Here is a 143,745-nt window from a genome sequence, read left to right as displayed (position 1 = left end):
GGCTCAGCAACAGCTTGGAGTAGCCGTTGAGAAGCTCACCTCAGCCAACTACGCGGTGTGGAGCCTGAGAATGCAACACTACCTCAAGCGTGAAGGGCAATGGCTGTTCGTGAGTAACCCCCCTGCTGACTTATCTCCTGCCGAGACTGTGTTATCGGATAAGGCACTGGCCAACATAGTGCTATCTATAGGAGATGACCAGCTGGTTTATGTGCGAGGGAAGGACACTCCCAAGGCTGCCTGGGACGCGTTGAGTGCGGTGCATGTTAGCACCACTGCTGGTTCCCTCATGGCCTTGACAAGGAGGATGTTCCGCACCGTTATGCCGGCTGGAGGGTGTGTGAAAGATCACATCAAACGGCTAACGGACTGTTTCGTTGAGCTGGAGGCAAGAGGCAAGACTGTAGCTCCAGACGACAGAGTGTACATTTTGCTGTCGTCGTTGCCACCTGAGTACACTCCCCTGATAACTTCTCTGGAGACGGTGGACGTAGCGACCCTGACCATGGAATACGTCTGTGCCCACCTGCTTGACTTCCAAGAGAGAATTGCGGCCGTGAGCTGTCCGGGGGTGTCGGCCGGGCAGCGTGCTGTTATCGGTGTGTCCGGGAAGACAGCCAAGAATGAGCCAGCTTTTGCTGCTGGCAGGCGTCCGAAGGTGGAGGAAGTGGAGCCGACTGCGTTTGCAGTCCGTCGCTGCTATGGATGCGGGTCGTCGCAGCACCTGCTCCGAGCTTGCCCTGAGAGGGAGAAGAGGCGGGGGCGTGTGCGGCGAGAGCGGAGGACCGCCAGCCCGTGTGAGGAAGCAACCCGGCTGGTCACGTCTGCAGTAGAGAGCACAGGGTCTGCTTGGATTTTAGACTCCGGGGCAACGAGCCATCTCTGCTGCGAGAAGGAGTTGTTGAAAAACATTGACAGTCCTGAGCATAAGTATGTGAGATTGGCTGATGGGACCACTGCCAATTCTGTTTGCTCAGGCAATGTGGAATTTCCTGCACTGAAATGTATGTTGCAAAATGTGTTGTATGTACCCTCACTGCAGTCTAACCTGTTGAGTGTTAGCACACTGTTTGACCAGGGATACCAGGTGAGATTTGAGAAAACCTGCTGCAAAATCCTGGGAGGTGGGGGAAAGTTGCTTGTGACAGGAAAGAGGGAAGGTAAACTGTATGTGGTCCAGAGTGATTGTGCCCAGGTGGCTCAGGTGTCGAATGAGCCTGTGCACAATAATTGTATACATTTGCTCCATAGGAGACTTGGGCACTGCGGATTTAGGGCGTTAAAGAAAACCCTGGAGCTTGTGCCTAGTTTGAAAGTAAATCCTTGCAAATGTTACTTGGATTGCCAGGTCTGCAAGAAGACCAAAAGCAAGGCGTGTGCTGTTGCTAAAGAAAGCTCAAGGGAAAGCACACGAGCCCTGGAACTAGTCCATTTAGACGTTATTGGCCCATTGCCAAAGAGTCTGTCGGGGAGGAGATACTGCTTGGTGGCCACCGACGACCACACGAGGTACGCGTGGGTTTTCACCATGGTGCATAAGTCTGAGGTGTATAAGACATTCACCAAGTGGGTCAAAGCAGTGGAGAGACAATTAGGGGTTAATCTCCTAGCTGTACAAACCGACAGAGGGGGGGAATTCTTATCTAACCAGATGAAACGTTGGCTGGAGAACAAGGGCATCGCCCACCGTCTGACGAACCCGGCAACGCCCCGAGAAAATGGGCATGGGGCTGTATTGCAGAATGTGATGTATTGCATGTTAGAGGATGCACAACTGCCAATGACCTATTGGGCAGAAACCATACATGCAGCTGTTTTTTTGCAAAACAGGGTTTGGTGTAATACTGTGAAAAATGTGCCTTACAGGTTACTGTTGAACAAGACCCCAGATTTGAGTTCTTTAAAAGTCTTTGGGTCACGGGCTCGGGTTGGCATCCACTCCACGAGTAGCGGGGAGGGGGATGTCCGGGCAGAGAGCCTAATTTTTCTGGGCTACAAGCCAAGGGCCAGGTGTTATCGTTTCTGCAATAGCAAAAGCAAGATAACACTTAGTAAGAGTGCCCAGTTCAATGAAGAAAGCAGCTGGCCAAGGTTGCACTCCTTGCAGAAACAATTTGTCCTGCTGCCAAGTAGCGATAACGATGTTGGAGCGCAGCCCAGAACTCCAGCCCAGGAGGTGGCACCCAGTGGGGCTGGAGAAGGTAAGCCGAATGCTGGCACAGAGCCTGACGAGCAGAGTCAGGAGGCAGAGCCTCAAATGCAGGAACTGGAGGTAAAGTGTGAGAGTCAGGAGGTTCAACACCCAATTACAGGGGCAGAGCAACCAGCCCAGGAGGTGGGAACAGAGCAACCCGAAGAAGACAAAGCTGGCCCAAGCACAGGGCCACGGGTGTCTGCCAGGTCCACCAAAGGCCAACGTCCCGCTAGGTACAAGTGTCCCTATGTCACTCTGACTGTCAATCCAGACCCACCCGGATTTGAGGAAATGTTAAAAGAAAAGGCTAAGAAATGGAAAGCCTGGGTGGCAGAGTGCGAGGCAAGGGAGAAGGAGGCTGAAGCCAAGCGTCTGAAAGAGCTGGCTGAACAGGAACACGATGATGTGTTTTACAATCATGATGAGTTCCTGAACGAATTCCGGAAAGGGTTCCGAGCTACGTAAATATGAACTGTAATGTTGCTGGTGGACATGTATGTAAACTGTGTAAAGTGTTTTGGTGCACTGGGTTTAAATAGATTAGGAGGTGTGTTGGAGCAAGAATCTACATAAACCCAGTCTGACAGCTACAGTATGACAGCTGGTGATCTAGCTGCCAGGCTAGGTCACAGTGACCTGATCAGCAGACCGGCTTGAGCCGGCAGAAGCCAAGTGATGCAATCTGCTGAGTCAGCATGGCCAGGATTGGCTGCTTGGACTATATATGATCTGTGTGTGCATCACACAGGTCTCTCCCTGTGAGATGGTGGTTAGGCGAAGCACTTTGTCCGTGGAGGTGATATTGTATAGACTGCACAAGAGAGCACTTGTTGTGTATATATGTTAATACACCTTTTGGCACTAGTTGCACGTGTAAGCCTGATTTTCTTTCCTGAAGCCCTGTGTCGGGCAAGTCATCTCCCTCACTCTGCTACTCCCGCTCCGACACTCTCATCAAGATTACAAGCCACACAGAGGTACAAAGTTGCCTATAGCAATGAACAGTCATACAGTGGGTCAGTACTAGCGATAAAGTATTATCCTTCTACTCCTATTTAAAATCAAGAAGAAAATGGAGGAATGGCAAACATTTTGAAAGTCTAGATTCTTGCCAATGATTTTGTACTACTAAGGGAGAATCTACAGACAATGAAAGAGAAAATAGCCATGTGTATCAAGTTCTGAATAATTTAGAAAGAATCAAGGTTCTTGAAACCCAGTTGCAGAAATTAAAGAAAAAAAATTTCACCTTCCTGGACTGAATCAAAGCAGCCAAGGAAGAGCTCAGACTGGTGGAAGGACAAATACAAAGTCAGAGCAAAGTGTGAAAAACAATGTTAAATGGCAGTATCATATCAACAGCTTTGGCAAGTGGGACTCTATAATGACATGAAATTATATTTGGGATGAAAAAAATGGACATCATTAATTTTCATTCCAAATATGATATCATTACTGTATAGAGTCCCAAGTGCAAAATTTATTTACCAAGATATTCGAAAACTAGGCCCATTCAAAAATGCAAAGCAAGATTCTAAGAGTAGGATACAAACACTCTTTCCTATGACTTTTTTATACTCTTGTAGGCTGTAACTGACAGAACCTTCCTCCAGTTCAAGGAGACTTGCTTTGGCACAAGAGGTCTATTCTGCAGGTGGAAGGCCCCTCCATATGCTAGTGAAAGGCCCCACATGTCAGAAGAAGGCTCCACAGTTAGTGGATCCAGATATTTACATTCTGTTTGGCTGTGTGGCTCCTTTCTTTCCAAACCCATGTTGATAACTGCACACTACCGATGTCTCTGTGAGATCCAATTGGTTGCAGATGTGTTCATTTCACCAATGATCAAAACAAAAGAATTTGTTTTGGGAAAATGGAGGCAAGCTGTCTACAAATTGGGGCAAAATGTCAACATACATTTGGTGAACATGTAAAAAAAACCCCATTCATCATATAGAGTTATTATCCTTTATTACATTTGCTAAATGTGTAGCGATTTTCACAAGACTGAATGTATATACTGAATGTATCTACATAGAGCTTCAAGATGACTTGATTCAGCCATTCACCTTACTGTAGTTATTAAAATGGGAGCCAGAAGCCAGTTCATCAGACGCATGAATCTAGCTGAAAACAGCAGTTTTTTAAATTATAAAATGTCCTTGGAAATTGCATTACATTGCTACAAAAAGCTGAATGCTTTGTATAACTTTTATTTCCTTTCTAAAAGGCAGCATGAAAATGTATGCAAATATTTGAAAGTGATCACATCCTTACATGCATTAAAAATGTGTAATTTAATGTTTTACTCATCTTGAGAACTGTCCAAAAGGCATCAGCATGGTCACATCCCTTTTATAGCAGAACAGGTTTTGTTTCTGAGGGTTCCTTTGGGTGTATCCAGCGGAAAGACCCAAGAGTGGAATGAACAGTGCAGGAGGGTTATATGGCCATTAATCTGTGCAGAGACCTGATACAAGCATATTAAAACTGGTTTTTTTCCGCATGTTCACATCACCATCAAGAGAAAGAGGCTGAAAAGTACTTCAGGTGGGACATGTCAGTTCATCCATTCATTCAGTTAGAGGCAACCAATTCAAAAGCAGGGAAGATGACTTAGGGCTCAGCAGAAAAAATGCTGGGAAATGCATTTTCAAAATGGTAGTGGAAGCCACATGGGACTTGATTCAGATGGAGGCTACAGGGGAAGAAGATATAGATATCTCCCCTTGCCCTGTTATTAACCCTCAAAGAAAAAAAGACCAGCAAAAGTCAAGAATCCAGTCTTCCTGCCGCAGCCCCTCCCGTGAAGGCTAATAATAGTACAGAGTGCCCAGTCTCCATTGGCAGAATCATACAGGGAGAAGAGTTAAACCCCTCATCCCCCCATAGCCACAATCCCTATGATCCACCCCCTGCTACAAAGTGCAGCATCCAATAACATTGGCAAGATCTCCGATAGATAGATAGATAGATAGATAGATAGATAGATAGATAGATAGATAGATAGATAGATAGATAGATAGATAGATAGATAGATAGATAGATAGATAGATAGATAGATAGATAGATAGATAATTTTATTTGTATCCCGCCCTCCCCGCCGAGGCAGGCTCAGGGCGGCTAACAACATCATACAAATTTCAATTATACAAAAAAGCAAAAAACACAAAATTACATTTCTTCTCATCTAGTGTGACCCATAACTGATCTGCCCTAGGTGAAGTGATATGTGTGAATGTGCCAAAGAGTTATGAAAATGTACTTGAAACAACTTGACTGGAGACCATGTCAGGACACAGAAAGTGAAATTCAGTGAAGACTCAGCTGTGCTGGCTCCAAGATGCTGCAAAACTATTGTCAGTTGACACCTCGTTGAAGTTGCCCCAGCTCAAGTTGGAAGAGCCAATATATAAAGAAGCATTTAGACAAAGTAGAGGGAACAAATGCATGTTCAGATTCCTGCCAGGCTGGAAAAGCTCCCTGCCTGCCCTGTGGATTAAGGATGATGGAGGGAAAGCATTAATTCCTTCAGTGTAATTAACAACTGGACCAGTTCTGGAGGATCTTGGGTTGGTAATGAACCATAGCACCACTTTAATTTCTTCCTTGCCCCACCGTCTTGTTATTAAAACCAAGAATAGTTTCCATCAAATATCCCTTAAAGGGGAAAAGGATAGAGAGAGAGGAAGGGCACCGGATTTGTCTCAATGGAACATGATAAATTAGACTTTGCAGGATAAAGAGAGAAGGGGCGAAGAGGAGGGCATGGACTGTGAATTTTTATATACAATCTATGTAGCGTGTGTGTGTGTATATATACCCACATATATTCTCTTTTGGAATGACCTCCTTCTGCCCCATCCATCAGCCTGGGGTTGGCTTATTCTAACTGGAAGATTCTTTTCTTCTGTCTAACAGGCCCATCAGACACAATCTGCATGCCAATTACTGGAACAGACCCCCTGATACTGAAAAATGGAAATTAGCTGTCAAGGCAAGGCATCAGCTGAGCAGTTCCGATTGCTGGCTCTCAGTCTGTGGCTCATATCCATATGCACTCTGTTCTGCATGCTGCTCCAACAAGGGAGCCCCCACTGGAAAAAGTAATCTAATTTTTTTTTTCTTCTCAAACACCTACCACACTTTATTGTTATTCGTATTAGTTGCCAACATTGGGGCACAATGTGAAATTCACCAGAGGGCAAGAGCTGTTTGGAGGGGAGAGAAAGGAATTCTGATAATTGCATTTTTGGTGCTAGGCAGATCAAGCAATCCAATAAAAGGGCACTCAAAGAAAATGCTAATGTAGGACAAGTGGAACAAGCAAACAAAATGGCTTCTGCCCTCTAATCTTGCTTGGCTTTCCCATTGACATTTACATGCCTGGTCCACCTATCCCGACACACATGTTGTGCAGCACATGTGCAAGTAAACATGTATCCGTTTTGATCTCTTGGCTGCTCTGATTTGCAAAGTAGACATAGCAGATGTAAAACAAAGCAGATGCAAGGGTATATTTGCAGATGTTCCTATCCTAGATTGCGTTGAATGTAATATTAGACTATACTATCCTGTGTAACTTTTCCTGAACATTAATTAGTTTGCTATGATGGTGATAATGAGAGTCAGTGTAAGGTGCTAGTTAAGTGTATGATCTGGCCATAAGTATCATGATTTGATTCCATTCACAGATACAACAGATGGTTCCATTCTCACTGGTTTACTATGTTATGTACAAAGATTTTGGCAATGGTTCCCAGAAGAGCAGAATCTTTGTGCAATCTTGATGGATGATTGCAAGTAAATGTAAGCAAGTGGCCAGTGGCCAGATCTTCTGCTTGGAAATGTACCACAGGACTTTTCAGCAAATCTTGAAACCAGTTCAAATTCACTACTCACAAGGCAGCACATCAGCACCTCTGCCAGCAAATTTTTCTTCTTTAAGTTATACAATTAGGATCATAGGATCTGTGCAGTCATGTATATCCTTCTTTTTGGTGCTGACAGTTGATTTTCTTTTTGCCCAATGATGAAAGTTTTCGATCTCCTGCAGACCAAAAACCAACAGTAGGGTTCCCCACTCTAGTACCTATGAATTTACAAACAATAAGAATCAGAGATGCCTTAAGATCCATTGCACATATTCTCTCTGGCCCGTGGAGCTGGTCATGAAGCACTAGGTCTACTCCAGGTCTCTCCCACACCCATCTCCAGGATGTGATTCTCTGACTTGCACCAATCCAGTCCAATCCAGCCAAGTGTTGTGGAGTGTTATGACCGGGGGGGGGGGGGTTCCCTTGTCAAGGATAGATTATGTGTTTGGTAGAGGGTCATAGGGGAATGACAGGCTCTGCAATACCTGTCTGAGAGATCAGACATGTTTTGAACCCTTGTTACAATAAAAATGAAAAGAAAGGCTGTACATGCTAAACGGCTTTTCAAGACTCAACTGTTCAGAGTACAAGAGCTCCCTAAGGGTTAGAAGTTTGCAGCTGATGTCCACATACACCATAGTTGGCTCCTAGTAAATGAATGTTTTGAACTGTAGCTCCATAAAGGTTTGGTTTACCAAAGGACTTTCAGTACCATTGTAAAACTATAAACCCCAGCAATCTGTGGGTGAGAAATTAAAAGTGGGAGGTCACAGTGTCCCCCAGCCATGGGATAGCCCTGATTCCTCCCACCTTCATGACTGAAAAGTTGGGATGAATACTAGAAAATGCATGTGCATTTGGCTGCCTATCTCCCTAACTTCAGGTGGCTGATTTCTCTTAAAAATAAAAATGGCTCAATGTACCTTTGATGCAGCAGAGGGGATTGTGCAAGATCCAGGTAGCGCAAAGGACTCCTGGCTCAGAGCCTATAGCCTTGAAGGACCGTCTTAGTGGAATCCAGACCAGAATATTTTAGTACCATTTTAAGAATACTTTCCTGTGAGTAAGCCCCATTGAGTAGACCTGAGTAGGATTCTGAGTAGAACTACTCAAGATTGTTCTCTTTATGTACCCCCCCCCCCCGATTACCTTGCTTGTTTATTTTATAAGTTGCTTTGGGTCCCCATTGAGAATAAAAGTAAGAAACACTGAACTGGGGATCAATCATTACTTTATTCATTTTAAACAATAAACTTTTTAAAGTGAATAATTGCACTGAGGATTGGGAGAAAGGAGTAATTTACGATGTCACGGGTTGCCAGCCATTCAGCACTGCACCAACCACTTCTGATGAAAACTTCTAAAACCAGCCAGATAGGACATGAGTAGAGAATTTGAGCTGGTGCTTTCAGTTGGCTTGTTACATCTATCTGGGCTTGTTACAGCTGTCTTTTCGCTGTGTTAGGGAAGGCCCCTCCTCCCACATCATCCATTCCCCCTCTTCATCCTCTTCCCCATTTTATTCACCTAATGAATAATCCCAACCCCCTTTTCCAACCCCCTTTGCCTCACCTCTTAAAACCACCCAGACCTGTATTTCCATTGATTCCTCCCCACACAGAGCCACAGCAGAGCTCCTCTCCCTCTCCCTCTCTCTCTCACCAGGGGCAGGGAGTCTTTCCTGCTTGGCTAGTACCTAATTAATACTGTATTCACAGGGGCTGTATTATTGTGGCTGCTGACAAGCATCACATACCCTGCATCATTACTACATAATAACCTCATATATCATACTGGAAGAGACTGTGAGGCCCTTGCTATGAAAGTACACACTTTATATACCCAATATCATTATCCAAAGTCCCCCCATTCCCTTGCTTGATATGCAAAAAAATTCTGGGTTCCCTAGAGTACCCAGCAAAGAAAATGCCCAATAAAATGGACATTTGTTATTTCCTAAGACTTGAGGCATAACATAATAGAATGGGGGCGGGGGGGGGGGGTGAGCTTACCCAAAGAGTTCTTTATATTAGCCTAGGTGAGTTGAAAGAAGAGAAATGCTGACCTCTGGTGGCTAAGAGAAGAAAATTGTACCTGTTTGGACAGAGAAGTCCAAAAAGGGACTATGAAGAGCATATTGCAAAAAACATAAAGACCAACAATAAAAAAAATTCTTCAAATATATTAGAAGCAGGAAACCAGCCAGGGAGGCAGTGGGGCCTTTGGATGACCAAGGGGTCAAAGGATTACTGAAGGAGGATAGGGAAATGGCTTAGAAGCTGAATGCATTTTTTGCCTTTGTCTTCACTGTGGAAGACGAGAAGTGTTCGCCCGCTCCAGAACCACTAATTTTGGAAGGGGTGTTGAAAGACCTGAGTCAGATTGAGGTGACAAGAGAGGAGGTCCTACAACTGATTGACGAATTAAAAACTAATAAGTCACCAGGTCCAAATTGCATACATTCAAGAATTCTGAAAGATCTCAAAGTTGAACTTGTGGATCTCCTGACAAAAATATGTAATCTTTCATTGAAATATGCCCCCATTCCTGAGGACTGGAAGGTAGCAAATGTCACCCCCATCTTTTAAAAGGGTTCCAGAGGAGATTCGGGAAATTACAGGCCAGTCAGTCTGACTTCAATACCGGGAAAGTTGGTAGAAACCATTATCAAGGACAGAATGAGTAGGCACATTGATGAACACAAGTTATTGAGGAAGACTCTGCATGTGTTCTGTAAGGGAAGATCTTGCCTCACTAACAGTTCTTTGAGGGGGTGAACAAGCATGTGGACAAAGGGGACCCAATAGATGTTGTTTACCTTGACTTCCAGAAAGCTTTTGATAAAGTTCCTCATCAAAGGCTCCTTAGTAAGCTCGAGAGTCATGGAGTAAAAGGACATGTCCTCTTGTGGATCAAAAACTGGCTGAGTAATAGGAAGCAGAGAGTGAGTATAAATGGGCAGTCTTTGCAGTGGAAGACGTAAGCAGTGGGGTGCCGCAGGGCTCAGTACTGGGTCCCATGCTCTTTAACTTGTTTATTAATGATCTGGAGTTGGGAGTAAGCAGTGAAGTGGCCAAGTTTGCAGATGACACTAAAGTGTTCAGGGTGGTGAGAACCAGAGAGGATTGTGAGGCACTCCAAAGGGATCTGTTGAGGCTGGGTGAGTGGGTGTCAACATGGCAGATGAGATTCAATGTGGCCAGGTGCAAAGTAATGCACATTGGGGCCAAGAATCCCAGCTACAAATACAAGTTGATGGGGTGTGAACTGGCAGAGACTGACCAAGAGAGATCTTGGGGTCATGGTAGATAACTCACTGAAAATGTCAAGACAGTGTGCAATTGCAATAAAAAAGGCCAATGCCATGCTGGGAATTATTAGGAAGGGAACTGAAAACAAATCAGCCAGTATCATAATGCCCCTGTATAGATAGATGGTGTGGTCTCATTTGGAGTACTGTGTGCAATTCTGGTCACTGCATCTCAAAAAGGATATTATAGCACTGGAAAAAGTACAGAAAAGGGCAACTAGAATGATTAAAGGTTTGGAACACTTTCGCTATAAAGAAAGGTTAAAATGCTTGGGGCTCTTTAGCTTGGAGAAACGTCGACTGCAGGGTCACATGATAGAGGTTTACAAGATTATGCATGGGATGGAGAAAGTAGAGAAAGAAGTCCTTTTCTCCCTTTCTCACAATACAAGAACTCATGGACATTCAATGAAATTGCTGAGCAGTCAGGTTAAATGGATAAAAGGAAGTACTTCTTCACCTAAAGGGTGATTAATATGTGGAATTCACTGCCACAGGAGATGGCAGCTACAAGCATAGCCAGCTTCAAGAGGGGATTGGATAAAAATATGGAGCAGAGGTCCATCAGTGGCTATTAGCCACAGTGTGTGTGTGTATTTTGGCCACTGTGTGATACAGAGTGTTGGAATGGATGGGCCATTGGCTTGATCTAACATGGCTTCTCTTATGTGCTTATGTTAACTCTCTGGAATCAGAAAGAGGGAGCAGGAAGAAGCTAGTTGTTTCATTATTCTATAGGAAATCCACAGAAGTTAAGCATGGCTAAAATGTTATTGATTTCTGTGGGACATAGCAATGGTTTACTTTCTGAAGATGGCACCTGTTTAACTGCAGGCAGGACAAAGTGTGCAACTTTACTATAGTCCTTTAAAAAGAATACTGGACCTCTTTGTTCCACATCTGGAGTGGCTCTGCACTCAACATTTATATTGATTTTGTGTCATTTTAGTTGTCATGGCTTCTGCATGGTGTAGACATTCCTGGACACAAACAATCTTGAATATGCCCTGGAGAAAAACACTGCAATCTTTAAGTCTTTTTGCTTTGAAAACCGCTTTACTAGAGTCTCTGTGGAAAACCTCAAGAGGCAATGACTTGAGGAATTCAGCCATAATCTCAGCAGTTGAATATACAGGTTTGTTCCTCTTATTTCCCTGGAGCCTGGTCATCCTACAACAATGCACACTGTCCGCTGATTTAAAGCAAAGGTGCAAAAGAATTTCCAGATGGCCCTAATTCAAATTAATAAAAAGGAATATAGTTTTTTAGTTCCAATTATGGTACAGCAATCTATGCTACATTATAAATGGAATGGAAATGTTTGTAATCTCCTCAATCAGCCATACATTTTAAAAAAGGGCACAAGTCAGGTATCCCGTCAGAGCTTGGAAAAAGCTCGCTCCTTCTATGACAGAAGAGGACAGAATGGTGTCTATGTGACAAGAAAGCAGAGTTTAGATTGTGGCAGAGAAAGAAAAAGAAGCAGACACACTGCTGTGAATTGGCTGAAGTAACCAAAAACTTCAGGGCGTGTGTGTGTCTCTCTCTCTGGGATCTGAAACAGGGCAGTAGATCTACTGCAGGGGTGTCAAACATGCAGCCAGGGGACCAAATCAAGCCCCCAGAGGGTTCTTATCAGGCCCCCAAGCAAATGGCTGTCATCTGCTACCTTTTCCCTCTCTCTTGCTTCCTGCATCACAGCTTGCTTTGACAGGCTTGCTCAATCACACAGGAGTTACAGAGCAAAACCTCTATTTTCTCCATTGGCTGAGACTCGTTTCTTAGGGAGGAAGGGGGGAAGGATAGCTTGCTTTGACAGGCTTTCTCAATTGCACAGCAGAGCTACTGAGCCAAGCCTCTCTTCCTTCTATTGGCTGAGGCTCCTCCCCCTCCTGGTTCCCTGGGGAAGGAAGGAAGGAAAGAGCCAGAGCTTCCTTTGTCCAGTTTCCTGGATCTTACAGAAGAGATACAAAGAAAACACCTTTAAGACCAACAAGTGCTAATGTTTTAAGCAGGTTTTAATTGCGTCTGTGTCCTTTATAAAGTTTATATCTCTGCTATCTGGGATTACATTTTATGGCACACATGGCCTGGCCCAGCAAGGTCTCATTTATGTCAGATATGGTCCTCATAACAAATGAGTTTGATGCCTCTGATCTGCTGCTTTTTATTTCCTTCTGTGCTCTATTGGTACATTTGAATATAAAGTGAATACTATAAGAGTACCATAAGTTTCCAGTACGCTTCTCCAAAGAGAACCATCTCAGGTATATACTACTCACTCCTGTGAATTATCAATGTTCAAATATCACATCTGTACAGCTAACACCACCTCAAAGTGTAGAGGGGGGGATAGCTCTTGTGTGAAAACATTCCTTTCTCTCACACACACATACACAATTCCTTGCATATGGAAAGCTAACTGAAGCCCAGAGTATATTTGATGTATACAGATCTGGATCTGGTCAGGGTTTGGCTACACAGCCTATGAAAGTTGAGTCTCCTCCCCTCCTGACAAGATTCCCTCTGTGGCCCCTCTCTCCTCAATAAAACCCACCCTAAATGTCATGAAAACAAATCCCATGAATTGCCTGTCTGTGGGCACCCAAGATGACCAGAGCTCCCAAAATTTTATCCCCTCTCTTAGCAGCCATGCCCAGGGCAGTATCCTACATATGCCTCAGAATTCTACATACATCACCTTGAGTTGCATAACAAAAGGCACCAAGACTTTAGGCAGGGGAGTTTGTGTCTCAGGTGACCCCTATATCTAACCAAACCACTACCTTGTTCTTCCCAGAGTGCCTTCTGGATCTTCAGACCAATATAAAACCTGGAATCTGGAATACTAACCAGGCTCAGGGAATGGGACCTCACAAATACTCTATAGATCTAGGAATACGGCTAGAAGCTTTTCATGTGCAGAAAGACTTTGAGTATACAGATGGTTTCACCCCTATAATGTCTTTAATTTGACTAATTCTGTTTTCTGCTCTGAAATTGAATGGTTTTCATTGTTTTACTGTGATTTTATTGATTTTTAATTGTTCATTCTTGTTGTACTGTGCTCTGAGCCCGTTTGCAGGGTGGGGTGGAATAAAAAGCAACTAACTAACTACAGTATTTTTTGCACCATAAGACTCACTTTTCCCCCCCAAAAAAGTGGAGGGAAAAGTGTGTGCGTCTAAAGGAGCGAATACTGCAAAAAATTCACACAAATGCCTCTAAATTCACACAAATGGCTCTAAAACCTAGGTGCGTCTTATGCTCAGGTGCGTCTTATGGAGAGAAAAATACGGTAAATAAGATATGTGTAATTTGCACTTTGAGGTAATTCTGGCCTGTGAGAAAGCTGGATGACAGCTACCTGTATGTCTGAATTTGCTCTAACTATGAGCTTTGAAAGACCAACCCGTTCATTGCATGTAGTCCAAACTAGAAAAATGCTTTGAGCTGCACAGATTCCTGTGAATCAATATGGCTGACAGCAACCCTCAAGTGACCACTGTAGACTGTGCAGTGCATACAGTTGGGTTCCCGTGACAGAGGCTGCAAAGGTATCCCAGGGAAAAGGACCTCCCCTTTCCTTGGACATTTCCTATCTTCAAAAAGCCTGGTAAACTGCCTTTTGGGCAAGCCCCAAGAAGACTTCAGAGTTTACAGAAAGTGATTCTGCATGCCTTTATTGCTACAGTATCCTAGCAACAGGGGTATCATTCATGAGAGATTGGAGAAAAGAGTGTATTGCATTCAGATGCGCAATTATTGCAAATAATGACCAGCAGCATCAAGCCCTCACATACTTTATTTATGCATCAAGCCAGGTTTCACATCGGTTTCACACGCAATGCTGCTTATTACTCAATAACACGCCGGAAGGACTGAACCATTGGGGATGTTGCCCCCCACTCGACAGGCTTACTGTATTCTCCTCTCTCCAGAAGGTATTGCCGACCGCGGAAGTTGGGATGTTCGTAGAAAACCCAGGCTCCCTCCAGGACTTTGCAGGAATGGATTTCCCGGAAATGAAACTGATCCATGATAGAAGGGCAGTCATCCATATATTCATGCATCTGGCCACTAAACTCACCCTTCTCAAACAGCTGAATTTGGTATTTGCCTCCGCTGGGCTGGAACAAGGAAAGAGAGCACAGGGGTTACAAGGAGCTGAGCAGAGGAATGCATTTGCAATACACAGTTCATACTCTTCAGTCTGCCAAGTGTTGAAACATGAACGTGAAACATGAAAGCAAAGAATGCACCAAGTTTGTGGATGCATTTTCAAGACCAGTTAGCACCCATAAATACACCTAAAGCCGTGTGTGTGTGTGTGCGCGCTGTCAAGAATATTCTTCTAGCTCCACTGGCCTTTGTCTATTATTGACCGTGCAAGTGTGATGGTTGTACATGGCACATACCTTCACCAGCATCTCAGGCTCATAGGCACCTTGTCATACCCACCAGCTCATGTATTACAGCCCACCATAGCTTGTTAAATCTTCTGGTTCTTCTTCTCCAAGCATCATCCTGGTGATGTTCTCCAGCACCACCCTGCTGGTCACACAACCTCAGGAGGTTAATCAAGGACTGGCAGGCTGCTATACATGGCTGTTGAGTAGCAATGTTAGCCAGGACTGTGGACCAAGTTGCTTTGAGCACTGAGATCTAGCTCCCAAAATCTCTTAAAAATCCCTGGACCAAGGGAGGCCAAACTGAAAACAACTCGAGAGCAGGCCTTCTCAATAACGGCTCCCCATTGGTGGAATCAATTACCAGCGGAGGTTCGAGCCCTGCGGGACCATAATCAGTTCCGCAGGGCCTGTAAAACTGTCCTTTTTCAAATGGCCTACAAGATGGAAACCTGAAGTGACACCTAGCCATCTGATATATACTGTCTTGTATATAGCACCTTAACTGTTGTGGTTTTAATTAAATTATTTAAGTGTATTTTATTGTATTTTATTGTATAATGTATTTATTGTAATCATGGCATTTTCCATGTCTGTAAGCCGCCCTGAGCCTGCCTCGGCGGGGAGGGCGGGATATAAATAAAAAATTATTATTACTATTATTATTTGTTGAAGTGGGTCCCTATTCCCAGCACCACTTTGAATACAGCAGCATGCGTTGGTGAATAAGAGCTCTGGTTATTGAATGGCTTCTGGCCATGCTTTACAATATCTCTTACAAAGGAGGGGAAGGAAGACAACTCTGCAACAGGAGCCTGAATGTGAAGCCCACCATGGTATCTGCACAGTAGGAGCCACAAACATGACAGATTCCCCTGGTAAAATCAAAGAAAAGAGTTCAACAGTCTGCTCATTTCCAAGAGACCACTGGCTACAGAGTGGCAAAGCCTCACAAAGGGGCTGTCGCTGGCTGCTGTAGCATTTCGCAAATGCATTTCACATAGAATGAACTGACCTGAAGCCCATGACAGTTTATACTGCAATGAATGGGTTAATGTTTAAGGTGTCACAAGGCTCTTGATTTGTTTGTGCTGCCATAAACGGACATGGCAACTCCTCCCCCATCCATGGTTATTCCTATCAGATCCAAGCCTTCTAAAGTAGAAACATAGAATCATAGAGTTCGAAGGGACCTCCAGGGTCCCCTACACAATGGAGAAAATGCACAAACACCTCCCCCTAAATTCACAGGATCTTCATTACTGTCAGATAGCCATCTAGCCTCTGTTTTACAACATCCAAGGAAGTAGAGCCCACCACTAGGGGTGTGAATTCGGTTCGGCTGAACCAAATAGACCGTCTAATACCCCGATTCGAAAGTATACGGTGCCATATACTTCCAAATCCAATTGGAAGGCATTATACGGGAGCCATATACTTCCGAATCAATATTTCCCGCCTCTCCCATAGCCTCCCTGGGATCAGAGAGGGAGGGGGAGGGGGAGAGGAGCCCCAGCAGCCAATCCAAAGCGTGCATTTGCAAAATGCATTGCAAATGCATGCTTTGTAGGGCTGTTGTGTAGCTGATGGCTGGGCTAATCCCTCAGCCATCAGCAACATTGTTGTTCTTTTGTTTACTTGGGTATCCTAGTAAACTTGGGTATCCTAGGGCCACTAAATAGGCTGCCCCACTAATAAGGGTGTTTTTAGGGATTGTGTTTTTTGAAATTTAAAAAAAAATTAATCCAGTTTAGGGCTTTATCTTCTTTCAAAATTCAACTAGGCCAGATAGTGGCAATTTAAAAAGATTTTAGGTTTCTCATAAAAGGCAGTGTGACTACTAGGCCACATCAGGCTCCCTTTTAAAGAGGCTAGGGTTGCAGTGCATCTTGCTTTCAGCCACTGAAAGCCGGTACATCCTTAGATTTCCATAGGGTAAACCACAGCTTCTCTCTAGTTATAGCGGACACCTGATTTCTAGTTTGCAAAGAAATCCAGTTTGTCCCAGGATCTAGTTAGGAGATGTTTAACTAGGAAAATATAACAAAGGATTGCCTTCATCTCAAGGTAGCCTTTTAAAAACTGTAGCCAGGTAGAGGCAGGATCACCTAGTCTCCTAAACTTTACCAGATCACTACTACCCAACCCAAAGAAGGACAGGTTAGGGACCAAAAAAACAAACAAGCAAGTTTTGGTGGGAGGGTTTTTAAAAAGAAGTCAGGGCACCTGTTGGTTCAGGGTAGTGTAGTGACTTAGGTTTGTAAAAAACCCCACTCTCAGTTCAGGTTGTGTGAGACTGGCCAAGGGTGACATGAGTGACAGGCAGAAGAAGAGGGGCCCTGGGGGCAAGGCCAAGGAGAAGACTAGAGGGGTGGAGGGGGAGGACCCAGGTCTCCCCCCCACCTGTGCGTGGGCCACTCCACAGCCGCTTTCCAGCACTCCGACCTCTGGCCGGAGTGTGATGAAGAAGAAGGTCCACCTTGGGCCCTTCATCGAGGCTGCTGCTGGGGCACCCTCAGCAGAGGTGCCAGAAGGTGCTGGCACTGAGCAGGGGTCTGCTGCTCAGGCAGTCTCTACTCCAGCTGATGTCGCTCGGCCTCAGCAGCCGAAGGAGGGGCAGCAAGAGTAGCCCTCCTTGGAGATGAGCTTTGGGGACAGTTTTCTGTCCAAAACGATCACCCCAAGGAGGGTGCAGTGTCGTGCAGGAGCTGGAGGAGAAGCTGGTTGTGGAGGACCAGCCCCCTTCTTCAGTTCCTTAGGGCACCAGCAGTCCTTCAGGGGATGGCCAGGAGGGGAGGCCATATGGGGTGGAGGGGAAAGAAATGGAGACACACAAGGTGCCTCCATCTCCGCCCACTTCCTCCCAGTGGCCAGCCCCTCCTGCCACCCCGAGACATTATATGTCTGCCCTGAGCACCTCACCAGAGGTGGCTCTGGACACCCAAGCTGCTGGTCAGCTTGGGCATCCGTACACCTCCCAAGTCTGGAAGCATTTCCGACTTATGGAGGATCCACGCTATGCTCAGTGCCAGCTGTGCAGGGTCCGGATCAGTCGTGGGCGGGACCCTACCCACCTGACTCGGGGGGAGTTGCGGAACCACCTGCGGAAGCACCACCCAGCAGTGCTTCTTAAGGAGGAGAAGCAGGCTGGTACTGGGGTGCCCAAGTGGCCAACACCACCCAGCCAGGAGGTCCATCCCACCGCGACTACCTGCAGAGCTCTCCAGGAGAGTTCCATGACAGGGCAGGGATGTCAGGCATCTCTGCCATAAATGTTTGGTGGGGGTGGCACCTGTGTGCCAAGAGGGGGAATCAGGTACGGCAGGAGGGTGATCGCCTGGAACCTTGCCAGGTCGATCACCCATGGACTTTCATTTTCAGTGGTCGAGAATCCTGGGGTGCTAGGGTTGCTCGAGTACCTGGTGCCCTGGTACAAAGTTCCTGCTAGAACCACCATTAGCAGGACCACTGTGCCATCTGTTTTCAAGGCAACCAGATCTGTGGTGAAGGAGCATTTGTCCCGTGCTGCCGGGGGGGGGGAGGGAGGGGGACTGTTCATTTCACCTCAGATATCTGGAGCTCCCGACATGCGTTCAAGGGGTATCTCTCCCTGACTGCACATTGGTGGCAACCTAGTGAGCTGCAGGGTGGTGATCATATCACCTTCTCTCTCAGCTCAGCAGCAACACACCAGCTATCACTGTCCCATTAGAGGGACTTCAGCATTGGTATGACTGTTGGCTGCCTGTCATCATCAGTGGCTCCTCCCTCTTTCTTCTTCCTGCCCCTGAAAAAAAAAACCTGGGTTATTCTGGCTGGGCTTGTGGGTGGCAGACCTTGAGCAGATTGTGTTTTGTGTGGCAGTGATGCTGGCAACTGGGTTTATATTGGTTCCAGGCCAGCAGGGTTCATAGAGTAGATAGATGGATGTAGTTCATTTGGGTCCTATAGAGATTCTCTGGTGTGAAGTTAGGTTTGGATTTGGGTGCCCCAGGAATTGGACCACCTGGTCAATTTTTTTTTATTTGCCTTGTGGGTTTTGTGTGGGACAGTGCCCTGAAGCTGCACAGCAGTTTAGGGGGCTCTCCTCAAAACCTCCTGCTCCCCAGAGCCACTTTTCCCACGATAATTACAGTGGGGGAAGTGGCTCTAATTGTTTTTTTCTCACCATTGGGAACAATGTTCCTTTTGGGGTGCCCACAGACGGGTGCAGTCTTTTTGGGCCAGTAGGGTTGCATGTGGGGGAGTCCCCTGAAGCTGCCCTGCAGTTTTGGGGCCTCTCCCTTAAACCCCCCTCTGGCCAGAGCCACTTTTCCCACAGCAATTATAGTGGAGGAAGTGGCTAATTGGGCTTTCCCCAGCATTGGTGGCAACGGACCTTTTGGAGAGCCCAAAGACAGGGACCCCCCGGCCCAATCTTTTTGGGACTTGGGGATTTTGTAGGGGAGAGTCCCCTGTGAGTTCCATGCAGTTTTGGGGGCTCTCCCTCAAGCCCCCTGCCCCCCAGTAGCCTCTGATTATGCCCTATGTTGCCATTGAGTTCAATGGGCCATAGAGTATAATGGTGAGATAGGGGCACCCCTGGCCCAATCTTTTTGGGACTTGAGGGGTTCGTATGGGAGAGTTACCTGCAGGTTCCCTGAAAATTTGGGGGCTCTCCCTCAAACCCCCTCCCCTCCAGGCAACTTCCAATATACCCTATTTTGCCATTGATTTCAATGGCCCATAGGGTATAATGGGGCTGTATATTCAAAAATAGGCGTATATCTCCAGTATATATGGCTATTCTGAATACCAGTATTCAGAAATATATGGTATTCCAAATATTTTGGCCCCATATATTTCCGAATCCGATTACTTTTGAATTTTTTTTTTCACACCACCTCCCGAGGAAGCGTGTTCTACTGAGGAATCGCTCTAACAGTCAGGAAGTTCTTCCTAATGTTGAGCCGGAAACTCTTTTGATTTAATTTCAACCCATTGGTTCTGGTCCTACCTTCCGGGGCCACAGAAAATAATTCCACACCATCCTCTATATGACAGCCCTTCAATTACTTGAAGATGGTGATCATATCACCTCTCAGCCACCTCCTCTCCAGGCTAAACATCCCCAGCTCCTTCAACCTTTCTTCATAGGTCTCCAGACCCCTCACCATCTTTGTTGCCCTCTTCTGGACGCATTCCAGCTTGTCTATATCCTTCTTAAAATGTGGTGCCCAAAACTGAACACAATACTCCAGGTGAGGTCTTACCAGAGGAGAGTAAAGCGATACCATCACATCACATGATCTGGACACTATACTTCTGTTGATACAGCCCAAAATTGCATTTGTACCTAAACAATACTTTTTGCCATGGATTATTCAAACATGGCTGGGTGTGCAAGAGATATGGCAGGGTTCTGAAATGCTATTGCTCCCTAAGAACTTCCCCTAACAAGTGTAATTCCTCCTAGTGGTGCATCGACATCTGAGTGGCTAACTGGATGCATGTTCCTAATGCACAGATATTAGAAATCTAAATGTAAATGCTATCCATTATACCACCTTACTCAGCAGATAGTTCTAAGTACATATCCTTGGAGCAAAAAAAATGAGGGTGTTAAGGGCATTATGTGTGGAGAGGCAGTCTTAATCAATACTCAAACAAACAAGAGTCCTGCTGCAACTTCAAGGAAAACATGTTTTTATTCTACGATTAAGTGGACTCTGATCCACAAAAGCTTATGCTAGAATGAAAGTTATTAGTCTTCAAGGTGCTGCAGGACACTTGTTTATTTTTGCTGCTACAGACTGTCATGACTAACCCTCGGGAACTGTAAGTCTGTCCTCTGGGAACAGAAATAAGTGTGTGTGAGTTATTCAAAGTAAATTAATGTGAAATAACATTCTGGGGTCTTCTGCATGCACCAAGAAAGGAAATTGCCAAATGCCTCCTGCTAGGGTTGCCAGCCTCCAGGTGGGGCCTGGAGATCTCCCACTTTTACAATGGATCTCTAGCTGGCAGAGATCAGCTCCCCTGGAGAAAATGGCTGCTTTGGAGGGTGGGTTCTATGGCAGTGTACCATGCTAAGACCCATCTCTTCCACAAACCCCTCCCTCTCCCAGATCCACCCCCAAAGTCTCCAGGTATTTTCCAACACAGACCTGGCAACCCTATCAGACTTTATATCATTTTGATAACAAATGTCCCAGGCCTTGTGAAAGGGGCCTGAGGAGCTGTGGCTTACTGGCAGAGCATCTGCTTTGCATGCAGAAGGTTCCAGGATCAGTTCTTGCCATCTCCAGATGTAAAAATCAAGAAGCAGGTAAAGTGAAAGACATGGAGAGCCACTGCCAGTCAGTGTAGACAATACTGATCTTCAGAGACCAGTGGTCTGACTCAATATAAGGGAGTTTTGTATGCTCGACATCAGAAGGGAAAGAAATGGCAGACTTACTAATTGAATGTATTTGCATGAGCTGATGCGGTCATTAAGGCCCATCCAGCGTTGGTATTCAGGATAGTCCCCATGGGTCAGCACATACATGTTCCCTGCAAAGTTTGGTCGCTCATATATAACCCAGGCGCCTCCTTCCACACGGATGGAATTGCAACGGCTCAGGTCATTGTGGAAATCCGAACTGTCTCTGTCACACTCATAGCGGCGCCCTTGGAAATTCTTCCCTTCGTAGAAGGTGATCTGAAACACAAGCAAAGCATGGAAGAAGGAAATGTGGTTTCTGCTAGACACAGTGTGCCCTGGCTCAGCTAACTGGCATCTTTTTGTGAACTAGAGCACGACATCCCATGCTTGCAAACACATTACAATGTGCTGAGACGTTGCCCCAATGGATGGAGTTCCCAGACATGCTCCTTAGGCAAAAATACCAACCACTGACTATCCACATGAGTTTCAACATGGAGAAATATGGTACAGTGGAAGTGATGACTCGCTATTGCAGAAAGGGGTGGTAGTAATTTTTTTTTCAGTCAATGAAAAAAAAATCACACATATACTTGTCCTTAGTGTAGGATTTCCATTAGCCTCAGCTGAGAACCACATTCATATCCCAGTCTCCTAAAATGGAGGGAAGTCCTGCCCCCCTTTTGTAATGTGGGTAGATGCATGTACATGAAAAAAACAGTACCAGGAAGGTTCTGAGTTGAAGCTAATGGGAATGCTACACTAAAAAAAACAAGTCTATGCATAATGTTTGGTTTTTTTATTGATTTATTTATTGAGATATTTATATCCTACTTTCTCCCCAATGATGACCCAAAGCAGTTTATAATATCATTCTCCCCTCCTCCATTTTATTATCTCAACAACTGCCATGTGAAGTAGGTTATGCTGAGAGAAAGCGACTGGCCTAGGGTTACTTGGGGCAAGGTGAAATGTTCAAATCAGAAGCAAAGGGCAATGGACAGAGAACCTCAAAGGTCCTGAAATAGAACCACACTCAGAAATTAGGCACTTCCAACCTGGATTGCTCATAACTCTCCATGTGGATTTAGAACAGATAAAATCACTCATAACATCCAATAGGTACACATGAATCTCATGCAATCAGATTATACATAGTCTCAATAGAACAGATGTGGTATCTTGGAAACATAAAGCATTTCTTCATGCCAGAGCTCAGGAAATGCAAACCCCCTGCCGCAACACAAGTGTAACTTCATAGGAAACCATCCCGGCCGCATATAACAAATGTGTAACAAATGCAAATTTATTGCACTGAAAACTGATCAAGTAGGAAGGCTGTAAGAGAAGATGAGTGACCAAGGAAGCTTAGAGGTAACCCATGTATAAATTATATGACACCACCCTGTCAAGTTTATAGCCCATTCAAGAGGCCCTTTTAAAAAACCCACAAACACTAGCACATCAGAATGAGAGCTAGACTAACACCTTTCTTCCTGGCTGAGGTATCTTTTTATTAAAAAAACAACAATAAGAACACATGGAATTGTGCTACACTCATGGTCAAGTAGCATAATTGCAATGTGACACTAACAAATGATTACACAGTCCTATGTTTATCTGCTAAATCCTTCTGAGTTCACTATTACATCCAAGTAAGTGTGTCAATGCAGCCATAGAGACATAAGCAAAACCTCTTTTTTGTATAATCATTGTATCATATAATCATATGGTGAAAAATCACCCACGGAGATTCTAATCCAGAATCTGTTGTAGTCAAAGGAGCAATTGTAACTTTCTTTGTTGGTATGAAAGTAATCATTGTGCCAATGCGGCATTCCAAATTCCATGGCTACCCTAGTGTCCATCCTTATGGCTTGTAAATAGCTAGATATAGAAAGCATTTGGAGGTATTGTCAAAATGAAGGGTCTCTTCATCTTTGCAAGCCTATTGCTCTGGGTGCAAGAATAAATCTGCAATTAAAAATTACCACAGTAACACAAGCTTCTTCTTCCTTGTCTTTTACAGAACGAACACACAAGCAAAAGGAAGATGGATTTATCTGTCTGAAGTCACTATTTCCCGACAGAATTTGGTATTTTCAAATACACTGAACCAGAAATTTCTTACATAAACAGCAGGAAAATCCATGAATGATTCTAGGCATTTTGATTTCTCAAAGCTGTTGTGTCTTACTCAGAAGTTCAGTTCATGTTTTATTATGGTTCCAGGGTACCATAATCTGGAGCAGATCCTGACCAGGTTTTAAGATTGGCACTGGGTAAACTGCTAGGCAAGCTGTTATGAAGGACTCTGGAAGGCCTTGTATTCCTTCCTCTGTCCTAAACAAAGTTATACTTAAGAGACCCTCAGCATACTCCTGAGTGGTTCTGGCATCTTATGCTTGGATGGATCCAGCTGCCTCTGACCCAAGAGAGGCAACCCCCACCCCAGTATCCTTCTGCTCTTGCCCCTATCGCCCACCAGTGGCCAGGGAGGACCCGGCAACCCTACTTTTGCGCCAGGCTTGCAAACCAGTTAAGACTTCCCCCTTTTGTCTAGAGAGACGGAAAGAAGAGAGAGGCTAGAAGCATACTTACCCTGCTTCCCGTTTTAGACATGGTCAAGGCTAGGTGTGATACCTTGGTGGAGGAGGAAATCTAGAAGCAGCTGCAAGAGCCAGAAGCGGGAAGCCTCATTTTATAGTGAGCTCATTTTTAGGCCAGGCATTCGCTTTGTCATGAGAATGGGATCCAAAAATTGAGTCAGGGATTCTGAGCCTATTCACAAGTTCTAGAAAAACAAACAGGATTAGAAAATAAAGGCAGGCTTCATTGCCCCCTTTATGTTCCAGCATAGCCTGTTGCATTATTAGCTTTTGAATGCTTTGCTGAGTCAGAACACCAAGACTGTGTTAGAAATATTCAAAGTTTTTTAAAAAGTGCTTGCTATCTCAGTGGTGTGGGGCAACATGATTCTCCAGCGCTACTTTGAATATTATATAATTTTTAAATGATGAGTTCAGCTATAGCCATTTACAGAAGACCCTGAAACTAGAAAACAATCCCTGCCATTGCCTGTGTCACAAGCAGCCTGGGGAGGAGAGAGGGGAAAGGTGCCTTGCTTACAAAGCAACATATGAATAATAGCACAAGGAGTAGGGAGGAGGGGAAAGGAGGAGTAATGCCACCTACCATTGGCTAAAAAACAGTCTCTGTTTTGCATATTGACACATTTCAGCTTCCCAGACTTCTATGGAATGGGAGCTTAAACTGGGTGAGGCACTCTGGTTGTGGTTCTGAGCTGGTCCATCAAAATTATTCTTTGTAGATGCACTCTAGAGGCTCTTCAATGTAAACACACCAAAAAAGCTGTGTTTGCTAACACATGCACCCTTGCCAGGAAATCACCACCAATTCTGGTTCTCACATAAAGGTACCTGCTTCCTCTAATGTCTGCAAGCACATACTTGTCATATGTATGCTTTTTGATGTTTTTAGATGTACTCTTTTAAAAAATGTAAGATATGAAGTGACCTTAATTCAATCATTCACAACACAGCACACACCAATGAGTGTTCTAGTACCCATTTGCTTCTTCAATAGAGCAAACTTTCCCCAAAGCAAAGTGTCAGTTCTGGCTTTCTTCTACCTCCTTGAAGTAGGAGATACTTCAGATAGCCTGAGACATTTGTGTCAGAAACAGCTGTGTGAATCAGAGGAAGATGCTTGGTTCTCAGCTTCCTAATATCTCATGACTGGTCCCTAGCACCCCACACTGGACTTTCATCATCATCATTATTATTATTATTTGATGGATCGCCTCATCCCAGCTGGTGCAGAGCTCTAGACAATGTACAACAATAAAAATTACAATAGTCAATAAAAAAACAAAATAGCTAAAAACAAATTTATAACTCAGTGGTGTCTACTGTAAGGTTTTCAGGGTGCAGAAAGGAGTTCAAAGCCAGTCCAAGGTCAAAGTCCAGGAAGTCAAGCAGGAGCCAAGTCACCAATGCAGAATCACAAACCGGAATCAGAAGTCAATGTCCAAAAGCCAAAAAGGTCAGAGCGCCAAGGAAATCAAGCAGGTCAGGATCAGGAAGGAGTGTGGATGCAAGCCAGAGAATAGACTTGTTGCTTCCACAAGGTTACCAGGTCCTGGGTGGGAGCTATATGGGAGTCTCAATCAGCCTGCTCCCGGGGTGGCAGAGACTCTGCTAGAACTCAGGGCTGAGAGATTTGAAGCACTGGCGTGCCTCATGTCTTCGCTCTGAAAGTTCTTTCCAGAGCCTGCTTCGAACTCTTGAGATAGGAGGAGGAGAGCTTGGAGGAGATCGATCATCAACAGCTGACACTGGTGCCTGGAGAGTGATTGATGGGCCAGTTGCTGTTTGTTCAGTTGAGGAACTGGCTGGCAACTCTTCCATGTCTGTCAACCCTTCTAGCTCCTCCTCATCAGGGCTCATGACATCTACCATGAAATGCTGTCAATTGCTACTTTTCTAGATGCTGCATTGGGAGCAGGGCCCCCCTTAAGGGGGGGAAGAGTGCCAGCCCAGCAACCGTTGCTGTCCTTAAACAAAAGCCTTTGTGGTGACACCTGCTAAGTATTCCAAAAGTGCCCACAGGCTGAACAACACTGAGGACCCTGCCTGAAATTATGGGTTTTCATTGACCCCATTTGACAACCTATGTCTTACCAATGGTATTTTACTAGAACAGTAGATGGGAATGGGAAAACGTAGCCTCCTGAAAGAAGTGGCCATTCTGTGTGCACTACCCTCCCCACACACATACACAATTCCTCCTATGTGGTACTCTTATTTCAGTTTATCACACTTCAAGAACAATCCTACTTAACTCAGTGGGTCTTACTCTCAGGAAAAAAATGTTAGAATTGCAGTAATTGAGAAGGGAGCGTTGTTTGTAGAAGGATGTACGTTAGAATGAGAAAAAGCCTAAACATTGTTTCAATGAGCTAGTGAAATAACTATGTGTACTGGAGACTGCATTTAACAGTAAAATCCCAAAATTTATATACTTGCAGGAAATATGAGATAGAAAATAATTCCAAAGGACTCATAAGAGCTGATAATTCTCAAATTCTGATCTAAGGTGATTTTGCTTCTTGCAGCTTCAATTTCTTTAGAAAACTTAAAAAGCTAATTTTTAAACATGTGCTGCATGACTTTCTAGCTTTGTAAAAAAAAAAGTTAGATCTATATGAACTCGTTTCTGAAACTGTACCAACAAAAAAAAAAGTATTGTTCTTATTTGTAAAGAATGCTGTCCTCATTGGCTCACTTACTTCCCACCACCACCACCACCCTTCAACTTAGAAGGCATTTCCACTAGATAAACCCTGCTGCAACTATCTACTTTTAATTTCAGTTCCTTTGTACTGCAAGAGTTTTCATGTCTTTTCCATGTTTCCAAGGATTCCAAAAGGCTGAAACAGGAAAAATAATCAAAGTCCTTTGAAACATAGAGGACTGCTTCTAGCAGAAGCTCTATGTTTGGGCTGCCCACCCCTTCCTTACATGTCTTTGCTGGGAACAGAGGTCATACAGTGCCTTCTGTTCCGTTAAATGGCTCCATATGTTCAGCCTGTCTTCTGTCTTACTACTACATGTATTAGCTTTCTCACACTATTCAGTCACATTAACATAAAAGAAGCATAAGCAGGAACCTTTTTGCAAGAGCATGCATTTAGGATTTGTAATATGGGTACAAATCCAATCTGTGCCCAGGATAGGCATACCAGACTTCTAAATACATATCTTGCTGGAATTGACCATTAATCAAATTATGGTGAGAATAGTTTTAATATGTGGGTGGTCAGAGTAGTTATTCTGTGCTGTAACCCTGAGTCAACACATTAAAAATCATGAGATGAGGTAAGCAAGAGATTTTAAAATTGTAACACTGGGCTTCTATATGTCTGTCCTGAACATATTTGGGCTTTCAGGATACAGCAACATCATGTCAACATAGCTCCGCAACAATTTAATCTATACTTGTGTACAAAGCAGTCTTTCAGAAATAGAAAATTACTCAGAATAATGTAAGCAGGGTTCATCACTTTAAAATCATGTGAACTTGTAAGTGGAAAATTTTATGATACTTCTTCCAACACCATGAATCCAGCATAGTAATGACAGCTGACATTTGTAGTATTAGACTAATTAGGCATGCATGCATTGAAGTCACTATGGAAGGAAAACATAACAAAAAGCGCTTGTAGTAACTGGGATTCATTCAGAAGACATCCAGTTTAAAACACTACTTATGTAGAACATTTTTTTTCCTTTTGCAATTGATTTTGATAATTTATTTTTGCTTTTCCTGTATGTACAGGTATCTTAAAGCCTGCACTTGATCAGAGGTATGAAAATTGATGGGAACTGGGAACATCTGGCTGCTGCTGAATATGATTCTGAGCTGAGCATCTATCTGCCCCTTGTCTCTTTGGGCCAGTAGCTCAAAGCCTGAGCTTGGCCAGACAGAGGCCAAAAGGTTTTTAAGCCTGTGGCCCTGTGAGAATCACGCCAGCAAAATCAGTGCCAGATGTGCTCAGGGCTCATCACCTGTTCTAGGTTTTCTAATGGAGGGCTGGTGGGTTGTATAGTCTTGTTCAAATTTGTATTGGTTAAATGTTTTCTAGAGTCTTCAAAGCTCTTTGTGCAGGACAACAATGGAACAAAAATATTTAATGCAACATTATTCACTAGAAAAAGTCTTATAATTCCAGGAAAGCATTTTCTTTATGTGGAGGAACCATCCATGAAGTGTTCAGATTTAAGACAACACAGAAGTCACTTTTTTTGCTTGCATTCACACAGTAAAATTCCAAGGTGTAAACATCATGAGAGGCAGGAAAACAGAGAGTGACCAGTAGAGACCTGCAATACTCACAGGCAGGAGAATGCCTCAACCCATCACTGCCAATTCTCCACATGGATCAGTGGGTGGGAGAGACTTGTGGAGGGAATACCACATTCCCCTCTCCAGCATCATGCTTGGTGTAGCTACTAATGAGCCCAGTGTCTCCCTCTGCCAGGCCCAGTGCAGCTGATGGTGTTCTCTGCAGCCAAGCCCAGCTGCCAGTGTCCTCCTTTGCCCCAGCAGGGCTGAAGTGGCTGCCAGTGTCCTTTGATGCTGAGATCAGGCTCAGAGTGGCTGCTATGATCTGTTGTAAGGCAGGAGCAACTATGTTCTCACATGGTAACAGCACTGTCTTCATTTGTATATACAATGCAAATGTATTTGGGGAGATTAAACAACCTCCCCCATTTTACTTTTGATTTCAGATTTTTCTGCAAACTTGAGGAGTCCCCCAAGCTTGAAGAAAAATCTGTTTAGTATCTGCAATTTACAAAATTTATTTAGCATATGAAATCTACCAATGGGGGCCAGACGTCACCAATAGCATATAGATTTCCCATTTTTTGAAGGGGTAATGAGAAACACACCAAGAAATGCTGGCTTGAATCTCATGAAGGATTTTCCATAGACATCAAGGGAAATCAGTGTAAATACTATCTTTACACTACAGATCTCCTTGCCTCCTGCTTGCCTCATCCCCCCTTCTTCCAGAAGCAGCATTTCAGGGAGTATTTCAGGCTGCAGTACGAGATGGAGAAGTCATACTGTATTAGATGGAAATCACTTCTTTCCATTCAAGCCACTATGAACACACCAATTTTGTAAATGTCAAATCTGCAGAGTTGCCACAGAGATAGAGCAAAAGATATGCTGCTTCATTTCCTTAGTTAATGATCCAAGATCCTTTACCAAGACCAGTGCACTGGGCTACCTGGGTGGTTCTTCAGAAAAAAGCAAGACAAATGAAGTACGGGCTAGATACATATATCTGGAGCCCTCTGCTCACGACCTGAGTTCAATCCCAATGGAAGCTGGTTCGGGTAGCCGGCTCCAGGTTGACTCAGCCTTCCAGCCTTCCAAGGTCAGTAAAATGAGTACCCAGCTTGCTGAGGGGGAACTGTAGATGACTGGGGAAGGCAATGGCAAACCACCCCGTAAAAAAAAAAGTCTGCCATAAAAACGTTGTGAAAGCAACGTCACCCCAGAAGTCAGACACAACTGGTGCTTGCACAGGGGACTACCTTTACCTTCATATATCCAGAAGAAAATATTAATTTTTTGAGCCCAGAACAGTGCTCTCTTTTATATCTGCATGGTGCTTTAAAGGAGATGGAGGACTGAAAAATATGCTTAAAAAGAGAGAGGGAGAAATATGTCTACACATCACAAGAACTTCTTCCTGAAGCGTAAAGGGGGATGCTGATTTTAAGACAGTAATAGTCTTGTCTTAAAATGCCATTCAATCAGTCAATCTGCAAGAATATATGACACAAAAAACCATACCCATTTAATTAAACCTTGTAGTTAGTGCTAAACAACTGGTATAAAAATACATCTAGAGAGTTTTATACAAAGATCAGTGTTCAGTTAACAGGAGGGAAAGGTTCACTCAGCAGCTGGTACCTAGCTCTTCTTTTCCTAACAAGTGACTTCTTTGCCAGGCACCTATACACAAGCTGCAAATTTAAATATTGTTCTCAGCCATTTCAACTGAAGAGACCCAAGGCCCTGACTAATTCTGGCTTTCTGAGAAAAGCTCAGGCAAGGGATGATGCCATGACAGCTCGAATGGAAGGAGAAAGTCCATCTTCTTGACAATGACACCAGCCAAATTCATTACCACTGCCAGAAGAGCTTTTGATCATCTTGGCCCCAGTCAATTGAAGGGAAAACTCCTTCAGCTTGGCATGCTGGATCACCAGAACTATAATAAAACAAAGAGACCAAATCTGTTGAATGCACTCATCAACACTCCCCTCCCACACAGTAATAATTAGACTAATATTTGAAATATGTTGCAGTAGTGTCAAAGAAAAGCATCCAACTTAGTTCACAGGTCCTAATGAATAGCATCTGCTTTTATAAAGCCCCTGTTCACAAGTCTGTATGACACAATTATAAGAATAGAGAGTCTAGGTTGAGGCAGTTAATTGGGAATAGAAGATGCAGCACAGATGGCAACATGGAAAGACCATGGTGAAGAAGGCACTTTGAATTAAAAAACAGATGTAAAAGAGAACAGGAGTTGGTTATCTGGGTGTGTAAAAAGCAATAAAGCAGGTAGAAGATGGAACTAGCAATCTTGCATGGAGTAGAGAACATAACTGGAAATAATGGAAACTCAGAGAAGCAATACAGTATACAGCACAGAGGTTTAAATAGATTTGGAACCTTAAGCAGATATGGAGAGAAAGGCAGAGTTAGCTCAGAGATTTAGGCTTACAGTGGGACATGAGCCCCAGAAATGTATCAGCAAGACCAAACAGATCTTTTATTCCACCATCATATTTGGGATATCTGCTGCAGCTCAAAGTGACCTGACCTCTTGCAGGACATCAAAGGTGTTGGAAGTCCAAATGCAATAGCAGGGTTGAACTGCTGTTCTTCTATGCTTCACACTACCTTCTGTTAAGGACATATCCTTGCATGCTTTCTGAACTTTGGAGGCACACCAATTCAGCAACATTTGTAAGTGCTTCCGAAGTTCACACCCATCCCATCCCAAATCAAGCCAAATTTGGGAGAGTTAATTCTGAGGACACTCAAAAGTTTGAGACCCCTACTTTGAAATACATATTTTAAAGTTGGAAAAAAGGGCAGAAATTGAAAAGTCCCTTACAGAACACTGAGGAGGTCTGAAGAGACTGTTTATAGCATAAATTATCATATGTGTTTGGTTGTAAATTTTGGTAACCAGGAAAGTATGTGATGCAGATATCATCATCATGTTCTGATGTTGCATGTACAATGGCTAGCCACTATAGGCAGCACAATGCTAGACTAGAGGCATCACTTGTGTATCCAACATGGCAATTGCGTTCTTACTGTAAACAAATATGCAATCTTTTGTAAATGATGCAGTAGGAAAGATATGATCAATTAACTCACCAAAGCATTATGCTGTTTTAAGAGTTCTGCTATCCTGCTGCCTGCTTGGAACCTGCAGCAGGAAGCACCAGACTGTCAAGTTGCTGACGACTGCCTGTGTGGACTAGCCATTCATAGAATTTGTTCTCCACCAATACCTGGAATCTCTTCCTCTGATCCCTGAAATGTATCAAAACAGTGGCACTGAAGCATGTGGAATACGATTAGAAGTATATTCACATCATTTGAATCCAACATCTAACAGGGAACTTCTTATCCAGAGTGAACACAAGACCAAGTAATGAAGGTACTTTCTCACAAATAAACATACTTCCACTTAGTACATGCAGTTTTCATCAAATGTGGCACAATCAACAATTCTTTTTAACCATTGTATGTTTGAAATCCAAAGCATGTCTTGGGCCAAACCCTTAAGGTACCTTACAATGATAATAAACCTAGCATATTTATGAAGTGCCTAAAAACCAGACTCTAAACAAAATGTCAACTAAAAGAGATAAGCCCTAGTTTCTTTTTTTATGTAAAACACAATTTTATTGAAAACATATGGTAACAATATCTATTTATATCACTACTATCCCTGACCCATATGATATTTTCTAATCCCCCCTCCCTCTGTTACTAGACTCCTGCAGAAGTTATATACTTAAAGTTCACTTATAAAGGTACCTTTAACTATAACAATCTAAATTCATATTCTACCTTTTTCTAATACTCATTACTAAAAAATTGTCCAATGTCTTTTTACGTTCCATTCTTTCTCTACATATCCTCTAAATTTCTTCCATTCCCTTTTAAACACTCCCAAATCATAGTCTCTAAGAGTTCTCAGTTTATCCATCTCACTCTACGATAAAACTTTCACGATCCAATCCCATTTCTCTGGTATTTTTTCTTGCTTCCACAACTGCGCATACAATGTCCAAGTACCAAATTAAAGTTCTATCTTCTTTTGGAAATTTTTCCATTTGTAATCCCAACAGAAAAGTCTCTGCAACTTTCTTAAAGTCATATCCCAGAATCTTAGATATTGTTGTATCATCTGCCAGAACTTTTTCGCTCTTCCACAAGTCCACCACATATGATACAAAGAAGCTTCAAGTTTCTTACATTTCAAACATCTATCTGACATCTTTTTACTCATCTTTGCCAGTTTTTAGGAGTCATATACCACCTATACATCATCTTGAAACAATTCTCTTTAATACTCTGACATGTTGATATTCTCATAGAGTTCTTCCAAAGATATTCCCATGTATCCATCTGTATTTCCTTATTTACATTAATTGCCCATTTAATCATTTGAGATTTTACTACTTCTTCTTCTGTAGACCATTTCAACAGTAATTTATATATTTTCGATATTAATTTTTCATTATCTCCGAACAGAACCTTTTCCAATTCCGTTTGTTCACATCTGATTCCTTCATATCTAATATCATTTTCCATCAGACTTTTTATTTGTTGCATTTGAAACCAGTCATACTTGTTGTTTAGCTCTTTAGCAGATTTTAATTCAACTTTATCACCTTGGATCTTTAGTAATTGATTATATGACAACCCTCTCTCTTCATCAGAAGAGAGAGTTATAGTACCAGCAGAAGAAATAAGCCCTACTTTCAAGCTTATAATTTTAACATCACCAGGCTGCTTCTACAACCAGGGGGTTGCTCATATGTATTTTTTAAAAGAAGAGAAGTTCTATGAAGCCTTCAATTCTAGTTCCAACTGGAAACCTCCATATACAGGACCAGAACAGTAGAACTATATTAGAAAAAAGCAGGGCTAGAAACTGCCTTTGCTTGCAGCTTTTTGTCCTCTACTAAAAAAATGCTCTTTTGCTCACTTAACAAGCCTGCTCTCTTATTGGTTGTTGGATTAGGACTTCTGACTTTTAAAAAGGAAAAAGGTAGTTGAACAACTGGTGAAAAATGGAACAGAACAAAGAAGTCAAGTTCATCTTTTTTGTTTATAAGAATTATAGAGGAGGCGAGTTTTGGAAACTTAGTTCAGCTCCTTCTCAGTTTAAATGCTACTATTTACCAGGCAGAAGGTATTCAAATTATTTAAAAGTGCCTAAGACAGGAAAAAAATGAAACTAGCTAGTTAGAATAAAGAGAAAAAAGAGAAATATTTTGGATGGGATGGGGATATGTGCAGGGAGAGACCCATGTTACAACTTTTTAAAAAACCACTATGGTTAGAACTGCTGAACGATAAATAAATAAATGAAAACATGAAAATGGAGTAAATTATACTTTTGAGCCCATTATACCAAGTTCAGCTGATAAAATTTCATTGCTGCATCACTATTTATTGAATTTTCACTTTCCAGAAATATTTATACACAGGAACCTTTTTATAAAAAGAGATGTAAATCCTGACATGAAAATGTCAAGCTTATCTAAACAGTATGATTACTTCATAGTACTGCAGTAAAAAGAAGCCTCTAACCCCCTACACATTACTTGACATATTAATGACTCTACTAATTGCTACTGGAAATGAGAATTCAGCCCCTTTATGACTTCCTCTCAAGGATGCTTCTTTTCATAGTATTAGCTTCCCCAGCATTCCACTAAATTACTATAGCCTCATAGAGAAAAATGTTAAGTAGCATGTCAGTCCATGGACTGTTCCCCAGATGATTTCACTGATTGTGATTCTCCAATTTACAGACAACGTAGAAAAAATATAATCCCTAGAGAAGGATCACAGTCAGTCACAGTCTCAAACACGGCCACACTTCGGTCCCAACCTGCTACCAGCAGCTAAGTCTTCTGTCTTGAAAGAAGCTGGTACTTACTTGGTCAGCCCTGCCTCCTTCACAGTCTTCTGCCAGACCTGTATCCTCTGTTCTCGTTGGCTCAGTGCCTTCTGGTATGCAGGTGGCAGCTCACCAGGTATTTCAGTTGTGTCACCTTCCATTTCAAATGGAACAACAAAGGGGTAAAACTCTGCAGGTAAGAGGAATCTGAAGACCTTCCAGTCACAGTTATCTTTGCACACCAACATTGGATTGTCCCAGTAGTTAGGCAGTGTAGCCAAGCCGGTTCTGCCCATATGGTCCTCAAGCATTGGATAGTGGGTGTTGAAGGGAGCAAACGTTATGGCTTGGTTGCCTAGTAGGATGAGTGGTCTAGTTGGAGTGAGAATGTGCAAAGTACAACTGGTGGTGGATGACAGAGACAGACGGCGGCAGACAGCAATCACTTTGACATTGTCACAGCTATGGAGATGAACGACCGTCTGCACTGGGCCTAGGACAAAGGTACTGTTCCTGCACTTCTCTATGCTCACAGATCTACATCAGAGAAGAAAGAGTAGAGTTCAGCAGGAGGAAATGTAACACTGAAATAAGTTCCAAAGTTGGCTCAGAGAAGGCAAACTCACCTCAGTGGAGACAGCAAATAAATGAAGGACTCACAGCAGCGATGAATTTTTACATGGCTGTCTTCTAAAGTATCTGAGCTCTTTGCAAGTGTTTGCTTGTAGACTTGGCTCATCACAACCATGCGGTGTGCTGAAGGGACTATGTGAGTATTGCAGGCTATCTTAGCTCGCTTGGTTGCTCCTTCAACTACAAGAAACAAGTCAAACATTACTTGGAAAAAAGTAGTTCTGATTAGTAGTTCTTGAAAAAAAGTAGTTCTGAAAAGTAGTGTCTACATGTATCTCAAAATTCACAACAACCTCAGAACAAATAATCACAGACCTTCACTGATTAAAAACTATCCAGAAGTACACCAGCACAATTTTAACAGAAAGGAAGAAGGCATTTTCATCCACCAATCTTGGTACCCCGCTCTGCAAAACACCCTACAGACTATAAATTGCAGAAAGTCTCAGAACAACCAGCAAATTCCACAGAACAATCAGCACAGTCAACAACCATCTTCCTTATCTTCAAACCCCTTCCAACCCTCCCAGCAATTAACACAGAACAATGGTCACATTCAACAGCCAGTTTCCTTATCACTACCCTTCCAGGAAGCCCCACCAAACAATGGGCACATCCACAAACCAATTGCCCTTTCATCACACCCCCTCCAGCCTAGAAATAGCAGCTCTCCAGCAGCCCTGGCTCCACTCAATGCACAGCAGCCAAGAAGGTCTGAGCGCCTGCTCCGGCTGCAACGCCACTGAGGATGTTCTCCACAGCTGAGAACGAAATGCCTGGAAGGAAAACTTTCTCCAGTAGAACACGGCACTTGATCCCGAAAGATTCTACAAACCCTAGTTCTCTATATTCACTCACCGGTGAAAAGGTTTCCAAGTCTTTCACTCTTTCTACATAATGTGAAAACATAGGCTAGACCATGTCTACACACTCAGAAACCTGTCTGTTTCATTGCACATGAAATGACATATGTAGTCACTAGGGATGGACATGAACCTCTTCACAAACCTAAATTCATAACTGCAATAACCTTCCCATGAACCTTGATGGTTGTTATGGAAGCTTGTGTGGTTTGTGTCAGTGGTTCGTACAGCAGAACTGCTTGTGCCAATCAATTATTGTCAACACAACGGGGGGATGGACTTCTGCAGCCCTCCTGCAACCTTGCAAACACCAACAGTGGCCCACTAAAGCTCAACAGGCAGTGCTGGCTGCCAATAAGAGAGCTCTATGGGACCAGAATGATATATACCCCCAGCTCCACACAATCATTGTTTTCTGTTGGCAGCAAGTGTGCCATGCATTAGTTAGAAACACAGAGGGAAGGGAACTGGCTGTGATTTCCCCAGAGAGCACTTTCCTAGGACTTTGGAGGGCTGTAACTCCACCCCCCTCCCAAATCTAATTCTCATCAAACTTGGACGGCAGATAGAGGAGAGTCAGTTGGAGACTCGCAAGTTTGGAAGCTCTAGCCCGCAGGGGGACTGTTCTACCACATCACAAACCTCACAAAACAAAGCAGTTCGGTATGCAGGAAGGCCAATGACTGGTTGTGGTTCTTTTGGCCCCATGAACCAAGAACCAAAATAAACCTCCATTTTCCCCGTTCATGCCCACTCCTAGTAGTCACTACAGATCAAGCCTTTTGCTACGGGGAGGCAAGGGGGGCCAGGCCCATCCTTTCAAACCCTCCCTCCAACTGTAGGGCCCCTCTATTTGATGTGTGTGTGCATTTGTGTGTGTGAGAGAGAGCACGGTGCAAGGAGGCAGCGGCAGGGCCATGCGTATGAGAGTTTGAGAGAGAGAGCGCAGTGCGGCAGGGCTGTGTATGTAAGCGTGCATGTGAGAGAGAGACAGACAGAGGGAGCCTGCACCGCTTCCTTCAAGTCTCTCTGTTCTTGCCAATGCCACTCTCCCCAGCCTTCCCTCTGACCTCCCCTCCCCACAATGCCCCAGCCTCCCTGTTCTCACCACCGCCGTTGCTCAGGGAGTGTGGCTGGGAAATCCTGCTGCTGTAATTTTTAAAAAAACAACTTTGCCTTCATTTGGGCCCCATGGCCCCACCACCTGGAATTTTACCCCCTGGGCCCCCCACACCTGAAATTTTCTGCCTATGGCCCTGCTACAGATACCATGTGAATATCTGTCCCTAATTCAGACATAAATATTTATAACTAGCTATTTTATAACATTCCACGTACTATATAAGCTGTCTCTAATGTTAGACAAAGCTTTAACATTCCCCATTTATGAAATGAGATCAGTACAAGGTTTACAATTTGTTATGTACATAGTGACAAGAGCACAACCGAAAAACAAGAATTGGGCAATCTTGTTAACTTAGTGCAGCTAATGTGGAATATATACTTGCTTCTAGCAACTGGCCTAAATTATTTTGGCAATACCAGAAGGAGATATCCGCACATAATATATGGTATGAATAAACCATGTTCTAGTAGATGAAGCATGGGAAACCTGGCTCAGCCTTTACCTACTGAACTGGAACCTGCCAATCTTTACAATAAGGCCATACAGAAATGAGGATATATCTTATAGGACTGGAATGCTCCATAAACTAAACATACTAATTTTGTTGCCCAGATTGGTGGGAAAGCAAGTAATAAATATAGTTGATCTGACCATGAGCATCTGGTCAAAGATATTATCTTACAGTGTAGGAGGTCTCTGGATTTTGTAAATAAGAAAAAAGAGGAAGATGTATATGCAATGATTAAATGACCAGATACAAAGAAAATCTAACTGTACCTTGCTGTGCCCATGCAAGCTTCTTCCCAGACTTGAGGCAAGCTGATGTTCCAAATGGGTTCCCAGTCAGGCAAGCCCTCAACCAGGATTCCAGCTTGGGGAAAGAAAAAGCTTTGGAAATCTTTGAGAAACCATTGCTTGCATGCAATGGCTGCCAGAATGCAAGCTCATGCAAAGGATGGACAGTCCTGTTGTTGTTCACAGACCCTTCAATCAGAAAGCTGAGAGCTCGAATAGCTTCAGGAGTTACCAGGCTATTGTGGGTGGAATGAGAGGAGGCAGAGAGCTGGTCTGGATCTAGTAAGAGTTCTAGAAGATCCTGAAGGTGATTCTGGATGAAGGCTTGATGGTAGTTGTCATTCCAGTTCTTATACCAAGCAAAGAACAGGTTGTCAGATACCAAATGAATTTGCACAAAGCCAAGTGACAGTTCAATTCCATTCCATTCTTGCAAGTTTGTTACCACTGCAAATATTCACTCAGTATAAAAAGAACCAGAAATAGTAATTCATACTGTAATTCCTTAAGTTTAAAGTCACTGCTGGAGGGACATACATTATCACTTTACTCAGCATGGTCTACCATCCTAAAGTACATTAATAATTTGCACACATATAAAAGGTACAGAAATGTGAAGAACAAAAACATTTAATATCAGAGCTTCAAGAAGAAGAAAGATTCATTTTAAAAATCCACCAGAAGAGAGAACATGTTGAATGGCACTTTGCAACCAACTCATCCCAGTAAGATCATTTTTAATAACGATTACTTTAAATCTACAAATACATAAAACATTTAAAAAGTAAAAAAGATAGTCCCCTGTGCAAGCACCAGTTGTTTCCAACTCTGGGGTGATGTTGCTTTCACAGCAGACTTTTTACAGGGTGGTTTGCCTTGCTTTCCCCAGTCATCTACACTTTCCCCCCAGCGAGCTGGGTACTCATTTTAACAACCTTGGAAGGATGGAAGGCTGAGTCATCCTGGAGCCAACTACCTGAACCCAGCTTCCGCTGGGATCGAACTCAGGTCATGAGCAGAGCTTAGGACTGCAGAATTGCAGCTTTACTACTCTGCACCACGGGGCTCTCACATAAAACATATCCTCTCTTAATTTAATCTTCATTGCTTTTTACTATCTCTGTAACTTCTTTTTGGTAGACAGTCAACAATTATTGTTAAAAAGGAATAAATATTTTTATTTCAAGTAAGAACATAAGAACATAAGAGAAGCCATGTTGGATCAGGCCAACGGCCCATCAAGTCCAACACTCTGTGTCACACAGTGGCAAAAATTTTATATACACACATACACTGTGGCTAATAGCCACTGATGGACCTGTGCTCCATATTTTTATCTAAACCCTTCTTGAAGGTGGCTATACTTGTGGCCGCCACCACCTCCTGTGGCAGTGAATTCCACATGTTAATCACCCTTTGGGTGAAGAAGTACTTCCTTTTATCCGTTTTAACCTATCTGCTCAGCAATTTCATCGAATGCCCACGAGTTCTCGTATTGTGAGAAAGGGAGAAAAGTAGAATATTTTTGTTTAAAAATTAATTTGGGTAAAGGCTTTGTTGTTTTTTAAGAATACAACACAAACTGGTGTTGAATGAACTCTTGGAAATCACAAGATATTTAAGAGTTATATTCAACTTATGTCAAGTTCCTGTCTTCAAACAAAAGCGCAGAAGCTGCTTCTAAAGGAAAATAACTTTTGCAAGAAAATAAATTTAAAATACCTTAATTTGATTGGTGGATTCTCCAGTCAGGCCATAAGACTTGGATTTAATATTTGGCCACTCTTCTCCAATTAGAGATGTCCTTAAGGAAACTTTGTTTAGTTGCTGTATATAGAGGAAAAGCAGGAACTGCAGAGTGTCCACAGATAACTAAATGAAAAGACCAGGAAAAGCTTAAAATTTAAAAACACATCATTACTTTTAAGAATGACAATATTTAGCAGAGACGGGCCCTTTTATGTTTGGTAGCAGATCAGTAAGGGGAAACAAAGGAGACATAGACAGACCACTACTTTTAAAAACTGGATAAACACTCCTACATCATGCTAGGTTATGGTCCACATGTATCTGAACTGTATTTTGTATCAAAAGACAAGGAAATAAACTACTGCTTTCTACACTGTGTGCATGAAGAGAAAAGACCAAAGACATTGCTGAGACATAACCCAGGCTCCATTACATTAAAAATTACAAGATGTCATTCCATGCCTTGTTCCGTTGCTTCTCTGCTTCCTCCTCAGTTGCACAGCTCGACATCACCTCTGCCCATTCCAGTCGCTCCTCTGCAGTCCGTTCAACAAGACTGTCAAACAGTTCAAAATATAGCCAAGCCAAGTCCTTCTCTAACTGTAGCTTCCCACAGGCAATGTGTCGCCACATAGGCCAGAAAAGGTAAGGATAATAGCCCTCACTAAAATGCATCCGGACATAAGTGGACATCTTTCGCAGATAATGCAGACTAAACTTGGATGGAGGCGGGATTTGCAAAGCTCCCACTATGAAAGGTTCCATCTTCACCCACAGATTAACTTTGTACTGATCCATTTTAGCCATCATAAGAACCTCACATTTATGGTTTCTATAGAAAATGAAAACAAGAAAAAAATTATTCACAAAATTCAAGCCTTCCAAGGGCCACCAAGGTGGCTAAAGAATTAAAATATATATGATAAAATCACATTTTAAAACCATTAAAATCAATCTCCCCTCATCATTAAAACAATTAAAACAGTTAAAATCTATACAAAAACAGCAATTAAGACATTGGTTAGGAAGCACAATCATAGTTGTTGTTCAGTCGCACAGTCGAGTCCAACTCTGTGACCCCATGGACCAAGTCACGCCAGGCCCTCCTGTCTTCCACCATCCTCCGAAGTCTGCTCAAATTTGTGTTAGTTACATCAGTAATGCTGTCCAGCCATCTCATCTTTTGCCATCCCCTTCTTCTTTTGCCTTCTGTCTTTCCCAGCATCAAGGTCTTCTCCAGTGAGTGCTCCCTTCTCATTTGGTGGCCAAAGTATTTGAGCTTCAGCTCCAGCATTTGAACTTCCAGGGAACAGTCAGGGTTGATTTCCCTTAGTACTGACTGATTTACACTGGAGAAGAAAATGGCAACCCACTCCAGTATCCTTGCCAGGAAAACCTCAAGGACAGTAACAATCATAGAGGGAATGTCAAATGAAATTTTAAAAAGTCTTCACCTACTGGCTGAAGATAGCAAAAGAGGGCGATAGACAAATCTCCTTAGAGAGAGACTTCTAAAGCTTTAGTGCTATGACCAAGAAGGCTCTCTCCCAGGCTGCCACCCAAAGCAGGACCTCCAAGGATTATTGTAGTGGTCAGGCAGGTTCATAAGGGAGTAGGCAGTCCTTCTGGTATGTTGGTCCCAAATTGTTTAGGGCTTTGAAAGTCAACTGTGCCCACAAGCCAGTATATAAGTGGACCAAGAATGAAGTGATATGGTCCCTATGACTCACTCCAGTCAATATCCTGGCTGAAGCATTCATTCATTCAATTTATACCCTGCCCTCCCCCCAAAATCATAAAACCAACAAGATAAAAACAGTAAACGATCATTAAGATCAACTATCAATAACAAAAAAACCCATGCCTTATGTCAGAAAAAAAAACATTCTGTACTGCAGTCCTAAGCTCTGCTCACGACCTGAGTTCGATCCCGGCAGAAGCTGGGTTCAGGTAGCCAGCTCCAGGTTGACTCAGCCTTCCATCCTTCCGAGGTCAGTAAAATGACTACCCAGCTTGCTGGAAGGAAAGTGTAGATGACTGGGGAAGGCAATGGCAAGCCACCCCATAAAAAGTCTGCCGTGAAAACGTTGTGAAAGCAACATCGCCCCAGAGTTGGAAATGACTGGTGCTTGCACAGGAAACTACCTTTACCTTACCAATCAAAGTTTCTGAACATTAATCAAGGGCATCCCCATGTAGAGCACACTGCAGTAATCAGGGCATGCGCCACAGTGGCCAGATCTTTTCTGCCCAGGAAAGGCTGCAGTTGGCTAACCAGTCAAAGCTGCTAACTTACCCAGCAGGAGGTTGGGGTCCAAGAGTGACCCCATAATATGGGACTGTTCTTTCAAGGGGAATGCAACTCCATCCAGAACAGTTAACAGTTTAAATCCCAGTCAGACCCTCCACCGACGAATAGCACTTCTGTCTTACTAGGATTAAGCTAGTTTTTTGTCTGCATCCACTACAGAACTGTCTGCAGGCACCAGTTCAGTGTTTCTATAGCCTCCCTGGGATCAGCTGGAAGTGAAAGATAAGGCTAAGCATCATCCACCCTTGGTGGCAGTCCAGTTCAAATCTCCAGATGACTTCACCCAGCAGTTTCATGTAGATGCTAAAGAGCACAGGGGACAAGATAAGACCTCAGAGCCAAAAGGCTGAGCAGCAGCCCCCAAGAACCACATTCTGAAATCTACCCTCCAGTTAGAAGGGGAACCACCACAGAATGATGTTTCCCAATCCCAGATGGGCGGTTCATGATCAATGGTGTCAGCAGAATCAACAGAGTCACACTCCCTCTGTCCATCTCCCAATGCAAGTCAACGACCAGGGAGACCAAGGCTGTTTCAGTACCATAGCCAGGCCTAAACCCAGACTGGATAAGACCTAAACAATCTGCCTCATCCAGGACAGCATTGGGTTGTCCAGTCACCACCCAGTTTTATTATATTGAATTTAAAGATTGCCCAATCCCTGCTATTGCAGGGCCCTGGGTAATATACCTAATTTAAAAAAAACATTAAAACCATAAAATAAAATGCTTAAGCAGTACTAACACGGCAAGTCTAAAAAAATCAGATGGTGAAATTTCAGTTTCCTATTCTGAACTGAGGCCACTTTGTAGGTGGGGCAAGGTAAGAACAGCAGCCTGGAAAGGAGATCTTTAATCATCTTGCTCAATAATAGGATATTTGAGAGTGGCAGATAATTATTGAGTTCTCCTGGGTCAATGGTAGTGACCTTTAGAAGTGGGCATACCTCAGCCTGTTTCAAGGCTGAGGTGATCATGCTGTCTCTTAAGGAACAACTTCTTGAATCCAGTCAGCCCTCCCCCCCCCCCAAAAAAAAGATTTATGTGACCATGAAGGGCTAGGGTCATACAAGCATGTGGTAGGCCTCAAACTTTCAAGGATCCTGTCCACTTCCTCAGAATGAAAAGATCCCAAACAACTAGACAAGTCAGCACCCTGGCACCATCTGTCCCCAGCACTGCCAGCAGAGAATCCAAGTCAGAACAGATGCAAGAGTTTTTATCTGTAAAATCCTGAAATGGCCACTAGGCAATCCACCTCCCCTAGCAGGCTGGATTGCAACAGGCTTCTGACCACCCAGAACAGTTCCGCTGTGTCTTACACTGTACAGACACAATGGTGGTAGAAAAGTGTTGTTTCTTTGCCATTACTGCCACAGAGTACACTTTAAAACAAGGTTTTGCCTGTGTCTTATCAGATTCACTCTGAGCCTTCCTCCACTGTTGCTCTAACATCTCTGTTGTCTTTTCATCAGCTGCACTTCCACAGTAAACCAAGGTGGTACCAGGGCTCTAATGCTTGAGAGAGGGTGCCCAGGAACAATTATGTCAGCTGCCTAGGCCATGCCCTCATTCCAGAGGTCAACCATGGTACTGACAGACATACCAACCACATCAACATCAAAATCCCACAGAGCCATTAGAAAGCCATTCAAATCTATCCAGCTTCAGGGGCAGATAATCTTCACAGATTCCCCACTTTTACAGTGTCTTGGTATCCTTGTAAGTCTAATACATTTATAAAATACAGTATAAGAGGTACAGAAAGGAACGGCCTTCAGCTTCCTTGTACAGCTATAGCTTCTGTTCACCAATCCCCACCACCTGCTATTATCTCTTTTCACACTTTTTATCTGACAAGTGCTGAAGGTAGGCAAATCCAGTATTCAGATCAGACCCCTAGAATTAGGCTGAATGCTTCCTTGACAGGTAACTAGAGTACAAATAAAATTTGGCAGAAGGGTATGGGAGATGTTACCACTTATTTGACTTTCTGCTCTTAAGAGGCATAAAGGAATGGATCTGCCCATCAATGAAGATAAGATATAATGAGACTATACCTTTAAAAAACAAAAAATGGGTCTTGCAGCTCTTTAAGGACTAAAATATTTTTATGACATGAAGTTATGCACTGTTAGGCATTTGAAACAGTCTTCAGTTGGCAGATATTGAAGAAAAACATCATAAACAAGTCAAAAGCCATGACATGCAGGAGGTACACCCAGTGGCCCTTCTACAGACACATTTTTATTCTAGCATTAGGTTTCATGAACTAGAGCTGACTTCATGAATCCACAAAAGCTCATGCTAGAATAAAAGCTTTAGTTTTATATTTGCTGCAACAATCTAACATGGATGCTCCTTTTAGAATTCTCAGCATGAGAGTTATATGCAAAGCCCACACATATACACAAGAGAAGTTGAGACTCTTTACAGCAACAATCCTTAGAAGCCTGTAAAACTACATGTTACATTTTGCCCCCCATAAAAAGCTGCCTGTTTATAAATTCATGCGGGTAGCCGCGTTGGTCTGAAACAGCGCAACAAACTGAGTTCAGTGACACCTTCGTGTGCTTATTATACCTTGAAGAAAACTGTTGGTTTTACAGGTGCCATTGGAGTCAAACTTCGCTCTGTTTATAAATGTGAGGGCGGGACCAGCGAGGGGAAGAGGACAAAAAGCAAAACTGGCGCCAGTTTGAGGCATTTGACTCAATGTGGACGGCGGAGTTCGCCAGCCCTACTGTCAGGAACCACAGCCACCTGTGGACCACAGGTCTGTCCCTCAGCACCAACTCCTGTTCCCGACTGGAAGAAGCCAAGCTTAAGCAGAGTCGCTTTAAGGAGGGAGAGGGGTGGGGAGAAGTGCATCTGTCCGTCCCTTTCCCGTTACCTGCGCGCCTCAGTCGGCGCCTCTCGACAAGCAGCTTTCGAACTTCCACTCCACCGCGCCTGCGCATAAGCGCAAGGCAGGCTCATGACCCTGAGGTACAAACCACGGTTCTCTATCTAAGAGCCACTCGCCTAGACCGACGCTTTTTTAACCTCGGGGAAGCCACCCGACTCTCCTCTTCTGCCAAACCTTTTTCAATCTCTATGATTTTTCTTGGGGAAATCACCATCGAGGGGATGCAGCGGTGGCGCCCCGTCCGGTGTGGAGGAATGTCTCAATGGAACTGGGAACACATGAACTTAAGGACCGCGTAAAATTTAGTGAAGTGAGAGAACGACGTTCATTTTCTGAAATCTCGGCTTCCTCTTGCGCGCAGGGAAAAAGAGACAATTGACTGGAGCAGTGTTCCTAACCCATGGGTCTTTCAACTGGTCGCAAAGCCTGTGAAAGCTGATCCCAGGCTTGATTCACCCATATTGGTGAATCAAGGACTCAAAGAAGGCTGTGATTGGGCATCAGCCTTCTTCTCTCCCCACAACAAAAATGTAAACTCAGAGGTATTATGCTCCCTCACGCAAGCCATATTTTTTGTAGAAAATGTGATTTTATTTGTATGGCTCCCACCTTATGGAATGGCCTGCCTGAGGTCAGGAAAGCTCATATTCTCCTTGCTTTCCACAAAGCAGGCAAAACTGAATTATTCAAGAGGGCTTTTCTACATAATTAATAGAGTTGTATTATACTAAATGCATCATAAAGGTACTTGGATAAATTATTAGGGACTGTAGCCCTATACTACTATGTATGACATGCTGAAACAAGGATCCTGTGTAATTTTTGTATCTGTCATTGTTTTAGAGTCCCAATTCTTACTGCATTGTTCACTGAATGCCCCATCCTATTGATTGTATTGACTCACTCTGTAACCTACCTTGTGTCCAAGTAAGAAAGGCAGACTATAAATAACATAAATAAAATAAAAATAAGCAAATGTAGCCCTGCACTGCTATTCCCATGGGGGGGGGGGGGAGCTGAAACTTTACTACAAGTCTGTGACGTATTCAGGAACATTCACCATAGCCACCCTCTTGTCAATTTAGAGCTTTCTCACAAGTAGTTGGTTTTGCATTTCCAGGAAAAATACCAGTTTAAGTTGCAGCAAATGTAATTCTGACTAAATGGTTGCCTTTGTTGTCCCCTCATTTCTAACCAATTGTTTTCTGTACTGGCTCCAATATAGCTTTTTAAATGCAATAATGAAATTATGAGAAATTGGAGAGATATTATGGTTAGATGTTAGCTTTCCATAGTGATAACCATCAGGGTTAGTCCTGTTTTTATTAATATACTACAAGGCTTTTATCATAGCTTTAATAAAAGTTATGAGCAAATGTGACTATTTTGCAGTAGCAATAACTAGAAAATATTGTCCTTACAGAACTTTGAAGGCTGATAATAGCATGGTTCCTGAATTTCTAGGCTGGCTCCTAGAGCCAAAGAAAATCTGTCAAGGCCTGGGTTGAAACAGATTTATGGAGGATATGTCATCAGTGGCTACTAGCCCTGCTGAATAATGGGAACATCCATATACAGATGCAGCAAACTACTGAATGCTAGGAAGCAGCATCATGGGAAGGACTTGGCTGCAATGGCCTTTTGTTTGAAATAGGATATTGAACCAGATTTGCCACTGGTCTGATTCAGTAGGGGTCCTGTTACGATCTTTTAATTTTGTTCCGTTGCTGTAAACAATGCAAAACAGACTGCTATACATATCTGGATCCATGCCATAGCCAAACCCACAAATCTATTCATGCTCAGGAGTACAACCTCTCATCTACACTACAGAGCCATAGATTAGCACCAGAATGGTTTCTGTTCTATATACCCAGAGTTTACAGAAGCTGTTGAAGTGGATCATTAACTTGAATGACTTCAGTATCCAGTCATGCTATTATTCATTCAGATATATGAACCACTGAGTTTTATGGAGAGTACTTCCACAGCAGTGCACAAGGATTGCTGCCTCAGTCAATCATTTATTATAGTCACAGAAGGACTGCTGCTTTCATCGCAATTACTTCAATGCAAGTATTGCATATAAACTAGTGTGTTAGTCTTACAGTCAATCTTAACATAAAACGTGATTATTTGCCAGTTATCTTGGTACAGGGCTTCAACGGTTCCATGACATTACTCTAACTAAAGCGTCACCATAGCGGACAGATTCAATGGAACTATAAACACTCCCGATTTTCTCTGAACTTGGAAACAACCAATGGGGGGAAAAGATTTGTACAACCGAGATTTAGAGATAGAGCGGCTCCACCGTTCAGATGTGTGCGCTGGTGCTGTACGCAGTACTGTTTAACATGATGATGAAAATCCCATGCGTTTGGTTCTGATGCTCCAGTTGCTAAGTTCCAGACGAGTGACAAGTCTTAATAACCCTTTAACCAAATCGCTTACAAATTCACCATGAGTTTCAACAAAACCAAACGGTAGCGTACACCCCTTAGATACATCCTCCTTACGGATGGCGTAAAACACCAAGGGCTCTTTCCCCTGTCTCAGTTTGTTGACGTTGTAGAATTTTATTGGTGAAGCGTAGCCGGCCGTGGGTGAAGTGTGCAATTGTGATTGGTCGCTGAGGGGAAAGGTAGTCTGCGGTGCCGGGTTTTGGTTGGTCAGTTATCTTCACCGGGTTTGGTCTCTTTCTCTCGTATGCCTATGGTTGCCGTCGAGTGAACGCGGTGGGGGCACGGAAGCTGTTCGAAGACACCCCCGCCATGTCCCCTCGCTCCCTTGGTGGTCTCCTTCTACTGCTGCTGTGTATGCTTGGGGCCGCCATTGCTGGGTAAGCCTGAGGGTGGCAGGCAGGACTAGGAAGCACATGCCACCCTGGTTCTTCTAGCTTCTCGTCATCTCACCGGAGATGGGTTCTGAGGAGCGACCAAAGCTATGCTGCTTCTCCACCCCACTTCTACCCTCTCAGTCTCTGCGTCCGTAATAATCATTGGCACTATTTTTCCTGGTCCTGATTGCGAGGAGCCTCGCTGAGACTGGGCTGCCAACCCCCAGGTAGGGCCTGGAGATCTTCTGGAATTACAGCTGATCTGCAGTTGAGAGAAATCCTTTCTTCCGGAGAAAATGGCTGGTTCCGAGGCTGGCCTCTTTGGTGTTATGCCCTGCTGATATGCCTCCCCTCTTGAAACCCAGCCCTCCCCAAGCTCCACCCCCAAATCTCCCGGAATTTCCCTCCCAGAATTGGCAACCCTAAATTCAGATCTTCCCTGCTGTGAAGCACATTGGGTGACAGGCTAACTGCTCTCTTTCAACCTAACTTACAGGACAGTTGTCAAGATAATAAAATGGAGGAAGAGGAAACTAAGTATTCCATCTTGGGTTCCTTGGGGGAAGGTGTAAATATCTAGGCAGTATATGTCATCTTCCCAAGGTGATGATGATGAGCTCCTTGCATCTATATATTATGGAAATTCTGTTAATGCTAGTTGTCAGGCCATGGTTTTGAATTATTATTATCATATGGTATTGTGTGCAGTATAGTCAGAAGATCCTAAGATTGTCTGGCAGCCTGAAGTTCGAGGTCTTTTTAGTGTTATACGCCAGTAGGTGGTGAGCTAGAAAAGGTGTGAGAAAAAAAGTTTAACATCCTGAAATTTTCCCTTCTGTTAAAAGTATAAGAGCTTATTATCTGTGGCAGCTAATTCCCTCTTCAGTGAGCATACGTACACACACACTCAGTAGTTATCAGTCACAACTGGCAGAGCTGGGGTAGGGAGGAGATAAACAGTGACTAAGGTTACATACATTTTGTGTAATGTATACAAGGTAGTAGTTGAAGGATTGTTCCTAAGAAAGTAGGAAATAAATATACTTTTTCTAGTTGTAGTTGTTTTAGTAAAGCCTGTTTCCACCGCATGTTTAGTATGACTTTGTTGCATTCAAAGGTTAAAGTAATACTTGGTCTTGCTTGTTGAGTTTGATGCTGCCTTGGAGATACTATGCATGGCATCCTCCAGATAAAATTCTTGCAGGCTCTCTCTTGCTTTTGTTGTGGTTGGTAGTAGTATTAGAGGGGAACCATACCTTTTTGCCTTCTTCTTACACATAGTCTGAATGTTGCTGAAAGGGTCAGTATATTACTTTTTTTTTTAGGAGGGATTTCTACAAAATCTTGGGAGTGTCTCGCAGCGCATCTGTTAAAGATATTAAAAAAGCATACAGAAAATTAGCCCTGCAGCTTCATCCAGACCGTAACCCTGATGATCCACGTGCACAGGAAAAGTTTCAGGATCTTGGGGCTGCCTATGAGGTCAGTAAAAAAGTGCACAAGCTCTGTATGTTGGTTATGAATTTCTGTCTTTAGTATGGTAGAAGCTGGCATATTTGGCATAATTTGAAGAATGGTGGATATGGTCATGCATGTTTGATAGAATATTGTTAGGAAACTTTTCCCCTGAATTTCCCTTTGAAAGTGATCTCTGGAAGATCAAGTATAATAAAGAGGCAAAATATGTATTGTTTGTTCTATCGTCAAATGTGATAATATGTAAACAAAGGCTGTTTAAAAAGGGGCACGCAAGCTGCAGTTTATCAATAAGGTTGCAGTGTGATTCAATTCTTGAACCTTTGGCTGTTATGATAAGGGGCAGTAATAATATTTCTGGATTTAACTTGGGGGTGTTTGTTTTTAAAATAAAATTTGTTCTATACAAATGATGTATCTCTGACCTTATCCAACCTGTACCAATGCTTCTCAGAAATGATGAGCATTGTTAGATTGATTTTCAAACATCACTGAGTATAAAATCAGTTTGATAAAGTTGGAATCAGCTTAAATATGAAAAAGGAAAACATTCCACATTTATTGGGGTCACATGGAATTCCTCCCCAATAAGATATCTAGGATCAGTCAGTACATCAATTAAAAAGTCGTTTAAGGGAAAGATGTAAGCAAATGAGCAGTGTTGAAATTATTGTTGATAGGTGTCAGAACTTGTAACTGTGATTTCTTTGCTTAGCCAAACCGCCTCCATGTTGTAACTTAGAAAGCTGACAGCGGTCATTGACCCGGGCCTCTCTGCTATGCCAAATATTTAGGGCAGTAAGACAGGCGGCAGAGAGTCTCTGCTTAACATCCACAGGTGCCCTTTGAAGCCGGGCCGTTTGGCCTTCGCAATAGGGGGGCATCCTCCTTTGCTGATAACGAAGGCTGGGAAGGAGAGACAACCGCTTGGGACCGTGTGAATTATTGTTTTATTATGCTTTGCTGTGGGCATAAAATGTAACCAACTGCCCAGAATCGCCATTACTGTTATTTCGTTACTATAGTACTGTAGTTCTTCCAATAAAGATTCCTAACTTGCAACAAGTATTGGACTCTTCTGAAGTTCATCCAAGTTCTGACAGATAGGTAGAATTTCAGCTATAAAAATGAATGTCCTCCCTACATTTATTTTCTTATTCATCAATATTTTATTAGATGTTAGTAGTTCAATACTTAATAACTATTGAATTTAATTTGGAATAATAAGCCTCAGAGTGAATGCTAAAATGATATTTATTTAGGTATTTCAGCTTTTCACCCAATAGACCCAAAACAGCTTATGTTATTCTCAACTCCTCTATGTTATCTTCACATATCCCTGTAAAATAGATTAGGCTTAGAGAGTGTGATTGGCTAAGGTCATCTGTTGATGTTCCATGACAGAGTGGAGCTTTGGGGCTTGATCTTTGAGATCTTAGTCTGGCATTCTACATGCTGGATTGTGCGGAAGTCAGTATTAAAGGGGAATGGATAGACCCAATATTAGGAGGTATTATCAAGCTATTAAATTTGCTTTTTTTAAACTAGACATATTCAGAGAAGTTCTTGGATGTACAATAAGAAGCTGTTTGGGAGTTCAGGAGAAAAATTGGAAAAAGAAACATGCCATGTTTTTTCTAAATACCACTGTAAACTGACATATATATTGGCTCCAGTGTTATCACCAATTTTTTTTAGTTTTATGTAATTGCCAGAGTAAGTTTAAAGTAAGTGCATTTAATTTTTGGAAATATTCTGCGTTATTGAACTGGAAAATGATTTAGTCTTGATTTATGATATCCTGATGGCCCAGATTGGGAGGTGGGGATGACAGGTCACTATTTCTCTAATTTTAACAAAATATTGCTCTCTCACTATTATGAAGGCATTTTCATTTGAAGAAGCATTGGAAACCGTCATTTTAAAGGAAATAATAAAAAGAATTTATACTTTAGTTACAAATGTGTATGAAACTTTAGAAAGATCTGTGAAAGAATGGAAGAAAAATTAGGTTATATAATTCCTAGGGAAATTTGGGGGTTTATCTGATTTAAACTAACCTCTTAGTTAACAGCTGCTAATTAGGAAGTGAAATTCAGTATCATTGGTATTTGGTTCCCTGTAGCCTAGGGCAATTTATGGTACTGTACAAGATAATTCTTGGCAAAGTCGGCATGTATTTGGGCTTCACCCCAGACTCTTAGGCAAGAAATTTTAGATACAATCAGAAATATAATATGAATGTTTTATTTTTATAGCCTAAAATAATTTCAAAGGTGCAGTAAATATCTTTCTTTTAGAATTAGTGATACATGTGTATTGTCTTTGTTTAAATGCCAGATCTTTCTTTTTTAATAGATCACTTTAGAAGGGTTTTGTCAACTGCTTTTATTTCTAAATCAGCATTTTTTAAAACAGTAAAAAAAAAAAAAGGAACTGGCAAATAAGCTTGTGGAGTAATTATTATCTATTGAATGTTGACCCAAAGCTTTGTATTTCAATAATCAACTATTTAAAATTTGCTGTGAATAAAGTTATATGTTAAAAAATAACCCCAAAGTCCAGATAGATGTTTGGTCCTTACGCTATCTGATAGCTTCTAGGGGCCCAAAAATAAGTTTTCCTTTTGATGCCCTTCTTCCTTTTTTTGCTGCATTTAGAATTGATTTTTGCATTGTACATGCAAATCCAAATTCGCATGTGAATTTTTGGGATAGTCATATTGTTCTATAGGATTTCTCCATCCAAGAAATTGATTTGCTTCGTTGTGCTCTTTTACATATGCATACCTATATAAAACATATACTGGACCAGCAATTTATATACTGTGAAAACCAATCCCAGGGCCCACATGGGAAGAATGAGAACCAAATAGTAGATAAAAGACTCATTTAACATGCAAAGATTTTGGAATAGGGGATGAGTTAATAGAGAATGCCAAACTAGCTCTTGGAATAAGGTAAGAATTCATCTTTATTAAAGATTTGTGTGTGTATTACATAGCCATGTATACTGTTATGTTATTCAGGTGCTATCAGATGAGGAAAAGCGTAAACAGTATGATGCATACGGAGAAGAGGGTTTGAAAGAAGGCCACCAGGGTTCCCATGGAGATATTTTTTCACAGTAAGTCTGTCTCCTTCCTTCCTCTCTCCCCCCCCCCTTTTTTTTGACATAGCAGAACAAGCCTTATCAAAACACAGTAGGGAACCAACACTGGTATTCTCACAAATGCCAGTATTATTGCCAAAGTTGCTTGTTACCCTGTGGTTTTCCCCTGGCCTAGCTAGAAATATAAATGTTGACTGAGTATAGAGACTAACAGAGAATGTGAAACATTTTTCAACTTCTGGAGGTGCACTAACCTTGCTGGAATAAATGCAAACACTTTGTCCTTTTCAGATCTCCATGGTATACAGCAAAGCCACTTGCTAGTGGGTTTTTAATGTAATGTGTCTAGCAGAATCATCAGTTAAAAGACTGTGTCATCAGACTGATTGTAGAATTTCATCTATAGTTTGCTTCTGTGATCAACAGATGATCAGCTGATGTTTTAGAGTGGCAGCTAGGGATATGCACACACAAATGTGTTTGGTCTTGGTTAACATTAGTTTAAAGTTTTGTTATTCCATTATTACACTTGTTCGGTTTCTTTTTATCCTTTTCTTTGATTTAGTAGGAAATTTATTACAAGCTCTGTTCCCCCCGTCCCACACACACAAACGCACAATTGGAATGAGATTGTGGGGTTCTTCCCATTACTCAGTTTGTACTTGCCAAATTTTAAGGACACAGGAAAATCCCAAGAAAGTTGGCAGCAGTGAGCACAAATAATATATACTTGAAAGTTTCTCTTATATGAATCCATTTATTCACATCTAAACTGGGAGAATATTTTTTAAAATAAAAATGGAGCATGCAGATGGAGTGACTTAAATTGTGTGTCCCCCGCACTTGCACCTTTTTACTTCCAGCCTAGCTTCACTGTCAGAAATTAGCCAGGTTTCATGCACCAGAGTTCACTGAGGTAGGGTGCAGCAAGGAACAAGATTTTGCTCTCTTTCTTGCATGCTCTTTTTGCTTGAAAAGAACTGTCAGTGCAGTACTGATTGATAGCAAGTTCTCTGGATAACTCAGGGTAAACATTGCTGCTGAATCCCCACCTAGGGACTTAGTATCACTATGGAATCTAAGGAAAGTATTCCTGTTCAGCACAGTTTCAAAGAAAATGTGGCTGGAACTACTGTTGAAGATAAGGCAATGTATATGTAAAGGACCTGCAACAAAAGTGGGAGTGTTAGGCAAGTACTTCTCATATGTAGCCTCTTTCACAGATGCCTTCCTTCATTGTGCTGCCTTGTCCAAAAAGGAGCACCTCATAACCACTCAAACCCATTCTGGGATGAGGAGCAGTATCTGAGCATCCCTTTCTACATGTTTTCTTCTCAATGAAAATGAGAAGTGGGACTTAGTATGAGATTCCAGTTCCCTCAAATAAGTTTGGTAGAAGAGCAGTCAAACCCACCTTGTGAAGATAGGGCAAAATGTATTGGTTCATGCTGTGAAGGACCCCTCTAGCATCAGGTAGTGTATCTTCTGCCCTTGCTTATTCTTGTCTATAATACATTTTCTTCCATTCTTGAAACTGCATGTTTATTGGTGTCTTTGCAATTGTTCTTCAATTTGAGGTGTGCCATAGCAGGCAGGCGCTGTTGCAGTTTTCATCCAGTTGTCTCACAAATTCAGCATTGGATGGGGACATTTCTCACGCAAGTTTCATTGATCCTGTTTTCATCGTTGACAGAATTAATGCTATCTTGCCTTCTGTGGTGCCAGTCAAGCCTAAAGGAATCTCATGATGTCCAGCTCCCTCTTCTTTCCAAATTAACAGTTGCTTGCATCTTTTGTAGTTTCTTTGGGGATTTTGGCTTCATGTTTGGAGGCAGTCCTCGCCAGCAGGACAGAAACATTCCAAGAGGAAGTGACATCATTGTGGATCTGGAAGTTACACTGGAAGAAGTATATTCAGGAAATTTTGTGGAAGTAAGTGTCTTGAGGGGTTTACTAGCCAGGTTTTTAATAAAATATATTCATAGCATAAACATTCTGAGGAATAGTGACAGTCATGTGTGTTAGAGTATTTTGCACGCAGCAGAAGAGCTGAAGGAGAGGGACAGGCAAAACACAGGAATTAATAGACAAGAGAAACAGCTGTATTCAATGGTAGATATAGTTACCAGGATAGTATCCAATATTCAGAGTCGTTGCCAGGCCAAGGTCATACACAGTAAACAGTAGAGACTTCAGTAGATAACAGTATACAGCAGTAAGTATACACAGCACGATCCAAGCACAGTAGCCTAGGATCCAACACCAGCAGTGTTCGCTGCCACCCAGACAGTGGGCCTCACAGTACCCACAATCCTTACAGGCAGACTGAGCAGGCTCACTGAGCTTCCCTAAGTACACGTACCAATCATGCAAGGTTGCATCAGCTCTGTGAGTCAGCACAAAGCCTAATTACAGGTGAGGTCATCCCACCTTACCTCAGTAACAGGTAACAGCTGGATCATGATGCAGCATGACTCAGCATGACATTGCAGAAACAACATTACTATTACTAAGATGGAGTCAGTCAGCCATTTTAGGACTGAGTTCCAACAATGTGCTCTTGTTTGAATAGAAGATTTATGGATATACAGAAGATTTTAACAAGCGATTATATCAAGGGCTCTGATTCCTTGCATTTGCTGATGTCTGAGACACGTTTACAGTTCTGTGCGTCACTTTCAAATTAATGACAGTTTATTGAAGAAGAGTATTCTTTCTGTTAATTAGGAAGCATGCTGAAAAGTGGTGAATTGCTGTCATTTTGTGTTATTGAGAGGCTGTAGTTTTCCAGAAGAGGTAAATGTCACTTGGCAGAGAGCGGGATCTTGATGATGAAAGGGAATGCTGCCTGTGCTTGTATTTTATGCTTATCAGACAGTCTTTTCCCAAGTTCTCTTGCGTGCACAGAACATGAGGGGTGGGGTGACTAGGGCCTCTATGATGATAGTCTTTGAGGAAGTGAGTATTTGAGGAAGTCTCTCCTGTCATTTCCCACATGTGTGGAGGTGTTGGTAAGCTGTTGTAAAGTTTTATTGTTTTATCCTATTTATTATGTTTTAAATTTGTTGTGGGTCACCCTGAGCCCTGCATGCAGGGAAGGGCAGAATATAAATACAAACAATAAATAAACTAACTTTATTTATTCCTTAGGTGTTCTGGTATGCAGAGGATCGGGGTGGCTAGGGCCTGACATAATGTGTGGACCCTTGCTCAAGGTGCTGCATGCACTATGGCTCCAGTAACTTCAGCAGTGCTTAGGCTATTCATTGCAGTGACAGAGGGAGTAGATCAAAACTGGCCTATCTTATTTTGTTTTCATATGTGTCACCTGTAAAATACAAGGGACTAAGGTGGCATTGTTGGTGGTATAATTTTTTCAGAGATTCTGTTTGTATTTTTCCAGGTTACTCGAAACAAACCAGTAGCAAGACAAGCACCTGGCAAAAGAAAATGCAATTGCCGTCAAGAGATGAGGACAACCCAGCTAGGCCCAGGGCGTTTCCAGATGACCCAAGAAGTGGTCTGTGATGAGTGTCCCAATGTGAAGTGAGTGTGACATTCCATTGGTTATGTTCATAGTTTATAATCATGCATGATTGTCAGAAGTAGCAGAGGAGGGAGTTATGACATTTCCAATATTAGCCACATGGTGGTATAATTTGCTGCTTATCTTTGTGAATGAAATACTTTTAGTTAGAAATCCCTCTGGGTAAGCACAATTGGAATGTGAATAGCATCCCTGTCAGTGCAGGTTTTTTTATTCCTCTGGAACTTTAACAGTTCATGAAAGGAGATCACACCCATTCAGACCCTGTTCAACAGATAAAAGTAGTTCCGGGTTTATTGTGACACTTGGTCTTCATGGCTAAATTGGATATTTTGTTCTCTAGTTAACAAATCAGGATTTTAAACAAGGATTAAACAAAGCTTTTGGTTTCCTCACTACAGAAACGAAGAACAGTCTCTCCTTAACAAACATTGTTTTTGGCTAAAAGGAAACTGATTACATAGATGATAGATCTTGTACCTTTGATCAAAACTCACAAATGTAGTTTCCTGTATACCTTTCTAACTGGCAAACCAGAACTATCAGGTTTTAAGTCAAACTCAGGGCACCTAAGTTAAGAGACTGTAAGTCTTTAATATCAAATATAAATATATGGTGAAAGGATTTAAATTGAGATCCATACTCCTTCAGTCACCAGTTTTTTGCTCTGTGTCTGTTGCTTACCCAACAGTGGTCCACCTGTTAAGCCCCCCTAAGATATTTAGGCGTATTCTAGAAAGATCTATTAAATAAGAGAACAGTTATGAAAATAAAGCCAAATTAATACAAGGACACAGGGCAAAACTAACACAGAAAAGAAGCCAGCTAGAAAGCTACACAGCTTCCTAACACAACTGAGAAGTGAGTGAACACCTTCTCTCTCTGTGCAGGGCCTTGTATGCTTTTTATCCAAGCTCTGCTTCCTCACCATTGAGTAGCTTCTGCTTTTCCTTGTACTTTTCCCCGGTACAATCATAAGGCTCGGGGGGGTGCTTGGATACAATAGGCCTGTTTGAAAATTTATGCAACAGCCTGAGGCCTTTGCGGAAGACAGTCTTCCCTGAGACTTACAGGCTACTCTTTTTTCATCCTTAGGCAAGGTTGCCAGGTGTCCAGTTTTGAACCCGACAGTCCAGTATTTGTGTCCATGAAATAAATTGAGAAAAGACTGGAAATATAAATGTCCAGTCTTTTCTAATTAAGGTCAAGGGAATGGTATCAGGGATGACAGGCTGTGTGGCTGGCAGGGGACAAGGCAGGATAGGGGGAGAGCTGTTGCACTGTGCAGTCAGCCCTTCAGGCCGGAATACAAGTAGCAGCTGCAGGGTGCAATTGTGCCAATGATATTGGATGAAGAGATGTGGGCCATGGCAGCCCAAGGGGACAGGAATAGAGCATCATTGCTCTCTGCTGCATCTGAATTGTGGGCCCCCACCACTTCACAGTTATTTGTGGGCGTGCCCACAGAGGATTTCGACTTCCCTCTGGCTTCCCCACCCCCTCCGTTTTGGCACAGCCTAGATCAAGCAAAGCTGCCTTCACAGTTTCTCCCCTGAGTTGCTGCTTTCCTAATGAGAGGCTGAGCCTGGTGGTAAAATGCCCAGGCAGACCACTTGAGGGCAGTGATGGGAGCACCAAGCAAGATGAGCACAGGGGCAGGACTCCAGTTCTTGCATGTATGGCTGAAGACGCAGGCTGTCTAGTGTTGCCTATGGAGCTCCCAGCTTTTCTATATGTTTTTTCTTCTTTGGCAGTAGGAATGGCAAAGGAAGTGCCTTCTTTGGCAGTTTCCTATTGTCTCAAGTGTAAGTTTTGTATATATGTAAATTAAACATCACTGGGTGAGGTGGAGATCAAAAAACATGCAAATGGCACTAGTTCTTGTTGCCCCTTCTGAAAACTTGAAAGCTAGAATAGGGTGGAGTCCCTATGAAGGAAGATTAAGCACTTTACAGATTACAAGTCTAAATTTAAAACATACAACATACTAATTGCATTGTGCAGCATTCTTGTAGGTGACTCCTTGAGTCATCAGAAAATGCCTAGCTACTTTTTAGTATTAATCCTTTACTACAGGGGTGGCCAATGGTAGCTCTCCAGGTGTTTTTTTTGCCTACAACTCCCATCAGCCCCAGCCAGCATGGCCAATGGCTGGGGCTGATGGGAGTTGTAGGCAAAAAAACATCTGGAGAGCTATTGTTGGCCACCCCTGCTTTACTAGACCTAGCAACATTATTCTACAAAAGTGGAGAAACAAAGAAAAATAAAATTCAACCCCTCCACACACTGAATAGTTAAGTCTGCTTGATGGATGTATATTTTTTCATATGTTTACTCTCTCGTTTTTCAGGCTTGTGAATGAAGAGCGGACCCTAGAGGTGGAAATAGAACCTGGTGTGAGGGATAGCATGGAATATCCCTTTATCGGGGAAGGTATAATGTTCATTTCAGTTTTAACAAACTTCACTAGTACTGGTTTGACCAATGATGGTATTGATTTTTCTCAAATTCCTGGTGTCCTGGATAGGTTTGAAAAGAGAATGTGGTTGCTGTATAAATTACTGGAGGCTTGGAAATGTCAACTATGTCACTATGTATATTACTTTCATGCATGGCTTGTGGTGCAAAAATAGTTTCTAGGAAGCTCAACTTTTATTTTTCTTAAAGATACTTTTTCAAATGCAAACTTCTAGTGGTTGTAGAAGGAACTTGTGGAAATATTCAGATACTACATAGGCAAGGCCTCTTATGGGTTGGAAGTTTGTCTTTCATAGCTGCTCATTCTCATTTCTCCTTGATTGTGCGCTCTTCTCACTATCATCCATGATGTGCTGGCATTCTTTTCCCAAAGATTCCAGAATCTGAGTGAATCATCAATTGATCACAGCCAAAGTAGATTTGTGCAAATCTTCATGTAGATAAATTATTTTAAACATGAACATTTGTTTTCTGATACACAGCATACCCCCAATCTTTGCATTTTATTTGGACATGGATGTGTGAATAATATTTTTATGAACAAATAAGTCTGCAGGCAAAATTAACTACCCTTGCATGCTGAAGCAAACCGATTGTTTTCTGTGCATAACACATGCAGCTTGTCTGATTATATAAAATTGAAGCAGGCCTGAATAGTTTGTATTGGTGTCTCTTTTGACTTCTGCTTAACATGCCTAATCTCATTTTCAATCTTCCTCAGGTGAACCACATGTCGATGGGGAGCCAGGTGACTTGCGCTTCCGAATAAAAGTTCTAAAGTAAGTTGGGTTTCAGAGGGTATTTTTTGTTTTTGTCTTGCTCACCTGGGAAAGTCACTTGTAAAATTCCTATGTTAACTCATTATGAAACAGGGCAATTCCTTCCTTGGCAGGTGCTGGAAAATACTAACTTCATTGTGTCTCATTGTCTGCGTCAATGTCCTTTATATAAAAAAAGAACTATTGTAATGTTAAATGATTCATACACACACATACTAACTGGAGAAACACAGGACATCTGAAAGGGAGTGGAGCCTTCTCCTCCCTACCAGCCAAGGCCTAGGTAAACTGAATCTCTCAGCAGAAGGAGAGTGACTGTATCTCCAATTCCCCATCATTTCTACCATATTTGGAAAGAAGAGAGTCCAGGAAGAGCTGCTGCTTTTTTCTGATTATAAGGAAATGATCATGTTTCTCTCTTCTCTTGACTACAGGCATCCAGTCTTCGAACGAAGAGGGGATGATTTATATACAAACGTGACTATCTCGCTGGTCGAGGCTCTAGTAGGCTTTGAAATGGATATTGCCCATTTGGATGGGCATAAAGTAAGAGAAAATTGTTCCTACTTTGGGTCCTGTTTTGGGGGATACATGCAGGCTAAGAGTGTGCATTGTAGGCTACACTATTTACATAGTAGTTTTACACTTGTTGGCACTCGCTTTATTGTAAAATCACACCTCACCCTGGTCCATTCTGCTTCCTTCTCAGGTCCACATTGTCCGGGATAAAATCACAAAGCCTGGAGCAAAGCTGTGGAAGAAAGGAGAAGGTCTTCCAAATTTTGACAACAACAACATTAAAGGCTCTCTAATAATCACATTTGATGTGGATTTTCCCAAAGAGCAATGGACAAATGAACAGCGGGAAGGTTTGTATTTAAACAGCTGAGAATTCTATATTACAATGAATTCCCAAATATTTTGAATAATAATTGTATATAGTCTTCCATTCTTCTTTGACTGAGATCAGGAAGTTGTTTGGCCTAACCTGTATGTATCTTCAAAAGTATATAGTAGCAGCAACATAGATTATTTCCACAATATTAATTTTTTGCTGTTGTATTGAGAAATCATCCAACTTTATAGTTCAAGGTATTTTAACACTAGCTTGCTGCAGCCTATTAAGGGGAAAGGCTGCCTTGTTTATAATGCTGTTTCTCTATGCAAGCTGTTTCATTGGTGAACTGTGACATCCTAGTCCATGACTACTACGAAGTTTGTAAGGAATGCGCCTGGATTTCTCACTGGCCTACTGCATAGTCATTAACAGAGATTGAGGTTGAACTGTCTGTTGGATAAAAAGCCACAGTCTCTAATCTTTTCCAGCATCCTTGCTTCTATTTTGTAGACAAAAGCAGAGTAATGTCACTGCCCTTGTGGCTTGTGGCACAGCTGTTTTTCTGTTCATTGGCAGCATTTCTATATTGCAGTTTATGGGAACGAAGACCCTTTCTGTCAAACCTTAAGTGTCAGAGTGTTAATGTTCTTACAGAGAATATGAACAGTGTGATCAGAGCTGATTTTCTTTTGACAATTTAGGGTAAGATGAGATGAGTGTTGTGTGCTTTATAGAATTATTCTTTTTTTCCTTTTTCTAGGCCTAAAACAATTGCTGAAACAGGCATCAGTTCAGAAGGTGTACAATGGTCTGCAAGGATATTAAGACTAGGAGAAAAATGGACTTTGTTGCAAACAAGTGAAATCAGTGCTGTAAACAGCAGTCTTTTCTTCTGCTCATTGTAGAACAAACCTGAAGGATGTTGGAGTGACTAATAAGACCTCTGTTTGTGCAAATAATGGGGGTGTCTCTGGGGTGGATCAGAAGAGATAAAAGCAGCTTCCTGATTCAGGACACAACTGGTGCTGCCTATTCGGAGCTGTCAAGCTCCAGAACTGAAAGAGATGAGGCATTTTAAAACAAGTACCAAGTTGAACTTCTGGTTTTAAAATATATTTTGATGTTACTTTTTCTTGCCCCTCTGAATGACTTTTCATAATTAACTTTTGTTTCCCCTCTCCCTGCTTGAGGCCATATCACATTTGTTTCAGGCAGTATCTCTCCTAGGTTCTGTGCTGATGGCAATTTGAGTTTTTAGCCTGTTAGTTAAAAATGCTTCCTTGGTGTTCTGTTTTTTATTTTAAAAACACCTAGTCTTTGAGAAATAATGGGACTGACGCCACAAGTCTCACTTATCTGTCTCATCTTTTTAGGTTTCCTTATAAATGTCCATGTGATTCCAGTTCTTTACGCTGCAGAAGATTCCTTTTAGTCTTTGTCATCATCCAGGGTAGTTCTCCCTGTGCACTGCTGCAGTTTGTGGCATTGTCCATATGAGGCTGACATCTTTCTATGCATTTACAAACCTGGCAGCAGCACTTACATGTTTACTGTTTAGACTGTAGTGAAAGAAATATAATACATGACCCATGGTATCTTAAAACCAAACAATCCAGCAAGTGGAGGCTATGTGGTCCCTTCAGTGAAGTAAGAGACTTTGATATTTAGGTAGAGGGAAGACTTTACCCCTTGATCTGTGGAGCTCAGAGAGAAGATATTCCAATTTCTAAGGGACTTGTTGCTTGGCAGCATATCCTTCATAGATCATTTGTTCTATATGCACAGAACAAAAGTCTATCATCCTGCCTTACCATCATCTTCGGGTTACTATTGTTCCAATTCCCCCCCTTTTTTTCTGTAAACAAGTGTGCTGGTGGGGGGGGGGGGGGGACTGGAAGAAAGGTTATGGTTCAACAGATTTACACATTTTTTTTCCACTGATTATTCCAGGATAATGGTCTGTCATTCCGTTACCAATTTTACAGCTAATTTTTGTTTGACATTACAATTCTGTTTGCAGCAGTAAAGAGCCATAAAATGGAAATATGCTAGGGGGCAGTAGCCACTCAGCTTTTCAACCAGTTACTTCAATTTTACACTTGTGGTGTTTTACTGCCACAAACAATGGAATATGAACCACATACACTTCCGTACATAAAATGTGAACTGATCCTTGGATAGTTCCAGCTGCTGAGGAATGCTGTCTTTATTGTCTTGGTTCTGAGATTCATGTAAGAGATCGTGATATAGAAAACTAGGAAGAGTATGCAGCTTTCTTTTCTCAGCTAGACAGTCCATTGGTTAGCATGCATGGAAGTCTTAAAAGCACACTGCCTTCTAAATTTGTCCGTCATGCAGTCAGCTGGTGCAGCAACACTTGATTGTTTGTGTTTCCTCCTTTGTGGGAAAGTTAACTGGAGTTTTTCTTCCTGGCTCAGCTCTCTGCACTAAATATTTACTTAAGGGCCAAACAAAGGTTATTTTCTTTCATGAAAATTAGAATGCATGCATGGCTGTAGATACTATCTGAAGTGACAACCACTAAGGTTATCAGTAGCCACATATTATTGTGATACAAACTCTTTCCCATTGAGGTAGAAAGGAATATCCATATCATCTATGTGGAGACAGTAAAAGTTGAAAGAGTTTATCCTCCCCCCCCCCCCAAAAAAAACACCACCACCTCCAGCATTTTGAAGTATTTGTTCTCCTCCTCCCTGATAATTTTTGGATGTACCTAAATATATAAATGGAAAGCTCACCAAGGTCAGGTGCAGGAGTTTAAAGGATGGCTTTCAGAACTTTTATGGCCTCACAGTTGAAGTTTTTGCTATGCTATAGAAAATATTTGGATGTGGATACCAGAGGGATCTTGACTGCTTGAGAGGTATCAGAGGTTCTTTAGAGAGGATGGGGTAGGTTTCTTTCCCATTCTCTTTAGAAATTTAAAATGCATTAAAGTTAGGTCCTAAGCAGCTGTCCTACCAGCATTCTGTTACTGGGGCAATTGTAAGTCCTCCAGCTGCAGCCTCCACACACATGTTGTTCCTGAGCAGAATTTCATGGAGAGCTTTGTGGACTGCAATAAGAATGGGGAGGTGGAGAACACATACTTCCAAGGCTTCACTCTGCCAAAGGTAGTTGGAAATAGTGAGTTGGATCCTTAGCCTTACATTCATAGTTAGGCTCAAGACAAGGAAATAAACATGTTGTGCTCTCTAGAAAAGTTCCTCTTGAAAGAGAAGGATTCAATAATGACATCTAAGAAAGAAGCATTGTTTGTAGTCTTCCATTTAATCAAAACAGGCCCCTTTGCTGCTCCTAATCCAACTTTTATGAGTTCCTCCTGCTTGCCCCCAATGTTCCTGAGATGTTGAGTTGCATTTGTCGGAATTTGTCACTTTATCATACTGAAGATATATAATGATCTCCACCTCTCACTGATCTGCTGAGGAGTCCTTGGTTACATCTTTTCTTTGTATATCACTTGGAGATGATAGTGCAGTACTCGTCTCTGGATCAAGGAACCCTGTATTTTTCCTTCCATTTAGAAATGTGAATCAAAGCCATCTCACTGCATGCTCCTGAAATGAAATAAGTGTTAAATGCTGACAGTAATCTCCCACTGCCAGGGTGGTTTCTTAAAAAGTTAGGAGGGAAAACACTGAAGAAGTCCAGGAAATTGAGAACTGTGAAGAAGTCCAGGAATATTAATTTTTATACAGTGCTTTGTGGCTTCTCCTCACTGATGGTCAGGGCATGTAAAAGCAAGAGTGGAGAGCCTTCTTCCAGGTATTATATAGGAAGGTCCCTATGATGATGGTTGTCTAGCTGCTGTGCTCAAGCTCACCTCACAGGAGGTATGGGATATAGGTTTTATGAACATGGGTCTGTTTTGCAGTGTTCCCTTCAGTTGAGCTTGGTTCATAATGTTATGGTGCTTGATACTATCTTTCTCCGCCTGTGCATAGGAAGATGCAAACAGCTAGGCCCAGAAGTGCAAAGGCACCCACGATGATGCCAAGCACCAGTGGGGTGTGTGAGCGACCTTGACGTTCTCCTGTAAGGCAAGAAGAGAAAATGTGATGAGAGCCTTTCTGCATGTTTATGGGTGGCAGCTATACTCACCGAGTCATAAGTAGGGTTGTAATTCATAGGATAGCACTGTGAAAGGCTGAGCCCTTTTGGATCCAAGACATGAGCTGTTTCTCTTTGATGAAGCAGCTTGACAAGTGTTGCATTTTTAGGCCTGCTTGTGAGCAGTGGTGCATGAAGCAGCTTCCCATGCAACAGGATCAATTTTAACTACCTCCCTTAACAGGGAATCTGATGAGGATCTTGAATGGTGGAGACTACTAAAAGTAACTGTTCGAGCCTGTGCGGCCATGTATTTTCTGCACAAAGGATGAAATACTGTATCAAGCTGGGTTTAGCAAAGTCATATTTGCATATATTAAAGATTACTTTGCTTAGTGCTGCTGTTGGTAAGTGGGGGAGCGGGGAGGAAAGAAGCAGGTTTTTTGGAAAGCCTGTTTAATTTTTCCATACTGCATACTGAAATTATCAGGCATTTCACACCTCTGGTTTCACCTTATACTTTTAGTCTTATTTTTATAACTTTAAAAACTGGGTGCTTATTGAAAGATGGAATCCTCCCCTGCACCCAATTCTAATTTCTGTCCTTGTGTGGTGATTTTGTGGAGCTGCATGGAATATACTGAATGAGGTCATAGAATTGCATTGAAAAATGTATATCCTTGCTTACTAGAGTTAATAATTAGGAAACTTTTGGTTTCGGCTCAAGTAGTGCATTTGGCTGTACTGTGGATAGCTTAACAGCATCCCAGCTGTTACAAGAAGATTCTGCTTCCCAGATGTATAAAAGTGGTCATACGCACCAGTCAAGGGTTGGTTTACATCACTGTGCTGTATCACAAACTTAACGCATGTTTCTTGTAGGAAAAACTGTAGGTTTTTTGTGGTCTCGTTGTAGTAGTTCAACTGTCTAGTGGCATACCAGGCCATGGGAGAAGCCTCCAAAGGTACCCACGTAGTGTTGGCAGCGTAGAATTTCAGGAGAACATGCCCATTCAGTGCAACTTCATAGAAGCTGTGATTGGTGCTGTTGTGGAAGATCTGGCAGCCTTGAATGCAGTGTACATGAAAGGGATCTACAACAAAATAGGATTGTCAGGAATATACTTCTTGGGTACAGCCTGTTTTCAAACATTAGTTTACTCCACTCCCAGCCTTTACATCTCTGTTTAAAGCTGCACTCAGCTCTTGAGAGCAGCCTTTAGGTTCATATGCCAAGTTAAGTGGGAATTATTTAGATCATGACTTAGAACGATAAAGACTGAAATTCATAGATAAGCTCTAAGGCACACCAAGAATGAATTATTTAACACATACTACTTGGTTTTAATTTCATCATAGGTCAAGTAGCACAGACAAGGAATTCATAGCTTAGTTAAGCTTGTTTTAAAGAAGAAGGTTCCAGGTTCAGCTTTTATGAAATATAGGGCCACCTGCCCCACCTGGAAGTTTATGGGGATTAAGGCTTTACATTTGTGGTAACACCTTCCATTTATACATTTAGAATGCAAACATTGGTTTCTTTGGGGCTATTTTTGCAAGGAAAGTAATAGTTGGTGCCCCTTCAAAAACAGCATTGCTATAGTGTATCCTCATGACCTGACCAGTTTAACCTTAGATTATGCTGAACTTGAATTTTACACAGTCGCTGAGAGGTGATACTCTTTTTTTTTTTAATCCCCCTACATGACAGTAGAAGATAAGATATTGGATTTATATCCCACCCTTCACTCTGAATCTCAGAGCAGCTCACAATCTTCTTTATCTTCCCCACAACAGACACCCTGTGAGGTGGGTGGAGCTGAGAGGACTCTCACAGCAGCTGCCCTTTCAAGGACAACCTCTGCCAGAGCTATGGCTGACCCAAGGCCATCTCAGCAGGTGCAAGTGGAGGAGTGGGGAATCAAACACAGTTCTCCCAAATAAGAGTCCGCACACTTAACCACTAAACCAAACTGGCTCTCTAGGTTGCCACAGGCCTGCCTGACTTCTTCACTGTCCCAGCCCAGCAGATAAAGAGCACAACCAGAACCAATCAACAAGCCTCCCAAGAATTGGATGTCTCCAGCAACCCTGCCCACAGCCCTGGAGATAACCTCAGTCACACAGTATTCTTGAAGGGTAACTTAAAGGAAAGCATTCTTTAAAGCTTCCTAATGACTTTTATTTTATAGTACTTGATGCTAAGACATTGGAATGCATGTAGACAGTTTGGGTGGATATAAGGTTAATGAATTTTTTTGTTTCTCTGAAGCCCTGTTGGGAAATAGGACAGTCCTGCCAAACAAGGAAGGCTGGCTATAGTCCTGCATCTAGCATTTCCAGTTTAAAGGATTTCCCAAAGGCTTTATCTGCCTGCATCTGTGGAGAAATGCTGCTTATAGGAATAGCCAAGAGTGGACAAGATAATAAGCCAGTCAACTATAAAGTTGCAGGTAGCCATACTGATCTAAAGTAAAATCCAAAATAACATCCTTTTTTTTATAATAAGACCAACCAAAATGATAGAAAACATAGAAGTTTTCATGTTTTCCAGAATGCTTCATCAAGCTTGGTGTTTAAAAGAGGGAGGCTGAAATAGTTTGTCATGATCTCAAGGCCTGGGCCTGCTAGCACTGACCACATATATAGCTATGAAGTGGTGGTGGTAAAATTCTGCTTTTCAATCTTCTCTGAAGAATCACAGGATGAATTTTTAAAAACGGAGGAGAGGTAACCTCAGAAAATGCGTTCCCCTGGCTTGTGCACGTGAAAACCTGCTCCAGAAAACATTGAGAACATTGTATGATGTAGTGTGGGGCAGGAAGACAGCAGCTTCACTTGGAAATGTGGGAAAGTCGCAGACCTCTTCTTGCATGAGCAGAAATGGTTTCTGCTCACTCCATATAAAAGTGTCTGTAGATCTGATATTATGGCAGTGCTGCTGTCCATTGGATTTTTTTCATAGATTTGTTGCAAAAGAAGCATGGAAAGAAACCATTAAAGGTAATGGAACTGATAGCTAGGGATGTGTGCACCAGGAACAAAATTAACAGTATTTTAGGTTATTTGGGTCCCAAATAGTAGTTGGTATCTGATTAAGGTCTTCCCCCCCCCCCCAATTCTGATACTATTTGGGTCCCTTATTCCCTATGAGGGGTGGGGTGGGCTGGAAGGGTTGCTTTCTAAGCAAATTGCAGGAGAGCTGGTACTGCCTGCTCACTAAAGACTGGGTCAAGGGGTTCAATTCTGTGTGCCCCTGAACAAGGAGTCCTCTACCACCCTCCATTGTTTCCTATTGGGGGGGATCCATGCTTTCTCCAGGACAAAAAAAAAAAAGCTGCAACCACTGATCAAAACCTCCCAATGCAAACAACTAGCAAGCCCAACAAAACCAGGGAACCACAGCAGAGCCACAGGCCAATGTGGCAAGCCCAATACAACTAATGTCAAACCACAGAATCTAAGCCAAACCAACTTTAGCGGTGGTGGTGGGGGCGCAGTTGCAAGCCCAACACAACTGAGCCAAGCAGGATCCAGGGCCAATGTGGCAGCACAAGCCTATCAGAACCAATGTCAAACCACTAAACCACACAAGAAACAATCTCCCAGTACCAAGAGACCCTAGTCAGACAGACACACACTAACATGACATCACTTCCCCAAGGAATGCCTCAGCAACAGGAGGAGGTTTGGGCACGCAAGTTCTTGTTTCTACAGTCTGCAGCCTATACCATCATTGGCTCGGAGAAGCCAAGAAACAGCTGCAGCTGCCCTTCATTACTGGCGCTCCTATTCCTTCCCACACCTATAAAGAAGAAACAACAGCAATGTTACAGTATGCATTTCAGTCAGTTTCATTTTAGGTAGTTCTGGGAGTTCTGTTTTTTTAAATTGACATAACTCTCACACATGACACAGGTCTACCTAGACCGCTACTTTCCTACTGTATCTTATGAACAACATTTTTTGGTACTGTATTTTCTGGGAAAAAATGCTGAGAGTTGCTCCTGAACCCTACCAATGTCTGCCTATACTGCACTACAGCAAATACAGGGGGGAGGAAACCTGTGTAGAATCACAAAAGAAGCACAAGACTTCATGATAAACACAAGCTGTGCAATAAATTATACTAAAGCAATTGAAAAAGGAATGCAATGTACTTTCACAAAATCCTGAGGGAATGATCCCATCTCTACATAAGACTCAGTACAATGCAGACTTGACTGAAGGGCACCATGATGTTCATACAAAAGTTCAATCAATTAAAGTGGAACTCCCGTTCCTTGCACTGTACTTTTGTGCTGAATAGAAATATTTCTGATGTTGCCAAATTCTTGTTGGTCCAGACGCACAATCGTGTTGTAATGTGACAGAATGTTAATCAAACTGTCCCATTTCCCACAGTGGCTTCCTCAGACTTGCGTGCTTATAGGACTCTTGAAGGTACTGCCGACACTTGTGAAGATGTAACTTGCAGCGCTAATTAAGCAAATAGCAGACGTGCTGGGTGAACTGCTTTAAATCAGGCAACGTTTGGCAATGTCCAGCAGTGTTAACATATTAAGTGTTAATTTAACAAGTTGAATAGTAGGTGCAGCTGCATAACAATCCCTGGATTAGGAGAGCAGGCAGCTAGCCAGCCACCAGAAGAAGACTGCAGATTTATACCCCATCCTTCTCTTTGAATCAGAGACTCAGAGCTGCTTACAATCTCCTAAATCTTCTCCCCCCACAACAGACACCCTGTGAAGTAGGTGGGGCCAAGAGGACTCTCACAGCAGCTGCCCTTTCAAGGACAACCTCTACAAGAACTATGGCTAACCCAAGGCCATTCCAGCAGCTGTAAGTGGGGAATCAAACCCGGTTCTCCCAGATAAGAGTCTGCACACTTAACCACTACACCAAACTGGCACCAGGGGCTTTAACACACCCCAGCAGCCCTCATTATCCCGTGCAGAAACCCACACACCCTTTCTCCACTTTTTATGTGATTTTGGGCAGCAAGTGGCTTTCTGGCCTTTTAATCATGAGGGAGTGTGGCCAAGGAGAGCCCCAGGTGAGCAGGGTCTGCTTCAGCTGACTCGATATCTAGGCAGCCCAAGCAGGCCTCGCTTGCCCATGGCTCTCCTTTCTTGTGTTGTGTTGCTTTTGGCCAGTGGGAGGGGCAGCATATGCTAATGAGCTCCACCACCTATTTTTCTACAAAACAACCCCTGCTGAGCAGCAAACTGCCTAGTGCCAGCTCTTACAAGCACCTCTGCAGGCAGCCCTCCAGCAGCAGCCTACACAAAGAGGGCCCTGGAAGGCCACTTCATTGCACCACCCCAACCAGAGGATGTGATGGTAGAAGGCAGCTTTGGGGCAGCCCTCCCCCTCCGCTCCACCCTACTCTGCTTAGCCTTTTATCCAGGGCTGCATTGGCCTTTCCTCCTGCCTCTTATTATGTCCCCCTGGAGTCTGATTGCAATGCCAAAGTAAGCCAGCTGTACTACAACCTGCCTGACACATTAACCTACTTGCCTTTTTTAAATCCCCCAACACAAACTTTTTGTTTTGTTAAGCTACACCTAGCCTGGTTTCAAATGATTTTTAAAAAAACTGGTTTGACTTTCTAGCCTAAAACCTGGCTAATTTTTAGGGTAACTAGCTTGGAGATGGAAGTATGAAATCTTTTTAAAAGCCTTCATTTACCTTCTGTTTCCTACCTAGTCTTCAAGAAAAGCCTGACTTCCCCCCCCAAAAGTAAGAACTCCCTTCCGAAAACCTGGAAGACTAAAAGATCGGCCTAAAACACGATTTTTAAACCACCTAGCTTCAATTGTTTTGAAGTCCAGAGCAAGGTTGGCCTAATATATTTTTAAAAAGTTAATCTGTGCTCCAGCTATTGTTTGAAAAACAACGGAGTCTTGTCTTAATTGCCTGGCACAAACCTACTAAGGGAGGAAGCCTCAGCCATATGCTGAAAATTATTTTGTGCCTTTTAAAATACCTAAACCCTCACTTATGCTAACTTTTTAAACCCAACAAGAAGTTTCCCTTAGAATAATTATATTGTTTAAAACTAATGGAAACACCCCAAAACTGAAGGATTATTTGGGTTTAACAGAGTGCTCAAGGCACATAACACAGCATCTGGTTTGTGTGTGCTGACAAGAAGCAGACACAAAGCCTCTTTATCTCTGCAAAACCTAATATGAGTCCTTTATTGTAAAGAACTCCATTCTAGACAGGATAGGGTCAGGATTCTAATCTAGTCCAACTAGCTAGGATGGATAGAGAAGCAGGAAGCACGTCTTGCCCTCATGGTTCCAAGATGGAGAAGGCATAGCATACTGTGGAGATGATCAGTTTCCTGTCCTGTCCTGCCCATCTATCTTTCTGGATCTCTTATAGCACCCCCCCCCCCCAAGTCTGATACTAGGAGAGAGTGCCAAGTCCTTCACTTCCAACAAAAACTCCACTATACCACTCCCACCAAGAAATACTATAGTATAGACTAGAGTAAGGAGAACCAGAACAGTGGGACCAGAAAGGCTAAACTTACTAAAAGAGCTGAACATGGAACACACACCACCTACCCAGAACTAACCCTTTAAAATTAAACGTGCAATCCCCCCGCCCAAAAAAAAACCCCAGACCCGAAGAGCAACAAAATAGTGTGCAAGACATTTTAAAATCTAAAAAACAGCCAAGGCCAAAGAAAACTAGCTTTTTAAAAGGCCAGAAAGCAAAGCTTCTCCACCCACCCACACCCCATGCAAAAAAAAAAAAAAAACAAGCAGTGCAGCGAAGAAAAAACAAAAACAGTTAAACTTGAAATATTTTAAAACCAACATTCAAAGTGACAATTTTCTTCAGGAAGGCAGGAGTACCCTCCAAATTCCAGAAACCTCCAAGGCAGCAGACCAGAGCAGCAGAAATCTGGTAATGGAGTCAAGCTGCAGCCAGGACCTGGTTTTATGCTCTTCAACCATTTGAATTTGAAACAAAACTAGCCTATGAAAAAATCACAGAAGAGCTCCTCCTAACATGCAATCCCGTTTGCTTGTGAGAGCTGCCTCCTTCCCCTTTCCCTCCCCTCTCCCAGGAAACCTGCAAAGTTATGGGGGGAGAGCCAATTCTGGAGCTTTAAAACTTCCAGCTCTGGCTTCAGTTATTTTTGGGATCAGATTACTAGTATTGGGGAGTGGGGGGGGGGGGGGGAGAGAAGATGCAGAAGTAATTCTAGACTATATTGTTGCCAACACAGTTACAGATAGAGTTGCAATTATATATGCACCCAATATCTATAGGTGAGAGGCATCAATGCTGTCCTATGTAAAGCTACTCCAAACTACACTAATTAAAATCAATGGCCTTAGCCTCCTAGGCTACTTGCATTACAATCTTATGTAGACTCATTTCAGTCTATCTGCAAATTTGCCTCCAAATCTCTAAATTACACTGAATGCTGACCAACTCTAGCACGTCCCCAAGGTATAGGATGACAGCTAGTTATGGTGACATCTACGACCAGCACTGTCTTGCTCCCGACTTCATTACTCACATGCTATATTCCTCTCACGAGCTACCACTTTGACCATGTCCTGGAACTGCTGTATGTAGTTGTACAGGTTCTTCTTCCTCTGTGTCCAAAGATTGGAAGGCTCCAGTGGGAGCAGCTGACTTACATTGAGCTGCTCATTGTGCCCTTCCAAAGTATGAGTGAGCTTTCCATCCAGAGTGGCATTGCCCACAACTTCCACTGAACCATCATCTGGAAAGTAGGACAGATGGAGCATATCGATAGCATGATGATCTGAGAGACAAAAGATGACAACAAACGTTTAGGCTGATATTATAGTGCATGCCAGGGCTACTACAAAAGGCCTTAAAATCCTGTGTTCCAAAAACCAGCCTTGTGAACAGGACCCCCAAAAAATGGTAGACACACCCTTTGCAAAATCATTCTCCTCACTCAATTTGGCACTACAGGCAGAATTACTGGTCATTTCCAGAGAACATTTTGTGTATTCAGGAAGGAAGGCATTCCCTCCATGATTTTCCTTCTAAAGGCTGCCCTCTTGACTGACTGGCTACCCACCCTCTGCCCCAGACTGGATGGCACCAGCCTCTACTACGGTTACTTTGGCAGCACCTTCTCTTTTGTTCAAGTGTAGCAAAATCAGCAAAGTGTGAGGTGAACCTGCCAACTCCTCTGCTGCAAAGGTAACGGATTGTTCTGGGTAAACGAGAAAATACTGCAAATACAGCTCTTGGTTTTGTTAAATATTGTGCTTCATGCTTGTAAAGCCAGTGAAACTGAAACAAGATGAAGCTGCTTTAGGAATCAGAAATCAGAGGAAAGGCAAATTTCCTGCTTTTTTCTTCATTTCTGTGTGTCATTTCTGTTTTTAAAAATGAGGCAAGGTGGGGCATCTTTTTGCCTTTTGGCTTCAGGTGGAAAAACAGCGTGATTTTTTTAAAAAAAAAATAACTTTGTGTCCCTCATTTAGATTGGAACCCCAGAGTAGCTCACAATATTCATAACATTTCATTTAACAAAGTTTTTTGTTTAAATGTTAAAACAATACTATAAATGGGCCTGTGTGAGAAGAGGTGGGATGGGAAAGAGAAAAGATTGATAAGCAGAATTTTACTATATTGCACCTACACATCTGAAACAAAAAGTAAACATTCTTACAAATGGAGGAGGATGGGGAGAAAACTAGAAACAAAAGGTCTGAGCTGAACCAGGAGTAGACATGTGAGTGTCTCTGTATTTTCTCTCCCTTTGTCTAGAATACTGTGGTCTTAAATGGCTGCTGTGGTGAGGGAAAGCCAGCCCAAATGAACCAGGAGCCAGGTGTGTGGTGGTATTTTTGCCTACTTCTCCTTCAAAGCACTTGGACAACACAGCTACTGGGATGGTGGAAAGGTCAGTTCATCTCAACCAGAAGCTGGTATGGGACAGTGGTTTCACTTGGCTATTCCCTCCCACTCACATGAAGTAACCAAACCTGTCAGGGCTATGTCAAGGAGGTTAATGCTCCTCACAAGCTGGAAGGCATTTTGGCAAACCACACATCTATTTGACCATTTTTGACAAAGATACTGTGAGCCAAGCTGCCATAAAGTCATCAGCCCTGGTCAAGGATTCACAGTTGTTCGTCATAAGCAGTATAGCTCAATCCATGTTCAGTGGTTTACCAAAGCCATCTGCTAGAAAATGTATAGAGTCATATTCTGAGAGATTATGTCTATTTTCTTCCACAGCCTGGCAACAAACAGATCTTGAAATCAGATGCATGATGAAATTAACATATGCCATCCTATTCCAGCTGCCATAATGGAACAGCTTTTACCTTCACCTGCCTCTTCCTTCTACTTTCTTTGTGGTGGAATTCTGGGGTGTTGAAATAAAGCCTGCCTCTGCTAACATACAAGTGAAGGGAGAATGCTGAAAAAAGCCCTTCACATAAGAAGAAATGGTTTAGCAGGGTTGGAAATACATAACTGGACTGGGAAAGCCAGTTGGGAGGGGGCAGTTTGAATTATTCACATACAAGCAGTGTGTAGGGAGGTGTGGAGTGTTGTCATTTCTTCCCCTTTCCATGCCCCCACTTGGTAATATTTTAAAAGTAACTTGGGATGGGATGGGTTAGAAAAACACTGTAGACACTCTGCCCATTTGGTGACACAGCTATGAAGCAATTCACCTTCCTTTCCCACACTGCAAAGGCAGGACCGTGCCCTCAACAGCAGCAGAAAAAGGATCAAGAGAGATCACTGGCAGCCTGGCCTACTGTAAGACTGAGGCAAGGGATGTTGTCCCATATTACTGACTTCTTCCCCAGAGTCTTTAGTAATGCAGGAGCTGTGCTTATGATTGAGGGATGGCAGTCCTTGTAAAGCAGAGTCAGATGTCAACAGCTAAGACGCGCATTGTAGAATAAGGATAAATTGGAGATCATGAAGTTTTGGGGCATATTTGTGGGCACAGAGAGGAATTGCAAGAAGATATGAGAGTCATTGTTCAGGGTGCACTGAAACTGCATATCAGTCTATATATTCCTTATTTTATCAGCTTGACCTCTGTTTCATAAGAACATAAAAGCAGCCATACTGGATCAGACCAAGAGACTATCTAGTCCAGCATCCTTTTCCACACAGTAGCCAACCAGACACCCCAGAACACCTATAAACAGTTTACAGACCAAAGCCTCCCTCTAGTTGCTCCCAGCACTGGCATTTAGAGGGCTGCTGCCTCTGAAAATGGAGATTCCAGTAGTTAACTTATGACTAATAGCCATGAAGTCCTCTGTTCCCCTCTTAGAGTCAAGTGAATGAACAGTCATCACTACATCCTGTGGCAGTGAATTCATCAAGTCAATTACGCTTATACTGGGAAAAGTGCTTCCTTTTAGAATGCTTGAATATCTGCCATTGCCAATTTTTGCAGTCACTCATCGACTCATATGTGCCTGTTTGGCAGGTTCCTCCTACTGGGTGGTGTAGTTCTTAGCAACACATGTAGTTTTAAGAAACGTGTAAAGCTGTTCAGCAGGCCCTTGAATCATTCAATACTGAACTGAATAGACCCAGTGATCAATACAAATCAGATTGTTCTAGTCAAACAGGGTTAAGTTCATCTGTCAAAAATGTTTGCAATTAAATTCACAACATTCCTGTTTCCTTTTGTTTATCCCGAATCTACTGCTTATTAATATCATTAGGTGCCCGTGCATTCTAGCGTTATGGGTTTGGGGGGAAAGTTCGCCCTATTCGCTTTTTCTACTTTTTGCATAATTTTATAAAGCTCTAACATGTCCTCCTGCCCCCAAGTTTTGTTTTCTCCAAACAAAAAAGTTCCAACCTTCACCTTTCCTCACATGAAAGGTGCTCCAACACCATCGGCAGTTTTGTTTCTTTTTGCACCTTTTCCACTGCCACAATATCACTTTCGAAACACAGTGATCAGAATGGTACAAAATATTCCAAATGTAACCGCAACATAAATTCATATAATGGCATTTCTATACTGCTCATTTAATTTTCAGTCCCTTTCCTAATAAGTCCAAGTATAAAATTTGCATTTTCATGACTGTTGCAGATTGACTCACAATTCACTACCCAATCCTATCTACCACAGCCTCAAAGTTTTTCTTGATAAGTCATTACCAGTTCAGATCCACCTTGCTGCTCACCACAAATTCAGGTGTCTCAGAAAGCCACAAACAGTGTGGGTTTCTAACTGCATAGTCTGACAGCTCTGGATTGCTTTCATGTTGAATTGTGATCCAGTGGGTCACCTCTGGCTGGGTCAATAGGAGTTATTTCATCCCACACAACAAGACAGATGTTAGTTCCTAGCTCCTAACTTGCATTTGGTGCTATGGAATTTGTTTTACTTGTTGCTGTAGCAGCCTGAAACTTGATTCTGCTTTGCCTCAGCCTGTCAGTAAACCCAGCATAACTTGCTACAAGGAAAAAAAGTTTTGAGTCCAGTGACACCTTTAAGACCAACAAAGTTTTATTCAAAGTATAAGCTGTTGTGTGCAAGCACACTTCTTCAGATACAAAAAATGGAGTAGAATCCCCTCAGGTCCTACTTACAGGAAAAGAGAGGGTGGGGGGCAACCGTTAGGAAGGACCAGAATGCATAAGTCAAGCTGAAATAGGTGGCCAGTATGAAAGATGAATGGCAGCAAATTAGCACATAAATGCAATAACAAAGAAATGTGAGAATGAAGCTAGAGTCCAGCAGCACCCCCAAGACAAACCAAGCTCAACCCTGGGTACATGCAGGAACAGAGACTCAGCATGTGCACATTTCTTCACATTCATTGAAACAGATTTCCTCAAATATTACATGCGGGTGGGGGGGTTAGTTGTCAGGAAGAGCTAATTGGAGTCAAGATGCATAAGTAACTGAGCAACAATTACAGCTAAGATTGGAATAACAAATATGGTAGGACATGTAAATAGCAGCAAACTGGCAGGCTCAACAGAGATATCGGCTTTTCTCACTACAGATACTAAGTCATTCAATTCTTCCTTATTCCCAGAAATTGAACTTTGTTGAGCCCATCCGAAGAAGTATGCTTGTACACAAAAGCTTCTACTTTGAATAAAACTTTGTTGGTCTTAAAGGTGCCACTGGACTTTAACTTTGTTCTGTGGCTTCAGATTAACATGGCTAACCACCTGAATCTATCTGGTATGAGGTTTTTTTAACACCATAACCTGGGGAAAAAAATCTGCTTTTTCTCTCATTTTATATCCAGCTCCTTCTTCCCTGAATGTGACTTTGTGGTATTTGGTCAGATGAAGAGTTCTAGGGAATTCAAAAGTTTGCACACAGCCTACTAGAGGATGTGTCCTAATAAAAGTATCATATGGGTTGCATTTTTGGCATTTTGTATATCCCATGTTTCCATTCCTCTCCATCAACTTAACAATTTTGATTCAGTACAAGACTAACTTATTAAACACAGCTTGTGTTCATAAATAAAACTAGCCTTAAAAGTTTTGTCTGGTTTTTAAAATCAGAAACCCACAGTTTTACAACTACTCACAGAATTGGATATATATGAGGCTTTAAACAATAGGCATCCCCCCTCCAAGCTATACATAATAAATATCTTCCGTTTCACAAAATCCTGCTCCCAGTCTTTAAGGTTTTCTTAGAGCAGATAAGTTAACCTAGAAGCCTTAGAGAACCTTAGATTTTCACTTACCTGCACCGTATGCCTGGAGGCAGAGAAGCCAAGGTAGGAGTGGCAAGAGCAAGACTAACATATCCTCTTATCTGCAGAAGCCAGGAGTATTTAGAGCAGAAGATGCTATAGTGGGTTACAAGGGATAACAAGTTTTTTATACTTTGTCACTGAAGTGGATTCTTCTGAATAATGCAGGCACCACTGGGGATCTTGCTCTCTGTCCAGCTAGAACTGGAGGAAAGAGACCAAGACTGGCAGGGAGTGAGAGGGTGGAGCATGTTATTCCGTCGTCTTTCCAATTTCCTCAGAGGAATTGAACACTTCTTCCTTGCCAAACCTCGCCTCTTGGTTGTTGCTGCTGTATTTGAGAAATGATTTTTAAAAGACCAAGATGACCCTGTTCTTATCATCTGAAATGATAGGAAGAGAGAATAGAAAAACATGAACCAAATATTTTTGTAATATGAGTATATCTATTAGGAAAAAGGGAAGACAATGTGTTCATGCAGATGACAGAGCCTCTGCATACCTTTCTGGATCACAATGGCGTCTGTTGTACAGATTTAAGATGCAGATTTATAAAGCATAGTATATCTCTGCAACAGGTATGAGAAGAGGTGGTGTGGTAACAACTCTGGACTGATGGATGTTTCAAGCCTCTGTCTTTAGAACATGAATGCATACAGTAAAGAAAGAGCTAACCAACACAGAAAGTACACAAGCCCAGTATCAAGTTTCTGAGTCTTAACAATAAAATATCATTCAGTAGAAGAATGTTAACACAAGGAAGTTTGACCCCTTTGTTTCTTCTTTATTCTGATAAGTGTGTCTTGTCTTCGTTTCCTTCCATTCTTTCACTCTTGTTTACCAATTGACCTTCACTTCCCTCCAGCTTTTGCTCAAATGAAATGGGGGTGAACTATACCCCTCTAATCTTCCATAAAACACAATAGAATAATTACCCAAAGCTCCATGCACCTCTTCTTCCTGAAATGCTAACTGGGAAGACTGAATGGCTCTAACAGCAGACAGGAGCTGAATTTTGCTTGCGATGCACATAGGGAGGATTTACACATATATGTAAAACACTGCAAATACTAGAATGATGTCACTCCATTTAGCATTTTGTTTCCCACTGTGAGCTGTGACATGTGTGCAAAGGGATTGTTTTTGGTAACATGTACTAAAATACCAAACCACTGAAAAGCAGCCTTGTGTGAACTGGATTTTTGGCAATGTGCAGTCTCTTCTAGACATATTATCTGAACTGCCTCTTTCATGTACCTGCCTGTATAGATGGAGGGGATATAATGCACCTGAGGAACCTTAAGGACAGTGGTACATCAAAGTACAAATCTACCAGTAATTCCTTGGATCTCCCCTGTTGTGTCTTGCATTTCAGTCCCGAAATTACAACACAGCAGACGCTACGGATGTAGCTCCGCAAATACACTCCGCCAATCAAGATCTGTGGCAGGAAGTTTAACTGGCCAGGATTGGACCTGGCCAGACTGAGGGTTGTTCCAGGGTATGTATATAATCGGGACCCGGCCCACGTTGCCTTGCCTTGTGATGTACTTGCTAATAAAGCATGTTGCCTTCAACATGTCTCGTCACTCAGTATATTACATCCCCTTAATAATTTAAAATACAACAGCCACTACCACTTCTATAAATCACCACTAGTTTGCTTAGAAAACGGATCACTCCTCCCTTGAACATAAAGCAAAGATGCATGAATGATTAGAACACCACCTGAAATAGCAATATACAAGCCTATAAAATGGCTGTAGATCATTGATGACGTATGGGAGTGGTGACTGACATCAAGTGGTGTTCTGTAACTTACTGGGGGGTGGGTGGGGTGGGCTGTCCTATAGCAGTGGGTCCAAAGATCTCAGTCTGTCCTCAATCTTTTTTCCACTGTGTTGAGTGGATGCTGTAGTTTTAAGAATGTCTGTGTCAGGAACAAGGTCCTGACAAGATTGTTTGTTCTGGTTAAGTGCTGTATACTAATTCTGATTGGTTTGGATTATCGTAGTATTATTGTCATTATTTATTATGCACCAATTGTTTTTATATTTAGTCAAATAACTTTTGCTGTGTATTCATATATTCTATTATCTGTATGTACTTGGAACTAACCACCATGTATTTGAACAAGTTTATTTTGTAACACTGAACATTTTCAAGTATTAACCTAATATTAGTAGAACAGCATATATGTGAGTGAGCCTGCTCAAAAGTGAAAGCATCTGGGAGAACTTTGATCTCATCTCCAGGGGGACGGAGATGAATGGCAACCTTGGAATGTGTGGCCCTGGCTGGGGAAAATATCAAGGTCTGGGAACCCAATTTAATGACTTCTGGCCAGAGGTTTGAGCAGGAGAATGCGTGTCAATAATCTGGCATCTATTAAAAACAGGTTTCATTTTTATTTAGTTCTGGCAAGACCTCAGTCTTGCTAACATGCTACAAGGCTGAAATAAGTGTTTGCTTTGCTCATTCACTTCAAATAAACTTTTTCTGCTTCTGCATGAGACGTCTACCCAAGTGATACCTGAGCAAAACCTTACAGTCTGCTTTAAATCTTTAAAGTGTCAGTCTCTGTTCCAAGCAACTGGAACCAATGATGTTCATCATATTGCCAAGATTGCTATGCTTCAATTTTGTTGGCATCTGTGTTGGACTGCACTTTTTAAGAGGCTTAGAAGTGTTGTACCAACAACTCAATGACTGTGAAGGATTAATTCTTCACAGAGCCAGAGAGCCTTGAGTGACAGGCTGCTCTATGCAATCTGATTGTTTAGCATCAGCTGAGAAAAAAGAGAGCTGGAAGCTGAGAATTTTCAGATTTCCGCCTTAACTGCGAAGAGATGTGTACTGAGACCATGTGAGTATAACCCTGATAGAAAAAGGATTTAGTGCTGAGAGTCAGATTTCAACCTTGACTGAATGCAGTCTGAATTCAGCATTAGCTGAGAGCAGTTTGAACACAGAGAACTGGGGGAGAGTCTGGCAAGGAAGTTTGGGTAGTAGAGAAGAATCTGGGTAATAAAGAAGAATCAAAGGGGATAGGGAGAAGATTCCCTACCTAGTCAAGCAGGGAGAGTTGTTTCTGAGGAGCATAGAATTACCTGGTCAGGCTGTAGAGATCTTAAAATTCAGTGAATAATAATAATAATAATAATAATAATAATAAATTTATTCTTATATCCCGCCCTCCCCCGCCAAAGGCGGGCTCAGGGCGGCTCACAGGCATGGAATTCCATGGTTCAATAAAACAATACAGTACAGACAACAATTTTAAATAATCAGTTACATAATAAATTAGTTAAAATAGATAAAATAGGTGCTAAATTACTATGAGTCATAAAATCCACAAGATGGCTGGGTGGCTACACATCAGTTTAGCCAGGTTCTGTTTCAAAGGCAAGCTGGAAAAGAAATGTTTTGCAAGCCCTGCGGAATTGATTCAGGTCCCGCAGGGCTCGTACCATCTCTGGAAGATGATTCCACCATCGAGGGGCCATTGCTGAAAAGGCTTGCTCCCTGGTTGTCTTCAATCTAGCCTCTCTTGGCCCAGGGATTGTTAAAAGATTTTGAGAGCTGTATCTCAGTGCTCTCTGGGGAACATATGGGGAGAGGCGGTCCCTTAGGTAGGCAGGTCCTCGGCCATATAGGGCTTTAAAGGTAATGACCAGCACTTTATAGCGAACACGGTACACAACCGGCAGCCAATGCAGATCCCGCAGCCCAGGCCGCACATGTTCCCACTGTGATAGTCCCAATAGCAGCCTGGCTGCCGTGTTCTGGACTACCTGAAGTTTCCGTGTTCGGTATAAGGGCAGCCCCATGTAGAGGGCATTGCAATAGTCTAGTTTCGAGGTGACGGTTGCGTGGATCACAGTTGCTAGGTTGCTGCGCTCCAAGAAGGGAGCCAACTGCCTCGCCCTCTTGAGATGAAAGAAGGCGGATCTAGCAGTGGCAGCTATCTGGGCCTCCATTGATAAGGAGGATTCCAGTAGCACTCCCAGGCTCTTGACTTTGCGCACTGGTATCAGTGACGCACCGTCAAAAGCCAGTAGCGTAATCTCCCCTCCCGGTCTGCCGCGGCCCACGCAAAGGACCTCAGTCTTCGCTGGATTCAACTTCAGCCCGCTCAGCCTGAGCCAGTCAGCCACGGCTTGCAACGCCCGGTCCAGGTTTATAGGGACATTGCCAGCCCGGCCATCCATCAATAGATAGAGCTGGGTGTCATCTGCATACTGATGACAACCCAGCCCATACCTCCGTACAATCTGGGCAAGGGGACGCATGAAGATGTTAAACAACATAGGGGAGAGAACTGCTCCCTGAGGCACCCCACAATGAAGTGGGTGTCTCTGAGACAGCTCCCCCCCAATTGCCACCCTTTGTCCCCGACCTTCCAGGAAGGAGGAGAGCCATTGTAAGGCTAGCCCCCAAATTCCTGCGTCGGCGAGGCGGCGGGTCAGCAGCCGAATAACTCAAGAAGAGTACTGGTGTTCCAAAAAGAAGGGGTTTGGTACTGCAAAGAGGGTATCAGCCTTCTGGGCACCAAAAGAGTCAGCAATTATTCAAATAAAGTGAACTAGAGTGTCTGGAGAAACATTGGAACAAAAGCCTCCCAATATAAATATCTAAGTAACTGAATAAATTAAGAACCTCTTATTTGTCTGATATAGAAGATCAAAAGTCCATGCTTGTGCTAGTTTTACCTCAGTAATTTCAACCCTTGATTTCAGTTGAACTTTCCCCTTGATGTGAAATAAAACCTTTTGTTCTTTTTGAATTTTAAAAGCATCTCAAGTTCCATTTTCAAGGGTTTAAGATGAAGGGGAATCCTATCCCTTCACTGAGATTCCTGGGCTGAGCAAATAGTCAAAATATTTCTTACTGACAGGGTGAGACAGCCATAGTTGCTTCAGGGGAGAAGAAAACATGTTACCAGGGTTGCTCAGTCAGTGAGAGAACAGAAAAATGGAAGGAAAATATAGCTTCCTCCCATTCCTGAGAGAAGGAATCCATCATAGTATCACTCCTTAGCATTGGGTCGATAACCTTTGCCACGTCTAGAATATTCTAACAGATATTAAAGAAATCTCCAGGTGAAAATGAAGGTAGGCAGGTGCAAGAAATGCAAGTTTGGGATCAGTCTGAACCTCCGGTTGAGCAAATCTGATCCCCGTGACAACAGCTGGCTCGGCAAAGAAACAGCTGAAGTCTGTAGAACCATTAGAAGACATGGATAGCATAGGCAGCTCCACTGAACTATGCAGAAGCACTAATTGGAACTTTCCAGACTTTCTCCCTTCTCCTGGCAAGACAGCCAAAGTCAACTTTTGTGTTGTATTGTGTTCAATCCCTATGCCTGAGTTTTCTGCACACTGCCAATTCACATGTGCATGCTATTCTGAACAGGGGTGAACTCTAGTGCCTCCTGTCTATGTGTCCCAGGATTTGATATGTTGACCAGATCCAGCGTCATTTTCTCTTAGGATTTATTGTCAGAAATTGCTGCTGCATCACCCACTTCATTCTTTGTCTTATGCTCTTATTTGGACCTCCCTCCAATAACTTGATTGGTGCCCATATGAGGATCAATAGAATTAACTACTCACAACTTCCCAGTGCAAAAAAGGATAAACAGGGGTTTTTTGAGCAGGAACGTAGAGGAACACAGTTCCAGCTGGCTCAGTGACAGGGGTGTGTGGTCCAGTATGCAAATGAGTTCTGGGGGTTTTCTACAAAAAAAAACCTTGTCAGAAACAATGGTGACATCCGGGGGAGTGGCCTAATATGCAAATGATCCCTGCTGGGCTTTTTCTACAAAAAAAGCACTGAGGATAAATAATACTTTCCCATCTTCTTTCCCTCCTCCACTTATAGGTACTTAACTACCCATCCACCCTGTCTCATTCTCCACTGCTCATTGAAGATAACTACTAGGCAAGTGCCAGAACTGAGTGCTGGTATTAATAATATTTTTTTTTATTTGTATTGATGGGACATGTGTCATTTTGTGCTGAAATGGACTGACATATTGCTCTGACATTTTCCTGTAGCACAGATTTTCTTCAATAAACCAATTCTGATAATTTTAACATATTATAGCCTTCTTTAGAGTCCAGTCACTTTTCATTCTGATTCAAAACCTCTGGGCATGCACTATTCATTCCCCTCCATTTCAGCATATAAACACATTGTCCTGGATACATTTCGGAACAGTCACAGGAATTGACTATAAACAATGGATCATGTGGTGTGTTCTGGATGGCAATTAGAAGCATGAAGATACATGTTGCAGTCAATACATTTCTGATATAAGATAGTGCTCATATTCTATTGTAGCATTGTCTAGAACAGGGGTGGCCAAACTTGCTTAACATAAGAGTCACATAGAATAAATGTCAGATGTTTGAGAGCTGTGAACATTAGATGTTTCAGAGCTGCAAGATGAAGGAAGGAAGGAAGGAAGGAAGGAAGGAAGGAAGGAAGGAAGGAAGGAAGGAAGGAAGGAAGGAAGGAAGGAAGGAAGGAAGGAAGGAAGGAAGGAAGATGGGGAGGGAAGAGAGGTGGAAAGAAAGCAACTTTTATTTTAGATGCATTCTCCAAGAATGTGATTCCCAAGTTGTAGTTTGGCCACCTTTGGTCTAGAAAGTGAGCTTGCTGATCATAGTGTTCATTCCCAGATATAAATCCAATGGGCACACAAACACCTGTCTCTATAAACCAAAGTCTACTGCACCTTTCTCTCTTGTCACTCACAGTGTATGAGAGCATGTGGACAGGATTATCTGAACATGGTAAAGTGACCTCTATTATTTGCCTTAGAACTAATTATATTAATCTGCTCCCTGCATATGGTCATCATGTTCCAGCACAGTGAGAATAGCACATGAAACTGGTAGCTGGGTTTTCACAAGCAGGACACAGAAGTGACGAGACTATATGTGTGTTTAAATTCCAAATGCCTCTATACCAGGAAGGGAGAGACATTTCCTCTCATTCTTCAGGAAAATTTATTTATTTTATTCAATTTTTAGCCCGGCCTTCCCATAGAACAGGCGCAGGGCCAGTTACATCATAAAGACAGTTAACAGTAAAAACAATAAAAGACCAGTTTAAAATATATCCAATCTAAAATTAGACATTAAGATGGCAGATTCTGCCTCACAGATGTGACGTATTGCTCAGGTCCAGCAGATCTTGTAGCGCTGGGATGGAATGAGGGGGGCGGGGGGAGGCCGATAACAAGTGATGCCCACTGCCTCAGCTGAAAGCCTGGCAAAAGAGCTCTGTTTTACAGGCCCTGCAGAATTGAAGCAGATCCCGCAGTACCTGGATCTCCAGGGGGAGTTCATTCCACCAGGCAGTAGCCAGGGCTGAAAAGGCCCTAGCCCTCGTCGAGGCCAGACGGACATCTCTGGGGCCAGGTATTACCAAAAGTTGTTGGTTTGCTGATCATAAGGATCTACGGGGCTCATACAGGTAGAGGCGGTCCCAAAGGTATGCTGGCCGGAGGAGGGTCAAGGGCAGCTGCACGTAGAGAGAGTTACAATAATCTAGCCTGGAAGTGACCATTGCATGGGTTACTGTGGCCAGGTCGCAGGGGTCGAGATACGGGACCAACTGTCTGACCCGCCTCAGATGGAAAAAAGCTGATCTGGTAGTGGTGGTAACCTGGGCCCCCATGGTTAGAGAGGCATCCAGAAATACCCCCAAGCTCTTCACCTTTGACACAGGCATCAGTGGAGCCCCATCAAAGGATGGGAGCCTGATCTCTGATCCCAATCCCTTATAACCTAGGCACAGCACCTCCATCTTCGATGGATTCAGTTTCAGCTGGCTCTGTTGCAACCAACCAGCCACAGCTTCCAATGCCCTACCCAATTCCTCTGGGGCCAAATCCGGGTGGCCATCCATCAGCAGATAGAGCTGGGTGTCATCTGCATATTGATGATATCCCAGCCCATATCTCCGGATGATCTGGGCAAGGGGGCGCATGTAAATGTTGAATAAAATTGGGGAAAGAATTGCTCCCTGTGGCACACCACATTGTAATGGGTGCCACTGGGATAGTTCACCCCCAAGCGCTACCCTCTATCCCCGACCTTGGAGAAAGAAGACCAGCCATTACAGGGCCAGCCCCTGTATCCCTGCATCAGCGAGGCGATGGGTCAACACTTCATGGTCGGCTGTATCAAATGCTGCTGACAGATTAAGAAGGATCAGCAGCGCCGAAATGCCTCAATCCAGATGCCTCTGGAGATCATCCACCAACACCGTCTACGTCCCATGGAAGCTGGACTGGAAGGGATCCAGGACAACAGCATCCTCCAAGAAAGCCTGAAGCTGTGTTGCCACCGCCCTTTCCACTACCTTGCCCAGGAACGGCAAATTCGAAACTGGACGGTAGTTTGCTAGGACTGTAGGGTCCAGAGAAGGTTTCTTCAGGAGAGGACGGATTGCTGCCTCCTTCAAAGCCCCCGGGAATGCCCATGTTGAGAGGGACAAATTGATGATCTCCCTCAGGGGAGTTCGTATGTCGTCACTGCAGGCTTTAACCAGTCATGACGGACAAAGATCAAGAGGGCAAGTGGTGGATTTCACAGCAGCCAGGGTCTTGTCAACTTCATCCTGGGAGAGCAGGCTGCAATTAAATGGTAAAGATACTAAGAAACCAAGATAATGTCTCCTAGATCAAGAATAATTAAGAGTCAGGGAGAGGAATCCATATGCACAATGGCATCTGGCATATTTTGAAATTACTAAATGGATAAAATCACTAAACTCAATTTTGAGTGCTGTAATGGCTTAATGTGTAACGCCCCCCCCCCCACATCAACCAAAGCCTGATCTCAATGTGATCTTTCATATGCCCAGCATTATATTTAAACTGGGCTCTCTGTTGGCTTGCATGCAGCTTGGCATGCCAGACAGCCGTAGCCCCAGCAGGCATGGTACACACAGCTGCATTCCATGCATAGCAGCACAGCAAAGATTAAATGAGACATCGGGCATGAGCAAGATCACATGGGCAAGTTCTTGCATACCAGCATCATGCTTAAACCAGGCATAAACTAAACTAACTGTGGTTTCAGAAGAACTCTTCTGGGAAGGGCACGGCAGGAATGTCAGATGAGGTACTGCACCAAACCAAACCAGTCATGGTCATAACCATGCGAAAAGATCATATTTCAAGTCGCAAAGTTCAGAATTGATCTGAACTTTAAATTACATGTAACTCCAAATGTGACAAAGAAACTTAAAAGCCCATAATCTTGTAACTATTATGCAAATACAGGTCAGTAGCTACATGTTAAATATGTCTCTGGAAAGGGAACTCCTGAAAGTGATAGACATTAAATATTATAACTATACATAAAAGGGACTGAGAAACCAAACATCATCAAAAATGCTTATAGGGGAGTGGAGCTCTGATGTGTGTGTAGTCAACTCCTTTTCCTGATATTTTTATGGGTTTTCAGAACTGTTTCATTTAAGTCTCCTCTCTACTTCATCCTCAGTATTGTAAGCCAAACTCTGTTCCCACCTTCCATTTGTCCTCAAATCTGAGATCTGAAAGTCAAGCTGGATATGATGAGAATTCCACATTCAGAGCACCCCAGCATTTCTGCTTTCTCAACAGCAGCTGTGATTGGGACCATAGCACAAGAAGAGTAAAGGCTAGCCCTTCCACCCCCACGCCATTGACCTGACTTGAACCAATGCCACAGAGCTGCTATTGACCCCACTGGGGGATGTAGATACTTTGTGTGTTGCTTCATCTCTTTGCCCTTCATGAATTGTTTGGGGAAGGTGGTAGAGCTTGTGCAAAAGGATGACTGCTTTCTCCTTCCCATCTCTGAAAAGATCCAATCGAAAGTAGCTCTCGGCCACAGAAATGGAACGACTGTTCATTAAAACAGACTCTCAGAAGAGAAATCAAATGTATTAACACTGTAGATGAATAAAAAGGAAGAAACTGTCAGTTGTGAGAGCATTTTGTAGTCAAGACTCCCTAGATGAACTGGGGGAGGGGGAGGATTTGAACTTTTCTGCACAGTGGAAAAACTTCAATCCAGGAAGAAGGGAAGTAAACATCGCTCCAGTTGGGAGCTGTGGAAAGAAGCACATTCCTTACATAGTCAGCTACAGCTAAACACAAAAGAATTTGCAAAGGAAAAAAAGCTGCAGGTAGCATAAAAACAGTTAGAAAAAGTAAGTGCCCAAGTTAAGGAGCAGACTGCTTCTCCTCTGAATACAACCCCTGAGAATACATAAGATGAACTAGGCTGTAAAACAAGAAGCACAGCCAGTTGCAAGAATCAGCAAATGAACAACAAATTAAGCAGGAAATGCAAGGAAACCTCAAAAATTGTCAAAACAAAATTGCATGTTTCAAATGAAAATCTAGCAATAAAACAAGGAACAGTGGCAGCTGTAAAAGTCTGTCATACTCACTGTCCATACTTTAAAAAATACTATTATGAATGTGAGGAGGCTATTTTAAAATCAAAGGGAGAAAGTTAAAATCCCTCTCTACATGAGAATGGACTTCAAGTGCAGGACTGGCAGATTATCATCTTTGCTTCAGTTATGTGTCAGTTACGAAGGAGTGTTTCCCAATCCAACAAACTGCTACTAATCTAAACCACAAAACTAAATGAAAGCTATGCAGACACCCAAGAGAAGTGCTTTATTCAGTTTGTTAGAGTCAGTGGATACATCCACAATTTCAGAGGAGCTCTGGTAACAGACTTGTGATATTCTAAAAGATTTGCAGATTTCCTACACAGAGACAGCCATGCATATAAGCTCCTCAAAAAGACTTCAACCAAAGGTCCTGGAGACAAGATGACAGTATGGCTGTAGAAGTAGATAGAGAATGAGGCTGGAGAATCAGAGTCTGGTTAATGGCACAGAGAAATCTGGAGACAACTGATAAAGGGGACAACAGAAGCAAAGAAAAAGAGTATATAAAAAAGGTAAAGGTAGTCCCAGTCATTTCCGACTATGGAGTGACATTGCTTTCACAACGTTTTCACAGCAGATTTTACGGGGTGGTTTGCCATTGCCTTCCCCAGTCATCTACACTTTCCCCCCAGCAAGCTGGGTACTCATTTTACCAGCCTCGGAATGATGGAAGGCTGAGTCAACCTGGAGCCAGCTACCTGAACCCAGCTTCTGCCAGGATCAAACTCAGATCATGAGCAGAGCTTAGTACTGCAGCTTTACCACTCTGCGCCACGGGGCTCTTTCTGAAAAGGAGTATACTGCTGGGATAATTGTCAGACCACCACCACTGATACAGGGATGAGAAACAGTAAAGTTAGTTTTGAATAGTGAAAGAAGAGGAGAATTCCTCTAACCAATAGATGCCAGTCCATAATGGTAACTATGTTGGGAAGTCCCTCTCAAATATGAATTTTGGCAATCAGGCAGAGAAGCTGAATGCTTTACTCACACAAAAAGAATGTGTGAGGCTAAAAGAGGTGCTGCCAGCTAACAAAAAGAAAAACTTAAATTGGAATTTTTAAGAAATGAGAAAACCCATTTTAGGAAGTTATTTTAAATGAAACAGGAAATTGAAACATCTCTTTTTGATCACGCTTGTGATTATTAAAATACTTGCCTCAATCAGGATATGCAGAGTAAATGCACTCCAGGCACGATGGGGATGGTGCAGCTATTTCAAAATCATTTAAAAATGCCACAAGTGAAATAGCTCTTGTCCCCACACACTTTTTCAAGTGCTGAAAACAGCCACTGGGGAGAGGAGAGGTGCAGCCATTTTAGTACCTGAAAAGGTACAGGGGAGGGAACAAGAGAGCCTCAACTGTTGCACTGTGGACATTATTAGGAGCAGGTCCTTGCACCATTTTAAAATCTCTTAAAAATAGCAGCAGCATCCCCATGGCAGACACAAGGATCCCATCACATTCAGTTTGGCCCCAAGGATAAGTCCCTTACAAAAAAAAAAAAAGTAAAGGTAGTCCCCTGTGCAAGCACCAGTCGTTTCCAACTCTGGAATGACGTTGCATTATGACATTTTCATGGCAGACTTTTTACGGGGTGGTTTGCCATTGCCTTCCCCAGTCATCTACACTTTCCCCCCAGCAAGCTGGGTATTCATTTTACTGACCTCGGAAGGATGGAAGACTGAGTCAACTTTGAGCCAGCTACCTGAACCCAGCTTCCACCGGGATTGAACTCAGGTTGATTAAACTTAGCAGAGAGCTCAGACTGCAGTACTGCAGCTTTACCACTCTGCACCACGGGTCTGCAAGTCCATTACTAGAGAACAATATATCTAATTCCCAGGAATATATCCATATAATTTGCTTTTTAAAAAGATCATGATAAAATAGTTTTTCTAGCCAATGGCAATAGACTACTGAAGAATTACATATTTTAAATACATTTTGTATTTGTTGCCTTTTATGCTGTATCACACAAGGAACACCTAAGAGAAATGTATTTTAAAATTACACAACTATAACAGGTTCAGCTCAGCTATACATATATGCAAGAAGGGACGGGGAAGGGGTGAGAAGTGCAAGTGCTTTCATCCAGTATGATTAAAAGTATGATTTCAAATTTAAGAAACCTGCAGCATCACTGGTTTTGAACTCCATACTGCACTGTAGCGGAAGTATTAGTATGGTATGCCATTCTTTTTGATACAGGATATGAACTCTCTTTTTCATTAGAAACATGGACATACCTGACCCAATTACGTTCTCATTTGTGGTTGCAATCAAGCTAGCTCTGAGCAGCTATTGAAACTCAGTGAGTTCTTCAATATATATCTTGATTGGCCCATAGAGATTTAAGATGGAGGTTTTGTATATGAAAGATACTGAAAATAGTTGAAATTTATATTAGTAATTTGGTTGCAATAACCTTGTTTTTTTCATTATCTTCCTTCATGACCTTCTCTCATTTCTTCCTTTCTCATAGGGGCAGTGGTATTTACACTGAAAATCCCCAACATATGCCTCATGCTCTACATAAATCAGTGATATAGCAGTGGTGGGGAGCTGCTGTTGTTATAGCTTCGAGCTGATCTTTTTTTTGTGATCTTAAAAACAAGTTAGGAAGAGAATATTCTTTTGAGTGCCAGGATGCAACAGTGTACTTGCCCATCTTATTTTTGATTATCTTATGGATATACATACTACCTGCCTTTTATGTACTTTTATGTTAATGACAGACACTGAAAAAGGGCTAGGCCTTAAACGCTGCTAGTATCAAGCACACACAGCCTTATCCTCATTTTTGCTTTACAGATGAATTTACCATTAATCAGCTGCCAGAAACTTCTTAAACACACCTTGAAGAGTGACAACATCATATATGTTTCCCACTGCATGTCTGTCCCTGTAGTTTTGTGTTTTCTGGACCTACCCCTCAAGAGCCTGATGAGAGGCCCATCCAGCCTGGAACAGGAGAAGCCAGAGCTCACAGCTTTTACAGCAATGAGGTTGAAAACATTTATGGTAGGTTCAGGTAGCAGAAATGGCCTTCCTGCCAACAACGAAAATCAACGTATTCTCTTTTGTCGACTGCAAAATGATGAAAGTAAATATGTGGATAGGTGGACAACGATTGACACCTAATGATTGGGTTATATTAGGAACTTTTAAATGTATTAATTGAAACAGAAAGTACCCTCCCAAATTACAAGACACCCCAACCATACAGAGCAAGCAATATTAACATTTCCTGAATAGAGAAAAGAGTAACTGATGCATGTGATTCCAGCCACATGGTTTATGCCTTATATCACTTAACGGTGAGGATACAAGAAATCTGTAAAAAATATGTGGATTGAACATGCGGAGCTGAGCTTATAATATAATATAATAATTTTTTATTTCTATCCCGCCCTCCCCGCCGGAGCGGGCTCAGGGCGGCTCATGGCATCCGTGGAAACCAAGCAGTGCAAGTACAGCTGCAATGCTATCCATGTTTATCTGGGAGCAAGCCCTACTGAGTTCTGCGTCGGTCCCCTATAAATAAAGATAGCTATGATTGCACTTCAGCAAGCTTGCAGTCTACCCACCACCCTCCACCCCCTTCTCCAGGTAACTGCGTGCCCCAAGGAAAGGCAGAGCTCCAACACTGTAAGAATACTGGGAGGGGGCTATAAGCCTCAGAAAGACTGCGTCAGACAGGTAGCCTCGCCTCTTGTGGGCGGGGCCAGCGGGTTGGGGCGGCAGGGGGTGTGGCTGAAAAGGACGGGGGTTCAGGGTCTGCTGCTAGTGTGCCTGGCGGCTGCCATTCTATCGGAGTCGTGTTTCAAGCACGGCCGGAACCATGGCGGGAACCGGACTGGGCTCGGAGGCGCTGGACCTAGAGAAGCTGCGCATGGCCGGCGCCGGCCTGGCTCTAGCTGTGCTCACCAGCGGCGGGGATGCCCAAGGTCAGTCGAGGAATAGGGAAAGGCTCGCTGTCCTTCGCCTCCTTCCCCCCACCCCTCCAGGAGATGGGCACGAGCCTGTGCTCAAGGCGCCGGTGGCGTCACGTGTTGCCAAGTCGAACGTGCAGCGGGACACGACTCAGAGGCACAGCGGCTAGGGAGCGGGCTAGGCCTGAGCAATAGAATCCCGTTCGGCGATGGGTCTCGGAGGGAAGGCGCGTTTAATCGACGTCAGAGAAACGGATGGCGGGTTGAACGATCCGAGTCCGCACTTGCGGAGCTGTCCCCGCAGACGCCCTTTTCCTCGAAGATGCGGGGCAGGGCGGTGTTTAGAACGAATCCCAAATCACCAGAAGTTGCTTCTGGAAGTGAAGATTTGATGAGAGTCACACACACACACACCCTGTCGCCAAGTAGTGAGCACGTTTTGAACTCTTCGTTTGGCTGGTTGAAAAGCATCCAACGGTTACAAGAAGGGGGAGAGTGCTGTTGGGCATGGCGCAGCTGTTTGGACAGGGGACAGAACTCTGAGCCAGAGGCAGGCTTGGCCCCAGAGCCTAGGATGGATGACGCTTCCATCCTAGACCCTTGCCAGTCCGGCTTTCGCCCGGGCTATGGGACGGAGACAGTACTGGTCGCCCTGGTAGACGATCTCCAACGGCATCTGGATCGGGGCGGTGAGGCGGTGCTGATGTTGTTAGACCTGTCGGCCGCGTTCGACACGGTCGACCATCGGCTACTGACCCGCCGCCTCGCCGATATAGGGGTGAGGGGGTCTGCCTTACAATGGCTCTCCTCCTTCCTCGAGGATCGGGGACAAAGGGTGGCAATTGGTGGCGAGCGGTCCCGGAGGCGCACACTGGACTGTGGAGTGCCTCAGGGGGCAGTTCTCTCACCAATATTATTCAATATCTACATGCGCCCTCTTGCCCAGATTGCCAGGAGATACGGACTTGGGTGCCATCAATATGCAGATGACACCCAACTCTATCTGCTAATGGACGGCCGGCCTGACTGCGTCCCTGAGAATCTAGACCGGGCCCTGCAGGATATGGCAATGTGGTTGAGGAGGAGCGGGCTGAAATTGAACCCAGCGAAGACAGAAGTCCTTTGTCTGGGTCGGGGCGCCCGGGAAGGGGAAACACCTCTTCCGGTCTTCGACGGGGCGCCGCTGAAAGCGGCGCACCGGGTTAGGAGTCTGGGAGTTTTACTGGAGCCTTCATTATCAATGGAGGCCCAGATTGCAGCCACTGCCAAGTCAGCCTTCTTCCACCTGAGGCGGGCAAGGCAGTTGGCTCCCTTCCTAGAGCGCCAAGATCTGGCAACGGTACTTCACGCAACGGTCACCTCGAGACTGGATTACTGTAATGCCCTCTACATGGGGCTGCCTCTGTACCGAACCCGGAAGCTGCAGCTGGTGCAGAACGCAGCGGCCAGGCTACTGTTGGGGCTCCCTAAATGGGAGCACATACAGCCTGGGCTGCGCGAGCTGCACTGGCTGCCAGTTATATACCGGGTTCGTTACAAAGTGCTGGTCATTACCTTTAAAGCCCTATATGGTCGAGGACCTGTCTACCTCAGGGACCGTCTCTCCCTATATGAACCCCAGAGAGCACTGAGGTCAGCTGGAAAAAACTTGCTGACTATCCCCGGACCAAGAGAGGTGAAGTTGCAATGCACCCGCAATCGGGCCTTCTCCTCTGTGGCCCCGAGCTTATGGAACCAACTTCCAGAGGAAATGCGGGCCCTGCGGGATCTTGAACAATTCCGCAGGGCCTGCAAGACTTTCCTCTTCCGACTGGCTTTCGATGATGTAGAAAATTAAGTACTAATGATACCGCCATCATAATAAAGAACAAATAGCAATAGCATTAGCACTTTTATAACTGTAATTAATTTTAAATCTATTAGAATTTTAATGTTGAATGTAACCTTGTTTTTATACAATGGAATGTTACTGTTACTGTTAGCCGCCCTGAGCCTGCCCCGGCGGGGAGGGCGGGATATAAATAAAATTATCTAATCTAATCTAATCTAGTTTTAATATTCAGACTCGGCTTCAGAGTATGTGGAGCAAATAATCAGGACCTTTTGAGCAGGTGCAGAATGGAATCCCCCTCTCCATCCTCACAACAACCCCGTAGGTTAGACTGAATGGCTGGACCACAGTTACCCAAGAGCAAGTGAGGATTTAATTCCACATCCCCTCAATTCTTATTCAGCACTCTGATCGCTACACCATATGTCTCAGAACAATGAGCAGGGGCACTTGAAGAACAATAACAGTAGAATACTATGCATGTTTGTAAACATGTTTGAGATTGGTTTATTAGTGCAGTCAGTAAGCTGGGTATTTCTGAGTGAACCAGCAGTAAACTCACTAAGTGTCTTATGCCAGCAGATTTCTCAGTTTCACTCTCCTGAATTTGCAGAATGGAGATGATACTGATATACCTTCCAGAATGGTAATTAGGATTGCTGAGTGAATATATTTGAAGTTAGTTGGACTAATGGTGCCATTCTAAGTAAAATCATCCTTCCAAGTCTACTTTCAAAAGATATTTAAGATGGTGCCATAAGAAACTATAAATCGCCAGTATGGTTATTTTATATGAGGGAGGAGGCAGTTCATTACCTGTGGAGTCATTGGGTCCAAAACACGCAGTTTTTTGGGAAGACGGCAGTGCTAGTTTCCATTGTACCTATCCGCTTCATGATCAGGCTTAGTCTATTAGTATCATTAGTCACCACAACTACTCAAGCTAACTTTGGTAAATATAATAGAGTCTCTCTTTGAAATAGCTCCAACCCAGATATGTCAATGGGGATTCAAGGCCATCTGATTTGTACTGTATATATGTCTCCAGAGGTCTGGTTTTCCCATTCCGTGTTTCCTGTTTATATTCCCATAGCAGATTAGAAATGCTTTTGCCTGTTACACCTGTGATTTGTTGACCAAACTGTTTCTTATGTAATTGTATTTGTGATTAATGGCTATTCTGGTACAGTGGGGCTTATTTTTCTGTGGACTGTTGCATCTGTGTACGAACAGCTGTGTGGATGCTGCATCAATTATTATTTTTTTGTTCTGTAAATCAAGGTCACATGTATTTTAAATTGGATAGTTCAGCTGGGATCATCATAGGACTTGCTTAGGAATAGACATAGGGCTATTTTTGCCACATTGAATGCTTGGCTCTTTAGAGAAGCAAGCTGTCTTTTAAATCTGCAAAACCATGGGACATTAATAGTTTTTCTCTATTATAGTCAATCACAATATTTTGCCTTTTTTTGGTAATGATTAAATCTTAAAATCATTATTTTAGAATAGCTGTTGTGGCACACAAAGAATTAGCTCATGCTAATTCTTAGTTATGTGTTAGAAAAATGTCCAATTATATATTCTGTCCCTTGTAAATTATACCTTTGTCTTTTTAGACATTTATTTATTTATATCCCCCAGCAATCTTTGTCTGTGTCATATTCCAGAGTAAAGGCTGAGTAAATTTAGTTTTCATTTTGTAAAAAGTTCATCTTAAAGAGATGGAGCCTGAGAATAAATTAGGAATGTTTTTTTTTTAAGAAATTTTCTGGATGTTAGGATGGTAGAATAACTTTTTACCCTAACACAGCTTTCTCTTTGCTCTTTGTCTCTGTGGTCATCTGTAGTGAAGTAATCTGTTCAGTTTTATCTGAAAAAATGTTATAACAGACCTTGTCTGTGAAATACCATACATTTATAGCATCACTGTAGATATAACCCTCATTCCTTATTTTGTGCCCTTGAAGCCATTATTAAACCACTTCCCTCTTTCACTGGTGGGAATATGTGTTGCAGATACTTGCAACTGCTATTTGACTTTTCACCAGCAATCCGTTGGCAAAGATTTTTGCCCTTTAATCTTACTAATTACTGCCTTGTTTTTGCATGGCTTGATTTTAATCTTTAACATTAGTACTGTCCATGCTCTGTATATAATATAAAAATGGGCTAAGGTTCAGTCCTGCAGGATTTTAAGCGGAAAAGTGCAAGGGTAGTAGCTTCACTGGAATGCTTCTAAGTTACTTAAAAGCAATCAGGATTGTGTTCTGTACAGTGTGGAAGAAGTAAATACATCCCTCTTGTGGTTTTGAGACATATGTGTAGATCTGAGTGTTCACTTGGGATTATGATAGATTATTGTGGTGGTAAATGTGTAATAAGAACATAAGAGAAGCCATGTTGGATCAGGCTACTGGCCCATCCAGTCCAACACTCTGTGTCACACAGTGTCCAAAAAAACCACACTGTGACCAGAAAACCCAAGCGCCAGCAGGAGGCCCACCAGTGGGGCTAGAAGCCCTCCCACTATACCCCCCCCCCCAAGCACCAAGAATACAGAGCATCACTGCTCTGGACAGAGATTTCCAGCATCCGCTGTCGCTAGTAGCCACTGGTGGACTTCTGCTCCATATGCTTATCCAATCCCCTCTTGAAGCTTTATCCAATCCCCTCTTGAAGCTGACTATGCTTGTAGCTGCTGCCACCTCCTGTGGCAGTGAATTCTACGTGTCAATCACCCTTTGGGTAAAGAAGTACTTTCTTTTATCAGTTCTGACCCAACTGCTCAGCAATTTCATTGAATGTCCACGAGTTCTCATACTGTGAGAAAGGGAGAAAAGTAATTCTTTTTCTACCTTTTCTATCCCATGCATAATCTTGTAAACCTCTATCATGTCACCCCACAGTCAACATTTCTCCAAGCTAAAGAGCCCCAAGCGTTTTAACCTTTCTTCATAGGGAAAGTGTTCCAACCCTTTAATCATTCTAGTTGCCCTTTTCTGCACTTTTTCCAATGCTATAATATCTTTTTTAAGGTGTGGTGACCAGAATTGTACACAGTACCATCGATTTATACAGGGACATTATGATACTGGCTGATTTGTTTTCATTTCCCTTCCTGATAATTACCAGCATGATCTTGGCCTTTTTTTATTGCAATTGCACACTGTCTTGACATTTTCAGTGAGTTATCTACCACGACCCCAAGATCTCTCTCTTGGTCAGTCTCTGCCAGTACACACCCCATCAGCTTATATTTATAGCTAGGATTTTTGACCCCAATGTGCATTACTTTGCACTTGGCCACAATGAACCTCATCGGCCACGTTGACGCCCACTCACCCAGCCTTGATAGATCCCTTTGGAGTGCCTCACAATCCTCTAATAAGTTTCTTTCTTGAAGCAGCTTCCATGCATACCTACTTATTAGTGTAGGTAAACCCTCACTTCAAACTTGTCCTTAGGGTACTGACCATACTTTCTCTCAAAGGACAACCAGCATGACAACCAGAGTTGTGCGTTTTTGGCTTTTTCTAGGGATGGCAGCTGTGCCTTTGGCAGGATTTTGGGTGCTCCTGGGGAGGGCTGCTTTCATGAGCTTCCATAACTCAGAAGACATATCCCTGTCCCCCTCCCATTTTTCTGAACTAAAAAGCCCCCCAAGTTTTACCCTTTCCCTATTGAGAAAAATGTTCCAATGCTTCCTTCATTTTGGTTGCCTTTTTCCAGTGCTGGCATGTCCTTTTTGAGTCAGAACTATATAGATACAGCCACACCACAGATGTATATAAAAGCATTGTGTACTGACTGCTTTATATTCAGTCTCTTTCTTAATCATTTCTAGTGTGGAATTTGCTTTCTTTTGCTATCACTGCATCCTGAGTTAAACTTTTCATTGAGCTATCCACCATGACTCTTCCTTAAATATTAAAAAGTTCAGTGTGTATATAAAGAAATTGGTTGACCTGGTATGTATCACTTTATGCTTGCTTATATTTATTCTAATTTGCCATGGGTTAGTTTCCCATTCATCATCCAGTCTGGAGAGAGTATTAGGGAAGTCTTCATAGCCTGTTTTTATATATAGGGGACCTTTCCTTTTCTTCACAGGGGACCTTTCCTTTTCTTCACTATACTGGGTAATTCATTGTCATCTGCAAACCTGGGCATCTCGTTGTTGATTCCTAACTAAAGATTGCTGTAAATGTAATAAATAATACCATCAATCCCCAGGGCTTTCTATTGTGAGAATTGTCATTCTTCCTAGCCTCTTATGTCTGCTCTTTATTTATTTAGCCATATGATGACTCATTTCTTCTCTTCTATGGCTGCTAAGTTAATTTAGGAGCCTTTCATGGAGTATTGTACTTTGTCAAAACAAACAAGCCTTTAAGTCGTCAAACTGATTGGAAAGTGGGTGATCGGCATGTATGTCCAATTTGCTGCCATTATGGCACTCTTCCCCGTATGTTTATTTAGACTGTTGGTTGGTCATATTGTGCAGGAAGAGAAAAACTTTATTTGAATAAAAAGTGTGGTCATTGCTTTCTCCCATAGTTGTGGGTGTTCGTTACTAATAGCTTAGCATATTGTGCAATTCTATCTTATTTGCAGGTTTATGTATAATCTAAGTATCAGATAGTACAGTCCAGGCCTCAGATTCAGCAGGAGCTGTGCTCCTGAACTTTTCTGAGGGTTCCCCCTCTTCCTCCCCACCTACCTTGCCCATTGAATAGTAGGTGCAGCTGCATAACAATCCCTGGATTAGGAGAGAAGGCAGCCAGCCAGCCACCAGGGGCTGTGCCACACCCCCAGCAGCCCTCATTAACCTCTGGAGAAGCATACGCCACCCTTTCTCCACTTATGTGATTTTGGGTGGTGGGTGGCTTGCTGGCCTTTTTACTGGGGGAGGGCAGCCCAGGAGAGCCCCAGGCAAGTGAGGCCTGCTTGAACTGGCTGGATCTCTAGCCAGTCTAAGCAGGCCTCACTTGCCCAGGCTCTCCTTTCTTGCATCGGGTTGCTTTTGGCTGGAGGGGGGCGGCATTTGCTAATTAGTTATGCTGATGAGCTCCTCCACTCTCTTTCTACAAAATGACCCCTGGTACAGCCCAAAGTGGAATAACACCCTTTGAAGTCTTAGAAAGATGTGGCTCTGTTTAGGATTGTGCTGTTATTTTCTAGTGGGATATGAATTCATGCTTGTATTGCCTTCTTGAACTAGAAGACTAAGGGACCCATGTTTCTTGCTGTGACCTGTTAATACAGGTCACATCAATAGAGTGAAGGCATTTAACTGCAGAATGGGATTTTCCTCTTTGGGATTTTGTGCTCAGCAATAAAATTAAACCACAAACTGCTTGTTTCCCCTCATCCAGATTAGTTTGTGCAAGGTATGTAAACATTAAGTTCTGGTGAAATAAGAAATTCTTACAAAGACCCTATGCTGGAACAGCATGGGGTATTTATTCAATTCAAGATAGGTTTGGTTATTTATCTGAAGAATATGTACATAAACATAAAACTTGAAAATAAATTAGTACAATAGGGTATGGGTAGAAAGTGAAGTCCTTTCAGTTCAACTGTCCAGGCTGAATAATTGTGATACTTATCTAGAAGTGCTGTTTTATCCTTTACATGAGGAGGGACAGGCCTTACTCATGATGATGATAGTATCTTAGTAGTTCCATATGCTTATATCTTAGTCCTCTTCTCCAGAACTGATATCATTGTCCACTCAGTTGTTAATCTGAATCTGAAATTCTTTGTGCTGCAAAATAATTAGTGGCTTGTGGCAGTTTTTTCTGATTTTTAATGAAATCGCAGCACCAGCCTGCTAGGATGAACTAGCAAAGCACAATCCAGGTCAAAGAACAGTAAGGCAGTTTGTGAAACCCCATTTTCCAACTCATCCCCACTTCACTCCCATGAGCAGTTTTTAAGTAACATAAATAAAATCATTATGCACAACAATGCTGGTGGCAGACATGCATTTAGAAAATAATAATAAAAATAAACATTCCTGCTCCTCCTGGGAACTGCAGCAACAGCAGACATATTATTATTACTTACATTTATTATGTAGAAAGATTAAGAACTGGATTGGACTTCCTCTGGAGGAAGACAGTATTCTCTGCTCCTCCTCGATCTAGCATAGATATCATTCTGACTAGGACAGCTGCTCATCCTTGGCCATGCTACTGTGGGAACCCTGACCTTGCCTGCCTATCTTCCCACTGCTCACTCACTTGCTCATGCTCATTCTCCTCCTTGACATGGAAGAACAAGCTCTGTCGCCCCTGTCAGCTTCTAGGAGAAGAGGTGGGGAGAAGGCAGTTTTGTATGGCACCTGGACTGAGAGAAGGGAAAGACTGAGCTGCTGCTGCTGTTCATCCGTGTGACATGCAGAGAAGCAGCTGCAGTGAAAGCATCAGAGAGGTTCATTAAAATCTCCATCATTAGAGCTTTTTCCCTCTGGAATGAATTAATGAATTGTATTTAACTAAACGGCTGATTACCCTAGGGAGGGAGTGGGAGAGCTTACAAACCATGTTGTTTTGTTTGTAAGAACCTGCTGGCAAATTTCAGTCCCAAAGAATTGACAGGCTCTTTGAAGCTGCTTGATGTTAACCATAATGCCACAAACACCTTGGAATTGATTAGACAAGGATTGGTTAAGAGATTAATTACAGTACCACAGGTCTCCAGGATGAAACTATTTGGCCTTTGTTACATTTATTGACTCTGAGATACTTAAGATCTAATTGTATAGTGACAAACATTGTGGAGTTTTAATGGGGGGTGGAGCACTATATGAAGTGTGGTGCAGCTGCACAGCCATAATTCCACTTCCAAATTATTACAGGTAATAATTAAGCATTCAGAAATCAGGGAACTCACATGTGGAAAGAGCCTCTGATAAATAAATAACTAATATCACATGTGAAAAGATCTACTCAGAGTTGGAAACATTAGACCACAATCTAAATGCAACTAGCCTAGTAATATTCCCATCTCAACAAGTATTTGTCTTTCCTTGAATTTGTGATTTATACCTGTTCTCCCCCATCTTGGACACATTCCTGAAGTAATCTATTTTGTATGAACTTTCAACTTGGAGGAGGCATGGTTCAATGGTAGAGCATCTGCTTTGCATTAAGATCTCAAATTCTGTTCCTGATGTTCCAGTTAAAAAAGGGTCAAGTGGACTGAAATACCTCTGCTTGAGAACCTGGAGTAAAGCTACCTATCAGAGTAGACAATCCTAGCTTTCACAGAACAGTAATTTGACTCAGAATATGACAGCTTCCTGTGGTCAGTTTACCTCAAACATGAGATTACATTGTGTAGTCGGAAATTGGAAGATAGACCCTGCCAGCATTGCAGACAACTGTGAAAACATTCCTTCCCTCACCCAGACTGCCTCTGGCAGAAGGTGATCTCCTTTTATCGTATGCTACTTACACTATTTTATTACTGCAGAAACAACTAGCAATATATGTTTTTGCCTGTATAAGAAAACATTTACCCAATCAATGAAAAGCTTACAAGGGCAAGGCAAAAGAAGCTACCCCCTCCTCCACCATCTGAAAAAACTAGGGTGGCATTAAAAACACTCCACACACACACACACACACACACACACATACACTGCATGTTCAGGGGAATAGCAAAGCAGAAACAAATCTAATAAAAAGCCTAAGTAAATAGAAGTGTCTTTAACATATACCAAAATATTTTTTTAAAAAGAGTTTCCTAGACATCTGATGCATGTACAGGATTCAGAATGGAGGTTTGATTCACTGGTATGTAGCATGCACAGTTATGGGATATTTATTTACTGTGTTTCATTTATAATGTTGCCGTTGCTTCTCAACCAAAGTACATAAGACACTTCACAGTATAAAAATCACAAGATCAAAATCCTTATAAAACCAAAAGCTACTGTTGCCTTCAAACCCTAAAACATGCCAGATTTCAAAACCAGCAATTAGCAATAGGCAGCACTAACTAAAACAACAATAATCAATACAGTTTACAATTGGAAGGCTACTTATATGAAAACCTGCTCCAGCCAATTAAATGTAATTAACTGTTGGGAAGGGGAACAGCAGAAAATAAAGGGAAATATCAAGTAGTTAATTAAAATCGAAGGAATTTTAAAAAATGCTTTGGTCTGGTGTTGAAACTTATAAAATAACAGTACCATAGACTGGGAAAAGAGGAGGCCATTACAAAGCAGGGATGAGGCAGCAACGAAAATAGCTCTGCCCTCTGTGGCTACTCACCTCAGAAGGTGGCTGAGAGACAAAGCGGGGTGGTCCTTTAAATGCCCATGTCTTCTTAGGCCTTATAAGGCTTTATTGATCAAAGCCACCCCTGGGACCAGAAGTGAACAGACAATGAGTGAAGGTCTTTCAGCACTGAAGTGATGCACTGCCTGCAGTTTTCCCTGGCTATGGCTAACATTCTTGCAGCTACATTCTAGACTGATTGAAACTTCCAAACTATGTCTTCAAGGGTAGCACCACATATAGAGCATTTCAGTAATATACACATACTGCAACAAACTCTTATCCCTGTGAATACTTTGCACCCTGAAAAAAAGGTTGCAGAAGTGAATGGGAAAATGGCAGAGCAGAATTTTGGCAATGAAAAAGACGAAGCCTATTAAAAAGGGGCAGCCCAATGTTATACAGTTGGCTCCAAATGGCCAGCTGCTATTGCTACCTCTAATCATTTTATGTCATCACATGCATGCTTAATCCCAGGCATTTGAAGCCAGTTTAAGAGTCATGAAAATGTTAAAACAGACTGAAGTTGCACAGATTTGCCTTCTCAAGGACAGCCTGGCGTACGTTCTAACTGCGTGGATCCTTGGAAGGTCCTGCATAAGTGGGCAGACCAGATCTACAGAATTCAGTAGAGACCCTGCTGTTTTCTAATTTTGGAAGTTCATGCTCTCTGACTTTCCTTTACAGTGGTTCTGACACCTGTATATTTTTAACAGAAGTCACTGTAAGGTGAAGTGCAAAATATTGAAGAATGTAAAATAATTTCATTATGCCAGGATAAATGACAGCATCCTACCATAAAATGATTTTTGACATTTTCTTTGTTCTTCATTTTTGGTGTCACTTTCAACAGAGTTTAGGTAGAGGCACTAAATTTGCAGCATAGATACTGGTGCCTCTTCTTTAAAAAACCCAAGTAATATATGTCCCAATACAGAGAATTTGGTAACTATGAATTGTGCACGTTAGCCGCAATCCAGAGATGCCTCACGAGTAAAGAAAGTATTGTCTTAGAGTAGATCCTAAAGGAAGTAGGAATACACATCAGAGACAGGTAGCTATTTGCATCTGTGTATGGAAGGAAGTATCCATTCATTACTCTGAACATCTACAATTCAAATTACATATAATGTCCTTAAGGGACCTTGAAATTAAAACAGTTGTACCCAAGTACCCATTTAATAGAACTCAGGCATCCCATTCAACTATGTGTCTCTGTCTGCAGTCCAGCACACACTTAGACATGCACTGATTTCACTGGAATTCAAATTCCATTGAAATTGCACTCTAAATTGCAGTCAGAGACCAAGATTTCTTGGAATCTGATCAAATGTTGTATTTTGGAAACTGTCCTTCTAAAAGGAAGTTTCACTTTGTTGTTGTTCAGTCACACAGTCTAGTCTGACTTTTTATTCTGCTGATGGCCATGCCGTTAGTTGACTCTTTACATGCTAGAAATGATAGGATTCTAGCCATAGTTTGGAGAAAAAAAAGAACACTGGCAAATGCTGGATAGTTTATTCTCATTATGTTATCTTTTAAAAGTTCTGACAAAGGTTTGGGATCAAAGTGAAATCAGTTGTGGTAGGTAGAAGAAGAAGAAGGGATTAGATTGAAGATATTGACAGTTAAACAAGAGATAATTCTTAAACCTGACTAGGGGTGTGCATCTGGCTAAATCTGAGTTGAAAAAACTTCCAAAAATACTTTATCAATATTCATCAGTATTTTCCAATTATTCTTTCAGCCAGATATAGATTGAGATTGAATTTTAGCTATCCAAAATAGCCAAACCAAAAAAATATTTGAGATTTTTCAGGGCTCCAGATAGTCAATGTTAAAGGGCATTTAAAGGGATTGCAGTCCCTTTAAATGCCGTCTGGGTGAACATGTTACTTGGAGAAGGTGTTTAAAGGGACTGTTAGTCCTTTTTTCACATTTTTATATCTGCATGTAAGTGTGTGCATGTGAGTGTGTGAGCACTTGGAAATCATGGCAACCTCTGGTGACTGACCCCTACTGGGGGCCTGAGGATATTCAGGAAGATGGCTGAATAAAGCCTGCCCCTGCCCTCCCAACTGCTGGAATTCCAAGAAGGTCTCCCACCCAAGTACTTGCCAGAGTTGACTTAATTTCCGAGATCTGATAAGATTGGGAGAAGGCATTCTAAGGGGCTCACAATCCCTTTACACTCCTTTCCCCCCCCTCCACTGAAACCAATGGAGGAGGAAGGCACCTTCTTTGGGAGCCCATAGAATTGATCCAATCTTTTTGAAACTTGGGTTTTTTAAAGGAGAGGCATCAGTATCTATGCTGCAAATTTAGTGCCTCTACCTAAAAAAACCAGCCTCCCCAGAGCCTCAGATTGATTCTCCATTATGCCCAAACACCTCAAAATACTGATGATTTTTTGCACACCCCTAAACCTGACACCTAAGCAGATGTCTGTTTTTATATCAGCTTCCATTTATTTTCCTTTCCCCAGGAGAGGTGGTTTTGGTAGAGGAGAGTGTCTCAGTTTTCTAGGAAATGTTGTCCAGCTCATGTCTGTCAGACATGAAACCAATGTGGGCAAGCTTCTTGTTGTGATAATTTGATGTTTATCCAGAGAGCTGACTGCCAGCAATACTTTTTTTTTCTGGGGGGGGGGGGACCTTTCCTCTTGGGCTGTTGAGATAAAGATAGCATAGGATGGTTCTGTGTGGTTTCTTGGTCTTTTAATTTTAATTCAGCAACACAAACAATTCTGATAATGCCATTTACAGTGGGGATCAGCATTCCCATCACATGCTTGTAGTAATGAGTTACTCCCTGATGGGCATGATTCGGATGGAAAGTCCTGAATGCTATGGCTGACCAGTTTTCCTAAGAAGTGAGAAGAAATTTGAATGAATACTTAGTGAAGGAAGAACCTAGGGGAATTGTTGTTTTACTTTTACTTCCCTCTCCCAAAATAACTTATTTTGGGGTCATCTTCTGTTGTGGGGTGTCCTGTCATTAACTCTAACCTGTAACACCATGAATTCCTCTGAAAATTTTCTCTACTGCAGACCACCAACTCCCCTTCATGCTGTCAGAGTCCCCTGTCCCCCTTCCTCTCCAAACAAGCATTTGGGGCTGCCCCCAAATTTTAGGGGGCATTTGGGATTGCAGTGAGAGTAAGAAGGCACTCTGTTGATGGCAATCTCTTCCATAAGCAAAGATTTACTATGGTAATCCAAATCCATTTGCTCCATCCATTTAGCATCTGTTTATATGTGGATACCTCCTCCTACACAACTTGGTGGGTCATCAAGTGCTACTTTCTAGCTGTTCCATGGAAAGAAGAGAGCTGTGCTTCCTTCCATTGTCTTCTGTAGTAGAAGAGCCTAGATGACACTTTTCAGTCTGCCCAGGGGCATGCCATCTTTGAAAAGGTATAAAGGTGTGTGGGTTGCCCTTTATAAAGTAATAATTCAAGATGTTACCTGAAATTATTGGCCTGTTTAAGCATACAATTAAGATCATACCATTCTCTATGTCAAGATAATGTATGGAAGTACAAAGGCATTGGCTATACTTTGCAGGGACATAGCTTTCTTACATTCCTGTCTTGCAGAGGTATCACAGGAATCTCCCACTAATTTAGTAAAAGAAGAACCAGAAATTCCTTTCCTGGTATAAGAAGTTAATGGTAGGTGGCAACTGGAGATGTGCTGGGATTACAACTGATCTCCAGGTGACAGAGATCAGTTCACCTGGAGAAAATGGCCATGTTGGAAGGTGAACTCTATGGGATTATACCCCGATGAAGCCCCTCCCCAACCCCCACCCTCTTCAGGCTCCACCCCTAAAATCTCCAGGTATTTCTCAGTCTGGAGCTTTAGTCTGGGAAAGGTGCAGATGACGGAAAGGGGAGTGAAGTAAAAGCTAAGAAAAAGGGGAAAGTGAACAGAAGAGATTGCAGGATAAACCAGAGAGAAGAAAGGAATAGTTTGTGGAGCACAAACCAGAGAGAAGAAAGGAATAAGTATGTGGATAACAAGACTGTCCAGGGGTAGCCTCAGCACCCCTCTTCTTACAGAGGTGAATGGAGGAGGGCCAGCTGGAGGAACCCACCTGGCAATGGCCTGCATACATCAGAATTTAGGCCTGCACCACCAGCCAATGCAGCAGGGCAGTCCACACTCCATGTGATAGGCCCATCAAAGCCAGATCTGCCCAAGAGGCTAGCAGCACACCGGAGCCAGGAGGGCTGGGTGAAGGAGGAACAGTGACCAAGTGGGATGGCACTGAATCCTGGTGTGCCAAGCATCAGCTGGTTGTTGGAAGGCAAGGCAACCATTTAAAGGGGGTGGAAAGTGAGGCCAGCCTAGTCACACCTGATTAGTAATAGCTCCTGCACATCAACCTGGGAGGGTGGGACAACCCTCAAGGAGGTAGGGAAAGGAAGGGGCAAGTATATCCCAGGGAGTCTTCCTCATAAGGGCCAGGGACTCAGGCCCAGGAGACATGCTAGCTTTCTTGTCAGCTAACAGGCTATGTGTGGCAGTAGAGGAAAAGGAAAACCTAGGTTGTTGTTAACCCCTTTTGCTTTCCGGTATGAGACTTGTCACCCACCCAAGCCTGGCACTGGATGCTCACAGAACATATAAAAGTGGTGCAGGGAAAAGGACAGAAAAGAAACTGGCTGCTGGCATTCTTACTCGGTCCAGGGCAAGGAAGCTCTGATCCATTAATTTTCTTGAATTTGTGGGACTCAGAGATGAATGCAAACAACTAAATGTACCAAGATTAAGAGAGATTTTGCCAAACTCTTGTCATATTGCTTTTCTAAGGAAGAAGGAGGCCTATTGGGAGAAATGTCAATTTAAGTTTCCTGGCTTCCAATAAGTCTTCTGCGGTCATACATAGAGACCAAAAAAAATAGCACTCAGAGTGGGAAAGCAGTGTTGAAAGTTTTGGGTTTCTCTTTAGGGATAGGATGATGACTTGTGAAACCAATTTTCATTGTTTCAGTATTGTCTCATGTGCCAACATGGCAGACTGTGGCATGTGGTTCAGTTAAGGACATGAGGTATATGCTGCAGTCAAACAAGTACACATTTTAGGTTCTATTTCAGTTCATTAATATTTCCCCCGTCTCTAATTTGAATCCAAACTAATCTTTCAAGAAAAGATTCAGATATAGGTTCAGTAGCTTTGAGCCATTTTTAGCCAACACACTTTCATCTCATAAAGCTGAATGCACAACATGCGACTAGCCAAACTGGAAGGAAACCAACTATATATTGTATCCTTCTGCGTGCTTGAAGCACTCTATTTTTGCAGTCATAGGCAGGTTGCAGAAGAAGTTTTCTAGGCAGATGGTGGGCTGCATTTGACTTGGCAGAAATTGAACAAGTGTGGAGTGGTACAATAAATGCTTATAATTGCAATACATCTCATTTGAAATTACCACAGTGATAAATATGAACCTTGAAAAAAGTTATTTAAGTATATTAATGCCACTTCCTTCAGAACTGTCAACTGTTTTTTCCCACAAAAGAACAAAAAAAATTTTTTTTACATTGACTTGCATAGAAAATACTTGGGGGGGGGTCATATTTGAAGGTTTCTTCCATTTTTCTTGTCTTTTCCAGTAACAAGCAGTACATATTTGAGCTGCTACTATGAGGAATATTGCCTTTGAACATGAGTTCATAGAATTTGGACCAAATATTAATGGAATCTGAGGCATTCCTCTGAGTCCCTGATGGGTGTTTTAGTTCACATTCCATCTCAGCTGCAACTTTGTGAACACTATTATTTTCTTTCTAATCCCAAAATCCCCAGAACTGGATAGGATGAGGGTATCCTTTCTTGTTATTGGGTGTCCTTTCTTGTTATCCCAAAATCCCCAGAACTGGATAGGATGGGGGTATCCTTTTTTGTTATTGCAGCTGGCTCAGTAGTGGTCTAGGCCTTCAATTACTTTACATGCCTCAGGATCCAAACACCAGTCCCAAGCATTATGTGTGGCTTGATTTTACTCAGCCCCATTTCCTGACAGGCAGTGTAACTTTCCTGAGGTTTCATGCGCGTTGCTTTCATACTTATCCCGTTATGTCATTCTCTTGTCTTAATTTCTGCACTTAAGCCTTTCAAGGAGTTTTGTTTCTACTGGCATTGTAATGCCCCTAATGCCATCCTTTATCTATCTTTTCTTTCATCTGATTTTGGTTATAAGTTGGTGGGGTGGATTGGGGGACTGTAAACCTAAAAAACAGTTCACTAGAGAATGCTTGTACAGTGTCACTTTGTAAACAAGATATACAACAGCAAAGCTAATTTCAATTATTGCCCTAGTCAAATTCAAGAGCTTTGCACTAAGTTGATTCAGGCTATGGCCACTGTTTACCTTCTGCTCCATCTTTCCAGGTATGAATGCTGCTGTCCGAGCTGTGACTCGCATGGGGCTATATGTTGGAGCGAAAGTGTTCCTGATCTATGAGGTTCAGTTTTCTTTTCCTCCTTTGAAATGCTCTTTTTCTTGATACATTGACTTTTGTTATAATGTGATCTTGAAAACTGTTGTACTTCTCCCGGGGAAGCTTTGAGAGTGGTAAAATTTAAACTGGAGCCTGATTTGGATCCTACTCTCCCCTATCTTTTGTTTACATATAGCCAGAAAAGGAAATCTCACTTTCATGCTCAACACATCAAGTGTGACAGCCCTGCCTACAAAACCTCTAGTTAGATATCTACATTAAATGTCATGTATATTAGCTATATCACAAGCTTGATTCCTGAATTTTGGGTGGTACATTGAGGGTACAATGAGTTTATTTCTGTTACGTTTTATGTACATATGCCCTATTCAGTCCTTATGCCTATGCAAGGAATTTGATAGTGTTACAGGTGGGTTGAGTGTACTGGGTAAGTAGGCAGAGAAGGTGCAGTCTTGTGTAGGGAAAGTATAGTCTGAATCAGGCCTAGACTTCATTGATGTGGTGATAAAGCATCAGGCTGTTCTCCAGTAGGTCTTTACTTAGAAACTGCCATAGCAGGGGTGTGTTATTAAGTATCAGCATAATACAGTAGTTAAAGTGTCACACTAGGATCTGGGAGACCCAGTTATGAATCCCCATTCTGCCATGGATGCTTGCTGGGTGACCTTGGGCCAGTTTTTCTCTAACAACTTAACATACAGGGTGGTTGTGAGGATTAAATGGAAAATATGAGAATGCTAGAAGCCACTTTGAATTCCTGATGGGAGAAAAGTGGTATATAAATAAAGTAAATAAATGGGGGGAAATTCATAATCTAGAATGAAAAATTCTACAAATTAACTGGAAGCAGATTCAGTGTCATTGGACTTTTTTTCTGAACTGAATGAAGAGGGTGGAGAATAGCTTTGGGGCTCTAGGGAAAAAATTCTAGAGTGGATATATGGAGGAATAGGGTGTGCATATAGACTGACTGGGCCATCTGGATCCTGGTGGTCATCTTTTAAACACTCTTCCCATAAGACATTAGGACTAGAAGCTGGATAGGAAGCCAGATTCCACAAATCATAACCTAAATAGTCATGCAATAAACTATTCTTGGAGTGAACTAACTCCTGATTGTATAAATCAAGAGAAATCCCAGATGAAAGCATCAACAGTTAGTTTGTTTTATACAACATGACATGATTAGCAGATGATCCTGAGGATTGTCAGGCAACAGAAAGGCAGGAGGAGGGGATGAGGATCAAATTAGAGCTAAATCAGAACCATAAGGGGGATGTGTAGTGGAGTATCAGCATAGTGCAGTAGTTAAGAGTATCAAACTTGAATCTGGGAGATCCAGGTTTGAATTAAAATGATACTTACATGGGAACCTGTCTGCTGTGTAAAAATGGTTGTAGTATAGTAGCATCATATGCCTTACAAGCCCCAGTACTGAGTAACATTTCTAAAAGATGTAACATCCATATAGCAACAATAACTGTCCATCAAAAACAGAAGGGCATTAATAAATGAAATTTTCATAGGAAAGTCCCAGGAGTGGCAATGGCGAGTTGAACTGTTACTAGATCAGTAAAAATGCTTCTGCTCTCCTAACTTTAGACATGAATCCATTGTAAATCCTGTTCTAATTGGAACTGTGGCCCTGTAGGCATCTCTAACAGAGGCAGTACCCTTCAATAGAAATTCTTCAGGTTCAGCTAATGGGTTATCACATTTCTGATCTGTTCCATCTCCATAGTTTTCTTTGTGAGCTTCTCCCAGTCTGGCAAGACTTTCAAGGAATTCTGATGTGGTATTGTAAAAACTCCTCTTATCAACAGTAAACATCAAATGCCAGATTATATAGGCATCATTACAATGTGCTGGTGTTTATCTTTGCAATGTATGTTGTATTTTCATAATATGGTTGTTTTTATATAATTGAAAACTTCATATTTTGTTTGATAAATCCAGAGAGAGGAGATACTGGGATTACAGAAAGATGAATGTTTTAGGGGCCACATAGTTCAAACTCAGAACCTCAAAGTTTAGTCCTTGGCTGCTCAGGTTAATGGATTTCATGTAGCAGATGCTAGGAACAACCTTACTCTGCTGGAGACCTGGGATAGCAGCTGCTCATCAAAGTAGATGGTTGTAAATTAGATGGACCAGTGGTCTGCCTCAGTATAAGGCAACTCCCTGCATTCACAGAAGTTGTGTCTGATAGTGTGAGATATATAAAGCAGTGCTGGAAAGTGGGCTTCTTGCTTTACTCACTTCCTGTCTCCTAACCCTCTTGTATGCAATACTTTTTCGGGTGGGGAGGAGCATTTTGAAGGGACCTTTGTAATATGCCTTGTGCATATTTGTAACAGAAAAAGCCTTCCTGGTGTGATGGGATTTTCACCTTCCTGCCTTTTCTCTTTGCAGGGGTACGAAGGGCTGGTGGAAGGAGGAGAGAATATCCAACAAGCAAACTGGTTGAGTGTGTCCAACATCATTCAGTTGGTAAGGTTTAGCTAACAGCTATTCCCAAGTCCCTGTTGCATCTAATGATAGACTTGTGCCTTCTCTCTAAGGCTACCTAATCCTCCCAAGTTCTGGAATACAGAGCTTTAACTATCTTAATTTTTTTAGTGGTTTGGACTTGAAAGATGTTTTTGATTTTGGGTGATGAATTGCTATTTTTAATAACATTACCATTGTTTTTCAAGATCTCATTTTCTCATATAATGGTAGAAGCCACTGATGGGTCACCAGTACAAGGATGGGATTTTATTTATTTTCATTGTTGATAGTTTGTCTTTCTCACTGAGACTCAAGGAGGATTACACAGTGTAAGTCAATACACTCAACAGGATGGAACATCCAATAAACAGTGCAGTGGCATTTGAATTGCAGAAATCTGAGACCAAGGAGAAATCTCAAGCAGCCCAAACAAAGCATGAGCATTAACATGACACATTAATCAATGCAGAAATTACATACAGCAAGAGACACTGCATACTATACACAGCAGTGTTACCAGAAATGCTGTGGGGGAGGGATTTCCTCTTTTTATGGGGAATTAGCAGAGGAAGATCCAGGTACAGCTTTTTAAGAGTGAGATTTCCACGAAGTGTTTACCAATACTAGTTCAGAGAGGTGTTGAAATGACCAAACCAAATGGCAATTTTAAAAAAGGAATTTTAATTGAAAGGAATAATAATAAGGGGTCGTTTTGTAGAAAAATAGGTGGTGGAACTCATCCAGGGATTGTTATGCAGCCGCACCTACTATTCATTGAACAAGGTGGGAAGGAGGAGGTGGAACTCTCAGAAAGGTTCAGGAGCTGTGCTCCTGTGAGCTCCCACTGGATCTGAGGCCTGATAATAATAATAATGATGATAATAATAGTAGTAGTAGTAGTAGTAGTTGTTATTTAACACACACTCAAACAGAATTTAAACTAACACACATACAAGGACACCAGAAAATAGTAGTTAGCAGAAATGAGAGCATAGGGGGAAGGGAAGCATAGCTATCTGTCCAGATGTGATCCAAAAAAAGAAGGACAAGATGGCAAGCATTTTGGTTGTGTGGTTAGATCCAGTAACACTCAACCCACTGAGCATGGGCAAAGCTGGATATATTTGTACCCCAAAATGTATCCTAAAAATGTGGCTGGGTATGTTAAGTGATTTATACAATACTTTGATGGGATTCCCATTGTGTAGTGGGGGTGAGTTGAATGCTTCCCAGGTGCTAGGCACAAAAGTAGTGTTCTCAGTTTGCTCAGCGAATGGAGTTCTGGGTGTGTAAGCAGGAACTAATGTTTATTGATGTAATTTGTCCAAGAAGGTCAGGATTCTAATGTTTGCTGATGTTCCTAGATTGCTGGAAAGAAAAGGCTACCCAGTGGTGGGGATGGCCCGTTAATTAAGGTGACAGGATTTGGAAGGAGGACTCAAAGGCTTTTGTGATAAGAAGGAATATTACCTTTTCTGTGGGCTCCACAATAGATAGAATACCTCTTTTGTTTTAGATGTGGGGAAGAACCTGTTGCCTTGAGATGCCCTAGAACCACCTCCCAAAATAACAAACACAGACTTGTCCTTTTTGCTGCCAAAAGACATTTTGTTTGTTCCTACTCCATCTTAGTTTATACTGTACACTTCCAAACCTCACTCTGGCCCACTCCTGGGCCAAACAAGGCTGGTGGTAAAATACTGTATCACTTCAGACTGTGGAGGAGAGGGTCACATTTTCGAATGCTTCTCCCACATAAGAAAAAAATCCCTGCCAGAAAAACCACAACAAACACATCAGGGAGTAAGATTTTGACCAGTCCACATCATAGATTCTTGCCACTTCATGAATTAAGGAGGAGGACCCTGAGAGGCAGAGGAAGGTATTTTTGTATGCGGATTGCGCCTTTAGAGGAAGCTGGGTGGTGAGGTGAAAAAAGCTGCTCTCCACTGAATCAGACATCTTAGCCACCTTGCCCAATCCTGTCTGTTCTGACTGGCAGCAGTTCTCCAGAGGCTCAGGCAGAGGACTTTTCCTTCTATCTGAGGTGGTTTAATGGGGCAATATGATATAAGCCACCCTGAGCCCATTTTTGGGGTAGGGCAGGGTATAAATTGAATAAATGAATGAATGTTTTACATGAAAATACATATGTGATATCTGCATTATGCTTCCAGTTGTGGCACATCTATACTGGATGGGATACTTAATTATCAAAACTTATGCTATCTCCTTAGGAGTTGATACTCCAATAGGAGAAAACAGTCCAGATCTCCAGATCAGTTGCCTTAGGATTCTTTCATCTTGGTTAGATTCAAGTCCAGTAGCACCTTGGAGAACAAAAAGTTTTGTGGGTTTTTTTGGGGGGGGGGGGAGGGAATAAGATTTCATTAGTCAAAGCTGTCTATGTCATATGTCAGAGCATATTGAAAGCTTATATCTTGTTGATATCTAGGGTGCTAATGAACTGAAATCTAGTTCTTCCATACAATCCAGGATGGCTACCCTCTGAAACTATTTCCATGCTTTGTACACAGCTCAATCAAAATCCAGTATGTTGGTTGTAATATATCTCTTCTCTTTGCCCATTTATAGCAGGGGTCCCCAACCCCTAGGCCATGGACTGGTACTGGTCTGTGGCCTGTTAGCAACTGGGCTGTGAGTTGTATAATTATTTCATTATATATTACAATGTACTACTAATAATAAGACAATGACATTAGATTTATATCCTGCCCTGCACTCCGAATCTCAGAGTAGCTCACAATCTCCTTTATCTTCCTCCCCCACAACGGACACCCTGTGAGGTGGGTGGGACTTGGAGAGCTCTCCCCAGAAGCTACCCTTTCAAGGAAAGCTCTACAAGAGCTATGGCTGATCTAGAGTGGAGGAGTGAGAAATCAAACCCAGTTCTCCCAGATAAGAGTCTACACACTTAACCACTACACTAAAATAAAGTGCACAATTGTATCATCCTGAAACCATACCCCCTCTCCCCTGCCCCCTTTGGTTTTTTCTGACTCTCTGGAATGTATAGCCTTCTTCTTTCCTCTTATATTTATGATTTCTTCTTAGTTCTCTGTTTCAAGGAAAGTCAAAGTGTGGCTTTGGGCTTCCACCCCTCCTCCTTTGATGTTTCATTCACAGCCCACAAACAGGCATCTGCTCCCACCAGTCCTAAGCAGTGCTGCTTCTTAACCAACTGTCAGGCTGCAGTGAATTTAGAAGGATGTACCTCTGTTTAAGATTGTCCTGTTAATGGGGGCTATGAATGGGGAGAAAGTGGCCATCTCATTTAATAGCAGCTCTCATACTCCCCACTGCCACAGGGTGCCATTGTCTTTAATCCACAAAGTGTCAGAATAGGACAGGAAAGAGGCAATCTGTTTATCTGTATGAAGTCAAATCTGAATGAGGTACTACTACTTGCCCACACTCTAGCATGTATTGGGTTAAAAAAGTAATAAAACAATTGTGCTCTCCAGTAGTAGGAAGGATAATCACTACCAGTGTTGGAGATAGGGAGGGAGAGGCTTTTATGAAAATCTTGCAGAAAGCTTCTCTCTGAGTTAAAAATAAAAGTTTGCTTTCTTGGCCCTACTATCTTATTGCAAAGATAGTCTTCAGTCCCTTGTCAGCCTTTAGAGCCAGCATGAATGTTTAAACAAGACAAATTCATACCAGCTGTCTTCCCATCCACCCTTTCTTGAGGGTAACATGAATCATTGTCACTACTGTAGTGTCACTGTCTTTTTAGATTGCTAGTCCCCTGTAAGATTTGACATACAGGAGTGTCTAGTATCCTTGCTAAGCATTGTGAGTTGGCTCCAAGTCTCTTTGATTGACTGCAGCTGCTCTTACTATGGCTACAGTCTGTCAGAGGAAATGAGCGTTTGTAGATTGTTCAAACTGGAGTCACCCCAATGGTAGATCTTGCCATGGGGAAACATGCCTGAATTCAATTTATTCCAATCTATTGACAAGTGTCTTTGTGTTTCCCCCCTCCTTCTTAGAGCCTTGCCCAGTTTGACTGCTGTGTCTCCTTTCCCTCAGGTAACAGTCTGGTGCTGCATGGCCCAGTAGAAGTGCACCTTCCTGCCTCTGTCTCCTCTTGTCTGTATGCTGTTGTTGGACAGCTGCTGCTTCTGACAGAGATCAGCTTGAACAAGGCTGGCATGCTGTGTACAGGGCTTTGTCCTATCCACCTATGTAGACTTTCCTAGAATCTTGCTGCACGGAAAGAGGGAGAGCCACCGTGCCAGTTTCCTGGGTGCCTTTGCACCTTCTTAACAGGTTATGACAGGCAGTCCCCAGCTATATGTGCTAACAGCATGTTCTCCCTCCCCAAGAGCCTCATTGCATTGCTGTTTTAATCACCAGTAACATAAGCAACTTACAACCATCACCATTGTGTTTCTCAGCCGTTCTTGCTTGCTTTCTCCAGAGTGACACTTCACAGAGTAACAGTACATTTTAGTTCTATTAACATACATTTTGCTAATCCCATGGCTGGCATCCTTTTCCTTCACAGAAGGGACAGAGGGGTATGCTCTGTCTTCCTGGAATGCAACCAGATTGTCAGCATTGTAAAGTGTCAAATGAAACAGATCATTATGCAATGGATGTGGCTTTGAGTAAACCAAAAGATGCCTCTGTTCTGGGATAAGGCAGGCTGCATCAAGGTCTTCTGGTCAACAGTTGTAGATAGCCTGTGTCCCCCTACCTTCAAAACCTTTTCAAAAGGAGATTTTGGTCAGATAGTGAGGCCAGCTGCCTACTGGAACAGGAAGTACATCTCACACTAATAATTTGCAAAGCTGTCTGTATAATTCAGACATAGCCACACGGCTGCAAAGAATCTCTGAAGGGAGGCCACAGCCCTGGCAGCATGGTTTGCTAGAGAAAGAGGCTACTTTCTTGACAGGTCAAACACCCTTCCACTCATTGCTTGTTGGTTTATCACTGTAATCCCATGCTTTGGACTAGTTTTGCTCTTCATGTTCTATTGCAGCCAGAAAGTGGAACTACCTTGATATACTTGAATCTGGGGTTACAAGCGCTTTCTTCTCCAGTAGCCCCCAGTAAGAAATGCTCAGATGGAATTCCCACAAACTCTGAGCCCTTCATAGACCTGTCCTGTGTTTTAGCCTGTGAGCTCAACTGCGGATCTAACTACCTAGTATAAAGTTTGTAATCTGAGCTTCTTTTCTCATATGATTTGGTTGTTTTCAGGGTGGCACCATCATTGGCAGTGCCCGCTGCAAAGCCTTCACCACCCGGGAGGGCCGCCTCAAGGCTGCTTACAATCTGGTACAGCATGGCATCACCAACTTGTGCGTCATTGGCGGAGATGGCAGTCTGACTGGTGCAAACATCTTCCGCACAGAGTGGGGTGGTCTGTTAGAGGAGCTAGTCGGTGAAGGTATGTTTGTTGCTTAATACTGAAGAACAGCCTCTTCTCATATTGTTCAGCCAGCTTGGTAAGATGAGCCTCACACCCCTTGCTCTCTGTGTCCTTGCCTTCAGAAGTGAGGCAGGGGGCAACCAGAGATAGGGCTTTTTAAGTAGTGGCACCTTACTTATGGAATTTCCCTCCCCTTTAGGCTCATCTGGCACCTAAGTTGCTTTCTTTTATGTGCCAGGTCAAAACATTAATATTTTCCCAGGCTATTAATTAAGGGGCTGATCTTTTAACATGGTTTTAGCCTAGAAACTGTTGTTTTAAGCTGACAATGGTCTGTTCTTATGTTTTTAATGCAAGGCAGAGTTTTTAATGCTGGATTTTAATAAATGTCTTTTTTAATATTTTGTTTTTACTTTGTAAGCTGACACTGGCTGGTTTCTGGAGAGAGGGCATAAAAACACTCTAAATAAATGTTCATATATTGCTTTTCTCCCTGAAGGAGCTCAAAGCAGCTTAGAACAGTAAAGAACACAATATAAATGAACCAATGAACAAGCTAAACAGCCAAGTATGTCTTGGGCCAATGCTTGTTTCAGTGAGTGTATCATCTGAAGGCAAAAGAGCTAAAGAGACGAGCCTTTTGGATCTTACCATTTAGCTCATGCTTATGGTATTGTACTAGTGACCAGGCCCAAGCTTTATAGTACCTGGAACAGGAAGGGAAAAGTTCAACAAGATATTACAGCTGGCAAAGATATGCCTTCCAGTCATTTCCTCCCTGTTTTGAACTTCATGCATATATGCATCCCCTTTGCATCGTGATACTGGTACTGATTCTCTGCCTAATTCCAGAGGGTTTGGTGCTTGCTTCAAACAGCTCTCAATGCAGAGCTTGTTTATTATGCATTTGTGACCTTTGAATTGGGCTTCTCTCCCTTCCATCCAGATCAGGATGTGTACAGATTTCACTGGAAATCTGTGTAATGATCACTTAGGATCTGATGTAGTTGAAACTGCTGAGAGCCTTTCCACACAAACACTGAAAGTGTGACGCAGGCAGATTTTAGCTGTTGTACTCTCGCTCCTCCAAGTGACTTTTCAGTGACAATTGCATGACAGCCTTTCTATGCTTGTTGGCTAAGAGGATACTCACTCTCTTAGTCACCCCTTTTCAAAAATTAAGTGTGTACAGGATCCATGTACTAAAGATGTGCTACCTCCAAATTATTAAAGGAAACAAAACACTTTTTAAAAGTCTCACAAAATGGTACAAGCATTATGACTGGGTGATGTTGTTATAGATGTTTATAACTTAAAAAAAAAAGAATGTCTATGCGTGTACTCCCATGCAGACCTCGTATGGCAACTTAGCACGAAAAGATGTTCTAAAAATGCTAAAATAAAAAGAATCATAAAATGTACTGGGGAAAGGAAGGTGTTTCACTAGCCACTAATAATGACATTGTAATTAATTATTTAAATTTAATTATTAATTATCCTCTAAAACTCCTGGACACCCAACAATGCATAACCTTTTGCTTCTATTCATTAATTTATTTGTTTTCCCTCTCTCTCTCTCTCTCTCTTAGGGAAGATCACTGATGAAGTGGCTAATACATATTGTCATTTAAACATTGTGGGTCTTGTGGGTTCCATTGACAATGACTTCTGTGGCACAGATATGACCATTGGCACTGACTCTGCACTGCACCGTATCATGGAAGTGATTGATGCTATCACTACTACTGCCCAGAGGTGAGCACATGATTTCTTCCTGGCTCCACTAATGGACCTCCTGATGGCACCTGGGGTTTTTTGGCCACTGTGTGACAGAGTGTTGGACTGGATGGGCCACTGGCCTGATCCAACATGGCTTCTCTTATGTTCTTATGTCTTTCCTTTCTTCATTTTCACAAGCATACACCATTCTTTAGACTAGCTTAGACCTCCCTCCCCTGCAATATCATTGTTTCCAAACATGGCTAGGCATGATGAAATGTTATCTCCCAGGCAAATTTTTGTGTGTGCTATTAAAGCAACTAAGTTGTTGCAGAGAATCCTGATGCCTTCACTCAGAGTAGCTCCTCTGTTGCTTAAATATATTTTGTTAAGCATTTGCACAATAATGGATTGGTGAGAAAATGTGATTACACATATATGCACAAATCTTTATCAGCAGAATGCTGTCCTACTTGAGGTATTAATATTTTATTTGTTATTTATTTCCCCCAAAATGTGTCAGAAGCAGGACCTGTTGTCTTTTCTTCTTGGCTGTATGTCTCCAAGGCTCTTCAGAGCCTACTGGGTTGCCCTAAACTGGGCCACCACTGCTGTAGACATTTCTTCTTATTTCACTTGTAGCTACGTGCCCTTTGTGGGCATGAGTGTACCATCCTAGATTTCTTCAGGAGCAAGGGAGACAAGCAGCGCAACTGCATTCCCTTGCAAGGCAGTATTCCAGCATCTTCTCTGCTTTTGCCTGGTTAATGTGTGGGTGAATATTGTACTCGTAGAGAAATGTAGTGCATTGGTCATCTGGAGAAGCCCTTACTCTCTGAGCCCAACAAGACACCTGATCAAGAGAGCTTTGACTCTTGAAAGCTTATACCCCAAAAAACTTGTTGATCTGTAAGGTGCCACTGGACTCAAATCTAAGTGTTCTGCTGCAGTAGAAAAGAGCAAGAGCTCAGTAGCACCTTAAAGACTAACAAAATTTGTGGCAGGGTACGAGTTTTCCGGAGTCACGGCTCACTTCTTCAGAGATATACTCATACCCTGCTACAAATTTAAGGTGCTACTGGACTCTTGCTCTTTTCTACTGGTATGGACACACAAGCACGGCTACCCATCTTGTTCTACTGCAGACCAACATGGTTACCTTCTGAAACTACCCCTTACTCTCTGTTTCTTTGTTTTGCAGCCACCAGAGAACCTTTGTGTTGGAGGTGATGGGCAGACACTGTGGGTAAGAAAAGAGCTCTATTTTGTTTGGTTGGTTAAATTAAGGGGAATTTGGTGTTTATAATTTTTGAGGCAGGAGATTATACATATAGGTATGTGCCATATGAGCTCTCCTCGCCCCATACCATTTGGTGTAGTGGTTAAGTGTGCGGACTCTTATCTGGGAGAAATGGGTTTGATTCCCCACTCCTCCACTTGCATCTGCTGGAATGGCCTTGGGTCAGCCATAGCTCTGGCAGAGGTTGTCCTTGAAAAGGCAGCTGCTGTGAGAGTCCTCTCAGCCTCACCCACCTCACAGGGTGTCTGTTGTGGGGGAGGAAGATAAAGGAGATAGTGAACCACTTTGAGATTCGGAGTGGAGGGCGGGATATAAATCCAATATCATCATCATCATACACACACCCATTCCAGGAGTCCTAAGCTGCTTTGATTCCTTGGGGTTAATTCTTTCATACACTGAGTGATTCCCTGAGCTGCTGTTCACATGCTGACTTCCGTCTGCCTTTCCAGGTACCTTGCATTGGTTTCAGCTTTGGCTTCTGGTGCTGACTGGCTTTTCATCCCTGAATCACCTCCTGAGGATGGCTGGGAGGATTTCATGTGTGAAAGGCTTGGTGAGGTAAGCTAGCATGGTTTGTTGTTTAACAAAATGGATTATGCCATCTCTCTATAAAAGTGCTGAGAAAATGTAGTGAGAGAGTTCAGTTTTAGTCTTCTGCAAGGAGACATCGGCTAAAAGCCTCCATTGTAGTTACTTTTCTAGGTGACTTAGCAGGATGAAGACTTTTCTCTCTTCCTGTACTAGATTCAGAGGGTACATTCCCTTTCAGAAGAAGTATCTATTCTGCTAATGCTCTTCTCAAAAACATTCATTTTGTGTAACTTCTGCAGTGTATAAATGGCACTGAGTAGTGAAAGCTAGCCAACTGACATGAAGATATGGCAAGGCCTCTAAGAGAACTGGATGTCACAGTTGTAGAGGGTACCTATCCAGGTTGAGGCATCCTTTTACATCCATTGAGGAGTTCCTGAAGAGTAGGACAGGGAGAAGGCTCAGGATGTCAAGCTTAGAGCATCAGTGTTAGGGCTGCAAGAGAACTCTAGGCAGTGCAGCCTCCTCTCACCAGCCTGACGTGAGCATCTGTCATTGTTATCCATATTCTTATTTGGACAGGCACGGAGCAGAGGATCCCGACTGAATATTATCATCATTGCTGAGGGTGCTATCGACCGGAATGGGAAATCTATCACCTCTAATTATGTAAAGGATGTAAGTGATCAAGTCAGGGGGAGGAGGAACCAGAATGACAGTGGTACTTAGCACAGCACAGATCTTTGAAAACAATCACAGCAGGCTTTTCCAGAATCTAGAAATGGCATTGTGCAAAGCTTTCCTGTGAAGCTTGCTGCTTTTCCACTTGCCTTTCTACAGACTTTGGGTTTAACTCAGGGAAGTTTAAAGGGGCCACTGTTATCTTTTAATACAGGTACTTGGGACCTTGATGCTTTTCTCATTTTACCATGAGAAAGGTAATCGGGGGGGGGGTGTTACACATGCCTCTCCATGCATAAAATATAATGTTTTTATTGTATTTTATTGTTTTATCATACGTTGTACTTCACCCTGAGCCCTACGGGGAATGGACGGAATAGAAATATACTAAAATAAATAAATGAAATGAAAAAGTTCATCTTTCTGATTAGCTGGTTGTGAAGCGCCTTGGCTTTGACACACGTGTGACTGTGCTTGGCCACGTGCAGCGTGGTGGAACCCCTTCAGCATTCGATCGAGTTCTGGTAAGTGTGATTTTTTTTTTCTACACATGAACAAATGTGAAGTTGTCTTATATTGAATCAGATCATTGGTCTTCTCAAGATCAGTACTGTCTACTCAAACTGGCAGCAGCTTCCAGGGAGTCAAGTAGAGGTCTTTCACATCACCCACACATTAGAAACCCACCTTTTAAAAATGCCATGCAGGTGTGTCATTTATGTGTCCATACTTGGTTGCTAAGGGTGTTTTGAATAGGAATGGGCCCAAACTGGCTCACAAAGTAAAGTTGTCGTGAATGTTGACTGGTTCGTAGTTTGTAAAGTAATGTTTATGGAAGGCACCCACCACAACCATTTCACAAACTTTGGTGCTGTTTATGGCGGTTCATTAATGGATACATTTTCAGACAGCCTCCACTCTCTTAAACAGTTAACAAAACTCCAAGGTATTGGGGAGGTGGAATCCTCCAGCCTTGGAAACACCAAGAGGAGTCTTCCAAAGTGTCACAGGCACTGCTGGCTGCCAGTAACAGAGTTCCCATTCTGTTATGTGGGATCAGAATGCTGTATATATGCTTAGCTCAGCTCCACATCCTCTCCTCTGTCAGCTGTTGGCAGTTGGTAGAGGCATCCACAGAGAGTATGGGGTCACCTTCTTTGGGCACCATAACACAGACCCTGTAAATGCAATCACCATCAAACTGGGAGAGCATATAGAGGAGCATCATGGGGAGGTCCCCTGTGAATTTGATGCCTCTACCTCACACAGGGTCCATTTTATATATTCCTGAGCCTGTTCCTGTCATTTCTGCTGTTTCCCCAGAAAGCACTTTCCTGTGAGTACCCTCTTTGAGAGTCAGCTGGATATTCCCTTCAAGTTTGGTGTCTTTAGGTTGCTCAAGATCTGTACTATACACTCCTGAACCTATGCCTGTCATTTCCCCAGGAAAGCACTTTCCTGGGGGCACCTCCTTTGGACACCATAATTTAGATCCCTAAGTCCAGTCCTCACCAAACCTGGAGTATAGGTAGAGAAGAGTCAACTGGAGATCCCCTGTGATTTTGGTGTCTCTAGCACACTGAGAAGGTGGAGGGGGGCTGTTCTACCATGTCACAGACCTCACAAAGCAAACTGGTTCGTTTAGCTCTGAAAAGTTTGTGATGGTCTTGAACCAAATCACATTTGCCTGGTTTGTGCCCATCCCTATTTTTGCATATTGGGCATAGTTTTTACCCTGCTTGGTCCCACCCTGGCTAGGGACAAAGAAGAAGAGTATCTGCATTAGGAGGGTCTGGTATGGAATCCAGAGGTGTGCTGTTCTTTGTCTCAAGTTGTATGTGACACTGAAGTAATTTGACTAGTCCTAATAGAACAACAAGCCCTACAGTGTATAATAGAGACAGCCAAATGTGTGACTCCTGAACTATTACTAATTGTCTTGAGTGGTGATGGGGCAGGATGAGCTTCACTTTTGGGATGGTGTTGCCTCTTGGATGCAAACAGGACCAGCTTAAAAAGGTATTAAAAGCAGGGGCCTTCCCCCACAACCAGTCCTGTCTAGTTAGCAGCTAACAGATTCTTAGCAGAGCTCCATGTAGACCTCAGAGGTTTTGAAATAGTTGTTTTATTCTTTTCTTCCTTTCCTGCCTTCATTTTAGTTGAGGGCTGGGCTGGAAAGGAAAGGAATTGTGTTATGCCTCAGCCCTTTCCACCTCACTGGAATTTTTCCTGTTCTTCATTGCCTTCTTCCTGTACACATGCATACACACACACACACACACACCAATCCTCATGGCAGTAAGTGACTCCTTGAGCATAGATAACAGACACTGCCTCCTTGTTTCCATCTTGTGACTGAAAAAGAAATTAGCAGGCACCCTGCCACAGTGACCTGGCTACTGCATCACGCAGCTGATTTGGATAATGGTAACCAGAAGTGGTAGCTTACCTAAGAGCACCATTTTGGGCAGGTATGAAGAATCAGTATAGCAGTTGTGAGAAATTAGTCTGAATTTTATTCTATTATCATTCATTCTTTTACTGGGACTGAGGGCATTCATAAAAAAAGTATAGCCTCCCTGAACTTTCAGATATTGATGCTTCCATCACTAGATCTCATGCATTCTGTCAAGCGCGGATATTTCCCAATAATAGAGTCCTTTTGTTTTGAATCAAAAGATATGTGTATTGTAAGAAATTCAGGAGCTTTACCAAGGACATAAGCCTTGGGAGTAATGGAGTCCCAACAGTAAGACAGTTGCTATATAGGATATCATTAAAGGTTACATTACAGATGCATACTTGAGTCACGGGTTCAAAGGTTACTAAGCAACTATCTATTTATTACTAAGGCATCTTAGGCTAGTGAAAACATCAGAAACATTCTCACACTTCTGTGTGAACAGATAACGGTTGTCTGTGTGAAGCCAGGGGAGGCTGCTTTGAGGTACCAACTGCCAGCCTATACCATAAACATCCCAGGGCCAGATGTTTTTGCTACTTGCCCTCTGGGCTGTAAATAATGGGGAAGAGATGGAGAGCTGGCGACGTGCTCTCTACATAGTGAAATGTAGTCCAGAAATGAGCGCGCTTCACACATTCCTCAAGTTTTTGTGTGTTGGCCATAACATACTGGTCTTCAGAACCTCCCATTTGTGATAAATTAGGATATCAGTCCTAGTCTGATGCTACCAGCATTCTGGCTCTCAGTGGAGCTTTCAGGGCATAGGGGACCCTGTAGAACAACATAGGAGTGATCCACAGTGGAAAGGGGGAATTGGTGAAAATTGACAGTTTAGTATATATCAAACCCAATGTGTGAACATCTGGATGGAGTTCTTGTTTTCAAGGCTGGCTGTACCACCATCCTTCCTTATACTCCTGTTTCTGGAAATTTTTGTCTCCTTTGTATCTCCAGGCAGAATTTTCCAATTATTACTCCTTCGAAAAACATTTCTTCATGATGACTGCTGTTTGCAGGCTTAGGAGATGTTCTTCAGGCTGTATGTTGTCTATGAAGTAGTGAAGCGCAGACTTCAGGCTCCTGGTAGTGTCATGATGATTCCTGGTTTCTCTCTTTAGGGGTTTACACATTTTAAAGGAGATGAAGCATTATTTCCATTGCTTGGAATGGACTCATCTAGCACCAAAGGGATACTGTGCTATGGAATTATAGTACACAGCCAAAATTTGCAAGTGATATGTAGCTGTCAAGTTCACTTAATGTTTCCATTTGACCCTGGCCACAAGTTAGACAGCAGTGAATTCCTCCAATAGTGAACCAGTTCCCTCACTTGAAATATATTGTGTACCTCCCAGAGCAGCAAAATGGGTATGGAAGCTGTGATGGCACTACTGGAAGCAACACCAGACACTCCAGCCTGCGTGGTGAGCCTCTCTGGGAACCAGTCAGTGCGTCTACCCCTAATGGAATGTGTACAAGTGGTGAGTATGCCATAGAAACCAAGGTGTCCTCAGTGTTCAGGGCTGAGGCACTGCCTAAATCTGTAGTTTTAAAGACTCTATTCTGTATGCAGTTGGGAGGCAGGGAGATTGGCTTTTGATAGAGCTGACAAACAATGAAACTGCTATTGCCTTGGCAGCTGTGGAAGTGTGAGGCTGCAGTAAAGAGGGGGAACTGGGCAAAATCACCCCTTCTTTTGAATTAGTGGAGTTAGGCTCACCATCTTATTACAGATCTCCCCCCTCCCGCCCCCCCCCCCCCACACACACACCTTTGCTGTATCAATGATGCATGGCATTTTGTTGTGGAAAATTATCCAGTCCTTAGCATCAACTTTGGGGGGCACACAAGGGGCTGCTGGGGAAAGGGGGAGGTGGGAAAGTCCCATTTCTGCAAACTTCCATTGGTGGAAATTAGGACCCACTCCTAATTAACCACTTTACCAGATTGCAGAGGGGAAATCAAGAACATAGCTGTAGCTGGAAACAGAGAACAGAGACAGTCAAGGGAGTCCAGTGGGCAAGAAGTGTGACCTGATCACTATGGAGGGGTTTCAGCCTCTCCTTATGGTGCCCAGTTCATACATCTTTCTTCCTATACCTGATTTTTTTTCACCTGTACAATTTCTTCATGTGTTCCAGATATTCTCTCCTGGTTCTTAACACAACCCAATTGTATTAAATTATTGCTCATCACAGTTTCCTAAATGTGCCCTGATCAACTGTACAGAAAGCATTCTGATATTCCTCATCTGTGTAATTTATTATAATTGCATAATTTGGGGAATGTGGGTATGGAATTTTGAGCATTGGTTTTCAAAGGCCCTGAAAGGAAGGGACAAGCTAGAAGCCTAACTTGCACAAAAGGACTGCCTGGGCTGTGCCATGTAAGGGGAATTAAGGGGTTTATTTTTATTGGCTCATGCCTGCATCTGTTGAGAGGAAGGATTTTATGAAGTGAAGCAATATCTACCTTCCTGGGGGCCTTTGTAATCCATGAGCTTTCCATCTCCCCTCTTCTGTTCTTTCCCCCCTCTGTCTACAGTGGTAGGTGTTGTTGTTACTGGCCCTTGACAGGAGGGGTGGGGGCTGAATAGTAACACAGCTAAAGATTAATTCAAGTCACTGTCCCTTTGTTTTTATTAGATTTTTGTTGTGGTTTCTCTCTGTAAGGACCTGACCCATAACCTTCTTCTTTGTAGACCAAAGACGTCCAGAAAGCAATGGATGAGAAAAGGTTTGAGGAAGCAATCCAGCTCAGAGGGAGGTGAGAGGCCTGTCTGGAATCTCAAGGGCAATTGCATTTCTGCCATCTGTTTGGCTCTTTTAAAAACAACAACACTATGAAAGCGAAAGCCACCCCTTTGGCATTTATTTATTTTATTTAAGACATAGTTAGCCCATCTTTCCCATCCCATGAAAGACTCATTAGCTAGGACACTAACTTAATTTGCTAGTTGTTTCTTCAGTGCTATTTTCTTAACATGTGCTAATTTCCAAGGCTGCTACTAGAATTACTGGCTTGATATGAAAGACAGAAAGCAATTAATGAATCATTTTATTTTAGACTCTAACATTGTAGAAGCAATCTGCTTTTATTTTGTGCCCATTGAAAAGCCCTGACATAGAAGCATTCAGTGTGTTCTTTTCAATAGACCTCATGTATAGCTGGAGGAAGTCTCTGGATGTTAGTGGCTCTGTGCTGACTTGCACCTTCTGTTGGCCAGCCCTATTTATTGTGATCCAAAATATTGGTGTGACAGCTATTGTTCTTTCATGCTCCTTTCTAACTGTGCCCATCAGGCCCTTCCTCTATGCCTGGGCACTCCTGAGCAACCAGAGGAGACATGGGAATATTTAAAGATCAGATATATTGTCTGATACTGTTTGTTCATTGATCATTAATCTCACAAATACTCCAGATTGTAAGTGCTTGGTTTTCTTTCTGTTTTAAACCGCTAGTGATACTACACTGGAGAAAGTAACTTCTAGCTATGCAAGTCTCCATACACTCTGATGTGACACAGCCTAGCCCGAAGAAGCAGATTCTCTTAGAGATGGTGTGGGATCATGCCTAAGAGTTAGGAAACACCCAGTTCAGAATCTGTCTTTGCCATGAACTCACTAGGTGGAAATAGGCAAGCTATTCTCGGCCTGTATCTGCAGTATGATGACAGTGATATTTATCTTACAGGGTGATTGTAGGCATTACAATGGTATAATGTATGTCAACCACTTTGTATACTTGAGTGTACAATACAAATGCTAAGTAGTATTAGTACATCTCCTAAAGTTAGAAACGAGCAGTTGTATTAGACTTGTACTATCTCTTAATTATATCTCTGCTTTTCTGAAAAATGACCCACAACAAATGGGAATGCAGGATCCTGTGATGTGTGGCTGCAGCCTTGGTTTATGTTTAAACAGTGAAAGACCTGAGGTGTCCTTCAGGTGGCTTGTTTTAATGTCTTGTTGGTTTTATGTTACTGACTTGCTGTTTTAATTACAAGCCTCCTTGAGAAGGACCCTGATGGGGCAGCATAGAAATCTTTTAAAATAAGTAAGCTGGATGTTGGGAAGTCTGCCATAATTGAAACACATAGAATTTTCCTCCCTAAGTCAGCACTTCTGGCTTTCAGGAAAAAGCTGATTAGAGATTCTGAATAGGCATTACATTTTATTCATCTGTGCTAGAAAAGGTTGGAGTTTTACATGTCATATTGATGTCTGCATCACTGGGTCTCTCTGAAGTCCAGCATTAATGGAGCACTCCATCTCAGACTAGAGTGAGGAGAGCCTTGACTGTGGGATGCCAAGAATAAAGAAGAGGCAACATAACTGGTTCTGTTTTACAGGAGCTTTGAAAACAACTGGAACATTTACAAGTTACTTGCACACCAGAAACCAAAACAGGAAAAGGTGAGGAAACAAGGATTCAAGTGGAGGGGCAGTCTTTTTTATGGCTGTACTTCTTTGTTTTGCCCCCACCCAAAGCAATCATGAGTAAATCCATCTTAAATTCAGTGGAGCATGAGTGTGTCTAAATGTACATGGGGTTTCAGCACTTGTATATGTACACAAAAATAGACCACAAGGCAATTTGGAAAGCAAATCTAGGAAATGTGTAGTGTAAGCTGCCATGCTTCAATATATGTGAGCAAAACTGCACTTGTACTGTGTGTGCAGGAACAAACAGGAAAATGAAGCATCTTTTTTTTCCACATGGAGTCACTATGTAACTAGTATTCATGCTGCATATCCAATCAAGGGTTTTCAGGGTGATTGTGAAGAAAGTTCTGTCTCCTTCAAGGCTTTTCCATCAGAAGTTTGAGAACTACTTACAAAAGAGCAAAGAGCTTCCCGCTGTACTAGGCAGGGGCCTTTTCTGCTTGAGTCACACTGCAGAAGCAATCAGTCTGGTTCCTACAGAAGATTCTAGCAGCCCCAATCTGTGTTGTGCCTCGAGGAAGTAGTCAGTTGTATCATGCCTCAAATGCTTAGCAAAGATTGAGAGCATTTGCTGAGAAAAGGCCTGAAGCTCTGTGAAGCTCTGAACTGCTAGTGCAGACTTGATCGTCATGGAAGTACTTTGTTTTGTACAGTAAGAAGCAATTTGTAGCTGGAATGTAGTCAGCCATCTGGCATTTCTTTGCTATATGGGAAAGGGAAAGAGGGGAAGGAGCCTTCATCCAGCCTTGGCCACTTAACATCTGTGGAAGTAATAGGATTGCACTATACAAAACGGTTCACAAACTTACTTGGGTAAATGAGTGGGACTGTGGTTTATGCTGTGTGTAGCTTATTAAAAGCAGGACCCTGTTTATGTAATTCATGTACCACTTAATGTGTCATGTCAATACTTTATGCTGTGCTTGAATTCTTTCTGGTGGCTCCAAATTTCTAAAATCCTAACACATTGGCTATTGAATGTCCCATTTTGGGGATTATGAATTCACTATGTGTAATCTGCCTTGAGTCTCTGTGAGAAAGGTGAACTATAAATAATGTGAATTAAAATAAATAAAGTATTGCTTAGTATTCCTCAGAGGACATCTCTGAAGCATCTCCGTATTGTACACAGCTGTATTTCAGACCCCTCCCTTGTCACTTTCTCTCTAGCAGAATTTCCCCATAAGGGCTCCATGCAGAACCTTGAGAGCTTCAGATCCATTATGCAATGATTCTTTTAAGTCCTTTGCTTGACTGTTTCCTATCTTTTCCTTCCTGGACAGAGCAATTTCAGCATTGCCATCCTCAATGTAGGAGCCCCAGCAGCAGGCATGAATGCAGCAGTCCGTTCAGCAGTGCGTGTTGGGATTTGCCAGGGCCATACTATGTATGTGGTGAATGATGGCTTCGAAGGCTTGAGCAAGGGACAGGTGAGTCTCTGACCAGAGGGATGAATCTTTCCTCTGTCTGGAGCACTAGCCATGCTCTTTTTTCTGTGTAAATAGAACTTGTGCAAGCCAGGCTTATGTCAATGGTTCATAGTGTGAACAGCTCGAGAGAGAACGTGGTGTCACAGTTAGAGTGCTGCACTAGGATCTGGGAGACCCAGGTTTGAATCCCCACAAGCCATGGAAGCTTTTTAGGTGATGTTAGGGTAGTCTGTAAAGAGCCCCATGGTGCAGAGTGGGAAGCTGCAGTACTGCAGTCTAAGCTCTGCTTACGACCTGAGTTCAGTCCCGTCGGAAACTGGGTTCAGGTAGCCGGCTCAAGGTTGACTTAGCCTTTCATCCTTCCAAGGTTGGTAAAATGAGTACCCAGCTTGCTGGGGGGGAAAGGTAGATGACTAGGGAAGGCAATGGCAAACCACCCCGTAAAAAGTCTGCCGTGAAAATGTTGTGAAAGTGATTTCACTCCACAGTTGGAAATGACTGGTGCTTGCACAAGGGACTGCCTTTACCTTTACTTAGGGTAGTCACACCCTTTCAGCAGAACCTGCTTCACAGATGAGTTATGAGGATAAAATGGAGGAGAGGAGAATGGTATAAGACAGTTTTGGTCCTCATTGTGGAGGAAGGTGGTATATATATGAAGTAAATTTATTTATTTATTTATTTATTTATTTATTTAAGATTTATATCCCGCCCTTCCCACAAGTGGCTCAGGGCGGCTAAATGAACTGGCACCAATCATGAAGGCTTTGGAATTTCAACTTAGAACATGGGATGGAAAGGAGAACACAAGAAGAGCCTTACTTGATCAGACCAGTGGTTCATCTAGTCCAGTGGGAAAAGTTGGTAGTGGGGCAGCAAATTATCACTTTGATCTTTCCTTACAAAATGATGTTGTCTTCATTATCTCGGTTTGGCAAAGTTTATGTCAGTGCAGTCCAGTTAGGAATGACTGAGCAAATCACAAGGGGACCTAATTAATGTTTTCTTCTGATAGATCCGAGAAGTAGGCTGGCATGATGTTGCAGGCTGGTTGGGTCGTGGTGGGTCCATGCTGGGGACCAAACGGTAAGTGTGACCAATGACTAGAGAGAAGTTCTCTGTAAGGCATGGTGCAGACTTGGGCACAACAAGTTGGATCACGTTGAAGTTTTCCTTAAAATTCCAAAATGAGTGGCTCATCTAGTCCTCCACTGAGCTCAGACAGGATTTCTTGAATCTGAAATATGCCCTTTTGCTGCTTGCTTCCTTGAAAGTGATTTAAATTAAGGAGGAAATTTTTACAGCTTCTTTCATTTCTTTATTTTATTGCTCAGCTATTCTTAAGATCAATGCTTGCCTTGCATGAGCCTTCCTGCCATGGAAATTCATTGTTTATGCTGTAGAGTTTCCTGTATCATTCCTACCAAAACATTCCCCATCCAGCTGCTTTCCACAGGTCTGCTTGTTGCTCTTCTAGTCCTCTTCCTGTGATGATGAATTTCACTTTGCAACCACAGTCGCTTTCTCTTAACGATATTTCTACCCTTGCAGTTTTACATTTGCAGCCCAATGCCATTTCCCCCCTGTTTTTTAAAACTTAACTTAACAGCCCTTATCTTACTTTCTCAGTTGTCTGAGATGGAAAGATAGCCAAAGTGGTTGGCAGCCTGCATGCTGCAGTATTATCTTTCCATTCTTCCTTCATTTTTCGTTCCTGGCCTTTGAATGTTTTGCTTTTCTTTCTGACAAAAAACAAATCTTTATCTGGCTGCCTGTGTGATCTTGAGATGTACAGTAAACTCTTTTGGTGAGATAGTGCTCTGTCTGTCTCTCTCGCTCTCTCTCTCTCATGCCCTGCTCTTCCTCACTCCATTCCCACCAAGTCCATTTTCACCCAGTGCAAGGGAATTTTCCCCCTCTTGAGTGCTATGTGCCCCATGTGTGGCTGATGCAGCAACCGTGGCTGCTGTCATGCCCAGTCATCACTTTGTACCACTGCAAGTGTGCATACTGCTGGATCAAATACTGCTGGATCAAATGAAAAGCTGAGGCAGGAAGTCCTGCAGTTGGTTCACGTATTACATCTTTCCCCTTCCCTGTATAGATGTTGCTTGATGTACTTGGTTTGACAAACTGTGCTCCCAGAGGGGTATCTATAAAATGCAGACCTGTAGGTTACTGGCCAGCATAAGAACTGGTCTCTTTATGCAAGCAGCCTCCTTGTTGACTTAGCTCTAGAGATGAGGACTGGCCATGCTCCTTGGTGAGCTAGTTTGCTGAGCTCCTTTTCACTGTGTACTTATTCATCTAAACTTAGGAGTCTCTTCCAAAACCAGAAGGCAGTCTGAATTATACTCTCCAGTGGTTAGCTGGGTTGAAAAGGGAGCAAGTGGGTACATCTAAACAGAAGTTCCCCTTTTCCTTTGGTAGTCGCAGGGCCATTCATTCTGCAGGGAGTAATAGAAAGAGAACATTGTGCCTAAGTCCTTGTCCTTTTGTGAAAATGTGCCTCACTTTCTGGGCAAAATGCACATTATTTCAAACCCTGAACATTAGTGCCTATGTCCCTTTTTGCCTCATATTCTTATCTGGTAAATAGATCTAGGGCACCAAATAAGGTTGGGATACATATTTTAGGTGAATTTTCTGCCTGCTTCATGCAATAAACAGCCCTTTCATTCCCTTGTTCAGAGGCCATTCTTGTGTCCAGCAAGTTCTGTAATGTAACACAAATATATGAATGGTAGAGGCGAGTGCTGCAATCTAAATTTTCTAACTACCTGTTTTCTTCTTTGCCAGAACTCTCCCAAAGACATGCATGGAAAACATTGTTGACACCATCCGGAAATTTAACATCCAGGCACTGCTGGTCATTGGTGGATTTGAGGTATGAAGAGACTAATTGGGTTGTTTTATTTGAGAAATGTCTCTACAGGCTTGGCATGTATACCTTTAGACCAGTTGTGAGCTTACCATGTACAAGGCCAGGATAGATGCACAGTGGTGAGAAATCTTTTCTTTATACAGCCCTAGCTGTTTAGTGGACTGAGCTCCAGAGGACCATGTAGGAAAAATGTACTGCTAGGGACAGATGCTGGCATTGTCTCCCAACCCCAAAGACCATGAGTTAACTAAGGGCAGGTCTACCTCACAGCTCAGATGCTGGACCAAAATTCTTAGCAGCAGCCTGAAGGCACTGAAAGGCCAGTTTGGTGTAGTGGTTAAGTGTGTGGACTCTTACCTGGGAGAACCGGGTTTGATTCCCCACTCCTCCACTTGCACCTGCTGGCATGGCCTTGGGTCAGCCATAGCTCTGGCAGAGGTTGTCCTGGAAAGGGCAGCTGCTGTGAGAGCCCTCTCCAGCCCCACCCACCTCACAGGGTGTTTGTTGTGGGGGAGGAAGGTAAAGGAGATTGTGAGCCACTCTGAGACTCTTCGGAGTGGAGGGCGGGATATAAATCCAATATCTTCTTCTTCTATTGAATTACTTCTTTACTCTCTGCTTCCTCCGACCAAATGCTTGGCCTCCATTTGGTGGTGTGTGTATCTGACTCAGTTGTCTCTTGCAGGCCTACGAAGGAGTATTACAGCTGGTGGAAGCACGTGGTCAATATGACGAACTTTGCATCATCATGTCCGTGATCCCGGCTACCATCAGTAACAACGTGCCTGGGACAGACTTCAGCCTGGGGTCAGATACGGCTGTCAATGCTGCCATGGAGGTGAGCCAGAAATTCCTGACAGCCTGATGCATTCTAGGAACTAGAGCATCTTGGGAGATGAATTCTGTAATCTTTCTTGATTTGATATGTTCTCTTCCACATGTCTGGGACTTGAGGAGGGGAGGCATGGGATGGAAGATGGACTAGTACAGAACATAGCAACTCTTCACCTGTCTCTAGAAACCCTATCCCAATATGCCCATTTTATTCTGAATGTTCAACATGCTGCTTGCATATTTTTGAGCTCTTTCCTCCATCCACATATTTTATACATATGGACTTGGATCCAACAAAATTAAGCTTAGCTGACAAGAGGGAGAAGGATGATTTCATCCCCTTCCTCATTATAGCCCTCTGAGATGGGTGCCTATTCATCTACCTGGACTCCATGTTCCAGAAATGATTGTTCCCAGAGTCAAATGGGACTACAGGGTATAAAGTAACACAGGAAAACTCCATGGAGCTTCTGTGGATGCTGCTTTGGATATAAGCCAGTGTTTATCAGGAAGCTAAATTCTGTGCTAGAATGCACAGTTCAAGACTTGATTATTCAGGATATTCACATTCTGTGGCATTCTATTTTACTATTCTTGGGGAACCAAGTAACAGCTGGAACACAGAAGTTCTGTTCTCAGTTGTAGCCATCCAGATGCTTCTAGGAAGCCCACAAAGCAGAGCATGAAAGCAGTAATAGTCCCTGCATTGTTTGTGCCCCAGCAAACAATTTGGAAGCCTTTACAGCTATTGGCTGTTGATAGACCTGTCCTCTGCTGATTGGTCTAGTTCCATTTTTAAGTCATTGGCCATCACTGCCATCTTGTGGCAGTGAGTTCTATAATTGTCATTGTATCTCTTTTGTCTGTCTTGAATATGATCCCAGTTAATTTCATCAGGTAATTTATAGTGCAATCTTGTGCAGAGTTACTCCAAGCTAAATCTATTGATTTTAATGGGTTCATGTTGGAGTAACAGCATAGGATTTGTACTATTAGAGTCGCAGTATTAATTATTAAGATTTGTTCTTCACAGAAAAGCAAAGTGTAAATATTTTAATAAATATTATTGAGGCAGAAAATTTCCTTTATACTCATTGCCATAATTTTTTCCATCTCTCTTTCTGTCTCATGTTTTCTGTTAGTCATCTGCTGTTTCAGAACTAAAAAAAACAAACTCCCCCCCCCAAGGGCAGGTACTCCAACTCTGGTCATTTTGGTTGCAGTTTTTGCTCTTTTTTCAGAACTATGATACCCTTTTTTGAGATAGTGTAATTGACACCATGCATAGCATTCCCAAATGAAGCCAAACCATAAACTTATATAAAAACATTACAAAAATGACTGTTTTATTATCCCTTACTTAAAAGTAACCCTTTGTACTGTTGCCACACATTGAGTTAACAGTATCACTCTCAACCTGAAGATCTCTTTTGTGGATAATCACAGTTCAGACCACACCTGTACTTCTATGAATTTCCTTTACACTCTTTTAGTCACTTTCAATCTTGTTTGTCATTTGGTTTCCCATTCACCCAGTCTGGAGACATCCTTGTGGAGCTTTTTGCAGTCTTCCCAGGTCTTCAGCATATGGTATAACTGTCACAACAAACTTGTCCCATGTTCAGTTGGACTGAATGGACTTTGGTCTTATCCAGCCAGGCAGCTCATAAAGTTCCATTGCCTCTGAAATTTGAATGGGTCCAGGTGACACATAGCCATTTTGGCTGTCTGGGTATTACTGAGTTTGGGGGGACAGTTTAGGGCATGTGGACTGATCAGACCTGAAGAAGCACCAAACCAGTGGCAACTCCTCCCCCTCCCCCAATAAAGTAGTGCTTGGCATTTCTTCTAGTTGCAGTGGATGTGGTCAGCTTTGAGAACATGAAATATAATGGGTGGCTCTTGAATGGTTTCCCCAAAAAAGAGGCAGAGAAAGCTAGTTCATGCCCCATAATCCCAATGTTGGTCTGGTGTTGAGTTTGTTCTGTTGTAATCGCTAAGCAAAGTTGCCCTCTATAACCAGAGACTTCTCAGTGCAGTGGCTTGGCCTGACATGTTGAGGCCAGAATGATTGCCTTCCAGATGTTCAGGTGAATAAGCATTCTATTCTTTCCTCTCCTGCCTCTGTAGAGCTGTGACCGCATTAAGCAATCCGCTTCTGGCACTAAGCGGCGTGTGTTCATTGTGGAGACTATGGGGGGTTACTGTGGCTACTTGTCAACGGTGACTGGCATTGCAGTTGGAGCTGACGCTGCCTATGTGTATGAAGAACCTTTCACCATTCACGACTTGAAGGTACACTGATGGCAAAACATTGTGTATGTGCTGTGAGCTCAGCAAAGTGCTGGTTATTCATAATGGGGTGGCACAAAGGGTGATCTCTCTGCACTGGTGAATGTGCAGAGGGGAAGAGAAGAGCACGAGAAGGTGCATGCATCCTTCAGGGAAAAATATTACCTGCAGAATAGATTCCTATTAGGAATCATTGTCTCTTAACTTTCCCTTAAATGGCCTCAAGAAATATTTGGAAAAGCTGGATTACGTAAAATGTTTGTTATGAAAATTCCTGTGGCTCCACAAAGTGCTATTAACATCTCCTGAGTGAAAGGAAATTCAGCATGGCCAGTTGATAGTAACTTCTTCCTACAAAGCCAATTAAAAGCAAGGCAAAAGAAATGCAGCATCCTTCTTTTCATCCTTCCCCTACTTCGTGGCAGGTCTATACTCCAAATCCCAAGATAAGGGAAGTCTAGGAAGCCAAAATGGGAAACAGGATGGGGTTGGGTCAAATAAAAAGAATTCTTTGTAAACATCTACTAGTAAATTAAGTATGTCCATATATAGATGTATTCCAGTGTCTTCCCCTGTGCACATTACGTTTAGGAAGGTGTGATATATTTGTGCAAGGCAAGAAAGATGAGATGTTTGAGTTGGACTTACAGCAAGTGTCAGGCGTGGGTTCATTGAAGCTCACAAGTAAGCAGACTTAGTATTTGAAACAAAGTTGCATTTATTAGATACTTCAGAGTTACTCCAGCTAGAAAGGCATTGGAACTGATGGAGATCAGCACGAATCATTGGCATTTAATATTCTACATCAAAGCAATCTTTCCTACCCCTCATTTCCCAAAACAAAAGGTTGCTTTTTGCATGTGAGAATTTTCCCAATGCTTCCCCCCCTTATCTCTTCCGTTGGTGGTTACATTTCCCGGAGGCAATGTCCTTGGTGCCTCTGGCGAGGAGGTGAGAATCTGGCACATACTGTCTACTTCAAAGAGACCTTGGCAACCTTTGATATTCCTGGGAAGCTACTCTCTACTTTCCCCCCTCCCTCCTTGCTACCCCGGCTTCTAGGTTAGTGAGCGTTCCTAGGCATTGATTAATATGGTTAGTAACAGCTTTTATTAATGTTGTAAATGAACAGAGCCTGACAGCAAGTGGGAGTGAAATAATTGGTAGTGAACTTGGCTACACTACTCCTGAGAGATGCAATGTACAGTGAAATAAATCTTCCAGGAGCAAAGATGCACAAAGGAAGTACTCTAACAAAATAGCCCTAGGTTTAGACTTTTATCCTTCCAAACAGGGAAATTGAAAGAGTGCCATTTAAACGTCTTTCATAGAAAGTGTTTCTGGAAGAGAATGCATGCAGGCAACTGTGTGTGTTTGGGGGGGGGGGTGGCATTAATACTGAAGGTCAGTTTACTCTAACTAACTTTCAACATTACTCCACCCCCCACACACATATACAGTCACCCATGTACATTCACTTCCAGGTACACATGCCGCCCACAAAAGCCATTTAACTGAACCTTTCAATTTTCGCGGTTCAAGCCCATCCCTAATCCTAACCAGTAGATGTTAACACATGCCTCATACCATGAGGCAAGCAATGGAAATCAACATCTGAAGGAGGCTTTCTTATAGAGCAATCCTAAGCAGGTTACTAAGAAGAAAGTTCCATTTTATTCAGTGAAGCTTACTCCCATGAAAGCATTCTTAGGTTTGAATTGTTACTGATTCCAAGTTCTTTCCTTCAGATATCCCTAACGTCTGCAAACTGACCATCTGAAGCAGAAAACCTGCCTACCTGAGCAAAAGGCCCCACTCATCTAAGCACTTGTGTATACACATGAGGGTTCCAAGATTCAGAGTTTGACCTCAGTTGCTTCTCTGTTAGTCACTCTTTGTCCATTGCCTGCTGTGCTTTTGATCAAATCTAATGCTGTCCGATGGGAGTACAGCACTTGATTTCTTACTCAGCCTAATTCCCTCTGTAGCTAACAATCAATGTTTCCTTCACCTTTCTCCTGAAAGGTTATGCTGTTGTCTTGAAGCAGCAAAAAACTGATCTAAGGAAAACTGTTGTTTTCTTTCCAGGCAAATGTTGAACACTTGACTGACAAAATGAAAACAGACATTCAGAGAGGCCTAGTTTTGAGGTGAGTAGCCACACTGCCATGGTTTCCCAGAGATTGTGGCTGGCTTTAAATGTGTTCTGGTTTGTCTACAATGTAATACTTGCCAGCTGCATCCATCCCATAGGGGTCTGGCAGAACAAAGGGCTGGTAGCATTCAGTTCTGCATATTTCCTGGCATGCCTTGCCTTGCCAATTGTGCAGACATCCATAACGTTTTAAACTTTACTTTATTAAAAACCAAACATCCATCCTTACCTTGGAGTTATAATCAAGGAAATATGCACCAGAATATAATGGGTATTGACCTGAATCCTAAATCCTTATTTATTAATGAAAACACAGGGTATAGTAGTAAATAAAAACTGGGAAGCAATCACTAACCAAAATCAGAGTGTTTCTGGCATATTTCTATTTGGAGTCCTGCAGGGCTGGAGCGCCAATCAAAGGAGGGCCTGCTCCTTGTTGTTGATGAGGGGCAGTGATTAGGGGCTATCCTCATGACCAAGAGGGTAGGGGAAATTATATAATAATAATAATAAGCTTTTATTTCTATCCCGCCCTCCCTGCCGAGGCAGGCTCAGGGCAGCTATATGAAGAGAACTGCTTATGGAACTTGTTCACTGAAGGGTCTAAAGATTTTGAGTTGGTCCCAAAAACTCAACAGCAAGCAGGACGCTTCTAGGCAGCCTCTTGTGAGTGTGGCTGTCCTTGTGCCACGTGTCACAGTGCCTTCTTTCTGCACTTCCTCCTCAGAAACGAGAAGTGCCATGAGCACTATACCACTGAGTTCCTGTACAACCTGTATTCCTCGGAGGGGAAAGGGATATTCGATTGCAGGATCAATGTCCTCGGTCACCTTCAGCAGGTAGGTAGAGCAGAACAGTAAGTGGCCCATAGGTGACATCAGAACTCTGAGGCACTGCAAAATTACTGCCTGACAGAATTGATTTTTGGTGGACAAAAGGAATAATGGGAGGAAAGGTGTTGTCAGGGAATCTTTAATTGGACGATGTTGAGCTCATCAAAACTTCGCACTCAAGTCTGTGTGATGCATGTTTAAGGGTCCCTTTTTTCTGTTTTTTTCCTTATTTTTTGCCAAGTGACCCTTTTCTGTTGTTTTTTGTTCTGTTATGGTATTTTGTCTCTCAGCATGGTATTTTGCCTCTGCCCCTGCCATTAATTTCCTGTTTCTTTCTAGGGAGGTGCTCCAACCCCATTTGACCGCAACTATGGCACTAAGCTGGGCGTGAAAGCTATCCTGTGGATGTCAGATAAGCTGAAGGAGGCTTACCGCAAAGGTATGTTGGTGTGATGGTGGAAGTGCTTGCTGTAGCATCTTGAGACCCTGTGAAAATACTTGAGACCCTGTCAATAGAATGGAAAGAAGCTCTCATGAACTAGGCCTTGGGCCCCTTACCTACCATCCAGGTTTACAGCAGCTGCCATTATTACACTGTGTGCTACAACAAGTCAGCTTTACGTCAAGGGTTTCAGGACAGCTGGCACAAATGACTTCCAGAGAAAGCCTTACCATATATTGCTTCAGCTGTTTGCTCCTAGGCCAAAGGACAGGCTTCCTGAGGATGCTCTCTAAACTTTCCTGCTGACAATGTCACTCTGAGGGGCAGACCTTTCCTGGCAACTTGTTCACCTCAGAGGGAGAGTCGTGCTGACAAGTCTTGGCCTAGCAGAAACTGCTGACGCTCTGAGCCTGGCTAATGCATTACACATCCAGGCAAGATTCCTAAGGTCCCTTTCCCTACAGGCCTCAGTGTACCATACATGGAAGTAACTGCTCTGTTTTTATACCCTTCCATGTCCCTCTGCCTGCACCAATCCTCCTGTTCCAAAGATTACATTACTCATCCAATAGCCAGATTATCCTGAGCTAACCTTTGTCTGAGGCACACATGTCTTTTGGTTCTGAAAACTGCTGTTTCAAGGCTCTAGTCCTTTCCTTAAACCATGCTGTCACCTGCCTTCAAAACAAATGAGGCCTATGATTAATAACATTCATCAACAGGCACGAGAGCCTAGCCATGACAGCACAGCATTGTGTCTCTGTTGTGTGCTTGGGCTCCTGAAGTTCAATTTCCTTGCAGTGCTGGTGCTGTGCAGCAATGGAGTGTCTATGCTCCACTATTTGGCTCTGTTTAAGTGGAGAGAGCATGCATCTGTTTTCCTTCACCCTTGCTTGATTGTAGAAGCAACATTTGCATCTCTGTAGCCACTGGCTCTTGACAGCCTAACGCTTAGCTATTTACTGGGTGCAGGCACCCATCACATTTGTATCCCACCTTTCCTCTCCTCCTCCATTTCGTTCTTGTGACAACCCTGTGGTGTAGGTTAGAAACGTGCATGACTGGCTTAGAGTCACCCAGTTAGCTTCTCAGCAGAGAAGGGATTTGAACCCCAGATCCCCTCAGTCCTAAGACCACTCCATACCTCACACTGGCTCTTTTTCTTTCCAAAGGTCGTGTATTTGCCAATGATGCTGAATCTGCTTGTGTGGTTGGCCTGAAGAGGAAGACTGTGTCCTTCAGCCCTGTGACTGAACTCAAGAAAGTCACAGATTTTGAGTAAGTATAATTCTTTCCACCATCCAAATCACGGGATTTGAGCATCCGGCAATAGCAGGAGGAGCATATTCTACCAGAAGTGTCCAAATTCAAGAAAAGGGCTAGTACGCCAATAATTGCAGCTAGGAGAGTGTAAAATCAAACATGTCAGTATGTGATAAACCCAAAAGCACTCACTGTCTGCTAACTTTCTTTTCTTTTCTTCCCCGTCAAGTCACAGTTGACTTATGGCAATCCCATGTTGTTTTCAAGGCAAGAGACATTAAGAGGTGGTTTGCCATTGCCTGCCTCTTCATCATATCCCTGGTATTCCTTGGAGGTCTCCTTTAGCTTAGCTCTCACAAGATCAGGGAAGCAGGAGCTATCCAGGGTGTGCCATGTTAACTACTGTTACTGTTTTTACAGACTCAGGTGGAATGGGTGGCTGTTGAACTGTCAGGGAAGCCCTTTTAATTAATTGGAGTGATATTTCTTCCTTTTTTGCCAATACTTGTTCTTTTCATGTAGAATTTAAGAGGGAGCTTGACGAACTCCCTGTCTTTCCCACCATTGGCAGAGGGTGGTTGTGAAGGGAAAAATATTCTGCACATGCCTAGAGCTGCTCTCTTCATCGTTACACCTGCAGCCCAGCTGAGAAATTATACCTTAACATTGTGACCCTGTTCTTTTCCTATTTGTAGGCACAGACTACCCAAAGAGCAGTGGTGGCTGAACCTACGCTTGATGCTGAAGATGCTGGCCCACTACCAGATCAGCCTGACTGAATATGTATCTGGGAAGATTGAGCATGTCACCCGGCGAACACTCAGCATTGAGAAAGGATTCTAGCTATAACCTTTTCTTTCTCCTTTTCTCCCTTTCACTGCCAGTTTGCTGTAGTCCCTCACCCCCTCCCTGGCCTTCTCAAGCCTTTTGAGTGCAGTGCTGGTGCCACTGTGAGCCTGCAGGAGAGTGGCTGGGGACAGTCTGGCTGTCTCCTTGTCCATGGCAAGGAGCTTCACTCTGCCTATGAGGTGGGGTGGAGGGCTGGCAGGATTTCCTTGGAGTCCACTCCAATTTCATAGGATGTTGTTTTATTCTTCCACTTCAGGTGTTCCTTCAGGCACCTGGTGAATCCTATTAGGGCCTGAGAAAAGCTGTTGGTCACTGTTGCATCACCCAGCAAAATCTTATCTTGCAGGTCTCTCATCTGCAAGTTTTGCCCATGAAGTAGCAGTAGCTACCAGAGTTCTTCTCTTCCCCTTCCACCAGTCTCCAAGTGCCAGCTAAGCAAGGGCAGTACGTCTGAACGTTGGGTTGGGAAGGCAGCATGTTGTGGCTTTGCATGGAGACTGCTCTTCTCTGTGCCCATCTGGCTCAGTGTGCCTGATTCATTGTCTGTGGTTAGTGCTGTGGGGATGCCACCAACAAGCCATGTTGTGTCTGCACTCTCCCTGATGCAGTTCTGTGACCTTAGTGTCATGTAATCACCTGTGTTTGTGTGTAGAAATCTTTAAAAATCACTGAATCAAACCTGTGTACTGGTCAATTCTGCTTCTGGTTGGGGATCAGACTCCAGTCTCACAGAATGAAGCAACTGTTTGTATCATGTTCTGCAACTTTAGTTAAAGAGAGAAATCAAGTGACAGAAAGTGGGTGAGTTTATTGTGACTACTGTCTAAGCACAGGCCTGTTTGTGCTCCAGGTAGATATTAGCCTCCTACCTGCACAATTTCCAGGCTTGCTTTCTGCTACAGCTGGAGTGCCGCTTCAGTGAGGTTACACAATATTTGGGATCAAATACCAGGAGATTTTGGTACTGGCTGGATTTGTTTACTGCCAGGCACAATCAAAGGTACTTTTCAACACCTGCCTCAAGACAGATCCTAAGGTTATGCCATGTGTATACCTCATGCACTTTTCCAGGCAGGGAGTGGCAGATGTCTTAATGTGCATACTACCAAAACCAAGCAAGGCAGATGCTGCTAGGATTGTACTATATGGCATTAAGTAGGCTGGCATTGTTGGGTTATAGCACACCATACAAAAGCAACTGGCTTGCCAAGGGCTAAGAAATAGGATGTTTGAAAAAAAAAACCCATGAATGGATCTTTCTGGTCTTTTAAAAAGAGCAATAGTAGCCACAGAGCTTCAATTCAGTTTAGAGGTTAGGTGGTTAGGTGTTCTCCTTTCTTTTCTGTGCAGTTTGGCCAATCTAGGACATTTTTTAAATGGTAGGAAACTGTTAACAGGCTCCCAGTATTGGATCTGTTTTGGTCCTTAGTTTCTTGATGCAGGTCTCTTTGAGAAAGGGAAACTCCAGGCATTTGGATAGAGATCTTTGCTAAATCTGCATAGGAACAGAAAGGCTCTGTATAACTAATGTATCTTTATTAGCTCCCACTAAGTCCCATACATGTACCAGAATGGAGTCTGAGCTGCAACCTGATGGCCTCATCATCTTGCAAATAGAAAAAGCCTAGGCCTCAGAGCTGAAAACACCTCTTACTCAGTTTCTAAAGCCTAATTTTCATACCTGCATTGAAGACTGGAAGCAGTTCTCAGGGCAATAGGATTGCATTGAGTAAGCTGCTACCATAAAATCTCCTTTCTGAAGCTCATCTCTTCTTTCACCTACCAGTTATCCACTGTCAAGTTCGTGGCTTCTGTAACACCCTGTATTGTTCCACTACAGAGCAGCTGAAATTATTGCTGTACTCCTTTTCATGTTCTCTTCCTGTTTAAATAAAGTAGTGGCTCCCCTATTTTCCTTTTTAACTCTCCTGGCATGCTACAGTGAGAGCTCATCACTCTGGCCCACAGTGTTTAGACAAGACACAATTGTTCAGTTGGCAGAAGATCTCATGCCATGCATGTTCCTTTTAAATGTCATTTCCCCCTATACTCATTCAGAACTATAAGTTTGTATCAGTACTATAAGTTTGCATTTCAAGACAAGAAGCCTAACTTGTATGTGGCAAAAAGATGCATCCCTGGAAAAGAATATAATCACAAAAACATTTCCTTCAGATCAGTTTTAAAGGGTTGAGATAGACAGAAGGTTAAGAAATAAGCAATTTTTCTTTAATCAAGTTTGTATATTTTCTGCTTCCAGAAAATGAATGAAAAACCTACACTGGCAGCAAACAGTGTTGCACCTTCAACACAGAACATTTACAACTGACATCCCATACTTCAAGAAATTCCCAGTATCACTTATGAAGACAGCTTTTGCCTGCCACTTCCACAAAAACAAAATTGGAGCTTTTCTTGGAAATTATTACAACCATAAGACTGCCAGTTTTATAGAACCATTCTTAATACAAACCTCAAAAGAAGAACAAATTAGAGAGTCATGAACAGAAGCTATTAAAATACGGGTACAAATACATCTCTGCCAGTTAAGAGATGTATGAAAGGCCCCTTTATGGCCCATTAGCATGTATTTTGACTCTGAGACTCTTGGCAGCATAGAAGAAGCTACCTTGGGACACATAACTAGAACTGATTCTCTAAAACTGAACCATTAAGAGATTTTTTCAGCTTTGCAGCAGCTGGGTACAAAAGTTTTATGCTCATTAGGATCAAAGTAACATACAGATGGACACTGACACAGTTGCGGACATGAGTGCCGAGTTCTAAGGAGCCCAAAGCACTAGTACTATCTGGGGCATTGTCAGTATTCCACAAGGAGAATACTTAATTTCTGCTGTGATCAACAAAAGTAAATGTTTTTAAAGGGGCTAAAGTGAAGGCAACTGGGTGAACAACAGGGAGATTACTTGTCCACTGAGTCAGCTGCTTCACAGAGCCACATTCTGTTGACCTTGAGCAGGCAACAAGACTTCTGTGTTGGAGAGAGTTCCTAAAGTTTGGACAAACCATCATCCCTCTCATGCTGCTTTGAGGGTTCTTGTTTCTTTTCATACATGCCCTGTCAGAGTGTTCACTGAGGAGTGGAAAAAACCAATACTGCCATGGGCTGCAAATAAAGTGCCTTTTGCAGGACATCAAGCTCAGGATCTGCCTGGAGTTTAAAAGCTGCATTCAATGATGCTACAAAAATATATTGTACACAAATTATATACAAATACTAACACTTTTATTTATTTATTTTTTGAGGCTACTTTTCAAGAATGTATTCATCTGAAGACAACAGTGAACAGTATTAAAAGACTGCCTGAGTAAAAAGACTGCTTGGTTGGAAGGACTTTATCACATATTGAATTTGTATAATAAGGATTGTGTTAGTATTTGTTGTATATAATTTGTGTACAATATATTTTTGTAGAATCATTGAACACAGTTGTTTGGGTTTGTTATATCGGAGATATTTTACTGTGCTTCCCTCCTTTTTTTGTTACTTTGGAGTTATTAACAAGCATTATGTTCTTACCAAAAAAGTTCAGCTGTCAAACATGCTCTAATATTTGCAAACAGGAGCCTTCCAAACCAGATCAAAAGAGATCTAAAGGGACCCTATTGATATATATTTGAGGGACAACCCAGAAAAGCCCCCATTGAAGAGGATAGAGCAATCCGTGACTAATATTACTAAGGAACAATCAAATGCATTTGCCTTGGCAAACTCACAGCCAAATGGGGAGAGAAACATCTGCCCCCATGCACCTAATGTAGTTGAATTTGCCCCTAGCATGAGATCAGAATCAGTAGATTTCCTGAGCCCTTCAGAATCTAGAAATGGACACATTTGGAAACTACAATCTGGGATAGTCCTTTACTTGCTTCACCCTCCATTAAATCTACAAACAGGCAGGCTGCTTCTCACCCTTCAACAGAAGTACAGGGTTTTTTTTAACTTTCTCCAAATTTAAACTCAACTAATCCAGTTAGTGACCTTGATCTTTGCGAGACTATAGAGAAAGAACTACTGCTACAGGACATAAAACAATTATTAAAACAAAGCAGTAGTCAATTTGCATGTTTAAGACCAACTAAGTTTTATTCAGAATGTAAGCTTTCATATGCTTTAAGCAGACTTCATCAGACAAATGGTGAAGTCTGCTTAGAGCATATGAAAGCTTACATTCTGAATAAAACTTAGTTGGTCTTGAAGGTGAAACTTGTCTACTGCTTTGTTCTATTGCTTCAGACCAACACGACTGCCCACTTGGATCTATCAATTATTAAAGGCACTAAGATCCAACTGACAGATTAGCTTGCTGATAATGAATTTCCATTGTGAACATCAAATCACTGGCCAGGCTCAAGTGCAGGAGGTGATCCTCCCAGGTTCTCTAGAACATTTCCATCATGTCTGACCTCAACTGGGCCTCAGCCTGCAGTTCCCACTCTAGTGGGCCAGCCAAATTAGGAAGTGTCACCCCATCAGAGG

The 143,745-nt window shown here is 42.7% G+C and overlaps 5 protein-coding genes across 5 annotated transcripts; 2 read left to right on the top strand and 3 right to left on the bottom strand.

Annotated features, from left to right (window-relative positions):
* Window positions 1-14,168: 14,168 nt before the first annotated feature.
* On the bottom strand, window positions 14,169-23,954 carry CRYGS (crystallin gamma S). The gene is made up of 3 exons (XM_060242056.1): window positions 23,798-23,954; window positions 21,230-21,472; window positions 14,169-14,511 (listed from the first exon to the last, which is right to left on the bottom strand). Exons 1-3 carry the CDS (start codon window positions 23,816-23,818, stop codon window positions 14,239-14,241), a joined length of 537 nt encoding a protein of 178 aa, XP_060098039.1. The 5' UTR covers window positions 23,819-23,954; the 3' UTR covers window positions 14,169-14,238.
* Window positions 23,955-29,567: 5,613 nt separating this feature from the next.
* TBCCD1 (TBCC domain containing 1) lies at window positions 29,568-44,505 on the bottom strand. Its single transcript, XM_060242055.1, has 8 exons — window positions 44,330-44,505; window positions 39,588-39,957; window positions 39,099-39,248; window positions 37,359-37,725; window positions 34,586-34,772; window positions 33,999-34,496; window positions 31,193-31,351; window positions 29,568-30,008 (listed from the first exon to the last, which is right to left on the bottom strand). Exons 1-7 carry the CDS (start codon window positions 44,413-44,415, stop codon window positions 31,222-31,224), a joined length of 1,788 nt encoding a protein of 595 aa, XP_060098038.1. The 5' UTR covers window positions 44,416-44,505; the 3' UTR covers window positions 29,568-30,008; window positions 31,193-31,221.
* Window positions 44,506-46,983: 2,478 nt separating this feature from the next.
* Window positions 46,984-60,538, top strand: DNAJB11 (DnaJ heat shock protein family (Hsp40) member B11). The gene is made up of 10 exons (XM_060242053.1): window positions 46,984-47,186; window positions 48,509-48,665; window positions 51,688-51,785; window positions 53,570-53,702; window positions 55,174-55,316; window positions 57,668-57,750; window positions 58,517-58,574; window positions 59,009-59,120; window positions 59,284-59,443; window positions 60,173-60,538. Exons 1-10 carry the CDS (start codon window positions 47,119-47,121, stop codon window positions 60,235-60,237), a joined length of 1,077 nt encoding a protein of 358 aa, XP_060098036.1. The 5' UTR covers window positions 46,984-47,118; the 3' UTR covers window positions 60,238-60,538.
* Window positions 60,539-62,687: 2,149 nt separating this feature from the next.
* On the bottom strand, window positions 62,688-76,503 carry PROCR (protein C receptor). Its single transcript, XM_060242054.1, has 4 exons — window positions 76,209-76,503; window positions 71,036-71,287; window positions 64,311-64,583; window positions 62,688-63,472 (listed from the first exon to the last, which is right to left on the bottom strand). Exons 1-4 carry the CDS (start codon window positions 76,267-76,269, stop codon window positions 63,360-63,362), a joined length of 699 nt encoding a protein of 232 aa, XP_060098037.1. The 5' UTR covers window positions 76,270-76,503; the 3' UTR covers window positions 62,688-63,359.
* A 13,946-nt stretch (window positions 76,504-90,449) lies between these two features.
* On the top strand, window positions 90,450-139,922 carry PFKL (phosphofructokinase, liver type). The gene is made up of 22 exons (XM_060242051.1): window positions 90,450-90,642; window positions 107,152-107,225; window positions 109,635-109,712; window positions 114,945-115,134; window positions 116,706-116,871; window positions 118,037-118,081; window positions 118,588-118,696; window positions 119,252-119,347; window positions 119,782-119,874; window positions 123,170-123,295; window positions 124,516-124,580; window positions 126,169-126,232; window positions 127,546-127,692; window positions 128,708-128,778; window positions 130,492-130,579; window positions 131,262-131,414; window positions 133,541-133,705; window positions 135,791-135,852; window positions 136,585-136,696; window positions 137,030-137,129; window positions 138,305-138,410; window positions 139,091-139,922. The coding sequence occupies exons 1-22, from the start codon at window positions 90,537-90,539 to the stop codon at window positions 139,236-139,238; spliced, it is 2,364 nt and encodes a 787-aa protein (XP_060098034.1). The 5' UTR covers window positions 90,450-90,536; the 3' UTR covers window positions 139,239-139,922.
* The last annotated feature ends 3,823 nt before the right edge of the window (window positions 139,923-143,745 follow it).

The sequence above is a fragment of the Heteronotia binoei genome, chromosome 6, assembly GCF_032191835.1.
Source record: "Heteronotia binoei isolate CCM8104 ecotype False Entrance Well chromosome 6, APGP_CSIRO_Hbin_v1, whole genome shotgun sequence".
Classification (NCBI taxonomy): Eukaryota; Metazoa; Chordata; class Lepidosauria; order Squamata; family Gekkonidae; genus Heteronotia; species Heteronotia binoei.
Note: the sequence above shows the minus strand (reverse complement) of the source record. Positions and strands in the feature narration are given on the sequence as shown.

Bases quoted from the DNA above. Each gene is read 5' to 3' on its own strand.
- CRYGS (XM_060242056.1), bottom strand. From the start codon at position 23,818: ATGTCTAAAACGGGAAGCAGG. The intron at 21,473-23,797 runs GTAAGTATGCTT...CTTGTGTTTCAG, and splicing joins TGTCTAAAACGGGAAGCAGG to ATCACCTTCTACGAAGGGAA. The intron at 14,512-21,229 runs GTAAGTCTGCCA...TCCTTGTTCCAG, and splicing joins CATGCAAATACATTCAATTA to CCCAGCGGAGGCAAATACCA.
- TBCCD1 (XM_060242055.1), bottom strand. From the start codon at position 44,415: ATGAGCCTGCCTTGCGCTTATGCGCAGGCGCGGTGGAGTGGAAGTTCG. The intron at 39,958-44,329 runs GTAACGGGAAAG...CATTTTCTATAG, and splicing joins GCGCCGACTGAGGCGCGCAG to AAACCATAAATGTGAGGTTC. The intron at 31,352-33,998 runs GTAAGTACCAGC...GATACATTTCAG, and splicing joins AAGGAGGCAGGGCTGACCAA to GGATCAGAGGAAGAGATTCC.
- DNAJB11 (XM_060242053.1), top strand. From the start codon at position 47,119: ATGTCCCCTCGCTCCCTTGGTGGTCTCCTTCTACTGCTGCTGTGTATG. The intron at 51,786-53,569 runs GTAAGTCTGTCT...CATCTTTTGTAG, and splicing joins CATGGAGATATTTTTTCACA to TTTCTTTGGGGATTTTGGCT. The intron at 55,317-57,667 runs GTGAGTGTGACA...CTCGTTTTTCAG, and splicing joins GATGAGTGTCCCAATGTGAA to GCTTGTGAATGAAGAGCGGA.
- PROCR (XM_060242054.1), bottom strand. From the start codon at position 76,269: ATGTTAGTCTTGCTCTTGCCACTCCTACCTTGGCTTCTCTGCCTCCAG. The intron at 71,288-76,208 runs GTAAGTGAAAAT...TTTGTCTCTCAG, and splicing joins CCTCCAGGCATACGGTGCAG to ATCATCATGCTATCGATATG. The intron at 64,584-71,035 runs GTGAGTAATGAA...ATTTTGTTGTAG, and splicing joins TCGTGAGAGGAATATAGCAT to ATCCCTTTCATGTACACTGC.
- PFKL (XM_060242051.1), top strand. From the start codon at position 90,537: ATGGCGGGAACCGGACTGGGCTCGGAGGCGCTGGACCTAGAGAAGCTG. The intron at 118,697-119,251 runs GTAAGCTAGCAT...TTATTTGGACAG, and splicing joins TGTGTGAAAGGCTTGGTGAG to GCACGGAGCAGAGGATCCCG. The intron at 124,581-126,168 runs GTGAGAGGCCTG...TCTGTTTTACAG, and splicing joins GCAATCCAGCTCAGAGGGAG to GAGCTTTGAAAACAACTGGA.